This window comes from Dasypus novemcinctus, chromosome 27 (assembly GCF_030445035.2).
Source record: "Dasypus novemcinctus isolate mDasNov1 chromosome 27, mDasNov1.1.hap2, whole genome shotgun sequence".
Taxonomy (NCBI): Eukaryota; Metazoa; Chordata; class Mammalia; order Cingulata; family Dasypodidae; genus Dasypus; species Dasypus novemcinctus.
Genome location: NC_080699.1, coordinates 19,449,121 through 19,590,798, shown reverse-complemented (window position 1 = coordinate 19,590,798; position 141,678 = coordinate 19,449,121). Strand labels below are relative to the sequence as shown.

General features: G+C 51.4%; 2 protein-coding genes, 1 long non-coding RNA gene and 1 other non-coding gene across 6 annotated transcripts; 1 reads left to right on the top strand and 3 right to left on the bottom strand.

The window, feature by feature from the left end:
* Positions 1-15,653: 15,653 nt before the first annotated feature.
* On the bottom strand, positions 15,654-19,483 carry LOC131276333 (uncharacterized). Its single transcript, XR_009183835.2, has 2 exons — positions 19,101-19,483; positions 15,654-16,078 (listed from the first exon to the last, which is right to left on the bottom strand). It is a non-coding gene; the product is annotated as an uncharacterized lncRNA (long non-coding RNA).
* Positions 19,484-45,354: 25,871 nt separating this feature from the next.
* On the top strand, positions 45,355-109,240 carry DRD2 (dopamine receptor D2). Of its 3 annotated transcripts, none has more exons than XM_058289050.1 (8): positions 45,355-45,442; positions 95,908-96,223; positions 101,576-101,685; positions 102,186-102,322; positions 103,517-103,707; positions 104,635-104,721; positions 106,242-106,569; positions 108,034-109,240. In XM_058289050.1, exons 2-8 carry the CDS (start codon positions 95,939-95,941, stop codon positions 108,225-108,227), a joined length of 1,332 nt encoding a protein of 443 aa, XP_058145033.1. In that variant the 5' UTR covers positions 45,355-45,442; positions 95,908-95,938; the 3' UTR covers positions 108,228-109,240. The 3 variants fall into 3 exon arrangements, with proteins under 3 accessions (XP_058145033.1, XP_058145032.1, XP_058145034.1); XM_058289049.1 differs by having other exon boundaries at positions 106,134-106,569; XM_058289051.1 differs by lacking the exon at positions 104,635-104,721.
* On the bottom strand, positions 93,921-93,990 carry TRNAG-CCC (transfer RNA glycine (anticodon CCC)). Its single transcript has one exon. It is a non-coding gene; the product is annotated as a tRNA-Gly (tRNA).
* Positions 109,241-113,710: 4,470 nt separating the features above from the next.
* ANKK1 (ankyrin repeat and kinase domain containing 1) lies at positions 113,711-129,107 on the bottom strand. Its single transcript, XM_004481181.1, is given in 23 exon segments — positions 113,711-113,804; positions 116,781-116,862; positions 116,865-117,012; positions 117,014-117,108; positions 117,111-117,128; positions 117,131-117,276; positions 117,278-117,550; positions 117,552-117,627; positions 117,630-117,716; positions 117,719-117,754; positions 117,757-117,879; positions 117,882-117,989; positions 118,797-118,824; positions 119,411-119,535; positions 120,539-120,648; positions 120,650-120,689; positions 121,311-121,360; positions 121,533-121,594; positions 121,597-121,689; positions 122,109-122,124; positions 122,692-122,907; positions 127,439-127,790; positions 128,912-129,107. Coding segments are annotated over 23 exon segments (2,574 nt in total).
* Between the last annotated feature and the right edge of the window lie 12,571 nt (positions 129,108-141,678).

The following is a 141,678-nucleotide window of genomic DNA, read 5'->3' as shown; positions in this document are numbered from 1 at the left end:
GGGACACTCCTCCACTCAGCCTGCAGTGCCCTCTACGGCCAGTCAGGAGAAAGTGAGGCAGGATATCCTGAAGCCCAGGGGTCTGCAAACCCACCAAGAGCCAGGCTTACAGCAATTTTTAGTGGAAACAGGAAGGTGAACATACAAAGAACCACAAAACCACAGGGTCAGGACGATACCAGCAATGTCCAATCTCATTTTCTGCAGTGGTGGAATGTTCCATACCACGCTGTCCAATATGGCGACCATTGCCTACGCATGGTTCTTGGACCTTAAAATGCTGCTAGCAAAGAGAACTGAAGTTTTGAATTTATTTCATTGTACTTATATTTAACAGCTATATTAGCTAGCGGCTACCATATTGGATAGCACAGAACTCTACTGTGGGGTGAGTGGGTGGGGAGGGAGAGGGCTGAACTTGGGATGGGGTAGGAAAGGAAAACACTGGTACAGCTCCACAGAACTTGCGTGAAAATCTCTAGTCCCAGGTGGATGGGGTGGAACACTTTATACAAATGTCTCCCTTGTTGTAAGAACCAGCTTCTTGGGATCCCCAGCTACTGCAGAGAGTTCTTGTTCTCATGATGCCCCCAACCCCATGAGGGAAGGCTATGGCGAAATCCTGCTGCACACAAGGGGATGCACTTTTGACCAAGGCTCATATTAAAAAAGAGAAACAATTCCGTTTTTCCATTGCAACATTTCTCAAAACTCTTCCCAGAGAGGAGACTTAAAGAACACGCCTTCTCCTCCTGGGCTGAGGGCGCTGAACTGGGATTAGAACTCAGAGCTGTCTAGCTCTGAAACCCCCAGACTCTCAACTCCATGAAGTTGCCTCTCAAATTGGGAGTCAAGACTCCTTCCGGTCAGATTCCACGTTCACTTGCTAAGGGCTGTTGAGGAAATCACTTTATTTCTCTGAGCCTTATCTGTAAAATGAGGGGGTTGAACGGAGTTGCCAACAATTCCTTTTAGCTTTAAAACACTACATTTCTAAACATTAAAAATTCCTCCACTAGACTCAAATTGAAGTCAAATGAGGAGCCGAATGTCTTCTCTCTCACTGCAGTGAGCTTTTCTTTCAACCCTAATTACCCTCGACATTAGCTGTTTTATTTATTAAGTTATCATTACTATCAGAACAGCGACTATTTTCTGCTGCTCAGCCTGTATCACCCCGGAAAACCATTGCCACACTTCAGCCAGGCCTGAGTGGGCAGGGGGCTGGAAACTTGTACAAATCAGCCCTGAGACAAACGGGGTTCACAAAGAGAGCACGTATTCTCTCCCCGCTTCTATTTCTTCCTTGCCTTGTCATTCTTTTCCTGCACTGTCTTCTTCTCCCTTTTCCCTTTTCCCTTTCTCTTTTCTCCCCCCCCCCCCATCTCTTTCCGCTGGCTCCCCTTTTCCTCTTTTCCCTCATCTCCAGCCCCCTCCTTCCATCTCCCACCACTCCCTTCCCAGGTCTCCAACCCCCTTTCTACTATCACCTATCCTCTCTCTGACTCAAATCCTTTGGTTTTATGATCTTTCCAAGCCACGGAATAAGCCAACACTTTGACCATCACAGAGGGGACTTGCACCTTGACCAAACGCTGAGGCCTTCATCTCACGGAGAGAGGTGGGTTAAGGAGGGACCCAAACCTGGGGAAAGCCAGAAACTTTAGTGAGGAAGCCTCGAACTCATCTATCTGAAACTCCAGGCTCCTCAGCCTGGCTGCCTTGCTGTACAGACTTTTTGGAGGGGCCACCCTGGCTTGGGCTGGAGACTTGTGAGTGCAGTTTGTGTGCCTCTCTTCTTCGCCCAAACTGGGATATTGAAAGAAAAGTCCTGGTGTACAGGGACTGTGCTCTCAGCAAAGTCTTGGAGGTTTGCAGCTGCTCAACTTAGTCACGCTTGCTTGATCTCCCATACCCACTGCCCCATTCTATAAGGATCCCTGCTTCACAGAGTAAAGATTGGGGACCCTGGTGACCCCTGGGACAAGCCCCTTTCCATGTCCCATTCCTCTTTGTCGGGGGCAGCTAGGAAACAGGGTTGGGGAAAATGGTCTGAACGGTTCTTCTGAATCTGGAGGGCCAGCCCACGGTAGTGGGTCAAGTCCCAAGTCTGGGTTCCTGGCCAAGGTCACGACTCATTGACCTTGTGTTCTCATTTTATTCATCTCCTTCATTGGGTTCTAATGAGGATTGAAGAGATTAATAGGCAACCCTTTGTCTTGGAGAGCGAATGTTTGGTTTGGTTGGCTTGGAAACTGGAGGGTGGACCCAAGGACCTCTTCAGGTCACAGCTTTTCTTGGGCATCTATAACTCGAGGGAAACTTAAGTGATTCTACAAATGACCATGCAGCTGGCCAAGGTGGGTGAGGCTTCACAGCTCGTTACTTGTGCAGTTGACTAAGTGTCAGGGCCCCCAGGCAATTTTGAGCCAGGCAAGGGAAGCTGCCAATAATGAGCATCTCTTTAACATCTGGAGTGATTTTTCAGGCATCACACGTCAATTTCCAGCAGCTCCTGCTGATTTGGTTTTCATGGTGGTGTGGTGTGCAACACTGACGCTGATGTGCTGGGAGGAGGAGAACAAAGGAGCATTGTCACATTTGAGTAATGTTGATGCTTAGCCAGGAACAAAGGCGCTTGTTATGCAATAGACATAATGGGAAGGACCAACCCGGGCAGCAGCCCTGGATTGCGGAGCTGTGGACTACAATTTAGCCAAGGGAGATAAAACCAAACTCATTTGGCTAAGCCAAAAGAGGCTGGCCCTCCTCCACAGAGAGATGTTTTCAATCACCACCACCTACCAGGACCCCTGTGACTGGTGACACAGACGAGTGATAAGTGATAAGCTTGGGAGATTACAGGGCTATGAAGAAAAGGCAGGTGACAGGCAGCCAATATGGTGTTCAGGACATTGGTTGGCATAAAAGAATCAGGTAAGTTTCAAAGGTCAAGGCCAGCTCAGATACCAGGAGAGCAGCACCACGAACAGGAGACACCAACCAAAGCTCATCCCGCAGCAGCAGCAGCTGCCGGTCCTCACCCTCCTTATTTTCCCCTGTAGTAGCAGACGAAGGATGGTGGAGGATGGGGGCCCGGATGGAGGGTCTCTTCATGACCAGGACGGAGTAGTTAAGCTTCCCATGAGGTTAGGGCATTTGTTCATGGAGGAAAGAAAAGATGTCCTGCAGTTCCGTTAGAAAGGATTTATTCACAGAAAGGTCCCCTCCTATTTTCTGCTTCCATCGAGGAAAGAGGGTTTAATTATTGTTGCAAAACCACAAGTGAAAGGCTGGGGATGAATTTTCTGCCCACAAGGACTTGTAAACATTACATGTTTGCAAGAAAATGGGGAGATTTTTTTTTTAAGATTTATTTTATTCCCTCCCCCTCCCCCATTGTCTGTTCTCTGTGTGCATTTGCTGTGTGTTCTTCTGCATCTGCTTGTATTCCCATTAGGCAGCCCTGGGAACCAATCCTGGGACCTTCTGGAGTAGGAGAGAGGCGATTACTCTCTTGCGCCACCTCAGCTCCCCATTCTGCTATGTCTTCTTATTGTCTCTCCTCTGTGTCTCTTGTTGGGCTATCTTGCTGTGCCAGCTCTCCACGTCGGCTGGCACTCCTGCGTGGGGCCGCTTTCTCGTGTGGGGCGGCATTCCCACCCAGGGTGGCACTCCTGTACAGGGCTGTGTTCCTGCATGGGCTGGCACTCCACGTGGGCCAGTTTGCCCTCACCAGGAAGCCCTGAGCATCGAACCCTGGACCTCCTATATGGTAGACGGGATCCCAGTTGGTTGAGCCACATTCGTTTCCCCTGGGAGATGTCTTTTGAAAGAGACATGGCAGCGTGGGAGAAGATCCAAGAGTCTCTAAAATATAGGAGGCTGCTTTCTGCCTGGGAAGCTTAAGTGTGGCTTGCCTTGTAGGCAAGGGATGGATGAATAGCCTCTTTGACTCATGACTCTACGATTTTATGATCCATCTGGAGGTATTCTACCTCCCCGCTACGTAACTTGTCCAGCCAGATTCAGTCCATGTGTTAGTGCTGGGTGTCTTATCAGCTGTGCTGTTTATCAGAGCAGATTGTTTTCTATCTAAATATAGATAATGGCCTGATCTGCATGAACAGCAGAGTAATCACTTTCTGACTTTCTTAAATGAAGTTATGAACAGCATGGTATTGCTGCCGCTTCAGCCTGCTCTGGCACATCAAAACGGCCAGGCTTCTCTCCCTCTTCCTCCTCCCCTCTGTCTCTGGCTCTTTCTGTGTACCTCTTTCTATATAGCAAATCCCACTTGTGTACGCACACATGTGCCCATCAGAAGCTAGCCCTATTTTTTGAATGTAACATTAAAAATAAATAAATAAAGACAAAGAAATTAAAAAAAAAAGAGGGGATGGGGGGTATGTGGGGACCTCATATTTTTTAAATGTAACATTTAAAAAAATAAAGACAAAGAAATTTTTAAAAAAAGCTAGCCCTGTACCACATACCTAAACTTGGCCCTCAAATCCTGACATCGTCATTGGCACAGCATACATGTGAGCCATTTGTGTATGTGAATCGAGGCGGGTTATTCGCAGGACACCCTGGGACAGTCTCGTCCCTTGGCTTCCTGCCATTCCGCTGTTTAAGGGTTATGTTTCTCAGCGGCATCCAGAGCAAAAGGGGGGAAACAGAAGGAGGTTCCAGGACTGTGGAGCAGAGAGCGAGGAGGGCAAAAGAAAGTTGCGCACTGTTCTCGTCTCCAGTAAAGGCTTGGAAAACATTGCCATCCTGCTGGCAGTGGTCCCGATTACAGCCCAGTTAATCACGAGCATCGCCCTGGGAGCATCTGCAGTATGTATTTACATGCATCACTGTATTTACTCCTCTCATCAAACCCAGGAGGTAAATATCACTATTCCCTTTTACAAAAGGCAAGACAGGTTGTCCAGCCTCCCAGGCAGTGGAAGAGCCAGATTTTCCAAACCCGAGTTATTCTGTCTCTAGAGGTTTCTGTGCTCTTGACCCCCCACTCTTCCTTGTTCGGCTGGCCCTCTGTGACCTGGCTTTTTTCAGGGAACAAATCCCAGTTTCTTCACCCAGACCCGAGGCCAGCTTTTTAAAAAATTTTTAAAAATTTAATTTATTTATGGTTACTATTTTTTTAATGTTACATTAAAAAAATATGAGGTCCCCATATAGCCCCCACCCCCTCACCCCACTCCTCCTTATTCCTGCTATTGTTCAGCTGCCAGAGTTGCCGAGGAATGCATCTCGCACCCTCAGCCTCCCCTCCTGGCCTGGCTTCAGTCTGGTCTGCCTTCGGCCATCTGAACTCCAGGCAGGTATTGATGGCGGGCCCCGGGTGCCTGCTCTGCCATCCTAAAAGTCTGGGGTACAGGAGTGTGCCTGGGGGGTAAGGCAACCTGTCCACAGTCAGAGCTGGGCAGAGCAACGACCTGTAACTTTCATCTTTTAAAACTGTATCTTTATTTGTTCTCTATTATAAAAATAGTCTTTGAAAGGTAGGCTCTATTGAGACATAGCCCAGGGCAGTGGTTAAGGGTGTGGGTAAAACAATATAGATTCATTAACAGCAGCTTAATATTCCTTAGATGAACCACAATTTAGAAAACCTTTAAACTACCAAAGGCTGTTTCTGGTTTTTGTCACTGTAAATAGTGAAAAAAGAAAATATATACGTACATACAAATACATACTTATAGATGCTGGTGTTTTTATTTTATAAGAGCAATTCCCAGAAGTGGGATTTCTGAATCAACACGTTGGGGTATGTGTGTGCGTGTTAAATGCCATTTTTTTTTAAAAAGATATATTTTTATTTATTTCTCTCCCCTTCCCCCCAACCCCCCAGTTGTCTGCTCTCTGTGTCCATTTTTGCTACATGTTCTTCTTTGTCTGCTTCTGTTGTTGTCAGCAGCACGGGAATCTATGTCTCTTTATGTTGTGTCATCTTGCTGCATCAATTCTCCTTGTGTGCGGCGCCAATCCTGGGCAGGCTGCACTTTCTTTCTCACTGGGCGGCTCTACTTACGGGGTGCACTCCTTTCGTGTGGGGCTCCCCTACGCGGGGGACACCCCTACGTGGCACGGCACTCCTTGAGCTCATCAGCACTGCGCATGGACCAGCTGCACACGGGTCAAGGAGGCCCAGGGTTTGAACCGCGGACCTCCCATGTGGTAGACGGATGCCCTAACCACTGGGCCAAGTCCACTTCCCACCATTGTTAATAATCATTGTGGTTTGTCATTTCAAGCTATTTGACTTTTTTTTTTTTGAGGTTGTGGGGACTGTGGATTTAAACTGGGACCTTGTATGCACTCAGCCACTGAGCCGCACTGGTTTTCCTGAGTTGGTTTTTTCACTTGTTCATGTTTTTTTCGGGAGGCACTTGGAACTGAACCTGGGACCTCCCATATAGGAGGCAAGAGCTCAAGTGCTTGAGCCACATCTGCTCCCTATTTGATCTTTTCTGTGGAATTTTCTAGACATGGAATTTCTAGGAATGAAACAACTATTTGTGACAGAGTTGAATTTTCTTTTGTTCTAAGGCAACATTTTTGTGATGTTTGCCTTTCTCCCAACATTTAAAACTTTTCAAACATGCATCAAAGTTGAAAGACTTTTACAGTGAACACTCTTATACCCACCACCTCAATTCTACCTTTCATTAACATTTCACTTCACTTGTTTTTTTACATATCTAACTATCCAAACTTCTAACCCCCCAGCAATCCATCTTATTTTTTATATATTTCAAAGTATATCTCAGGCATCAATATATATCCCGCAAGTACTTTGGTGAGCATAAAAGGTTATTAGAGTTTCGTATGTTTCTTTTTCTCTTGGTGTAAAATTTACATACAATAAAATGCTTGAATCTTTTTTTTTTTTAGGATTTATTTATTTATGTATTTCTCTCCCCTTCTCCCTCCCACCCCAATAGTCTGTTCTCTGTGTCTATTTGCTGTGTCTTCTTTGTCCACTTCTGTTGTCAGTGGCACGGGAATCTGTGTTTCTCTTTGTTGCATCATCTTGTTGTGTCAGCTCTCCATGTGGGCGGCACCATTCCTGGGCAGGCTGCACTTTCTTTCACACTGGGCAGCTCTCCTCAGGGGCGCACTCCTTGTGCATGGGGCTCCCTTACGCAGGGGACACCCCTTCATGGCATGGCACTACTTGCGCACGTCAGCACTGCGCATGGGCCAGCTCCACACGGGTCAAGGAGGCCCGGGGTTTGAACCGTGGACCTCCCATGTGGTAGACGGACACCCTAACCACTGGGCCAAGTCTACCGTCAAAATGCTTGACAAATGCAAACTGTTGTAAACCAAATGTCTATCACAATATAGAACATTACCATCATTCTGGAAAGTTCCCTCATGCCCTCTCTTAGTGAATCCATACCCTCACTGCCCATCTAAGTATATTTTAAACTTTATGTATATTGACAGTTGACTTTCTAAAGTGCTGGTAGGAATTTACAGCCCACCAGTAATGCATGAGAATGATTATTTTGCTCCACTGCCCCACTCATTATTAGAAATAACAAGTGCTGACATTTATCGGTTGCCTATTTGTATGCGGAATTATTCTAAGCCTTTTATCTGCAGTAGCTCATTAATTTCTCATAACAAACCTGTAGGTAGATATGATTATTTTCCTTGTTTTACAGGTTAGGATGCTTAGGCACAGAGAGGCTAAGTAACTGGACAAAATAAATATTGGATTATGTTTGTAATCTGGTCTGTACCTGGGCATGGTTGAGTTATGATTAGGGCTTTGATTGGGCAGTGTCATCAGGGCATTGAGTCCCCACCCACCAAGGGGTGGGGACTCACAGATAAAAGGCATGGCAAAGGACAGATTTGGGGGTTCTTAATGTTGGAGTTTGAAGCTGAAGTCTTAAGCTGGCATCCCGGGAAGTAAGCTCACAGAGGAAAGAGAAACAAGCAACAGGAAGAAAGGAACCTTGAACCCAGAGAGAAGCAAGATCCCAGAAGGAAGGAACCCAGGAAGCCTGAACCCTTGCAGATGTTGGCAGCCATCTTGCTCCAACATGCGAAAATAGACTTTGGTAAGGGAAGTAATGTATGCTTTATGGCCTAGTATCTGTAAGCTCCTGCCCCAAATAAATACCCTTCATAAAAACCAACCAATTTCTGGTATTTTGCATTACCATCCCTTTTGGCTGATTAATACACTTTCCTTGTGGTGTCTTTTGTTATAAAATTTTAAAAAATCTTATATAGTTAAATATGACCATCTTTTCCTCTTTCCTTATATAACCATTGGGTTTCATGTTTGCTTAGGAATGTCTTCCCCACTAGAAGTTTATGTTCTTTTATGTTGGTTTAACATACGTATTGCTTTATTTTTGCTACTTAAATACTTCATCTGAAATTACAAGTAGGTGATCTGGCTTTGTTTTCTTTCCGGATGTTTAGTCAATCGTATGCAAAATTGTTTACTAAACAAACCGTCCTTTTCCCAATGAATCAAATAGCATTTTTGGGGGGTAATATATTAACGTTTCCATATTTGCTTTGTTTAGATTTTTATATATGTCTTCTAGTATATTTTTAGTATTTTCTGAATGAACGGTTTGTCCTTTTCTTGTAAATTATATTCCTCCATATTTTAGTTTTGGTCACTTTGGAGAATGGGACTTTTGTTTCCATCCATTGCAATTTCTAACTGATAATTATTGAATGCAAAGAAAGGAAAGTTATATATATATGATATATATATTGTATCTCCACCACACCCAATTATTTTATTATAGAAGTGGGTTTTTTCAAAACTGGGTCCCTTGGATCTTCTAATGAGAAAAGCATAGCAATTTCAAATCAATATAATTTTGTTTCTTCTGATATTTATATGGATTATTTAATTTTTAAAATATTAACTAGATTCTCCAAATAATTTTTAATAAACCTAATAGCAAGCAGCCCTGCCCTGTTTCTGATTTTAATGGAAACGATTTAGAATTTCAGTTTGGTATAAGGTTTGTTATTTAAATATTCATATTTTGCAAAAAAAAAAACCCTACAAAATAATGTTAGTGACACTCACACACATATATATATAAATTATGAAGTCTAGTGATGAAATGAATACCTGTGAACCCATTACCCACTTAAGAACTGCAACTTGACTGATCTTAACCCTCCCTGCTCCTCCCCTACTCTTTCCCCTTGTCTCCTTGACCCTCAGAAGATCACTACTAAGGTGCAGTTGCCTGTAGGAAAAGAGTCTTTGTCATATTATTTGAGTTCCTTTCTTTCTATTATACTTCGCATTTTTATTAAGAATTGATGTGAAATTTTGTCAAATGCTTTATCAGAATCTGTTATTAAACCACTTGGCTTTTCTCTTCTGATAGGTTGAAGCTGAAAATTATGTTGCTAGGTTTCTGGATGTTGAATTTATATTAATATTCCTGTAATAATCCATACTTGGTCTTGATATATTAATCTTTTGATAGCATAGATTTTATTCACTACTATTGCCTAAGTGAAATTGATCAATATATTTATATTTTGCACTAAGATCTTGGCATTAAGTTAAACTAGCTTTATTATTCATAAAATAAATTAGAACACTTTCTACCTTGTCAATAGTCTGGAATATTTTAAATAACATAGAAATTTATCTATTTTCCAAAGGTTAAGGCAAAACATGCCTATAAACACATCTAAACCCAGAGCCATTTTTTTTTTACTTTTTTTTATTCCCACCCCCCTTGCGGCTTGCTTGCTATTTGCTCTCTGCGTCCATTTGCTGTGCATTCTTCTGTGTGTCTGTATTTATTTTCATTTATTACTGCCCCCTTGCGGCTTGCTTGTTATCTGCTCTCTGTGTCCATTTGCTGCACGCTCTTCTGTGTTTTTCCTTGTCTCCCTTTTTGTTGTGTCACCTTGCTGAGCCTGCTCTCTGTTGTAATTGTGGGCCGGCAGCTCTCCGCAGCGTGCGGGTGGGCGGCATTCCGCGGGCCCCAGGCTGGCAGCTCTCTGCAAGGTACAGGTAAGTCTGTCTTTACAAGGAGGCCCTGGGACGTGAACCCAGGGCCTCCCATATGGTAGATGAGAGCCCAACTGATTGAGTCACAGTCGCTTCCCCCAGAGCCATTTTTAATGGTGCATCTTAAATTATCTTCGGGCTAAGCAGAGATTATCTTATTTTATTATCTTTTTCTCAAAAAATAGTTTTTGGTATTGTTTATTCTTCTAATTGTTTCATTGCTTTTTCCATTACATTAATTTAAATACTTCTCTTTTTAATTACCTTTCCTAATCACTTTTGGTTTATTTTGTTATCACACCCCTGGTGATTAAAACTGAATTCTTACTTGATTTATTTTCAATTTTAATTAATAGTAAAAGGTAAGATTTAGACCTTAAAATTTTCCATACATACAGATTTAGCTGTGCTGGGCAAGTTTTGATATGCAGTATTTTCCTTCCCATTATTTCCTGTGTATTTATAATATAAAATACAATAGATTTAAGAAAGTAACTACTATATTTGAAATGATAAAAACAAAAGTTTTCCTTGCTTTCAGGTAGTTTCTAGATGTTTAATACCTTTTTTGAGAGGGAGTATTTTTTATTGTTGATTATTAGATTTTTAATCAAAGAATATGGCCTATTAAAATCTCATATTTTGAAACTTATTAAACTTCTCTTTTACCCCAAGTGCATGATGAATTGTAATAAATCTTCCATTGACATAGAAAAGGAATGTAGTATGTTCTCATCAAAAAGAATGATTAAATCAAGTTTGTTGATTGTATTATTATCCTTGTTATTCTTCCACTACTTGAAATCAAGCTTTTAAAATGTATTTAATTCCCTCACTATTTTAATTAAATTTTCTTATTTTTGTAGTTTTAAAAAAAATTCTGGTTCTGCTACTGTGGCAGTTTGAGATTATTTTATGACTCCCCAAAGAGAAAGATTATGTTTGTAAACTACTCTATTGCTCTGGGTTTGATACCCTTTGATTGCATTAAATTCAGTTGAGGGGCCTTTGATTACATTATTTGATAATATTGCTTTCGGGCTTTTGATTGGACTATATCAGTGAGGCATGACTCAGGATGAGTCCCCATCCCTTTGCTAGGTCTGATATAAATCGACTCACATGGACAGATACGGGAAAAAGGGACTGTCAGGTTTGATTCTGCCGTGTAAGAGAACAGACTCCAGTTTTGCCCACAGCTGAGCTTTAAGGAGAGCAGTCCTATGACACAAGCCTTATGCCAGGTGAGAGAGGATTAGAGGAATGCTTAAGCACGAAGCCTCCAAGAGGCTTTAGCGCATTATACTGCATATTCTTCCTTCTAAAATATTTCCAATGACTTTATATTGTATTTTCTTGTTTTCTTTCTCCCCCCTAATTTTAAAGGTGGTAATTTAGTCAAGGCTTCTGTTGCAAATGACAGGAACCCAACTAAACCAAACTTAACCCAAAATAGGAATTTGTGTGTCACATATGAAAAGTTCAGAAGATAGAACTAGATAAGGCTAGATCCAGGAGGTCAAGTGATGCCACCAGGAATCTTCTCTCTCCTTCTCTCCACTTGTATTTCCTCTATGTTCATGTCACACACAGGCATGTTCTTTCTATGAGGAAACAAAGATGATCACCAGAAGCTCCAGGCTCATATTTTATCTGCTTAGCAATTCTACGGGAAAGAAAGTTTCTCTTTACCAATAATTCCAGCAAAAAGTTAAGAGACCTTTCCCTTGGTTCAGCTTGGGTCAAATGCCCATCCCTAAAGCAAACATATCATTGTCAAGGGGGAAGGGATGCTCTGATTGGCATTTATGAAGTCTGGGTCAGACTGGAAGGAAAGGTTGGGTCAGCTCCACATGAAACACAGGCAGAGTGGAGGAGGGAAATTGTCCCTCACTTTTCCCTTTTGTAGAATGGGTTATTGGAGGATTAAATGAATAAGTATTGGTAAAGATGTTAGAATAGTACCTGATCCCCATAAAAGTACTACATTAGAGTTTATTAAGTAAAAGTAAACCTGGGTGCAGTTAACAGAAGAGAGGAGAATGGATATTGGGAAGGCAAAACCAGAAGATATCCACTAGGTTGGCTGGGTTGAATTTAAGCTTATTCTCTTCTCCTCTCATTAATTTTGATGTTTTATTATGCTTTCCATTTCTGTTGTCTATTGCTTTCCCATTCCTAACATTCATAATTACCCTGATCATTTCTATTATATTAAAATTCTCTTCCCACATTTACATAATACTGCACATCTTTCCCCCAAGATGAACCCTGATCATTTGTAGAATAGTTGCAATTCTGCAGCATTCTAATTGTATTGTTGCAGATGAGATTCTCTTTCATGTGTAAGCTGCTTCCCCCCCCCCCCACTTTGAATAGTTTTAATATTTTTTTCACCCTCTGTAGTAAATTGATATTGTTATGAATTCCAAAAATAGATATTGGATTATGTCTATAAATTAGTCTGTACCTGGGAGTGATTAAATTATGATTAAGGCTTTGATTGGGCCTCATCAGCAGTGTGTTGAGTCCCCACCCCTTGGTGGGTGGAGACTCAGATAAAATACAAGGCAAAGGACAGAGTTGGAGTTTTTTGATGCTGAAGTTTTGATGCTGGAGTCTTGAGCTGGAGCCCTGGGAAGTAAGCACACAGAGGACTTGGTTGTGAGGACAGAGAAGCAAGCCCCGGGAAGAGAGGGACCCAGGAAGCCTGGGCCCTGGCAGATGTTAGCAGCCATCTTGCCCCAACACGTGACAATAGACTTTGGTGAGGGAAGTAACTTGTACTTTGTGTCCTGGTAACTGTAAGCTTCTACCCCATAAATACCCATTTATAAAAACCAACTGATTTCTGGTATTTTACATCAGCAACCCCTTTGGCTAGCTAATATACCCTCTGAGAAGACTTAGTGTGGTAATTTAGGTATTTTGCTAGTATATTTCTAAGTATGGGTCTATTTCATCAATCCTGGCTTGGCTCGTCTATATCCTTTCAATTTGCATACACAAGTCTATCGAGCTCAGGAGATGTTCTCTCTGTTTGTACCTTTTTTCTCCTTCTGGATCTCTTATTATTTACATGTTAGCTCTTCTAGATCTTTCTCCAAGCTAATTGTCTTTTCCTTTATTAATTAATCTCTGTGTTTTTATTTTATGTGATGAGGCTTTTCCCATGGTATTATAGGTCTCTAATTTGATGGTATTATAGATCTCTGATTGACTATCTAGTGCAATCCCCAGGAGCCTCTGAGTTCTCAGATGTACCCTCCGGTTTCTCCAGCTTGGTTATAGTATTATTCTACACCATTTCAGGTAGCTGCAGCTAATTCATTTTCATTCTCTATAGTATTCCATTATGTATACTATAATTTATTCATTCATTCTGTAGCTGAAGGACTTTGGGTTTATTTCCAACCTGGGACTATTATTATTGATGCTTTACAAACTTCCTTCTAGTAATTTCCTGGTGTATATGGGCATGCATTTCTCTAGAGCAGTGACTTGCAAAATGTAACCTGACCCCCATTGGAATCCCTAGGACCCTTTCAGGGGTAATAAGCTCAGAACTTTTCACAGCACATTATTAACTTTTTTTTCACTGTGCTGACAGCTGCCTGATGGTAGAACAGTGGGTGCCTTAGCCTGAATCAAGGTGGTGACATCATACTGTACTAGGAGTCTTTGTATTACTCACTACAAAAGATTGCAGTTTAAAAAATTGTCAGTTTCACTTAAGAATGTCCTTGAATGAGCAGGAAGAATTATTCATTTTATTGAATCTTGACCCTTGTGTATATCAAGTACCTTGGAAATATCTTGAAAGGACCAGACTTTTGCAAGGAAAACTCTGTAACTTCATCGAGGGACATTGACTAAGATTTAAGCAAGTGGCGAGATATACCACATATATAAATCAGAAGGTTCAATGTTGTAAATATTGTAAATATTTTAAGGATGCTAGTTCTGTAAAGATGTAGATTCAGTGCACAGGGATTGGGGATATTTTGTATTTTTTTGCAAAATTCTTTAATGTCTGGCTCAACAGAAGACAGCTAGATTCCTAGGTACTTGATTTTTTTTTTTTATCCTATTATAAATGGTGTCTTTCATAAATTTCATTTCCTTTCTTCCAGTGTGGCTGATATTTAAAGAGTACAAGTGTTTGTTTTTTTTTCTTTTCCTCCCCTGCCCTGCCCCATTGTAGTTTTGTGTTCGCTGTCTGCTCTCTGTGTCCATTCATTGTGTGTTCTTCCGTATCTGCTTGTCCTTTTTTTCTTCTTGTCTTTATGTTTTGGAGGCACTAGGAACCATTTCGGGACCTCGGTTGTGGGAGACAGGAACTCAATTGCTGGAGCCACCTCAGCTCCCTGGTCTGCTGCATTTCTCGCTGTCTTTCCTCTGCGTCTCCCTTTGTTGCGTCATCTTGTTGTGCCAGCTCTCCATGGCATGGGCCAGGCCTTGCCTTCAAACCTAGGGCCTCCCATATGGTAGACACGGGCCCAATTGCTTGAGCCACATGTTTCCCCGATTGTTTTTAAAAACATTAACTTCGGATTCCGCAAGCTTACTATACTCTTGTACTAATGCTAATAGTTTCAATGCAGATTCTTTTAGATTTTCTAGGTGCACAATAATTTCCTTTTTGTTTCTTCCTTTCCAGTATTTATACTTTCTTTTCTTTTCTTAATGCACCAACAAGGGTGCCCAGTACAGTGTTGGACTGCAGTGATTATGAGACTTCCTTGTCTTGTTCACCATTTAAAAAATATTCTAGCAGATAAAGAAAACACCCCTCTATTTATATTCAGCTAAATGGTTTTTAAAAAATTATAAAATAAATGGAGGTTGCATTTTATCAAATGATTTTCTACATCTGTTGTGATAATCATGTGATTTTTTTCCCCTTAACTATTGAAAAGGTTAATTATATTGATTGATTTTTTTTCTATTGTTAAATTAGCCTTTCCATTCCTGCATTAAATACAACTTATTCATGGTATATGTATTTTGGTAAATTGTTGAACTTGGCTTTTAAATTTTATTTTAGGATTTTGCATCTATGTTCATGAGTGAGGTTTGCTTATAATTTTTCTTTCTCTTAATACTTATGTCAGATTTTAGTATCAAGAGTATACCTGAGCTGGGAATTATTCCCTTTTTTTAAATTCCCTGAATGTGTGCATAAGGATTTAAATATTTCACCCATAAATGCTGATAGACTTACTGATGAAGACATCTGGACCTGGAGTTTCACAAACAGCAATATTTTTACTTTTAATTCAATTTATTTAAATAATACAGAATTATTCAGATTTTCTCCATAATTTATTTATTTAAACTCTATATGGAAGTGTAGATTACTTCCAGTTTTCACTGTTGCAAAGGATGCTGTGACAAACACATTTATACAACTTTCTTTGCAAACTAGTGTGTTTCTGTATTTTAATATATTTGTATAAGATACATCTGTATCTGATGAATTTCTCAAGGAGTCTGAACATTTTTGAAGTTGTCTTGGTCTTGCCAGACTGTTTCTTTCCTGAAGAAGCAGTATGGGAGAAGAGAAATGCTCTCTTTTATTAGTTCTCTGTTGTGTATAGCAAATTACCTCAAAACTTAGTGACTTAAAGCAATAAATCTTTATTATGCACACAGTTTCTATGGATCAGAAATTTGGGCATTGCTTGGATGGACAGTTCTGACTTGGGGTCTCTCCTGAGAAGGTCAAGATGACAGCAGGGCTGCAGTAATCTGACATCTTGACAGAGACTGGAAGATCCTCTTCCAAGGAGGTTCCATCATGCGGAGGGCAAGTAGGTGCTGGTTGTTGATAGGAGGTCACTTGCTTCTCCCACATGGGCTCTCCACAGACAGTGTCATCACAATATGGCAGCTGGCCTCCCCAGAGCAAATGATGACAGAGAGGGAGAGGGAGAGGGAGAGGGAGAGGGGGGCAGAAATGTCTTTTTAGAACTAGCTTTGGAAATCTCACACCGCCACTTCTGCCACATTCTATTCATTTTGAAGCCAGTCATTGATTCTGACCTGCATTGAAGGAAAATGGAATTAGATTACACCTTTTGAAGAAGCAAGTGTCAATGAAATTGTGAACATATTTTAAGACCATCAGAGGGCCTCTCTGTAAGCCTAGTTTAAGTGGATTGATCTCGTGGGCAAGGGCCTTCAAAAACATGTTTCTAAGAAGTTCTCAGCCCGCTGAAGTCACGGAGGCAAATGAGATCTGTTGGTGAGAATGTGGTACTGGGGCTACAAGCTGTCAAGAACCTGCTCCCCTTCGTGTCCAGGCCCCAATGTCCTGGCTACTGGCCAGGCTCAAGATTTATGTCTCAATTATGTAAATGGAGAGGTTATACCATCAGGGGCTCTGGGCAGCTAATTACTAAACAAGAAATCAATGCCACTGAAGTGAAGACTAATGAATCCCAGTGCTCTTAACATTCTGCAATAGTGAGGATTTTATTTCAACAGACCATGCCAGCTGGTAGCAAGAGGGCCCTGCTCGCTGTTATTGATTCACTGAGACTCTATCCAAGGTTCCTTTTCTCTGTGCATGCTGGGGGCTGCAAACAATCCCTGGCCAGCCCTCCCCCATCCCATGGCCACCTGTGCACCTGCCCAAGCAGTGCTCAGGCCAGTCACCCTGGGAAGCAACCAGTACCAGTGAAAGAGACTTCAGCCCGCTCAAGTGGTCATGATGTTTTGCATTTGGAGAACTGAGGCAGGGTGAGAGGGTTTCATTGGGACCCCTTTCTCTCCCTCTGCTGTGCAGGAGGGGACCAATTGCCCCCAACAACCGTCAAGGCTGGACGAAGAGGCCTCCTGGAGGCACCGGAGCGCCTGCTGTCCTCATCTTCCCTTCTTCATTCCCCCCACCCCCCGCCCCACTCCTCCACCGCAGGGCCCTGGGCTCTGTCTCCCTCGCTCTGTGATTCCAAATTGCCTGAGCTTGTCTTCAGCTTTTATCCCCCCAGTGCGGCCACAAGAAATAGCCATGAGCAATCTAAGCCTGCAGTTATTATTAAAATACTGTTGAGGACCGTGACTGGTACATCTGCAACGAGATGGTGAGGGGGATTTCTGTGCTGTTCTAGAATTGTGGCTAAGGCCCAAACCAAAGCAGAGGACAAGAGAGTGAGAACCCCTGCCTAGACGGTGCTGCCCAGTACAGGGCCAATGCGTCCTGGCGATATGGTGAGGGGGTTTATAAACTACAGGGTGCAGAACCAGCCTGCCACCTTCAACTGGCCCTGACCCCCATTCCTCCACTGCCATTTACATCTGGGGAGTGGTGGGGAAGGTGGCGTCTGAGCTATCAACTTTAAGTGTAGGTAGTAAGGTGTAATTCCCTTTTCTCCCCATACGAAGATGTGAGTGATGAGAGGCCACTGGCCACTTCCGGTCTGGAGATTTCTATGAGAGGCCTATGGAGGTTGTCCATGCAAGCAGAGAGTAAAGGGACTGTACAGGGTACCCCTACCCCAGTTCCCCAAAGCCCACGGAAGTCCACAGACTTTTCTGCGGCTCCAGTAAAAGGCCCATGGAATTGGGATGGGCAGGAGTTGTGGCTGTCCCTGTAGTTATGAGAGCAAGTGAGGAGCCTCCATGTGGAGACAGGGTGGTGGCACAGCCTGCCGCCTGAGCTCAAGGGGGCTTGCACTACACTTCCTCTCTGAGTGTGAGAGACCAGGGTTAAGTGGAATGCTGCTCAAACCCACCGCCGCCCTTCCACATGGAGGCTGCCCCTTCAGCAAAGTCCACCAGCCTCTCACAGAACCAGCCCGAAGCCGGCCAAGATCAGCCCCCTGTGCACCACCACTGACACTCAGCCTCGCTGAGGGGACGCCTGCCTCGTCCCCCTCCCTCCTTCCTGCCCCTAAGCCTGGAACCGCCAGACCTCAAAGAGGAGGAGAAGAAGGAACAGACCAACGGCTCCTCCGCCTTCAGGACCTAGAGCCACAGTCTTCCTGGGGTTGGGAAGAGGAAGAGCTTTGGGTCAGATACAAACATGGAGTTTTAAGCTGACTAGACTGGGTTTTTAATAACTGAAAGTGAATGAACATTCAGTTTCTGCTCAAAATACCAAGTGATGAGAGAAAGGGATTCAACAGAAAACAGTAGGAAGCAGTGAGTGGAAAAAATTAACTTCTGTGTTTATACTCCACTGAATCGAGACTCCTCAATAACCCACTGCACATCCTGCCAGTCAATGCTCTTTAAATAAAACCCTGTGGAGGAAATTTTCCTGAATTTTTTGCAGGACTATCCAGAAGGTGGGGAAATGAGCAACTTCACACTCTCTGGAAGTAAAGGGAAATTGGTAGGGCCTTTGGAGGGAGCAATTTGAAATATGTATCATAAACCTGAAAAAGTGTTTAGCTTTTGTAGCAGTTTGATATGGTTATGAATTCCAAAAATAGATATGGGATTATGTTTGTAATCTGATGTGTACCTGGGTGTGACTAAGTTATGATTAGGGCTTTGATTGGGCCACATCATTAGGACATTGCCTCCCAACCGGCATGGAAAAGGACAGAGTTGAGAGTTTTTGATGCTGGAGTTTGATGCTGAAGCCTTAAGCTGGAGCCCTGGGAAGTAAGCTCACAGAGGAAAGAGAAGCAAGCCCAGGAAGAGAGGAACCCTGAGCCCAGGAAGAAGTAAACCCTGGGAAGAGAGGAACCCTGAACCCAAAGAGAAGCAAGACCCTGGAGGGGAGGAACCCAGGAAGCCTGAACCCTCACAGACATCGGCAGCCATCTTACCCCAACATGTGAAAATAGACTTTGGTGAGGGAAGTAATGTATGCTTTATGGCCTGGTATCTGTAAGCTCCTACCCCAAATCAATAACCTTTATAAAAACCAACCAATTTCTGGTATTTTGCATCAGCACCCCTTTGGCTGACTAATGTACCACTGACTCAGCAGTTTTATCTCAGGAAATTTAGTTATTTATTGTCCATTGCATTTTTACTGGAGACTGACTATGTGCCCAGCACTGCTAGGTATGTTGACCAACAGATACGGACCCTGCTCCCACGGGCCTTATACCTTGGTGCGGGAGAGACAGGAAAGCAGGACGTTCCAGTAATCTGATCATGCTCTCACGGGATGAAGAGCAGTGACTGTGGACAACATCAGAGGCACCGGACCCCGTCTGCGGCGGTGGTGGCAGGGTCTAGAGGCTCACCCGAGGAATGATGTCTCAGCTGAGAGCTGAAAGAGGAGGCGGTGTTTCCTAGTCAAGGACTCCCAAATGGTAGAAGGGCAGTGGGAAAGTATGTACAAAAGGGAGAAAGAGACAGCATGGCCTGTTTAAGGAACCAGAAGACTTTCAGTTTGGCCAGAAACGGAAGCAATAGTGAGAGGAAAAAAAAGGTGAGAGTCTGGAAAGGGAGTCCAGGGACCCCAAGGTCATAATTCACGATGCGTACAAAGACTAGCAAAGCATCATGATGATGGCATCTGATGCTTGGAGACAACTTAGATGTCAAACAATAGGTCACTGGTGACATCACAATAGAACACTACTCAGTTATAAAAGGATGCTATGAAAACTATTTATTGGCATGAAAAGATGTTTTATGTTATATTGTCAGATAAAAGTCAGGAAATGAAATTTCCCAGAAAACTGGATGTCCATGTGTAAAAGAGTGAAGGTGGACCTCTATCTCACACGTTGAAAAAATCAACTCAATGTGGATGATAAACCTAAATATATGAACTGGAACTATAAAACTCCTAGAAGAAAATATAAGACAGCATTTTCAGGACCCTGTGTTAGGCAATGGTTTCTACGACTTTACAACCAAAGCACAAGAAAAAATAAAAAATAAATGGAATCTCATCAAAATTGAAAACTTTTGTTCCTCAAAGGATTGCATCATGAAACTAAAAAAGACAAATCTACTCAATGGGAGAAAATATTTGGAAGCCACATATCTGAAAAGGGTTAAATATCCAGAATATATGAAGAAATCTTACAACTCAATAAAAAGACAAGCAACCTATTTTTAAAAATGAGCAAAAGACTTGAATAGACATTTCTCCAAAGATATACAAATGGCCAAAGAGCACATGAAAAATGCTCAGCATCACTGACTGTTAGGGAAATGCAAATAAAAACCATGAGCTACCATTTCATACCCACTAGAGTGGCTACTATTAAGAAATGGAAAAGTTACAGGTGTTGGCAAGGCTGCAGAGAAATAGGAAACCACTCATTGTTGGTGTTAGAGGTTTGCAATAATTAGCAAGCTGTAGCTCAGTTTTCCCTAATATGCGTTGGGGAAAGGCTAACCCCATCCTCCATAAGCCTAAGTGTCTAAGGGCACAGCGCTTCCCCACAGGTTAAACAAAGAAACCACATAGAGATGGGAGTAAAGGGAAATGGAAACCTTCCCTACCTACATATTGGAGAGATAAAATTCCTACAGAACAAAGAAACATCTCCTGCAGCATTCCAAGAAACCGTAACTCCCTAACCCCCTATCTTCTAGTCACTGTCAGGGAAAGGTTTCACCTCTAGGGCTTCCTATTGGCCCCTACACCTCACTTGGACCCTCAACCCCCTCCCACCAACTATAATTCCCCTGCCTAGAAAAGTTCTGTATAAATTCAAATCCCCCCTTCCAGGAGTGGGCTGAAGTCTGTTCTTCAGACCCCCTCTATTGGGAGAGCTTCCCAATAAATTCTTTCTCTGCCTGTGATCATATCAGTTTCCATGTCCCAGTAAGTGCTAATTTTCTCCAACAGTTGGTCAATGTGAAATGGTGCAGCCACTGTGAAAGTCAGTTTGATGATTTCTTGGAAAGTTAAGTGTATTATCATATGGCCTGGCAATCCCACTTCTGTATATATACCCAAAAGATTTGAAAGCACGGACTCAAACAAATATTTGCACACTGATATTCATGGTGGCATTATTTTCATTTGCCAAAATATGGAAGCAGCTCAAGTGTCTATCAACTGATGAATGGATAAATAAAACATGGTATATACATACAATGGAATATTATTCAGATGTAAAAGGAAATGGAGTTCTGATACATGCAACATCAGAGATGAACCTTGAGGACATCATGTTGAGTGAAATAAGCCAGACACAAAAGTACTAATGTTGTATGACCTCACCGATGTGAAAAAATTAGAATAAGCAAACTCATAGAGTCAGATACTAGAATATAGGTTTCCAGACAATGGCGTGGGAGTAGGGGATGGGGAGTTAATGCTTAAGTTGTAGAGTTTTAATTTGGGTTGATCATAAAGTTTTTTGCTTTTGTTTTTTTTAGGAGGTACTAGGGATTGAATACAGGACCTCATACTTGGGAAACAGGTGCTCAACCACTGAGCTACATCTGCTCTCCAATGAGTTGATTTTTCATTTGTTTGTTTTTAGGAGGTACTGGGGATTGAACCTGGGACCTTGAACATAGGAAGCAGGTGCTCAACCACTGAGCTACATCTGCTCCCCATAAAGTTTTGCTAATGGATGGTGGTAATAGTGCCACAACATTGTAAATGTAATTGACAGGACTGAAATATATATTTGAGTGTAGTTAAAAGGTGAAAATTCAGGTTGCAAATATGTTACCAGAATAAAATTTTAAAAAAACATAGGACTGTGCAGCACAGTGAGTCCTATTGTAAATGATAGACTACAGTTAATGGTACAATTATAAAAATGTTCTTTCATGAATTGTAACAAATGTACCGTACTAATGTAAGGTGCTCATAGTTAATAATAAGGTCGTATATGGGAACTACGTATTTTCTGCATGATTTTTTCTGTAAACCCACAACTTCTCTAGTAAACAATAATAATATGTATAGTATGATTTTATTTTTGTTTAATAAAATTGTACAAAGATTCTGGGAGAATATATGTCAATGGGTTAACAGTAGTTATCTTGGGGTGCTGGGATTGTGAGTGATTTTCATTTTTTCCTTTTTGCTCACCTGTAGTTTCTGCTGTAGTTTGGGTGCCAGTACTGCTTGGGTAATAAAGAAGAACTGAAAGTTACAAGACATAAAATTCCTGAAAAGTCAGCGTAAAAAAATTAGTACCAGGGAAATCTTGGTTTCTCTGTTTAACATGAAGAAAATACTCAAAAGTGAGAAGGGCAAGTTGATATAATGGAACTGACACAGAAAATCAGTTTTAACATTTATGGGCTTCAACACAATCTGTATGCTCCTTCAAATGGTCTCCACCCCACACACAGGCTACCACTCCCAGCTGCATGCAGGAGCAGCCACACCCCAGGTAGCACCAGCTTCTCATGGGGTTCCAATTCTGGCTCCTCTTTTTATCTTTGTGTAATAAAGCTACATTCTTTGGCTTCATCCCAGATCGTTCTTGGACTATAAGGAATGGCAAACAGATAATCTGACAACTTTATGCTGGGATCTAGTCCCGTCTTTATGAATTCTAGTGAATTCCAGTGTGCTCACACTCACTCTGTCTCAGAAGTAAACATCTTCTTCTGGTCCCACTAGGGTGGCCCATTGTTGGACCTGGATATGCACATCCAGCATGACATATATCACCACTGTCTACAGAAGCTTGTACAGTAAAGGATAAAGAAGTTGGTAATATATTTTCTTCTTTCTGATAACAATGCTGTGTTACTTAGCATGTTTCCTTTTTGCCCTGGATGCCTGGGATCATAGTCAATTTGATGCTCCAATATGAGGATAAAAGAGAAGCTACTGATTCAGCACTTTGAGTTCAATCTTATCCTTGGCTATGAAGCTTCTCCAACCATGTGGACTCCCTTTAGCAGATTAATCTCTTCTCTGACCTTTGGATGAAGCATTCTGTTCTCCTTTCCATTCCCATGTTCATGCTGGTCCTCTCACCAGGAAATTCCTTTTCCATGCTGCTTGTGGGCCATCCAAATGCTACTGATCTGTCACAGTCCACTTCAAGTCTCACCTGTGTGAATGCTTTCCCAGTGCTACTGATGTGGGCTATGAGTGGGAGGCTCTTTGTCTCTTCGGAGATAACCTTAACCTAGGCTGTGTCCTGACTTTTGGGTGTGGGATGATGGGGGGCTGCAGTTCTGCCCTTGGTGACCATGGCAATGACTCCAGTCCCAGGAAACAGTTTATCAATGCAAACTCTATAGACTTTGAATATTCAGGGGAAATGCAAACCAAATGTGCTAGAATGTATGAAGTCCATTCTAAAAGTTTACCTAGGATGTGGAAGATATATGCTAATTCAAGCCTATTGAGAACTAAAACAAAAGAACCATTTGGCCTTTCCTCTCTGTATAAAAGAGACTCAAAAATCTTGTTCGGGGCTCAGAACTGAAACAGAAAGCTCCCGAGTCCGGCCGGCTGTCAATAAACCATTTTTCCTTCTCGAAAACATTCCTGAGTCCTGGCCTCTCTATATGCAAATAATTGAACCTCTCTCAAATTCTACAACACTACGATTTGCATGATCTGGACTCAACGTACTCCATGGAAAGAATAGATTTTGCTACTGGAAAACCTAAGATCCAGTTGTGACTTCACTACTTATTAGCTGGGTGATCTTGGGTAATTTGTTTAACCTTTAGGAACTTCGGTTTTTCACAGAGATGTTCTGAGGACTATAGAATATTATAATTTAAGTGCTTTAAATTACTGAACACTACATGTATTCAACTAATTTATTAAGTACCAGCTATGTGATAGACAATGTACTAGACATTACATAGATATTAGTTTTCTTGTAACACTTTAACAAACCATAATAGTCTTCCAGGAATGTAGCAAATAGCATGCTATTCTTTGTTTTCAATGTTTCACTTGTGAAAGTCTTGTTAATGATTTTGTGTTTTAAATGCTAATTCTTTTGTATTCCCAAATATTTATTGAATTCTTACTTTGAGCCCGGTGGGGGATAAAAGAGTGAACTAGAACCTGCATTTCTGCAGTTTTATGGATGTAATGGGGAAACTTCTGAAACTTTCAAGCAAGAGAGTGGTTTGATGAGATTTGTGTCTTAAAAATGCTTGTTTTTTTCCAATCACTTGGAAATTTCTTCCTTTCTTTGCCTAAGTCCAGTCCTTCCTTTTCAGTTTTATGCCACTTCCTCTAGGGACACTTCCCTGCCCCTGAGCCTGGGTCATGTGCCCTCCCCTGGCCTCCTTTCGTACCCCTTGCCCAGCCTGTATCACACTGGATTGCACTTGTTGATGCTCCTAGACCATGAGCTCCGTGAGAACGGAGACCATGCCTGTCTGTCCACATTTGCATCCCAAATGTCTAGCAAGAGGAAGTGCTCACATGACCCTGGCAAGAGCAGTTTCAGAGACTAATAGGTGCTGCAATGGAATTTAGCCAAACTCCAAAGTCAGAGGGAAGAGTTCCCAGAAGACTGCCCTACTTCCGTCAGCAGCTGCAGGTTTGGGGGTCCTCAGGACTTCAGACCAGCTGGCTACAAATTTGGGGAAGCCCACAACCAGCTTCAGGTTTGACAATCTGCTAGAAAATCTATTCTACTCCACGGCTTCATTTATTTCAAGGAAAGGGTACAAATTAGAACCAGACAAAGGAAGGGCAAAGTCTGGGAGGGTTCCACATAGGAGGATTCCAAGTGGGAAGTTTCTATCATTCTCTGGATACTTTATCCTTCTAGCACGGGTGTGCGACAATATGCAGAGTGTTGCCAACCCAGGAAGCTCCCCTCAGCTGCTGTTCTTATTGGGGCTTTGTTACATAGACATGATTGGTGGACTCATTCCCTGTGTGGTTGAACTCAGTCCTTGTATTTGTCAGCCAAAAGGAGCTGATGCAAAGTACCAGAAAGCTGTTGGCTTTTATAAAAGGTATTTATTTGGGGTAAAAGCTTGACAGTTACAAGGCCGTGCTCAAGGCTGCTTTCTCACCAAAGTCAGTTGTCATGTGTTGAAGCAAGACAGCAGTTGATCTCTGCCTGGTCTCTCCTTCTTTCTTCCTCTTAAGTCTCCATAGGCCAGCTTCTTCTGATCTTGGCTGTAGGCTGGCATAGTTCTCTCTTCTTCTTCTTGCCTTTTTCTGTGTGTCTTCTTGACTGAGTGTCCATTTATATCAGCCCATCAAGGGGACCACTAACCTACTAATGTGGTCTAACCAAAGCTCGAGTCTTAAGAGGTAATCTAATCAAGACATGTCAGCTGAATGTAATGCATTCAGAGCGTAGCACACCCAGAGGAACAGATTAGTTTACAAACATAATCTCCCTTTTGGGGATTCATAAATAGTCTCAAACTGTCATGGTCCCCCTCCCAAAGGGCTGGCTGGTATCACGTGACCTAATGCTCCAATCCTCTAATCACATGGTTGGTTCTTCTGGCATAGCCAGCCCCCGCCCTAAGACTTGAGGTCTGAGGGACCCACCGTGAATAATAGACACTTTGTTCACTCAGGCAACTGCCAAGCTTTAGAGGTTACCTCTCAGGAGCCAGGCCTCTCTTTAGTTGGGGTTAAGATCCTCACTACACTGGAGTGGAGCCTGATTAGAGAAAGGTGAAGTGAGAACGAGAGGTGATGCCTGGGGACCGGGAGGACAGGCACATCTTTCAAGAATATTCCTAAGAGAATGAATGACAGGGGCAATTGCCAGAAGAGTTAAAGGGGCAGGTAGAAGGTTTTGTTTTATAAGATGGGAGAGACTTGAACATTTTTAAATATTGATGGAAAGCAGCCGGAAGAAAGGAGGAGGCTCAAGAAATAGGAGACTGTATTAGTCAGGTATTGCTGCAACAGTGCTGCAGAATGACCACCACTCTCAGTGGCTTACGGTAACAATGAACATTTTTCAACCCATTCATGTGTCTGGTTGGCTGAGTGGCTCTGTATCAAGTTTCTTCCACGGTACTTACCATAGAAGGTTTTGTGGGAAGTAAATGAATCATCATACAGAGCACTTAGCTCAGTACCTGACACAAGGTAAACTCTCAATAAACATTCACTATCATTCTTATCATCATCATCATAATTATTAGAAGGCAATAGAAAGGTCCAGAAGAGCCTTCTGATCTGTGTTCCAATTTTATCTCCTCTCTTTTGGAGGGAAGAAACATTATTATAGATGATGCCTTCTTCATTGGAAAGGGGGATGGCTCTCCTCTCTGGTCCAGGCAGGGAAAAGGGCCAGCAGCCTGCTATGCAGCAGTAATATGACCCCTATTGCTTCCGATGCTCTGGAATTACCTGCCCAGAAATTTCAAAGCCGTTGGTTATGGGCTTTTATTTCTTAATTAACATTTATGAGGTTTGCCCTAACAATTAAATTACCAAGTCAACTTCTCCAATTAAATGATAATTAGCTTTCATGTCCTATCAGGAATTTACCAACCACTTTATGAAAAAGAGCTTAATGAAACAATTAAGACACAATACAAGGAAGGATCCCATGGGAGGATTTGCAACATCTATCAGTGAAGTGGAGAGTAATGGGACTTCGTGGTAAACACAGAAGCCGTATTGGCTGTGACAGATCCAACGACATTTGAAGGGTACTATGGCCAACAGGGAAGACTGGGTACTTTTCATCTTGACATAGCCTTAGGAAGCTGGTGCATGTGTGTGGGCTATAGCTTTGGTAGCATAATAGCTAATAACAATGACACAACCGCAACAACAGCAAATGTCTGTTAAGTTCCTCCTTTGTGGAAGGCATGACACCAGGTGCTTTATTAGTAGTACGTCAGCTCACACTTTCTGAAATCATATGAGGTTAAGTATTAGACTTATCTATCCTTTATGAGGAAGCACTGAGGCTCAAAGAGGTTGACTAACTTGCTTGAGGTCACATGCTCAGTAAGAAGCAAAGCTGGGACTTGAATCTTGGTTGAGAGGAAGCTACTCCTCCACGGGCCAGGTGATGGATGTAAAGTAGAGAGGCCCTGGAGACAATGGCACCTGCCACTAAGGCCATGTGGCTCCCGCAAAAACAGCTTGGACAAAGAGTGGCAAATATATGGCATGTGGTGGCCTGACACCCTCTCAGCTAGCCCCATACCAGTCATCTCTAATTTATCATCATACTCTCCCCCACTGATCACAGAGTGGCCTCGTCATCCTTCTCACCACAGCCCTCCAGGCGGCCACTAAGTCAGTCAGGACTGACAGGGGAGAGGGAATCCCTTTGCCATCCCTGGCTTAGATGCCCCATGGAAACTTCAGGAACAAAAGCACTGGCCTTGGAGTTCGAGGGGACCAGGTTTGAGGGGACCAGGTTTGGATCCTTGTTCTTCTACTTCAAGTCATTTCCAAGCCTCTTTCACCCATGAAATCTAAAAGGTTGTGAGGAACCAATGGCCTACTGCCTGCCCATGTGTGCTCCAGAGTGTCTGAAGCGGAGTAAGTTTAGGGAAGCATTAGTTTACTCTCACCAAGGGTGGGCAGAACATTCAGACTTGGGTCAGGGGCAAGGGTAGGTTTCTCAAAGTCTTAGAAACCTCGGTAGTGGAGAAAGGCAGTGACAGAAGAGCCTGGGTCCCAGGGAATCTGTGGAGAGTCATAAGATCCAGGGACAATCTGGAAGGAGTCTTATCTCCATCTAAATTGGAAGCTCCCAGAAGACGAGGCCTTGCCTGGGACCATGTTACGTCCTCCCATGTCAATGTCAATCAGGGATGGTGCTGAGAACTAGGGGTGGGAGCTGAGTCTGATGGTGGGGGTCAAGTGTCCTCAGGTATGCAGAAGGAAGGGAAGGAGAGCCTGGGAAAAGGCAAGGTGAGACCGCAGTCAGCCCAGGCCAAGTCAAGGCTCCCTCTCTATCTAGGTGTCTAGGTACAGAGACTGGCTGTCGTTGGAAGGCATCGTCCCACATCTTATTTTGCACAGTGATAAGGAGGTTGAGAGGTCCAAACAATAACCTAGAGCCGCTAGTTTTTCCCTCCACATTGGATTATGTTGTCTTTCAACTGTGCATCTTGTTTCTTTCTTGTCTCTGTCCAGATTGGAAGCTCTCAGTGGGCAAGTCCTGGACAATGAGTGGTTCTCAGCTCAAAACTGAATGGGGAAGGTGGGGCAACCAATCAGAAGAGCAAACAGATTTTGAAGAGCCCTGATCCTGGGTGCAGATGTGACTCAAGCTGTTGGGCACCTGCCTCCCACACAGGAGGTCCCAGGTTTGGTTCCTGGTGCCTCCTGGGGGAATGTGAAAGAACAACAAAAACACATGAAACAAAAAACAACTATAACAAAAAACAACAACTCAGGGAAGCTGATGTGGCTTGAGGGCCAGTTTCCCACATATGAGGTCCCAGGTTCAATCTCTGGCCCCCAGTATCTCAAAAAAAAAAAAAAAAAAAAGCCCTGACCTGGGAATCCACATGCGCAACTCATCCTGCGGTACGCCCACTCTCCATGCCTCAGCATGAACCCCATACTTTTCTTGTTTCTTAAGAAACTCTTCACTCCCTTGCCTAAAAAAAATAAAAAAGAATGGCAAAGCAGGTGTATAACTCAGTGGTTGAGTGCCTGCTTCACATATACAAGGGCCTGGGTTCAACACCCAGTACCTCCTGAAAAACAACAACTAAAAAAAAAACCCAAAACTGAATGGCCCCAGGCCTCCACACTGTCCACCCAACTCTTACAAAAGTACCATAACCTGAGAGGTCGGATAGATGGTTATTGTTAATACGTAGTGGCATAGCTGGGTTCCAGAAGTTAATGCAGCCGGAGGAAGTCACCTGGGAAGTCATCTGGAGTGAGCCAAAAGATGTTGTGCCTTAGGCTGTGGATTAGCTTGGGCTGGTGTGGACCCTTGGAGCCAACCTCAGCTCAAGCCAGGACATGTCCTCTGAGTCCTTTGGGAGAGCTCCGTGCCACTGTGCATCAGAGTCCTTGGTTGCAAGCAACGGACACTGACCCTGGTTAGCTGATACAACGTGAGGAAATGTAGGGGAAAGGCAGAACACGCTCCTAACACAGAGACCCAGACTTTGAAGATGGGCAGTTGCCAAGGTAGCTGTCATGAGGGGAAGGCGCGCATGGGGTCCTTTTTGGCAGGAGCAGTCTGTCCAGGGCACCCCCATGGCCTCTGCAGATCCCCATGGCCACCCATGAAGGACTCTCAGCAGCTTTTCATTGTAGGGTCACCAGCTCCGGAGTTGAGGTCAGAGCATCCAGTTGGCTGAGCCCAGGCTACATGTCCACGCCTTACTTGCCATGAGGCGAGAAAAGGGAAGACTCCTCCTTCAGTCTATGGAGTGAAGGGCGGGGCAGCAAGAGCCAACCAATGTCACCACAGTGGGTAATTGTCTCCAAGTAGGAGAGGGGATTGGATGGTGGACAGGCAAAATAGAAAGCCAAATTCCTCTGCTGCCTAAAAACTGTCCAGTTGAATTAATTCAGACTGCTTTTTATTCTGCTCAGCCTTCTCACACCTGTAGCTTCGTTTGGTGTGCCAGGGTCCCGACTTTGACTCTCATTCGTGACAATGACTCGGCTCATTTACTCCACCATGCTCCCAACAGCCTGTGCCCTGATACCTGATTTTTACTTTGGGCTCTCTATCAGAGTTCCAACAGGAAACAGATGGCATACTCAAATTGGATAATTTGAGATTTTAGTTTTAAAAAAAGACTATTTGCAAATGTGTAGGAGGGCACAGGAAGTCTTCCAGGACTACTAACAGTGGGGCCCCATTGCCCCTGGAAGGGCCTGGAGGGGCCAAGGGAAGGGGAGAGGGAGAGGAAAGAGAGCAGGGAGCGCTGTGTGGAGAGGGCCGCAGGCAGAGCTGTGATATACCCACCACCGAGGGGGGCATGCAGCGCCCAAGAGGGAGCTGGAGATCATCTGGAGATGGAGCCTGACCTCATTCTCCTCCTGCCTTCGATTTCCCTCCAGTGCTCCCAATTGGCCCAACCCAACTGGAAGCCAGAGGCAAAGGGGCTTGATGCAGGTCAGCGTCCCAGGGCAGAGGCAGAACTCAGAAGCGTAGAGGTAGATCCCAGCACAACAGCTTTTCTCCTAGCAGTGGTCTCGAATCCAGAATTTGATCACTGTTATGCTGGTACCTAAATTTTCTGGGTTAGGTATTTATTAGTTTTCATTTTATTTTGCCTTATTTTATCTGTGAGATTTTTTTTTTTTATTAGAGAAGATGTGGGTTTGCAGAACAATAAGCATAAAAGACAACATTCTCATTTACCACCCACCACCAACACCTTACGTCAGGGTGGAACATTTTTTACAATTGACAGTAGCACATTTAAAAATATATATTTATTTTATTTATTTATTTCTCTCCCCTTCCCCTCCCACCCTGGTTGTCTGTTCTCTGTGTCTGTTTGCTGCGTCGTCTTCTTTGTCCGCTTTGGTTGTTGTCAGTGGCACGGGGATCTGTGTTTCTTTTTGTTGCGTCATCTTGTTGTGTCAGCTCTCCATGTGGGCAGCGCCATTCTTGGGCAGGCTGCACTTTCTTTCGCACTGGGCGGCTCTCCTTACGGGGCGCACTCCTTTCGAGTGGGGCTCTCCTACGCAGTGGACACCCCTGTGTGGCTCAGCACTCCTTGTGTGCATCAGCACTGCACGTGGGCCAGCTCCACATGGGTCAAGGAGGCCCGGGGCTTGAACTGCGGACCTCCCACATGGTAGACGGACGCCCTAACCACTGGGCCAAGTCTGCCACTGGTAGCACACTTTTATAATTGTATTATTAAAGTCCATGGTTTCAACTTAGGGTTCACTGTGTAGTGTAGGTTCATGGATTAATTTTTAAATATTTTTATTCTGTTACAACATATGCCATGTAACATTTCCCCTTTTAATCATATTTAGATATATATTTCAGTGCTGTCAATTGCATTCACAATGTTGTGCTACCGTCACCACCATCCATTATCAGCACATTTCCATCCTTCCAAATAGGAACGCTGTACACTTTAAGCCTTAGCTTCCCATTCCCTATTCTTACCTCCTCCCCTGGTAACCTATATGTTAGATTCTGAAACTAATTGTTTCAAAACAGTGAGCTCATGCAATATTTGTCCTTTGGTGTCTGGCTTATTGCACTCAACATGATGTCTTCAAGTTTCATCCATGTTGTCACATGTATCAGGACTTCATTCCTCTTTACAGCTGAATAGTATGCCATTGTGCATGTATACCATATTTTATTTATCCATTCATCGGTCAATGGACACTTGGGTTGCTTCCATCTTTCACAATTGTGAATAAAGCCACTATGAACGTAGCTGTGCAAATATCTGTTCGAGTCCCTGTTTTCTATTCTTTTGGGTATATACTTAGTAATGGGATCGCGGGGTCATATGGTGGTTCTATACTTAGCTTTCTGAGGAACCACCGAACTGTCTTCCATTTGACATTGCCACCAGCAAGGACTTGAGCTAGGTTTTATTACTCACACCCGGAGGCTGGCACAGAGCCAAGAAGAGGAGACAAAAACCTAAACAGCAGCAAAGATGACCTAATGGTGAGGAAGCAGGCCCCAGGGGAGAGGAGGTTGGAAGGCGTGGAGGGATGGCGAGTCTGGCAGAAGAAGTGGATGCCTGGAGCTCTGGACAGCAGACAGCAGGTCAGTGGTGCAATTGTGGGCACCGGGAGGTCCAATATGGAGGAGCATGTGGCCCAGCCATCCAACCACGAGGACGCTCAGAGCAGGCAGGATTCAGAGCCCTCAGCAGAAAAACTCAGCTCCACATTCATGGAATCCTCTTCCCTCTTTCTGGTAGTGTCCTGGGCCCTGGGAAATTAAAGATGGCGAGGGCGATCCTTTCCACTGAGGAACTTGCAGTCTACCTGGGGAAACAGAAACCAGCCAGTATTTCAGAGTGATGAGTGGGATTCGCTGGAGGTGTGCCAACATGCTCTGGGGGGCTCCCGCCTGGGGCTGGCTGGAGAGGAGGCCGCCTGGACCCCTCCTGAAGGATGAGGGGGAATCGGACCAAATGGGAGGGAAGAATATTCCAGCAGAAGGAATGGTGCAGCAGAGCCTGTGGATGTGAGGGCAACACAGGTGTGGTCAGGGAATCTACAGAGTCGAAAGGAGGTGAGGTGAGAGGCGTGGGGTGAGGCTGGAGATGGGGATGGAGGCAGGGCAGGGCGGACAAGGAGGAGCACAATTCACTTTGTGCCATTGGGCAGAGCTGGAAGGGTTTGGGAAAAGGAGCAATGAGGTAAAGTCTGCATTAAGAAAACTTTTTTTAATATCTTTTTTTTAAAGATACATAAATCACACAAAATGTTACAATAAAAAATATAAGAGGTTCCCATATACCCCACTCCCCATACCCCCCACTCCTCCCACACCAACAACCTCTTTCATTAATGTGGCACATTCATTGCATTTGATGAGTACATTTTGGAGCACTGCTGCACAGCATGGATTATAGTTTACACTGTAGTTCACACTCTCTCCCAGTGCATCCAGTGGGTTATGGCAGGATAGATGTCCTGCATCTGTCCCTGCAATATCATTCAGGACAACTTCAAGTCCTGAAAATGCCCCCACATCACACCTCTTCTTCCCTCTCCCTGCCCTCAGCAACTCCGGCAGCCACTGTCTCCACATCGATGATATAATTTCCTCCACATCAATGATATTTCTTCCATGGCTAGAGTCACAGTAACACTCTAGTAGAATACCCGCTCGTCCCCTCTAATCCATATGTTACTCCTCCATCCTGAGGACCCTGGGGACGGCGATGCCCATCCCGCTCTGAATCTGCATTTGGATGGCCCTCTCTGGAGGCCGCGCAGAAGCTGGGTCTAAGGGTAATGCTGGAGACAGAGAGCCATGAGGGAGCCACTGCGATGGCCCAGGCGGGAGGTGACGAGGGCCGGGGCTAAGCAATAACGCCAGCCTCCTGTCCCTTTACTTCCCTCTGCTTGAACTCCTACAATGGAACCTGTGGAATCCGAGGCAGAAACTCGGGCTCTGGGGAACGCAGTGTGGCCGGGGGCTCGGCAGGGGAGCAGCAGACCCCCAGGCTCCCTGCCGCTGCTCCCCACACCCGGCGGTCCTGAAGCCCTCCCTGGAAGGGGCTCAAAGGATGGCTGCTGCTGCCTCCTGTTGCAGGGTGGGCTTCCCAGCTGTCTACGGAGCAGGAATTTACCCTCAACTCGACTCACGGTTTTAACTAAGCAAACGATATTGCCTGTAGGTAATTCCAAGATGGTCTAATGGGGCCAGGGAAACCCAGGTAGTCCTCAGGTTTCTAGCCCGAGTGGCAAAGGAGGTAAGTCAGGGCCCTCTGGGAAGGCTTGCTGGGAGCTCTGGGCGCTGGACAAGGTGGGGGACAAGGAAGGCTGGCCACCCCACTAGCTGGGGAGCCTCACATGGCCCCGTGAGAGTCACAGGGAGGGAACAGGATGTTTCTGGAAGCAGGTAGGTATACTCCACAATTCCTGCTAAATTGCCTGTCCTGAGGCCGAGCACCTCACTGGAAATGGTGAAGCCCCGTTACTGAGCAGCTCTACAGCCGTGCACGCCCCCTCGAGGCGCTCTCACATGCAGAACTGCATGGAAGCCCCTAGCAGCTTTTTAAAACAAATCACCACTATAGCCACTTTATAGAGAAGGAAACGGAGACTCTCTTAAGCAATTTGCTCAAGGCCACTAAACCAGGCAGTGACCGATACCTTTGCAGCCATCCCTAGGTTTGACCATCACAGCACGGAGCCCGGGAGCAAGTGGGCCATGCCCCTGGGGGAGGGTGAATCATAGGGCGAAGGCAAGCCCTAGTTCCGCGTGAAGGTCAGGAACACGGGCCCGGGATTGTTCTCTTGGATTTCTGTGCTGCCCTCCCTCCAACACAAGCTTGGTCAGGACTGGGGGGCAAGGTGGGGGCGGTCATGACTGGGCTCGCTCCTTTCTGTCCTAGCTCATTGAGGAAAGCAAGAGATGTCCAAGTACAAAGAGGGCCAGGCATGCGTCTGGTTCCATCGCCCTCTCCATCTTCCCCCTGCCCTCTCTGCTACGCCCTGCCTCCTCTCTCCTTCTCTTTCTACACCTTCTTATATCCCGGTGCCTCAACATCTAACAACATCCAGCTGCTCTCAGGACACTCAGAGTTAGGCCCGTACTGTTCAACAGCCCCCACCCTGTCCAGGTGCTGGGCACAGGGATGGCTCCTCCCCTGACCCCCACTCTCCTCTTCCCGACCAGCAACAGATCTCCCACCCCCAGGGCCTCTGAGCTATGTGGTCAAGCATTAATATAAGCCACTTCCCACTACGGTGGGTCTGACAGACAAGGCTGGCCAACAAACTTTTTGAGAATCTCCCCAGTGAGAGGCTCTGTGCTGGGGCAGTGGGAATGCAGGTGAGTCAGAAGATTTCACTCTTAGTCAAGAAGTAAGAACGGAACACAGAGAACAGGCCAATAAATGCCTTGAGGAGGTTCATGTCTTTCCCGTGCCTGGATGGGCTGAGGGAGATGAGGGAAACCAGCAGAATCTACACGGACAGAAAGAGAGGGGCGGGTCAGACAAAAGCAGAGTGGGACAAAGGCCGGGATAAAGGAGGGTAGGGAAGAAATACAATTTACAAAAATGATGTGGTGGGGGGGGTGGGGAGTGGGTTATATGGGGAAAAATAAATAAATAAAGGGGAAAAAAAAGAAAAGCCACTGGAAGCAAACGTTGGATGAATTGTATAAGGCATGAAACTGTATAACGCAGTGAACCCTGCATTGCATGATGGTAGATGACGGTTGTTAACAGTACAAATATCAGAACCTTGTTTCGTGAACTGTAACAAATGCACAATACTAATACATGGTGCTAATAATAGGGAAAACTAGGCCTTATGTAAGTACGGACTAGTATAGTTGCTAGGAATATTCTGATGTCTTTTATCAATTGTAACAAATATTCCAAAACCAGGCAAGGTGTTGGTGATGGGGTGGTGTATGGGAACCCTGTATGATTTGCATGATTGTTTATAAATTCACAACCGCTCTAGTAAAAAAAATGAAAAATAAGATAATAAAAAATACAATACAATACAAGCAGGGGCATGCTGGAGTTGGCTTATACAAGCTTTTGAGAGCCATTTTGTGTGTATCTTCCTAAATCCATGATCAGTGGCCTCAATTTGGTAGCTTGAAATTGGCTGTGGTAGGAGTTGCTACACCACAGAAATTGACAAACCCTAAAAGTCAGGATTCTGGGGAGAGAATGTAGCTCAAGTAGTTGAGCTCCTGCTTCCTTTGTATAAGGTCCTGGGTTTGATTCCCAATAACTACTAAAAACAAATAGACAAACAATTAAAAAAAAAAAACATAAAAAAACCCAACCAAACAAAAAAAGAAAGCAACTACAATTCCAGTGTGTTCACGAAGGTCTGTCCACTTGAAAGCAGGTGGAGCAAGGGGTTCCCTTAAATCCCATCCTTCATTTTACTCCTACAGGGAAGGACTTGAGGTCTCCAATTGTTTTTCCTCCCTTCTCATCAGATGCCCCACCAGTCCAGTCTCCCCTCACTGGAAGGAAGGGCTGAAGGCTTTGGTGTTCCTCAGAATCTCTGAGGACTTGCCTTGGGCCACCTCCCAGAAACCCATCTCCAAATCCATGGGTAGACCCACCTGTCATCAGATCCGTCAGAGCCCAGTTATGGCCTCAGAAAAGTGGCCCAGTCTTTCCCATGGCTCCTCTCCTGCCCTACGGGCTGACCCCCAAAATTCTTGGTTTCTATAACTGTAATAACGCCCTCCCTCTGAATACCTTACCCACTATTTATGCCTAATTACCATGAGGCATAATAATGATTACGTATTGCACTAAATGTGTCGGATTAACTTTGCTCAGTGCTTTGCTTCATTACAACACCAAACTCCATTCATACACCTTAAGTATTTAACTTCTCTGAGCCTCAGCTTCCACATATGTAAAATGGGGTGGGTGGTAGGGTAATGGACTAGATTAGAGCTTCTCCACCTCACTGGCCTTCAGAATCTCTGGTTGGCTTTTTGAAATACAGAACCCTAACTCAAGCAGCTAAATTCTGATCTAGTAGGTCTCAGGTTGGGCCCCCAAATGTGTACTTTTTTTCTCTGTTTCCCAGGGGTTTCTATTACATCCAATCTAAGGACTGACATTTAGGAAACTCTGACGTAGACAATCACTGCAACTCTTTTCATGAAACACTCATTGGTTCATTTACTAAGAGGGAAAAGTACCAAAGATGAGGCAGGAGAGAAAGAGAGAGAGAGGCAGAGAGAGGACAGATGTGGCAGACTTTTAATCCATTTTAACAAGATTAGAATTTATCCCAGAGGCAATGGAAAGACTTTGAAGGGTTTTAAGCAGAGGATGACATGATCTGATTGTTTTAGAAGCAGCATTCCTATGCAGTGTGCAAGATGGGCTGACAGTGGGAGAGTGGTTGGAAGCTTTGGTAATAATCCACATGAAAGAGGATGATGACCTGGATTGGAGTGGTGCCAGTGAGAATGGAGGGAGCAGATGGATTTGCATGGCATTCAGAAAGTAGAATGGACAGGACTTAGTGATTTCCTTTTTCTCTGAATCTGGGATATGGTGGACACTTCTTCTTTGATTCCAAAGCCTTCTTCTGCTGGGGAACCCCTCCCTGTGGGGTTCTTGGTGGGAGACAGAGTCCACATCCCACTGAAGGGTGAGGCTCATGAACCAGGCCCAACCAATCAGAGGCAGCTGCCCGGATTTTGACTCACAATCTGGTGATTCAGAAAAGCAGGGACAATGGAGCAGGGCGGGCCAAGTAGCAGCAGCTTTCCAGGCGCAGCATAGCAGAGCGCCAGGGGAATGCCAGCGCCTGCTGCTGGCAGCTGGGAAGGGGTGATCTGGTGCCCTGTGTGAAGTTAGCCACCATAGTTGAGTCCTCAGTGGACTGCTGCTCGGGCTTTTCGTTTAAAGACTAAGTGTCTAGCTCTTTTGTTCCTGTCTGCTTTACCAACCTGGCTCTCTAATCATCCCTCTGATTCTGTGAGCCATTACAGTATTTTTAATGAATTGCTTTTCTGCTTAAACTGCCCGGAGCTGTTTCTGTTTCTTACATCCCTATTCCCTAGCTGATACACAGATTATGTTGGAAGAAGCAGCGGCAGGAGCAGTGGGTGGTATCGTCCTCAAGGCCTCAGAGGTGGGGAACACATGCAGAGGAGTTGGTTTTAAGATGGAGAAGCCCAAACGCTGCTGGTTGCTTTGTGGACTAAAGCCACCTCTGCGCCTTATTTTCTCACCCTCGGATGAAGACAGCTTGGGTGAAGAATTTCACACCTGAGCTGGGCTGCTCGAGTCCATCCAGAACCCAACGGCCAGACCTTGCATTTGCAGATGACCTGAAAACTACCATCCTAGTTTCCTGCCTCCTCCCATCCCTTGGAAGGGGAAACCCCCTAAAAATCTTCCCCACACTCTCCCGAATTGGTGGCATTATTGACATTGAAAGGGTATTAGAAGGTAAATGAGATTATAGATGAAAAAGTGCTTTGTTAGTTATAGAAGAGGTTGAAGAAATCCAAGGCAGTACTGATTGGATTACTCTCAATACAACTGAAGACCCTGGATATAAGTTAATTGTCTTCTAAATTCAATCACTTTCCCACCTATGTACCTGGTTATTCCCAAGATGTTTTATTTTGTTTTCATATATATTGGTGACTGCAGTGTCTCTGAAATACAAGATGTATATTTTTATGACCTCTTTCCATCAAGGAACTAAATAAATTTGTAATATGGATAGTTGCACTCCGATTAAAGAGTAGGATAGAATTTTTTAAAAGTGGGTGACACCTGTATTCTCTATTGTTCTAAATAGAAGGATGCAAATAACATCTGTAAATGTGCATTTCACACTGATAGGGGAGAAAATTGCCTCGTACCCAGTGAGGAGATCATTCTTTAAGGGTGAATTGCACATGCAAATGTCAAAACTCTCAGGTAACTCTCTCTGCTCTCCTGGCTTGCTCAGAGCACCCCAGACGTCTGTGTTTGGAGAGAACGCTCTCCCTCCCCACCCCTCCCAGGGGACTGCCAGCCTAGCTATTTCCGTTGCTTAACTGGTGTATCTCGACAGCAGTAACCAAGGATTCTGCTCTTATCTAAGATTTTCTATATTTTGAGAGAGAAAAAAAAGGTACAAAAGGAAGAGTTCATTTTCTTTTGCTCCAGATGGATGTCTACCCTAGAGTTCCTGGAGTCATTTGCCAATGGAATAAGAACAAAATGACGAGAGAGGAGGATGAGAGAAAAAGAATCCCCAGAGCTTGAAAGTAGAGCTGGGTTTTCATGTGCCGAGTAGGTTAAATCTCTAGCAGGAGCATCACACGGAGGGCGGCTGCCTCTCTCCAGGGCTTCTCCAGCTGAGGTGTGCTGTCAGGGGCGAGAACAGGGAAACAGAGTGAACACAGCTCAGTCAGGTGTGCTTCTCCCTAAGCTTCATGGTAATGCTGCAGTCTGGATCTCTAGTCCTATTTTACAGTCGAGGAAACTGAGGCTTAAAAACAATCAGATCTTTTCCAAGGTTGCAGAGTGGGGACTTAATCAAAGCCCTGGGTATCTCCAAAAGTACTGCTTAACCCCCGCGCCCCTCTGTCTCGACTCCTCAGATGTGGGCTTGAGGGGGGCTAGGGTTGGGAGGATGGGTCAGATGACCCAAGGAATTGGGGGGATGGCTGGGGGGGAACCGTTGAATATGGGAGAATGTCAGGTATATGGTTGAAACTATACTGTTGAGAAAACTCTTTAGAAAATATAATAAGGAAGGATCACGTGTTTAAGGTACTTAAGGGGGAGGGCATCTGGTACAGGGGCAAGCTTCTAGGGAGTATGTGAGTGTTCATTTTGTCTTAGTGTGTTATATCATTGGATGGAGACTCATACAATGAGTGTGAAGGTGTATCCACATCCTGGGGAGAACTCATGTTCCCAAAGAGTGGGAAATTTGTCTCTCGGAAGATCGCTGGCTCCCAATTAGTTAGGGCAGGCTAGTATGTCAAGCCCTCAGCATTGTTGCAGTATCTGTAAATCTGGCTCCTCAAGTAGTGAAGATTGAGTGTCACAGTGTGCCCTGAGGGCAAGGGGAGAGAGATATAGCATGGATGGAAGCAGGGAACTGGGGGGCAATGGAAGTGCTCCACAAGATCGTGCAGTGATGGACATGTCAACTTACATCTAAAGTGTATAAAAGTCTATAAGCTAAAATGTAAACTATAATGTAAAACATAAGGAAACTAAAAATTTAGAATTTTTTACCGTCTAAAATATAAACAATAATGTAAACCAAAATGGAACCATGTTAGATAGCTATGTTTCAAAATTTGTACATCAGCTGCAGTAAATATAACATGAACACGTAAAGAGATCATTGCTGGGGAAAGGGGAAAAGGGTTTGATGTTGGATATCTGGGAGTCCCCTATATTGTGTATGTGAATTACTGTGATCTAAAACTTTTTTGAAGACAAAATTAAAAATTAGAAGAAGAAAAAAAAAAGAAAAGATGTAGACATTGAGGAAGAAATGAAAGTGCCTTGCCACTGTACATACAGGCCAACAACTATTCCAGTGATGAAAGGCAAAAAGTTAGAAATAAAGCTTCATAATATTTTTCATTTTATTAATGCACCAATTTATTTTTACTTCATTTTAGTATTTCTAAATTACTATGTATTCTATTTCTAAACTTTAAACCCATCACTGTATTTCAATTTCCTATTAATTGAATTTGGCAACATATTAGACTTCACTGTTAGAGAAGTTTTGGACCACAGAGAGGTTCAGCTGTGGCAGGGGAGGAACTCTGGTGGGGTATTATTGATGGGGGGCACATGGGTAAGGGGGAGTTCTCCAGGACATGTATATAGGGAACATAAATATGTTAGGATGTATGTTGGGTATTTTTATAGTAGGTACAGTTACAAATGTCAACTGAGGGAGTGCTGAGTTCCCACCCAGGGGAGTTCTATCACATTCCCCAATGGAACAACAATAATCCCCTAAGTGCAACGGCAAAGATCAACAGGGAAGGAGGGTCCAATAATTGACCTGATGACTCTGCTTAGGAGCCTGTTTGCCTGAAATATGAACTAGGTCTAGTGCTGCAGGGTGCCTAAGAGTTACCTCCTGAGAGACTCCACGTTGCTCAAATGTGGCCACTCTCTAAGCCAAACTCAGCATGTAAATGCATTACCTTCCCCCCAATGTGGGACATGACTCCTGGGGATGAGCCTCCCTAGCGCCAAGGGATTACTACCCATCACTAACTGGAGAAGCAACTAGAAAGAGACCTCGAATAAAAGGGTCAACTCAGACCAGCAGAATATCTCAGCCTACGTGTTAGATCAAGTGTTAAAAACTGCTCTTTGGCCTCGAATAAAAGGGGGAAATGGCAAAGAAAAATAAGTTGATATGGCTAAGGTCTTCCGAAAAGAGTTGGGAGGTCATCAGAGGGGTTGTGTTTACACACACCTCAGCAGGACCCCAGAAAAAGCCAAAGTAGATACAGCCTTAGGTACTGGTTCTCCTGAAGGCTGTGGAAATCCACAGGGTATATAGTCATGGCAGCTGGATTTGGAGCTCTGTGCCATGTCAGAGGGCCCCATTTTGGAATTTGTAACCCGAGTGTGACAGAGTTGGACTCAGATGTGACTTTTCTACACATGCCTCTTCTGTCACTTTTACTGAACCTATGGTTGGTGCTAGGGAAGGTTCATACTCAGGAGACTTGAATCTGGACTGCCCATGTGCCCGCTGGGCCCTGAGCCTCAGCAGAGTGGCGACTCCTACTCTCTGATTTGTTGGACTTATCCAGGTCAGCTAACAGGGAGGTAAAGATGGTACCACCACACCAGGGAATCAAGAGTGCCTACAATTGTAAGCAGAGGAATTGTATCCATCATCCATGTGGAGTCTAAGCCCCCTCTTGATCTAGAGGTGGAGAGGACATCACCATCCCAGGATCCACAGATTGGAGGAATAAAATATGGACTAGAGTAGACTTATTGATATTCTGCTATAAAACTATTGTGATGAGTAATAGAAGAAATTTTAGCATCGAGGTGGAGAAAGTGGCCACAGTAGTCGCTGAGGGCAGGGAGAGGGAAGAAGAGATGTGATGTGGGGTATTTTTGGAATTTTGAGTTGTCCTTAATGATATGGCAGGGTCAGATGCTGGACTTTATATATCCTGCCATAACCCACTGAATGTACTGGGGGAGAGTGCGAACTACAGGGTAACCTATTATCTGTGTAGTGCAGCAGTGCCCCAAAACGTGTTCACCGAGCACGATGAGTGTGCCACAAGGATGGGGGACGTTGTTGGTGTGGGAGGAGTGGGGTAGAGGGGTGGGGGGCTACAGGAACCTCTTGTATTTTTTAGTGTAACATTTTTTGTGTGTGATGTCTGTTATCTTCAAAAAAATACAGTTTACAAAAATGATGTGGTGGGGGGGTGGGGAGTGGGTTATATGGGAACCTCTTATGTTTCTTGTTTTTTCATGTTTTTTAATGTAACATTCCTTGTGATCTACTAACTTTAATTTTTAAAAATTAAAATAAATAAATAAATAAACTCCACCTCCTGGAGGGGGACTATCTATTAAAAAAAAAAAGTACTGCTTAACCCCCCGCCCCCCTTCTGTCTCGACTCCTCGGATGAGGGCATGTCCCTGGGAATAACTGGCCACAGCCTGTGACTCTCTGGCCCTGCATTAGAGACCAGTGGGGGGCCCAGCCCTCCACAGCCCACCATCCCTCATTCTCCACCTTAGTACCCGTTTGTTCAATTCTTTCTTTCCTCCTTCCAAAGGGTCAAGAAAACCCGGAGCAAGCCCTAAATTTATCTTCAGCTCCTACTCCTCATTTGCTTACCATCTTCACCCATGAAAAGGGTAGAAAAAAAGATTTGAGCAGCACTGAGGAAGGACTTCCTGACTCCGGGGCTCTGGAACATACCATGAGGATAAGGCCCACCCCCCCCCTTCTTTTATTCTGGGAAGCTCTAAGGAAAAGGCGCCCCCTGCCCCGCCCCCTCGGCCTGGGCACGTGGTTGTGCCCGGGGCGCGGGCAGCCTCCACTTGCAGCCGCCCGCTTGGCCGCAGATGCTCTGTCATCCATCACGCCGTGCGCATCTGTTCCCTGTGCCGCTTGTTTAAAGAGCGAGGCGTTTGCTAATTGAAAACGAAAAGATCCATCCGTCTCACTCACAGCCAGCATGAAATCCACTCAGCCGTGCAAGCCCGGGGTAAAAAAGGCAGCGCAGGGCCAGCCTCCTCTGGTGGGCGCAGCTCCCTGGAGGGCATCTTGCTTCCAAAGTGCCTTGGACTGAGCATGGCTCCCCCGGTACCCCCACGGAGCAGCCAGGGGTCAGGCAGGGGTCACACATGTTCAGTTCGACTAACACTTGCATCTCTATAATTTTCAAGGCAGCCCAGAGAAATAGGTGTTTTTAGCCTGGATTTAAAGATGGGGAAACTGAGGCTCAGAACGCTTAAACAATGTAGCCAAGATCACACAACTGGTAGTTGGCAGAGGCAGGAAACCAGCCCAGGTCCTCTGTCAGGACAAGGGGAGCCGGCTCGCTCGCTCGCTCTGTCTCTGGGCTGATGTAGAAGTGCTGAGCTGGGAGGTAACGAGTCCCTCCTTAAGTGGATTAAACCTTAGAAAAAATGGCCCCGAGGTAAAGGAGGGGAGCGCTGGGATTTCAACCGTATCTGTGAGGTTTTTTATTTTATTTTATTTTTTATGAGCATTTATTTATATTTTATTGTATTTTTTTGAAGATACATAGATCACAAAAAAATGTTACATTAATTTCGGTCAACTGATAGAGTGCCTGCCTACCATATGGGAGGTCCAGGATTCAAACCCAGGGCCTCTTGACCCATGTGGTGAGCTGGCCCATGCATAGCACTGATGTGCGCAAGGAGTGCCATGCCACGCAAGGGCGTCCCCCACGTAGGGGAGCCCCACGCGCAAGGAGTACGCCCCGTAAGGAGAGCTGCCCTGTGCGAAAAAAGCACAGCCTGCCCAGAAATGGCAGCCCACACACAGGGAGCTGATGCAGGAAGATGATGCAACAAAAAAGACACAAATTCCTAGTGCTGCTGACAAGAATGCAAGCAGACACAGAAGAACACACAGTGAATGGACACAGAGAGCAGACAACTGGGGGTTGGGGGTTGGGGGTGGGTGGGAAGGGAGGTTGGGGAGGGGGAGGAAAGAGAAATTAAAAAAAAAATATATATATATATATATATAAGAGGTTTAAGAGGTTCTCACATACCCCACACCCCAGCCCACCCCACTCCTCCCACATCAACAACCTCCTTCATCATTGTGGCACATTCATTGCATTTGTGAATACATCTTGGAGCACTGCTGCACCACATGGACTATAGTTCACATTGTAGTTCACACTCTCCCCCAGTCCATTCAGTGGGTTATGGCAGGATATATAATGTCCAGCATCTGTCCCTGAAATATCATTTAGGACAACGCCAAGTCCTGAAAATGCCTCCACATCACATCTCTTCTTCCCTCTCCCTGTCCTCAGCAACTATTACTTTAAAAGCAAATATGGCAGGGAAGTGGATGTGACTCAAGAGACTGAGCTCCTGCCTACCACATGGGAGGTCCCGAGTTCAGTTCCTGGTGCCTCCTGGAGAAGACGATCAAGAAAGTGAGTTGGCGCCAGGGGCAGGCACGGGGAGCTGACACAAGTTGGTGCAACAAGGAGACACAAAGAGGAAAGACAATGAGAGACAAAACAAAGCAGGGAGCTGAGGTGGCTCAAGTGCCTGAGACTTCCACATGGGAGGTCCCAGTGCCTCCTAAAGAGAAGAAGAGCAGACACAGAGAGCACATTGCAAATGGACACAGAGCAGACAGTGAGCTCAAACAACCGGGTGTGGGGGTGGGGGTAATAAATTAAAATAAATCTTTTAAGAAAAGGTGGATTTCCAATAAAATTTTTAAAAAAGCAAATATGACAAAAAAAAAAAAAAACAGGAAGAAAAAGAACCTCCCCCAATTCAAACAACCACACACACACAAAAAATAAAAGCAAAGTGTTAAGATTGCTGATGTGTCATCAAGCCTGTTGGGGAGGGGGGTGCAGGGGAGAGGCTCGCGCTGCTCTGCCATCCCCCGTGCTCCCGGAGCTGAAGTGCTGGCCTGCACCTCCGGGGGCGGGGGCTGCGCCAGCGCTGGGTCTGTGTGGGAGGTGGGCGGGCTCCCATCTCTGGGCCTCGCTTCCCCCTTGAAGCTGTCTCCATAGCTGCGTTGGTCCCTGGAGGACATACTGGGGCACATTCCACCTCTGTGACCATCCACCCTGCAATGAGTCCCTGCTCTGCAGGGCCAGGCCCCTCTGCTTGGAAGGCTGGGCCGCCTTCTGCCCCTCGGGCACTGCCACTGCTCCTTGAGCGCCCAGCTCCTAGGAGAAGCCTCCCTCTTCTGGGGCACAGGGGCTGTGACTCGCTCCAGCTGTCCACTCTGGGTGGGCAGCGCATCAGAGCAGGGGCCTGGTCTTAGTTCTTTCTGCGCCCTGACTCTGACACCCAGCCCGAGAAAGAGGCGTCAACCAACCGCCAAGGAAGAAAAAAAGGGGAGCGAGGACGGTTGCCAATGGCCCTGGGCACCCCGCCGCCCGCCCCGCCCTTGGATCAAAGGCCAGCTGCCACCCGGGGGTCCTCCTGTCCAATCTCCACCTGAGGTCAACCCCAAGCAGGCTTGTCCTCGGGAAGGGTAAAGCAACGGAGCTGGCCACAGGGATTCCAAGGCCGGGCCTCTCCTACTCCTCCTTCCCGGCGCCTCCCCCAGTCCTGGGCTCCGACTCCCCAAAGGCGGCGACACGTTCCGCCGAGCGAGGACCCCTGGCCGAGGTAGCCCTTACGGAGGGCGTGTGTGCGGGGTGGGGCCGAGCGGGCCCTCGAGGGCTCAGCTCCGGCCCCGGCACCTTTGGGCCACCTGACGGCGCAAAGCAGGGGGACCGTGGAGCGCGTCGCTGTCCCCCCCGGGGCCCCGCCGCGCGGAGCGGACGAACCCGCGCGCGGGGGGCGGGGCCTGGCCCAGGGGCGGGGCGCGGGGCTCCTCGTGGCCGGGGCGGCCCCGCCTCTCCCCAGCGCGCCCCGCGCTCCCGGCGCGGCGGAGCTGTCCGGCCGCAGTGCTGGAGCCGTCGCCTCCCGCGCGCCCCGCGCCGCCTCCGCGCCGCGCCCGCGCCTGCCCTCGCCGCCCGCCGCCCCGCCCCGCCCCGCCGCGCCTCTGCCCCCCGCGGCCCGGGCCGGCCGAGCGGCTGCCCGCCGGGGCTCCGAACGGCGCCGCTGGACCCGGGCTCCGGGCCCGGGAGCCGGGGACCCGCCAGGAGAGCCGCGGCCCCGGACGGCTGGATGCGGCGGGAGCCGGGAGCCTCGAGCAGCCGGCGCCGTCTCTGCCCCCGGGCGCCTTATGGCTTGAAGGTAAGCGCGGGCGGCACGACAGGCGCCGGGGCCGGGGCGCTCGGGGCGGGGGACCCGAAGTGTGTCCGGCCATTCCCGCGCCGTCTGCCCAGGGCGCCCCGCCGGGGGCCGAGCTCAACACGCACTCGCCGTCGGGCCGCCTTCGGGGGATGCCCGGGACGCGGCGGCCGCCAACACCCCGCGCTGGCTCTCGGGGGTCCTTCGCGCCGCAAGGACGGGAATCCTCGCCCCGGGCATGGGGGGCGCGGCCGGATCAGCCTCCCGACGAGCTCGCCCGGCCGCGGCTCCCGAGCATCTCGTGCGTGCGGGCACTTTACCGCTGGCGCCCGAGGTCGGCACCCCCGGGCGCGCGGCCAGTTTCCGATTGCCCGGGAGGAAGAAGGGTTCCCGGCAACTCGTCCTTCTTGTGACCCGAGACCTCGCAGCTTCTAAGGGCAGGAGCCAAGGACGCGGGAGAAGCCAGTTTGGGCGTCACGCCCCAGCTCCCTCCCTTGTCCGCTGTCCCTGGCCCTGATTTTTCCTTCTCTGTCCCTTCTCTCTGGTTCGCGATCCAGTCGGGGAGGGAGGCTGGGGTTTCAGACCCATCTCGGTCAGGGGGTGGGAGTGACTGGGGGGGTCGTAGTGGAGGGTGCTTGTCCGGCCCTGGAACGGACCAAGAGCCCTGATAGGTGGTGTAAGCGGAGACCGGAGGCAGCTCTAAGCGCCAGACCGCGCGTCCCGCGTCCCCTGTCTGCGGCGGGCAGCCTGGGAGCGGTTCCTCTTGGTGCGTATGCATCTGTCTACACAACAGGCTTTGCCATGGACACAAGTCAGCGCTGCAGCTCCGGAGGGACAGGCCCTTGCTTTCAACCACAGGGAAGCTGTCTGCGCGAGTCACTCTTGTCCTGCCTGACACCCCACTACTTTTTGTGCGGGGGGGGGGGGGGCTCCTGAGATTGGGTGAGGTGAAAGGCACTTGGTACACCCCCCCCCCCCCCCCAGGTCCTTCTGCAGATCCCACCGTATCTGGATTTTGGCCAGGCTGCAAACCTTCCAGGCTAATTACTGCTCCTCCCCAGGGAATTAGGTGTTCAGTGATTCAACCCCCTCTGGATGCAAATACTTATGCTTATTCCTGATTCATCCTGCAGCATTAGGACTACTTGAAAAAGAAATAATAATTCTCATCTTTCCCCCTGTGTCTGCTCTTTGATGAGGGTAGGCAGAGAGAGAGGCGGTGGTGAGTGTGACCAGTTGCAAGAGAATCGGTGAGATAGTTTGCGGGATCCCAGCAAGCCTTGGACTTCTCTGCTTGGTGTTCAACAATGTTGACACTTTTGTCCCAGGGTGTTTTGAGGCTATCTCTGGGCTCGGGCTTCTGACTGGGGAGAGGTTTGGGGAGGGGTTAGACCTAGAGCCAAGGCGAGGCCATGGCATCCCAGGCCTTGGTCTCTTGAAGAAGATTCTGAGTTCCTTCCACCTTCCCCTGCAATGACTGGGGGTAAAGGTGTTTGAAAAGGGGGATTCTGATTTGTCGCAGAGGTCTGGGGAAGCATTGCTCTAAGTGTTTTTTCAATAAACCCCATGCATCTGAATCACTTAGGAAGCTTGTTAAAAATTCATATTTTTGTTTTTCCCCCAGATCTCCTATATGAGAATCTCAAACCAGGAATTTATATTTTAACAAGATTTCTGGATGAGTCGTATGCACAATAGGTTAAGGAATCAGCTCTTCCATGTATAAAAAAAGTTCTGACCCATTAGACTAGAGGGAATGTGATTAAGGCCTTTAATTGACCCCCTTGCCTCTTGTGGTTAAACATTAAATTCTTCAGGCGTAGGACTGTCGGTAGAAGGACCAGTCCTTGACTCAATCCCTTTGCTGCAATGAAGGATGCATCCCAGTCTCTCCTCTCCTTGCAAGATCCTCCTGGGCTTTTTTTCTTTCAGAAACATAGTTCTGGGTCTCTGTGAGAATCACTGATATGGCTTCAGGTTGATTTGTGTAACTACTAACTGCCCCCCTCAGGGGACCCCCCTAGTGTATTCTTTCTACTCTCTTCTTCTGGGTGAGTTACTCTCTTTCATGATGCTTGTTCTGTGGTTTGCTAACCCAACCACTCCTGAAATGCCAAGGAGCGATTAGTTCAGCCTGGAAGCACATCATGTTCCCCAAGGCTGGTAGCTGCTCGTGCCTGGCTGGCAGTGACATATTGACTGTTCTGATTTGGCTCTTGTGCTCCATAAACTAGGAAGCTGGCAGGGATGAAAAGGCCAGGAATGATGCTTGGGGCTAGTCAGTCTTCTACCCTCACCTGCAAGGACGGGTTGTTTCTGTCTTCTAGAACATGTGATTATAATTTTGAGAATGACGAAAGAGACCACAAACATGTAAGAAGTCCTTCTGTTCCTCCTCCTATACCATGGGAAGTAAAAGGAAGTGCATAACTCGTAGGAATCGGACATTACCTACTCCTGAGATTGACCTGCTGAAGCCAGGCTGCTCTGAAGTCACTGCTCTCTGGGTAAACAAATGGCAGGGGAAAGGCAGGTGGGCTCTGGCCTGGGGAGAGCTATCGCCATCTCATCTGCAAGTGAAATTTGCATTTGGATGGTGAGGGTAGCATTTTTGGCTGTGAAGATAGCACATCGGGGGTGGGGTGGGGGCTATAGTAAAAACTCCTTGGGCCACCCCTGACCCTTCCAGTGGCTCACATTTTGTGACCTGCCACCTCCCCTTTCTCCCTCCCTTATGAATCTCCAGCAGTGCAAGTGTTTCAGCAGCTAGGAAGGGAGAAGAGAATCAACACTGAGGTTTTATGATGCCAGGACCCCAAGCCATATTTGCGATATCTCCCAGAATCAGGTTGTGTACCTGCAGGTCACAGCAACCTAAGATCTGAGGTCTTGAAAGAAACTTAAAATGACTGCCCAGTCCCTTGCATTTCCCCTGGGACGCTGTTTGCGGGACTTCGGATCCTTATATTTGGTCCCTCAGAGGTCATCCTGGTTCCTCTGACTCCAAACAGGTCAGCTGTACCCTTAGTCTAGAAACGTGGTCATCTGTTTCTTGTTGTTAGAGTTCTCCCCAGAGGAGTGGTGTGAGCTTTCTAGTTCCAGGGCACCTGGATCGAATTTAGTGACCAAAGCCTCTCCGTCCTCCCAGGGTGCTGCATAGAAGGGGAGCATGCTGCACTTAGGAAATGCTTGGAAACCACAGGCTGCAGGAAGGACTCAGCTTGCTGCAGGGTCTCACCTTCTGTGTGGCCTGTCACTTAGCTGAATCCCAGCACCATTTGTCCCTTCAATGGGGCAACTTGTGGTCTCGGGAAGACTCTGAGATTTGACTTTGCAATTATTTGAAAGTACTCATCTCTCCAGGATACTAAATAAAGCCACTAAGGGTGTGCAAGTTGCTTATTTACCAGTTCTGGGTGGGAGTCCGATATTAATGATCTCCAGCCTCTTTAATTACTCTAATAGTGTTGGAATTCAATGTTAATACACCCCTGCCTCTCACCTTCCCCCATCAACAATGCAATTGAAGATTCCTTTCCTTTTTTTTTTTTTTTAGGCAATAGACTCATATTATCTAAATGCATGGGCTTGGAAAATAGCTTGATTATAGTGTCAGTGCATGTAGGTGGAGGAGGGAAACTATAAGATTCAGCCACTTAGTTTGCTTCCGTTTGGGTCCACAAAAAGGAGAGGTTCTTTCCTTCCGGACTGTGCATCTCCCCTCTTCTTATCCCTTTCACCTGAGCAGTGGGTTAAATCGACACTGTTGGTGGCTTGGCTGCCCCCCGGGAGGGTATAGCCTCTTCTCTCCCTGGGAGACATGGGGACTGTTTCTGTGCCGAAGACACACAGGGAGGAGCCGGGGATGACACGCTTGGACCTGGGGACTCCCCCCTCCGCTGCATAGAAGAGGCTGTGCTGAGACCTGGATGCCGCTGAGGAGGGGGAAGGTGGGATATGGGAGCGGATGGGGCAGTGCCAGGATGTGGGACCCAAGACCCGGGCTCCCTGAAGCCCTCGGAAGAGGCTGGCATTCATCTGCCCTGTGTACTGGCACCGGCTTAGTGCAGTTTGGGCAATTTTGGGGCATAATGATGGCATCTGCAGGGATTTTCACTTTTTCCCAGAGGAGACAGAGGACTTCTTGGCTGGCTCAGGGATGGGAAGGGGTGGGAGGGAAGACCCCTGGCTTTGCCCAAAGCCTCCTGAGTGATGGCAGTTGCTCTCAGACAGAGGATGGTTAGTGCAGCTGGCCCGCGGGGGCCCCATCCATCGGCATGGGCAGACCTTGGCCTCAAGGACACCTGCCTGCGGATGTCTGGGAGTCACAGTGAGTGCCGGGGCCGTGCATTCCTCATCTGGTTCCTGCAGAACGTGCCTGCCCTTCCACGCCCGCCTGGTTATTGTTTGGGTTCTCAGCGGCCCAGCAGGGGAAAGGCATTAGCAGTGGAATTATTTGTGTTGCACGATGTATAACTGCGTCCTCCTCCTTCCTGTTCCCCGGGCAGCAGCCCTAGACTTCGTGGGAACCTGGGATCTGGGAAGTGACTCATTCCCAGGCTTCCTTGGAAAAGGCTGCTTGTGACAAGTGGTCCTGCTCACCAGTGCCCCTACCATATATTGTGCGCTTGCTGTGTGCATGACACGGCGGTGAGTGCCTTACACGTGATTGTACACCAACCTTCCATCCTCCAACAACTCTCTGAAATTGATGCTCTTATGATTCCCAGTTTACAGAGGAAGCTGCATGGGCACAGAGCCTCGCCCGCTTTGAACATTTCTTCTGACCTATGTAAGTGGCAGAAAGAAAAACAAAAGGGGGAGAGTGAGGATAAGAAGGCTCTTTCTTTAACAAACTGTAGTGATGGGGAGTTTTGTTTTTGTTACCAGGAAAGCGGGGAGGGGAGATAGAAGAGGGAGAAAGACGGATGAAATAGCTTCTTGGGGTTCTTAAATTTGGGGGCCGTCTAAGAAGGGTTGTTCTGTGACCTGGGTGTGGGCCACTTTGGATGGAGAGCCTTGGGAATGAACCTCAGCAAGCCAGGGGAGCAGAAAGGAAGCAGCGTCGTCGGAGCCTTCCAGCCGAGGGCAGGGCAGGGGAGGAGAGGCTGGTGAAGGCAGTGGGTGGCTTATCGACGCCCTTGCCTGGGATCCCATCGCCTTCTCTCTCACCTCTCTTTGAGGTGAGCTGAACCGTCGAGAGTATCTTTAAGGACCCGTTTGGTCAGCGCTCTTGAGGTGGACAGAGACAGGAGATGGCTGGTGGCCCTGAGCGGGTTGCTTCGCTAGAATATCAGTTTCTTCACATACAGGAGAAGGGAATTGTTTATGTGCTGACTAAATAGATTGGAATTTCCAAGACTTGACAGCCCCGAAGCCTCCACCAAAATGACTGCATAGCGATGGTCACTTCGTAACGAGCTGGGAGACGTCTCATCTGTGTAGTTGAACCTCCCCGTGAGTTTTATCAATGACATGACATGGAGCCACATTTGGTTCCTTATTTAAACCTTTTACAAAACAACATCAAGTGGCGGGTGAGCTGGTGGGCTCTGGAGTTAGACTACCAGAATTTGAAACCTGATTCTAACACTTAGTGTGACCTTGAGAAAGTTGATTGACCGCCATCACCTAGAGTTTCTCATCTGTAAATGAGGATGCTGATATGATCTCATTGGTTTCCTGTGATTAATTAAGGGAATAGATATAAGATATTTGAAAGAGTCCCAGGCAAAATTAATCACTCAATAAATGTTAATTGTAGTGACCACTCTTGTTACTATTAAGAAACTCGAAGGGGGGGGCGTTTTCTGTTACAGCACTTCCGCATTAATTCAGCATCTGCTTTTGCCTCCCCGAAATTAAGCACATTTCTGAAACTTTTTACAAAATCCAAGCTTTCCCTTCTTTCTAATGCTCTCTGCCGGAATTCATGGGTGCTCATCTGTCAGAAGCTCTTACTCATTTTGAGTGAGACAGGTTCAAATTGCTTGTCATCCCTTTGAATTAGGTGCTGCTGAACTGGCATCCTTCCCCAGCAACCAGGAAGAGGCATCAGCCTTCGGTGGTGATGGCTGTCATGGCCCTCTACCTGCTGGCTCCTGGTCCTCCGTCAGCTTCCTTCCTGACTGGTTTTGTCACGAGGGATGGTGCACTGTGGCACAGGCCACTTTTATTAAAAAGAACGATAAGGAGAACTTACTGGCACCCAAGGACAAGTTCCTTGGCTGAGAGGGTCTCCAAAGCCAGCTGAAATATGTGCTCTCCACCTTTCAGATCATCGATGGCAGGAGCAAGTGCCACCGCTTTTTTGATCAAGTGTGGACCTGCCTGAAAGAGGAGGATGAAACATCATAGCCTCTAGCCTTGGGACGCTCCAACATAGGAGATTATTTCCTCTCTGATTTTTCTTTTTCTATGAATCTTTCCATGGGGAAAGCTCTTTCCTAATTGACACATCTGCTCCTGTCCAATTAAAAAGACTTGCTGCTTAGTGATAGGAGAACATCTTCCTTGGGTTGTGTGGCCATTCCTTTCTTGGTCCCTGTGCTCCTTCAGCCTTTTCATTCATTTATGGCAGGGTCAACAAGAGAAGGATATTGAAAGGCATGAACTAGCATCCTGGGTCCCCAGCAGAGGATGTCAAGGCCCCGAAAGTGATCCATGTTTCCACGTACATCTTTTCTGGAGCAATGCAGAGAGCTGAAGGCCCAGGACCACTCCAGATGATGAATGGCACAAAGTCTGTACCATGACCAGACTGCTCTGGGGAGCTGGAAGGTGGTAGCAGGAGGTAATGATGGCTCTGCTTAGAACCATCATCCCTCCATACATCCTGGATTCCTCCTGGGTTCCGTGCTGTGTGGTAGCTAGCCTCCAAGATGGGCCTCGGCGCACCCCGCTTCCTGGTGTTCACGTTCTTGTATAAGCCCCTCCTACATTCAATGGGCGAGTGAACGACAGAGCGAGGCTTTTGATAGGTCGTGAAAGGCACCATGGCTTCTACCTTGTTCTCTCTTGGATCACTCATTTTGGGGAAGGTCGGCCACCGTGTCGTGAGGACCCCACGTGCAACCCAGTAGAAAGGTCCACGAGTTGAGCAGCCAGGACCTCCTGCCCATGGCCATGCGAGTTTACCATCTTGGGAGCAGACGTTGGAGCCCAGTCCAGCCTTCCAATGACCACCCACAGCAGAGGTCTTGACTGTCACTTTGGAGGAGCCCTGGGTCAGAATCACCCCCTGAAGCTGCCTGGATTCATAACCCAGAGAAACTGCGAGAGAATAAATGCTTGTTGTTTTAAGTTGTGAGGTTTGGGGGTAATTTGTCATGAAACAATAGATGACTAACACACACCCTGAAATAATTCACAGGGAAGTTAATTCAACCCTGTCTTCCGCAGTGACTCAGTGTCTGCTGACTACCCACTGTATAAAGATGGACATCCTCTTACGAGACCAAAACGACCTCTTGTGAGCTCCGAGGGGGGCCCTCTGGATATGCTGCTCTGGGGTCCGAAAGCACCCATGTTCACACACGTGCCACGCGCCCTCTCGGCCATCACCTTTCCAGACCATGCAGCCTGCCCTGAATGCTTTCCGAGGTGGTGGCCACTCAGCATGCCTTTTTCAGAAAGTTATTTCATTCAACAAATAGTTCTTGAGCACCTTCTATGTACTAGGCATTCTTCATAGTTGCAGATACATCAGTGACCAAAGCAAAACCCCCTGACCCCCTGGAGTTTATATTCTGGGTGAGGGAGAGAAACGGTAAACAATAAACATACAAAAGTTAATTCTTAAGTGTGTGAGAAGGTAATAAAGATATAGGGAAAGAAAAAATAGATGAGAGTAATGGTTACCCGGGGTACCTAGGGGGGAGGAGGGGGACAGGGTACATTTTTAAATAGGGCGGTCGGAGCTGGCCCAATTAGGAAAGTGACATTTGAGAAAAGACTTAAAGGATATGGGGAGAGTGCGCTTTGCAAATATCAGAGGGCAGAGCTGGCGCGGCAGAGGACTGGCCAGCCAGCAGATACTTCTTACTGGCGTTGTTTTTTTAAGTTTTTATTTTATATACAAAGAGATCACATGTTTCTTTAGTCAGGTGGATGTCTTGGGCAGTCCCTTCAAGGAAGAGCACATAGTCCAACTTGACGAAGCCTGCACCCTTTGCATACAGATGGAAGCATTGGTGGCACACGTTGAGGCTGCATTTCTGGATCAGACCGTGCGCCTTTGAGCAGATGCAGCAGGAGCGGGAACCCGGGCTGAATTTTCATGGGTGGCTCCGGTAAAGTTGACGGTAACCCGTTTGCTCTGCAGGAACGCAGCGAGGCAAAAGGCAGCAGGCATTTTTTAAAAATTGAGATTCATTTCACCTAAAATTAACCATTTTAAAGTGAACAATTCAGTGGCATTTTGTACGTACATGATCTTGTGCCATTACCAGTTCTACCTCATTCCCAAACATTTTCATCACTCCGACATGAAACCCTGGCCCATTCAGCAGTTAATCCTATTCCCCTGCCCGAGTCAGTATGCACCTTTAAGCTCTTTTAAAAAGTATCTCTCCCCACCCCCATCAATGGAATGCATTTGTCATTCCCTTTTAATTTTCAAAACCTGTGAGACAATAATAATCTCTTCTATTTGTAATGCACTTGCACACACACTGTCTATGTTGATCCTTAGAATAACCTATTGAAGTAGATATTATAACCCTCATTTGCATATGTGGTTCGAAGAAGTCAGACTTGCACAGTCACAGGGCTAGAAAGTCCCTGAATGCTGCCCTGTGGCATTGCTTGCCCTCCTTTCTTATACTGCCATCTTCATGCTTAATGCTAGCCTCTCAATTGTCTATTTCTTACCTTCCCCACCAGACTGTGAGCTCCTTAAAGGAGAGACCCTGTCTCATATTTCTCTCGACTCCATTACAACCTAAAGGAGTGCCAAGCACTTGGCAGTCAGTTAAATTGTTACTTCCGCGTAGTGGCACACTCTCCGCTTCCCCTGAAGCCCAACAGGAGTATCTGGCAGTGTCTAAGGGACCTTCCTCAGGTCAAGTAGGTCAACAAAACTGCTTCATACTTTCCTTTTTCCCTCTCAGCCAGCACTGCCTGGCTACCTTCAGCCATGACTGCATTTGGGGTTGGCTGGAGGTGTTCACAGTTGTGGGGCATGGATGTTCGCGTACTGAGTAGTTGCAATCTGCCTCAGTTGAACACGCACACAGAGAAGGGGGAATGGGATGAGCTGTCAAGGAAACATATAGATGTGTTGGTCCAGGTCAGCCTGGGGACCTGGAGACAAACTGGATCGAGCAGTTGTTTGGGGGTTGACTTTGGAGCTCTGGGTAGTTTCTGTGTTTTTAAGTTGAGACTCAGTTTGGGGAACTGGGCTTTTAGTTTAAAAGCTACAGGTGAGCATCATTCTCCCTGAGACCTGCTGAAAGCAGTAATAGTTTAAACCTACTATCTTTCTCGAACCACTTCTAAAATATTGGACACCCATCCCTTGCCCATCCAGCTACTCAGTATAACAAAGTGATCCAGGCCATGAAATTGGAAGCCCGAATGATGGGGTTTGGCTCATTGTCCTACCAATAACCAGATGTATGGCCTTGATGCTGTTACTTTGAGACTCCGTTTTCTCCATAAATTAGAGATAGCCATGGTACTTACTGCAGAAAGTTTTGTGGGAAGTAAATGAATCATGCATAGACAGCCCTTAGCCCAGTACCTGATGGTAGGCTCTCAAGCAACATTCACTATCATTTCTTATCATCATCATAATTATTAGAAAGCATAGAAAGGTCCAGAAGACCCTTCTGATCTATGTTCCAAATTTTATCTCCTCTCTTCTGGAGGGAAGTAACAGGTCATTATAAAGGAGGAAACTGGACAGGTTGTGGTCTGATACATAGTGTGTTCTCCCTGGAGGAACCCAGTATCACACAACAAGAGTGTGGCAGAGCTGGACCAGAACTTGCTGCTGCCCCGGGGCCCCCTCCTCCATACCTGCTGCTGCCCTGGCCTCAGGCTGGAGAATGGAGCATTCAAGGAACTCAAGGAACTTAGGTTGGTTGGAGAGCAGAATTGAAGTGGGTGGTATGGGGTGGCACAAGGGGCATAGGCAAGGGCCAGATTATGAACTTCGTGGTCTGGGGAAGAGAACTGGACTTTATCCCAAGGATGAGGAGAAGCTGCTTCAAAGGGTTTTAAACAGGGGAATAACTTAATTGATTTGATTTGCATTTAAAAAACCACAGAGGCTGCTGTGTGGGGAATCTATCATAGAGCAAGCAAGATTGGGAGATCAACTTGGAGAGTTTGCAGTTGTCCAGGAACGAGATGCTGGGCGCCTGGACGAAGGTGGGAGCAGTGGAGGTAGAAAGACATGAAGGATATTTAACACGCAGCAGAGCTGGGTGATTGATGGGATGTGGAGGATGAGGGGAAGAGAGAAGCCAAGGATGATTTAAGGACAGTGAAGCAAGGGAAGTAAGGATATTCGTAAGGTGTCTGAGGTCTGGGCCAGGAACCTAACCACGTAGAAAGGACAGTGAAGACAGGCTGTGGGCATTAGTGGGGGCCTCAGGGGGACTGATGTGGGTCTGAGGTCAGGGGACTGGTATACCTGAGTGATGGGGTGCCCGAGCTGGGACACAGGCAACTGTGATAACCAAGGGGAAGAACCGAGTTTCTGATTTCAGAGAAGAGCAGTCCCGGGTGGTGACAAAGTCCAGATGTAGTCATGGAACAGGTCCTGGAAGTGGAGAGGAGGACTTGGAGATGTGGAGGTCAAGTTGCTGAGAGACCAAGGTGTTGGAAGGTGACGCGTCCCAATCAATGGCAGGACTTGGGGTGCAGTGAAGACAGAGAGTTAGGTACCCGAGTCTTCAGCGAGGAAGGGGATGCGACCAGGAATTTGTTCATGGCTGTGACAAAGAGGGGCAGAGGGTGCCATGGGTGGGTGGCATGCACCTCTCAAGAACAGGTTTTTACAAGAGGATGAGGGTGGCAATGAGGTGCAGGGGTGGGGGTGTGAGGGGTCTCCTGGAAGAGCTGGAGAGGAAGAGGTGCCCTCACCTGAGGAGTTCCTCTGCCCCACTGACCCGTATCTAAACTTTGACTCTGCTGTTTTCTCTGCCTGGGATGTTGGTGTCCTTAACCTGGCTAACATCCATGCAGCGTTTAAAGCAGAGCACAGGCACCCCCTCTTCCAGGGAGCCTTCCCTGACTTTCTCCCTGACTTTCCACCAGCTGGGGTTTGTACCCAGTCCTCTCTATTTTCATAGCGCGCACTGCAGGCTTTATCACATTGTCTTGTAACTGCGTGTTTATGGGGCCTGTTTCCCCCATCAGGTGGTAATTCCTTGAAGGCAGGAAGAGAGTCCTTCATGCTTCTGGGCCTAGGTACCAGCCCACTGCATGTGGGGGGACTAGGGTGATCAGGGCGATGACCCCCACACACACACACCGTACAATACTGAGAAAGGAGCACACCCTGCCTTCTGCTCATCCTTGAACTCCCCGCAGGCCAGAAAGTTCCTGGAGCATGGCAGAGCTGGGCAGGACTTAGGGAGCTCTACCACGTCGTCACGCGCAGCTGAGAACCGTGCTCAGCGGCCCGGGCAGCCTCCCAGCAGCCCCTTCCCCATGCTGGCCCCGTCCTGCTCCCGCCCGATGACCTGGGCCCCTCTACTCGACCTCGGGTAACCTCGCCAAAAGCTTCCCCGACTTAGCCAGCTTGGAAAATCACCCTCTCATCCTTTTTCCCCATTTCTGGGTCCAAAATTGCTGATTTGGTGACCCTGATCCCTCGGCTCTGTGCGCTCGCCTGGGAAATACAGATAAGTGAAATGCACAGTCCGTATGTATTTTGAGGGGTTCCCAGCTGTGAGGGATGGGGCTGCAGAGCCATCAACATTCCCATTTTCTTACAAAGAAGCAGATTGTAGGCACATTGGTGCTCAGTCTATCGAGTGACATGCAAAAAACTCTTGGAATGCTGTGTTAATAAGAACATACCTTTTATAAAGAAAAATGAGCATTCATAGAGGAGAGAAGGGCTCAGATTGGCATTTTAGGAAGCGCCCTCTGGCTGCTCAGTGGAGCGTGGATCAAGGGACTGGGAAGGGCAGGCCGGAGGGAGACCCCCCAGGAGGCTGAGAGGGCGGCAGTGGGCAGGACTGGAGAGCAAGCAGATGGCCGTGCAGGATGCAGCGCTGAAGGACCTGCCAGGGCCTGAGGGCTTCCTGGGCCTGGGGGTTCTGGGAGGAAGAACCTGGAAGACTTGGGTCTGGGCTGGAGGCCGGGGGCCTGGCGGCGGACCAGTCTGCGGGTGGGTGAGCTCAGACCTGGGCCTGGCGAGCTGGAGCTGGTGGCTCCCGGGCAGCCGCGGGAGAGGACGTGATGACCCGCTCGCCCCACGAGGAGCGGGCTCGCCTGTGCCAGGCCCTGGAGCAAGCCCCTTCCTGAACGTCCACTTCACAGTAAGCCCATGAGGCGGAGTGGTAGCCCTGTTTGAAGAAGAGCAGACGGAGGCTCAGAAGAGTGACGTGATTTCTTGAAAAACAAGTGCTGAAGTTGCAGAACTCAGGGGAGAATGAGTGTGGTGATTACTCCTTTGTCATTAGTCAGGTGTTTTTTTTTTTTTCCTTTAGGTGCAACATGTTAGGTCATCTTTTATTGTTTCCTTTTAACAACTCTTTTCAAACATAAAATGATACATCAATCTACCCCTCTATCAGTCTTTTTTTTCCCCTTCTTTATTTTTTAAAAATGTTACATTCAAAAAATATGAGGTCCCCATATACCCCGCACCCCCCTCACCCTACTCCTCCCACATCAGCAACCTCTTTCATCGTCGTGGCACATTCAGTGCATTTGGTGAATACATTTTGGAGCAGTGCTGCACCGCATGGATAGTGGTTTACATTGTAGTTTACACTCTCCCCCAGTCAGGTCTTAGAGACTGGGCAGTTGGGGGCGGTGTGGGAGAAGGGGTGGTTCCCACACCCTACAGCTCGCATGCCTGCCAGGCGGTGGGCTGTCGTAATGCTGCATACACACACGAATGAATGGATACCGTCCTCTTGCAGAGCAGGCTGAGATTTGCCCAGAAGCTGCTATCTCACATACCAGCCCCCTACCGCCACCCCGAACTGGGTGAAAACCAGGCAACCGGCCCAGAGGCCCATTTCCTCCCTTTCTAGGCACTTTGGCTTGGCTCCTAAATGTGGTAGGAAAAACACGTAGCACAGGATGGCTGCAAACTCACGGGGGAGGCCTGGAGCCCCAGGGCATCAGGGAGGTCTCCAGAGGGAGAGGGTGGGCAGGCCTCTGCACCCATCACAGCCACACGCTGTGAACCTGGGTGGGGATTTCCCAGGGCTCCTGGAGCAGAGTAGCACCAACAGGGCAGTTTATGACATTGGAAGCTTCATCTCTCACATTTAGGGCGCCAGAAGTCCACAACCCAGGTTTGGCAGAGCCGTCCTCCCTGCAGGGGTCCTGGGGCAGGGGCTTCCTTGCTCGCCTCTCCTGGCCCCTGGTGGTCCCAGGCACGCCTGGCTTGTAGCAGCCTAGCTCCAATCTCTGCCTCCGTCTTCACGTGCTGTTTACTCCAGACACCTCCCTCTGTCCTCTCCTTTCTTATAAGGACGCCAGTTAGCGTCTATCCCAATCCAGTAGGATCTCATCTCCACCCTTCATTAATTACATATGCAAAGACCCCCTTTCCTAAGAAGGCTGCATGCTGAGGCTCTGGGGGAAGGGCTTTTGGGGGGCACTGTTCAGCCCTGTCCAGGGGCTTCCCACCTGGCTGCTTCCTGGTCTCCTAAGATATCTTTTCTCCTCCTCCAGAGCAGGACCATTTCCCTCCCGTTCTGGGAACAGCTGTCCTTCTTATCTAATTGAAGCTTCATCTCTTGAATTAGAAGGCAAATAAGGACAAGAAGAAAAGCAATGAGTTGACCTTGGAGTTGAACCCAAAAGGGGATTCACTAGCCCTCTGGAGCAGTGGGTTAGTAAGGGGGAATTTGGAGGAAGAGAGGGGAAGGAAAGGGGTCCCTTGAATGTTCCAGAAAAGAGAGGCTCATGGCAACCATCCATGGGAACCTGGGTTCCTGAGCCTCGGGCCCTGGGCACGAATACAAAGAACCGGCTCTAGCCATAAGGAACCCGGGGACTGGAGTTGTTCATGCAACATTTGTTCTACGGGATTTATTAAATGCCTTCTGTGTGCCGGGTCCTGAGGCTAATACTCTCATTTCACAGGTGGGAAAACTGAGGCTCCACTAGGCCAAGTGAATTGCCCAGGGCCTCTCGGGGGCAGAGTTAGGGCTAAAATCTAAGTCTTCTGAGTCTCGCTGCTCCTCCCACAAAGCAGTGTTCTTCCCATGTACTCCGCTCCACCCCGGGGAGCCCCAGTCTCTGCTGGGTAACCGTGATAATACTAAAACCTCTGTGCCTCTGTTCGGCGCCTGGCCAAGCCTAAGCGTGTTGCTGGAAGGGAACTGCTGCTGTCCCGGATGTGGAGGGGGAGGAGGCAGGGGCGACGAGGGCTTCCTGCCTCCTGCCTCCTCCCGCTGAGTTCGGCTCTGCTCGGGGTGGGAGAGGGAGGCCAGGGAGCTGTCCTCCCTGCAGAGAAGGAGCAGGGCCAGCACTTCACTGACAGAGGCCAGCCGGGCTCACCCTCCTCCGCCGCCGTTCCCTGGGCCCAGCTGGCCAGTCTGCCAGGACACGGGAGGTCCCGTGGCACTAGGGAGGCTGGCCGGGCCCTTGGGCCTGGAGTCACATTCCCGCAAACGAGGAGCCCGTGATCCTGCAGATACACTGGTCCCGTGGGCCTGTCTAGCAGCCGGCAGGGCTCCCAGGGGGGCTGGACCCGTCGGAGCCTGCCCTCCTGGGGTTTCCAATCTGGTCTAGAATGACCTGGTCCATAGTAGATGCTCAGTAATTACTTACTGAATCAAATAAGCCCAGAGGGGAAACCGAACCCTGTCTCTGTGACAGGAGCGGGCGGTATCAGGGCAAAGGGGTGGGGGGCTTCCAAGGAGCCGTTCTCAGCCCAGCTTTGGGACTTTGAGCCTCAGTCTGGGACTTGACTTGGGACCCGCCCTAGCCCCCTGAGCACCCAGCGCTCCAGGGCCTCCCGGCCTCTCAGGCTCCCACCTTGTCTTCATCCCGGCGCAGCTACCTGCCCTCGGCAGCCTCTGCCCCCTCCCTGTCTCCATGGTAATGTCACAGCCACAGGAGTCCCCTGGCGGGGGGAGGGGGCGGGGAGGAAAGGGCAGGGACGGGAGCATCGCTGCCCAGCAGTGTCCACGTGCCTCTCCTGGGCAGCACGGCTTCGACAGGCCAGGGAGGGTTCCCTCCCACCCCCCAGGCTGGAGTGAGGGGGGGCCAGGCGGAGGGCTGCACAGCAGCACCCCCAAACATTCTGAGGTCCAGACAGAGAGCCGCAGAGGGAGCCACGTTGGGGAAGTGTTCGAAGGCTGCGTGCCCCATCCTTCTCAGATGTAGCCCACGGTTTCTCCTCCTCCCCTGTCCTGCCCCTGTCCCTGTTGCCCCGGCCAGCAGCTTCTCCCCTCCCACTCACGCGTCTGCCTGGGGCAGACCACTGACTCAGTGGGGGCTGCTGCGCGGGGACAGGGAGCAGCCAGGCTGGAGGACCGTCGATTTGCTGATGCCTCTCATCAGAGCTGCGGAGCCTCTGTCCCCCAGGCACAGACGCCCGGGGAACCTCATAGAATGGACCCAAAAAGCCAAGGGATGGGGAAACATATGTGGTTTGAGCATTGGGCTCCTGCCTACCACACGAGAGGTCCCGGGTTCGGTTCCTAGTGCCTCCTAAAGAAGACAAGCAAGGCAGAGAGCTGATGCAACAGGCTGGTGTGATGAGCTGATGCAAAAAGATGATGCACCCAGAAGACACAATGAGGAAACACAATGAGAGACCCAACAAGCAGGGAGCAGATGTGGCTCAAGTGATTAGGCACCTTCCTCCCACATGGGAGGTCCCAAGTTCAGTTACTGGTGCCTCCTAAAAAGAAGATGAGCAGACAGCGAGTGCAAACAACTGTGGGGGGAGGGTGGGGAGAAATAAATAAAAATAAATCTTTTAAAAAAAAAAAAGCCAAAAAGGGATGAAAAGCAGAGTCAGAACTCAGGACATTGCTTCCCGACTCAGCAGATTCCTTGGGTTCCACCTCCTGGGTTCTTTGAGATTTGGTGATCTGCTAATTCTTGGGCTTTCTTTCTGTGCAAACTAGACCCATAGGGGTATTTCTAGAGGCTTAGAAAGCCAGGAGTCTTGGGTTCGAGTCCAAATTCTGTCATCCTAATTGAGATATTTAACTTCTCTTGTCCTCTGATGCCTCATTTTTAAAATGAGGGGATTGGCTTGGACAAGGTCCCTTCCTGTGTTAACAGACCCTGATCTGAGAGTCAGCTACGCACAGCAGCTCTTGTTCCAGCCAGAGATGCACAACCACTATTAAGATGTTAATTTTACAACTGGAAGCCCTCTCACCCACAGTCGTATTCAGTTTATCCAAGTGGACAGTGATAATGTCTAGCATTTAAAAATACTGACTCTATTATATGCCTTATACCATCCTCTTTAATTCTTGTGATAGCCCAAAATTCGGAATTTTGTAGACTTGCTTTAAAACATGCAAATATGGTGCACAGGGCCATGCACAGTGGTAAGCATTCAATCAATACAAAGTTGCACATGCAAACACACACACCACATCACACTCACCACTGACTCATGCCACACACAGGCTGGTTTGTGTTGGCTTACACGCAGCACAAGTTGTGGTGGACAATCACTTCTTCCAGGCCGCGACTGACGCATGCCATTTCAAGTAAGTTGATGCCTTCAACTTGGCTCATTTGTCTGGAAGCAACAGCAAGTTTTCATGCCTGCTCAAGGCTGAGCCCTGGGACCTCTATCAAAACCCACAACTGCTGTGTTTTCCCAGTAGCAGACACTGAGAAGCAGTAAACTCAGCGCTCTTCTCCTCTTTTCCTGGTGATGCCCTAGGCCCACTGCTGGCACTGTCACCCATGTGTGACAGATCACAAATGCATTAAGAATGGAGGCAAGGCACAAAATGAGGAAATTGGTGAGCGAAGCATTTATTAAAATATGAGACCTGGAAAATAATTTTACATGAAAACAACAACACAGAGTGCTCTGTGTGCGTTGCAGGGTGTTTCTGTCCTAAAGTCGTTAAATGCTCAGGGTAGACCCTATTTAACAGGCTGAGCTGCTGCCCGAGGCAGGTGTTTTGCTAACTGCTGGGCTTGGCTGCCTCACCAGCTAGCTGGGAGCCCAGGGAGCAAAGAGTCTTGTCTGCCCTTTTCATCCCTTTGAGACGACCTGGTTTCCCCACCGCCCTGGCCCAGAAGGGCACGGGGCTTCGGAACCCGTGTCCAGTCCGTCCAGTGCCCGCACACACACCCAGGGGGCAGCCTCGGGAGGTTCGGCTTCAGGGCGCGGCCGTCATTTGCTCATTGGCCCTGATGAGCAGGGCCAAGGTGACAAGGCCCATCGGCTGCTTGACCTGCCACCTGCGGAGGGACCGGGGCCAGCATCAAGCCAGCAGGCTGGACCGCTGCCTCTAGGACAGCCCATAATTTCCACATTAGCTGCTTCTGAAGCCTGGACTTGGCCGTGCAGATAGAGCTCCCGCAGGCTGCGCTGGCAGCTGCTGCAGGAAGCAGACAGATGGAAATGACCCAGGGAAAGCGCTTTCCTTCACGGTCAGCAGACCCGGGGCTTCCCTTCCCCTCATTTCCGTTTAGACGCAAATTCAAATCCGGCTTTTGTTTCCAGGGAGTCCCCTTGCTTTGGTCCTGCTTCTGTGATGGAGGGGGCTTGGGGATCTGGGGGACTGAGTTATCAGAACCTGGAGGAGGGGCCGGAGGTGGTTGGACCCGGTAAAGCCCGAGACTGCTGGGAATCGGTTCTGGGGCACTCTCTCAACTCCTGGGCAGCAGAAGGGCTCTAAGCCTGCGGGTCTAGCCTCAAGGTCCCTGCTGGACACATACAGCCCAGCGAGAATCCTGGACTGAGAAGGCGGCATTGCTTTGCTTGCCGAGAACACACCTTCTTCCTGTTTGCTCGTAGCTTTCTACGATGGAGTGAATGAATGTTTACTGGTAAAAGCAGCACACCGCCATAGGCATTTAACCTATTATCCTCCCGACCCCCCAGGGACATGGCCCCCGAGCCTCAGAGAGGCCCCCCGGGGGGGCTGCCTGGACAGGATTCCAGTGCAACTTCGCCCCACTTCCAAGTCTGATGGTCTTTCCAATACCTTGGCCACCCTTGTGCTCACCTGCCTCCCGCACCCGAGTACAAGTACGAGCTTTAAGGAGAAGGAGTGCGTTGTCCTTACATCACCCCATGTGGTGGTTTGAAGCTGTTTGCACCCCAGAAAAACAGGTTCTTCCACCTACTCCCTTCCTGTGGGTGTGAGCCCACCGGCAGCAGGACCTCTGCAGGCTGGTCTTAGTCCTGTTACTGGAGTCCTTTATAAGCAGAGGGAAATTCAGACAGACAGACAGCTACAGGAAGCAAGAGGCCGGACATCAAGGAACCCGAAGAGAAGGGAGAGGCCACAAGCTAAGGACCGAGGATCGCCAGCAGCCAACCCCAGACGCCACGGTCTTTGGGAAGAAAGTATCGCCTTCATGATGCCTTGATCTGGACTTTCTTTTAGCCTCAAAGCCATAAGCAAATAGATTCCCATTGTTTAGCCCCGCTCATTTCATGGTCTTTGCTTGAGCAGGCAAGGAAACTAAAACAACCCTATCAAGCTGGACTCAGATGTGGTCTTTGTCCACAAGCCTCTCCTGTTACTTTTACCAGATCTGTAGTTGGCGCTGGGGTTTAGTGTATACCCAGGGGACCTGAATCTCTGGAATGGCCATGTGATAGCCAGGCCCTGAGCCTCAACAGACTTGCAACTCCTACCCTCTGATTTATTGGTCTTAACCCACTCAACTAACATGGAGGTGAAGAAGGTCAACCACACACCAGGGAGCCAAGAGTGCCCACAACTGAAAGCAAGAGGATTGCATCCAGCATCCATGTGGAATCTAAACCCCCTCTTGATATAGATGTGGAGTGGACACAACCATTCCAAGGTCCACAGGATGGAGGAATAGAGTATGGATTAGAGTGGACTTACTGATACTCTATTCATGAACTATTGTGATTAGTAGTAATCAAAGAAAATGTGGCATTGGTGTGGAGAAAGTGGCCATGGTGGCTGCTGGGGGTAGGGAGTAGGAGGAAGAGATGTGATGTGGGGGCATTTTCGGGATTTGGAGTTGTCTTGGGGGGGTGCTGCAGGAACAGTTACTGGACATTGTATGTCTTCCCATGGCCCACTGGGTGGACTGTGGGAGAGTGTGGACTATGGTGTGGACCATTGACCATGAGGTGCAGTGGTGCTCAGAGATGTGTTCACCAAATGCAATGAATGTCTCATGATGATGGAGGAGGTTGTTGTTATGGGGGGAAGAGTGGGGTGAGGGGGGTGGGGGGTATATGGAGACCTCATATTTTTTTAATGTAACATTAAAAAAAAAAAAAAGACCAAAAATAAATAAATAAATAAAACAGCCCTATCAAGACTAACGAAATGCTTTGCAGGCCCAGACAAGCATTTGTTAACTTTAAAAAGTACGTTCGTGCTTTAGAATTCTTACAAAACCGCGTATCCCTGTCCTTCTTAGCAATGGCAGCCTGGCACATCACGAACAGTTTATGGCCTCAGTCTCCTCCAAGGAGAATCTTAGATGATGGTTCCCTCCTGAACTGGTGGGGTCAGCTCAGGACGGTCCCCCGGGCCAGGGGCCCTGTGGTGGCTGCCCCCCCAGTAGATACACAGGAAGGCTCGCCGTCAGCACTGTGGTTCACCTCATTGTTGGAGGAATCGAACAAAGTGGACGAGGGGGAAGCAGGTATCGCGGGGCTCTCACAGACCTTGGCCTGGGTCCAGGGAGCCCCAATTTTTACAAGGAGACTGAGTAAAGGGGAACCCTTCCCGCTCTCCCCTTCAACCAGGGCGCAGTACTGTGGATGTGCTAATCTGTGCCTGATCAAGCCGTGGGGCACGGGACAGGGTCACAGGTTACAGAAGAGACAGCCAGGGCTTTGAGGTCAGGCAGGTTCAATCCCATCTGTCCTCTGTGTCTATCGTCTATACGACCTCTCTCAATTGACTTAACCTTTCTGACCCCTGACATCCTCATCTGTAAAATAGATGATTGTGGGAGAGCCATACAGTCGGTGCTGCTAAGTGTTTAACAACCAGCTCTCCAAGGAAAAAAAAAAAGCTCTGATTTGTAGAGTCTGCCAATTGCTGTTGTGTAAATACTCAAAGTGTGACTGATTTCAAGCTGCCAACCTCACGTCCCAGAATGGGAAGAGATCTGCACAGCCGGCTCCGGCACGCTGTTAGGCCACGTGGAAAATGCCTCCCAGCATTTGGGATGTGGCAGAATCTCTACTAATATTAGTTCCCTTTCCTCCCCTCCCCCTAAAGGACTCTAGATCGTAGGCTGCGCCAATGTTTATTCAGAAAATATATAGTGTGCTTCTGTTATACACAAAACCTTGTGCTAGGAGCAGAGCATGTGCCTTGGAGGAACATGGAGAATTTTTTTAACGCAGGTGACAGCCTTGCCTCCAGCTTGGCTAGGTGGTCCTCCCATGTGCTCCTGTGTCATCTCTATCATGTATTATTTTAATCACCCATGTCCTTGTCACTCGTTCTCACTGAGGTGTGATCTCCTTGAAGGCTTCAACTATGTTTTATTTATTTTGAAATCCACAATGCCACATAGTATTCAATAAATATTTGTTAAGTGATTTCATAAGCTTGGAATCTACCCGAGGAGGCAAAATGGACACATCTGAAACAGCCAGAGACTAATGCAAGATAATGGGAATTATAATTACAAAACTTCTCGTTTGATGAGTTTTACTGCTTCAGAGAATTTTTCAGTTAATAACAGTGAACACTTATTAAATGCTGATGATACGTCAGGGATCAATATAATCACTCGGCACACATCATTTCTTTTAATATTTACCGTCAGTACTCTTACTATCATCATTCCCGTTTCATAAATGAGTAAAATAAGCCACAGTCATCAGGTAGATTTGCCAAGGTCATAATATTGTATGTGGCATGGTCAAGATTTGAACCCAAGACTTGATCCTTATAGCCCCGTGAAGCAGAGAGCCCACATTTTATAGATGAGAAAATTGTGACTTAGGGAGGGGGAGATTAAGTAAGTGACTTTCCTGAAGCTGACTGCAGATCCAGCATGAAGACTAGGCCTTCTAATTCCTAATGAAATAATTAGCCCAGTGAAGTGTAGTGTGAGATACTGCAGACAACAAGAGGTAGTTCAGGGAAGGGCGAGCCTACTGGGAAGTCGCAAGGTCGGGGGAGACTTCCAGAAGATGTGTGGGTTGAGTTGGACCCGGGGGAACTGGAGGTGGGGGGCAGGTAGGCCTGGATCAGCCGGCATCCCCTCCTGTCCCCAGCACACACACACCCGCCAGCGGCCCTGTCTCCAGCTTTCCAACACGGACAGCAAATGATGACCTTTAGACAGCCCGTCTGATGGGGATCCCAGGAGAAGGGCTTGGCAGCTGCTGCTGCCACTCCCTGTTACCTGTTTTTCAAATTATTTGCCTAAAGGAATCCCCCAGCCCCAGGCTGCCCGGATGATGGCCTTTTCCATCTCTGAATCCTGGAGGTGTTGCCGAGCTTCGCTTACCTGGCAAGGCTTTGAGGGCAGGATGGCGACCACAGACGCTGAGCCCGAGACCTGAACCACCTGCGAGCAAGAAGTGTGTGGTTGTCACTCGGCCTCTTCCACGGCTGCCGGGCAGGCTGGGTGCCAGTCAAGGGTGCTGGCTGCTGGAGCCGGGTGAGGTGAGAAGAAACCTGAGAGCTGGCCTCGTGCGCCTCCCAGCCTGTGCCCAGCCGCTGCTTTTCCTGAGAGCGTTGATTACTTTTAATCATATAAACTGTTAGCATAATAGTGTTCAAGAAGTTTAGAGCGTATTTCTCAAAGATTTACATGCCAAAGATTTATTTAACTCCTTCGTGGGGAGCTAGTGGGACAACAAACCTGGGTTCAAAGGAAGATACATATCGAGCAAAATCAAAGAGGTTTTAGCCTCCTGAAAAGGAAGGAAAAAGAACATTCTTTGCATAAACTGTAATGGTTTACATGGAGCAAAAGGAAGATACAAAAAATATATACAGCTGAGCAGGTGTAATGCAGTAGTTGCATGTGTGCTTTGTATGCACAAATTCCGGGATTCAATCCCTGGTACCTCCTAAAAAAAAAAAATATATATATATATATATATATACACACACACACACACACACACATATATATCATTTGAATAAGGCCGCTGATATATATATATATGTATCAGTGGAAGAAAGGAAGAATGCTTCAGTAAGTCTGCTAAATTAGATTAAAAAACTTGTTAATGTCTTACAGGGCAGTACAATCACAACACTTGGGGATTACCTTCCCTACAGGTCAGAACTAATTTGCATGTTATCAATTTTCCTTCCAGGGTCTGGGTCCTTATGAATAGCCAACAGGAACCAAATAAAATGACATGCCCGGCTTGCTGCCATATTCCAAGTTCCGGGTGCATTTTCTGAACAGCTCAAAGGAAACCAGCCGGGCCTGTGCTGGGCAACAGGCTCTGGTCTAGGACGACGTGAGGCTGGGGAGAGGAGCCTGAGAAAAAGAGGCATGAGTCTGGTCCTTGCCGCATGCTAGCCGGCCTGTGACCTTAGGCAAACGCTCTGGACCAGTTCCTCCACTCCTCCAAGCAGGTAGTCAGCCCAGTACAGGTCAGGCCTGTAAAAGCCCTTGGAAATTCAGTGCCGTCTTTAAACCGCGCCTGTTCTTTTAGGTTCTGTGTGTAGATGGTGTGGGTGGAGGGTGCAAGTCAGAGCTGGCCTGTGGAAGTGCTTTGGCGCAAATGCTGTGACGAATTAGCTGCCAGCGTTTAAAAATAAGGCATGTTCAAATACAAATCCAGATTTCTGTCTTTTGAAACATTGGAATCGCTGTCGGGTTCTCCTAGGCTAGACTAGATCGAGGGACCTCCTTTAAGTGAGGCTGTCCCCTCCCATTGACCACCCCACCCCACCGCTTCATTTATGAAACACTGCATTTATTGAGGACGCACCCAGGCGCGGGGCTAGATGCTGAGGATAGATGCGCGTAAAATGTGAAAAGGTCCACCAGTGCAGGGCGACAAGGGCCGTGAGCAGGGCCAGTCCTCGAGAAGCCCTAGCTGAGGGAGCGCTCTGCTCTGCCCGCGACGGGGCTGTGCCTGCCTCAGCGAGCTAAACGCGCCCCCAGATTCCTTCTTGGGCTTTCAGCCATCTTGCTCTGACTTTGGGGTGACTTTTCAAACCTCTGGGAGTCTCCTTGGCTCCAGTTCTTGGAAGATCCATTTGGCTTGTTAGTGGCATACTCATCTGCCAGATATTAAAGCCATTTCTGCTCTTTGGTAGGTTCGGCTTCTTCAAATATTAGTCCAGCTTCAAAATTGGCCTAAACCTCCAGCAGGTCTCCCGTGGCAGCATCTCCGTGGACACAGCTCCATGCTGTGTAGCGCAGTTTCCCCTGATATGCACTGGGGAAAGGCTACCCCCATCCCCCATAAGCCTACGTGTCCAAGGGCACGGCACTTCCCCACAGGTTAAATAAAGAAACCACAAAGAGACAGGAGTAAAGGGAAACGGAAACCTTCCCTACCTGCATATCGGAGGGAGATAAAATTCCTACAGAACAAAGAAACATCTGCTCCTGCAGCATTCCAAGAAACCATATCTCCCTAACCCACTATCTTCTACTCACTGTCAGGGAAAGTGTTCACCTCTAGGGCTTCCTATTGGTCCCTGCACTTCACTCAGACCCTCGACCCCCTCCCACCAACTATCATTCCCCTGCCTAGGAAAGTTCAGTATAAATTCAAATCCCCCCCTTCCAGGAGGGGGCTGAAGTGTCACTTCAGACCCACCTTGCTGGTGGGGGGACTGAAGACTGTTCTTCAGAGCCCCTCCTTGGGAGAGCTTCTCAATAAATCTTTGTCTATAATCGTATCAGTCTCTGTGTCCCTGTAAGTGCCGTATTTTCTCCAACAGTAACTCTGCTAGTGCAGCAATTTTTCACTTAGCAAATTTTACTGAGCACTTACGATGGATGTGTGTAATCAGTGCACTTGGCTCACTGTGCCACCTGCAGCTCATTTGCATAACATGGACGTTTGGGGCACCCTCACGTGGTGGGTGCCCAAGCCCTTGCCGTCCCCAGCGACTTAGCTTCCCACAGCATCCCACGGTCCTTCCTCCCCAGGGACTTAGGAGGCTCCTCTCTGTTTTCTTTTTAAAGATTTTATTATTTTTTTTCTCCCCACCCTCTCCTCCACCCACCTCATTGTTTGCACTCACCATCTTCTCTGTGTGTGTGTTTGTTGTCTGTTGTTGTCTGTTCCCCTTCTTTTTAGGAGGCACCAGAAACTGAACCCAGGCCCTCCCATGTGGGAGGAAGGTGCCCAATGGCTCGAGCCACCTCCACTCCCATCTCCTCTGCTTTGTTTTTGTTTTTTATAAGATTTATTTTTATTTATTTCTTTCCCCTTCTTCCCCTCCCCCCAGTTGTCTGTTCTCTGTGTCTATTTGCTGCGTGTTCTTCATTTTCCGCTTCTGTTGTTGTCAGCGGCACGGGAATCTGTGTCTCTTTTTTGTTGTTGTTGCGTCATCTTGCTGTGTCAGCTCTCCATGTGTGCAGCACCATTCTTGGGCAGGCTGCACTTTCTTTTGCGCTGGGCGGCTCTCCTTACGGGGCGCACTCCTTGCACTTGGGGCTCCCCTAAGCAGGGGGACACCCCTGTGTGGCAGGGCACTCCTTGCGCGCATCAGCACTGCGCGTGGGCCAGCTCCACACGGGTCAAGGAGGCCCGGGGTTTGAACCGCAGACCTGAACCGTGGTAGACGGATGCCCTAACCACTGGGCCAAGTCCGCTTCCCCTCCTCTGCTTTGTAGTGAGAACTAGTTATAGATGGCGTATCACACTCCACGGGAGGTCAGAAGGAAGAGCTCCTGCTGGCCTTGGGTAGTTCAGCCCAGAAAGTCTCCTCTAGGGGGCAGGCTGTGCTCCTTGAAGGGCAGGTGGGATTGGGACTGCAAAGGATGGAGGCAGGAGGAGAAATGGTGACACTCGAAGCTGAGGGACTGGGGAGGAGGTGGTAGGAAAAATCCAACTTGAGTGTAGATTTTCTACAGGAGAAGAGGAGCAGGTTTAGTTAGGGAGGTCGAAAGCAGAGGTCCAAAGAATCTCGACTTGATCCTTCAGTGGCGTCTCTGCAGGTATTGAGGGCAAGGTGTCGACCTGCGCCTCAAGCCATGGCTTCTGGAGATGGCCCTAGCGGACGTGCAGAAGGCCGGAGAGCGGGGATGCAGACGGGAGCTGGAGGAGTGGCTCGGAAGTGCAGGTCTCCTGAGGCTGCCCTGTCTCCTCCAGCCAGGCTCCGGCCCGGGGCATGGTCTCACCTGCACTGGCCGAGCGAGGCGCCTCCGAGGTGGCCGGGGACAGCAGCCCGTCCTTCCTCATCGACCCCAGCACCCCAGGAAGCGAGAACGGGCTTGAGGGAGGGACAGAGTGGCCGGCACCGCTTTCTCCTTGCCCTTGGGTGAGGACTGTTAGCAACAGCAGCCCCCCCTCCCCAGCTCTGCCTTCCAGTTCCTTCTCTCTCTGCTGGGGCTGGGACTGAGAAGCGATTAGAGCTGCTGCCGAGGGAGCACCAAGTGGCAATCGCTGCCACGCCAGCTCCTCCAGAGGAGAAAATATTGTGGCAGCGACTCCTGGGCTTGTTCCAGTGGGGAGTGGCTCTGCGAGGGTGCCAGGCGCCTCAGAGCTTCCAGGAAGAGCCAAGGAGTTCCCGCGGAGGTCGGCCCTGGTTCCCAGCGGGTGGGGGGCGGTGGGGAAGCCATGGCTGGCTGCCCCAGGCTGAGGCCAGGTGCCTGAGGGCATGGGCGCCCTGCTGGCCAAGGAGCCAGAGAGCCCACCGGGATTTGAAAGGGGCGTGGGGACAATTCTGCGTCTGCCCTTCCCAGAGTTCGCTGCCTCCCGCTGCCCCCCGGGCACCCTCTCCCAGGGCCCTTTGAAGTCCTCCGCCACTTTCTCTGTGGCGAGGTCACCCCAGGGACCTCTCGGAACCCTTTTGTGCAGAGCGCCTCCCCTCAGCCACAGGAGTCTGCTTTGCGTGTGCAGTGGCCGTCGCAGACAACTGTCCTCTGACAGGAAGGGGCTCTCTGAGTGCCCTCCTTAGACTACGTCCCCTCGGCATGGACAGGCTGGAGAGCGCCCCACGGCAGACTGGCTCTCAGGATTGGGGGGCAGAAGCATCTAGCCCAGCCCTTGTTGGAAAATGAAGCTGAGGCCCAGAGGAGGGAAGGGCCTGGCCTGAGGCCCCCCAGCTGGATTAAGGGGGAGCGGGGGAGCTGGGACCAGAACTCGGGGCTGCTGGCCCCTGGCCCTCTTTGCCAGCACACCCCTGCTCCTGAGTGTGCCCCCCACCCTCACACCCCAGAGCGCCCTCTTTGTTTTCCACTGCCCCGTGGCCTGTGGCTATGCAAGGTGGATAGAGAATCTGGTGGCTGACTGGCTCATGGACTCCATAGGTGCTGGAAGACGCAGAAGACGTAGTACCTGGAAGACGTAGGTGCTGGAAGGACTCATTTTTCAGAGAGTGTTTAAAAAAACCATTGAAAAGTGGTAAAGTTTTCTTTTCACAGCCCCTTCTTACCTGGCATTCTCAGCAACAGGGATGTGCCCCAAATTGCAAATTCAATAAGAAAGCTGAGGGAGCAGGTCCAGGAAAGGTGCAGGAGTGGGAGAGGATTGTATCGTTCCAGAAGCAGCATCGTGGAGCCTGTGCCACTGCAGCGCAGCCACAGCGGGGAGAGAGGTGGGCTCGGTGACCGAGAAGGCAGCCGCGCAGGGCAGTGGGTGTCCTGGCCTCACCCCTGCCTTCACACTGCCCAGGCCAGGGGTGGCATCTGTGGAGGCTGGAGCAGAATTAGAAAAGCACTGGACTTCCAAGGGCTGTGGTGTGCCACGGGGCCCTGAGGGCTTCTAACAGGTCTGTGCTTGCTCCGCCTGCCCCCCGGCCCAGTTCTAGCCCTGCTTGTAGGTCAAGGCTGCAGAGGACATCAGCAGCGGCCAGTCTAGTGGCTTTGGAACTGGACAAGCCCAGTCTCCAGGCCTCTGCTGCCACTCAGTAGCTGTGCTGGGTTAGTTAACCTCTCTTCGTCCACTCAGTTCATCTGTAGTAAAGGGGCTACTGAGATTTAAGAATTAGAAAAAAGTTGCATAAAGTGCCCAACACTGTGCCGGGTACACAGCAAGCAGTCAGTCAACAGTAGCTCTGATTACTGTTGTTGTCATTGTTATGGTAACCACAGGAGCGTTCCCTAGCACCTGCCGCAGCCCCGTGTCTGATCCTCAGCAATCACTACTTGGACTCCTTGGACGAAGTTTCAAGGGAACTCACACTCTTGGGCCCCTGGAAATGCTCTAGCTCAGTGGAAGTGCCTCTGAGGCCAGGCCGCTGCGCTCTCCTGTGTCCAGCGCTGGCTCTGGGGGCAGGCAGGCCTGGGTTAGGGTCCTGCTTTGCGGCCTAACAGCTGGGACTTTGGATAAATGACAGTATCCTGGAAAATGAGGATGTTATAAGAATTAAAAGAGAGCATCAGTATAAGGAGTTTAGCTGTGCCTGCATACAGTAGGTGATTTAAAAATGCTGATATTAAAAATGTACCAATCGGGGAGTGGATGTGGCCAAGCAGTTGAGCACCTGTCTCCCACATGGGAGGTGCCGAGTTCAGTTCCTGGTACCTCCTAAAAAAACAAAAACAGACAGAAAAACCAACTCAGGGAAGCTGGTGTGTCTCAGGGGTTGGGTGCCGGCTTCCCACATACGAGGCCTGGGTTCAATCCCCAGCCCCCAGTACCTTGGGGGAAAAAAACACCAAAAAAGAAAACCAATTGACCGACATGAATTCCCCTCTGTTCCTCTGCCTCCTGCCCCTTGCACCAGAACCCAGCACATGCCTGACACACGCTCTGCAGGCCCCGTCCGTGGGTGCGTGAGCAGGTAGCTCCTCTTTCCATAGGAGGAGCCCCGAGTTTTGCCTGCAGTGGAAGGAGGAGGTGTGGCCTCAGCAGGGCTGGACGGTCCAGTGACACTATGGCCCAGCCCTTCACACACACACCTGCCATCAGAGGTGCCCGCCTTGGCCATTCAGTGTCCTACACTGGAATGCCCATGTTTTATGGTTTTATTAACTTCTTGAGATAATTTTAGGCTTACAGAAGAGCCCCAGAAGCAGAGAGAGTTCCCATATACGTTTTTTTTTTTTAAGATTTATTATTTATTTAATTCCTCTCCCCTCCCCTCCCCCGGTTGTCTGTTTTCTGTGTCTTTTTGCTGCGTCTTGTTTCTTTGTCCGCTTCTGTTGTCGTCAGCGGCACGGGAAGTGTGGGTGGCGCCATTCCTCGGCAGGCTGCTCCCTCCTTCGCGCTGGGCGGCTCTCCTTATGGGCGCACTCCTTGCGCGTGGGGCTCCCCTACGCGGGGGACAGCCCTGTGTAGCACGGCACTCCTTGCGCGCATCAGCACTGCGCATGGGCCAGCTCCACACGGGTCAAGTAGGCCCGGGGCTTGAACCACAGACCTCCCATGTGGTAGACGGACGCCCTAACCACTGGGCCAAAGTCCGTTTCCCCCATATACGTTTTACTCAACATCCCCTAACCTCACATAACCTTATATAACCGTAACACAGTTCTCCAAACTAAGAAAGTACTGTTGTTCAATACTGTTAACTAAATGATGGATTTATTGGTATCTCGCCAGTTTTTCCACTAATGTCCTTTTCCGATCCGAGGTCTAATGCTGGCTCCCATATTTCATTTCATTGTCGTGGCTCCCCGGTCCCCTCCAGTCTGTGACTGTTCCTCAGTCTTCCCTTGTCTTTGCAGAATGTGGGGCCTCTTTTAAACATGGGTGAAGCAGCCGGCAGCACTGCGATTTGCAGTCTTGCTTTAGTGCCTTTCCACTTCCACTTCCATCTTCATTATCTGCAGATTCTGTATTCACAGATTTGCCTACTTGCTAAAATGTGTTTGTAACTCCCAAATCAATACTTGTAGCACTTCTGCAGTTACATGTGGCATGGAAAATTTGAGTTGCCTGACACGTGTGTTATCAGCTGAGGTCAACCAAGGTGATGCACTGCCTTCTGTGTCAGCTCTCACGCTGAAAACAGGTGTCCTTTTCGCGGTATAGTTAGCGCTATGTGTTTTACATTTTTGTGCTTTTTGTTAGTGATTTCGCTTTTTAAAATAGCCCCCAAATGTAGAGCTGAAGTACTATCTAGTGTTTCCAAGTGCAAGAATATGGTGATATGCCTTATGGAGAAAATACGTGTGTCAGATAAGTTTTGACCAGGCATAAGTTATAGGTCTGTTGGCCCTAAGTTCAATGTGAATCAACTGTATATTAATAAGTATATAAAGTATATATAAGTATATAAACTGTATATAAATAAGGTGCCTTTAAACAGAAACCATGTAAAACAAGGCTATGTATTGGTCATTAGCGAAAATGTGACCAGAGACTTGCAGGAACCTAACCCTCACTTCCTCTGGTTCAGTGTTCCCTAGTTCACTGTTGGTGGCTACTTTGTAGAATGCAACTACCGCAAATAATGAGAACTGACGGTATTTCACTAGACTCCCAGAGCCTCTCCTTCTGCTAAAAATCTGTCCTGTGGAGTGAAAGATCCCATTCAGCTACAAAAGTGGTAGGAAGTCAGTCTGTTTAGGGGACCATATTAGCTATGTCACTGCCCCCCAAAAAGTGTATCTTCTTCTTCTTTCCTTCTTGCACTGTCCAGCCTGCCGTGCACCTGCCGTGCATCCAGCAGTCTCTCTCCATCTAGATGGTAAGCTCCGTGGAGAACAGGGGTTGTCCCTCTTGTTCAGTGACACAGCCTCACTTCCTAATCGGTGTTGGCACTTAATAGAGGCTCTACAAATACACACTGAATAAATGAGCAATTGCCATCGCATCCAACCATCCACCATTTATAGATGACCCACGAATGCAGGGGACAGGCATGCAGTTGCAGAAGTAACAGCATATCATTGCCGCGGGGACACACAGCACCATTAGGGAGGCAGCAAACATGCAGAAATAGCTAATCTACTGGCAGCCTCTTAGCCAGAATAATTGACTGATCAGTGGGAAAAGTTCATTAAAGAGGACATTTATTTTAAAAATGATACTTCATACGTTCCATTTACCTGAGGACATTCATGTACACTCATTCATTTATCAGTCTTTTTGTGTATGTCCTGGGCCTTATTATTTATTTATTTTTTTAATATGAGTCCACTTAAAGTGATACATCCTTTTATTTGCATAAATATGCTCATAATACAACTTCCAATTCTACAACTTCCAATTTTTTAGTCATTATTGTGAAATTATAACAAAGACTTAAACAAGGTAAGCATGGACTCCTAGATGTTCCGAATTTTCAGAGCTCTCTCTTCTACATATAACTTGTTAGGATTTCTTAAAAAGTGGCATTTCTTTATTAAAATGTTTCTCTAATGCATTCAACTTAGGTTTTAATGGAATTGAGAATTCAGTTTGGCCTTCTTATTTCACTGTTGATGAAACGGTGAGCTGAATTGTATAGTTACAATGACAAGAACGGATCGCATCAGCTGGCTTGGGAGGAGACCTGACTGGAAGGGAAGCACGCAGCGCTGCTGTTAGGGGGAGGGGGAGTGGGCAGGGAGAGCCTAGCACCCCAGCAGGTGGCTCCCGGTCCCCGCAGGTCTCCATCGGCATCTCTCCCGAGGAAGGGGGAGCGGTGACTAATCCACTGCGCTGGTAGCATGGAGGCCATCGGAGAGCTTCCCTGGTGTGTGGTCTTCATCTCAACGCATTGTCACTTGCTGAGCCCCCACTCCACGCCTAGCATGCACGAGACACTGGAGGAGGGAAAGAGGAGTAGGGCACGTGCGACCTTGCCATGAAAGAGCATGCTAGATGGGAAGAGACAGACCTGCAGGCTGCCCAAGCACCGAGAAAACAAATCAGTGCCCTGACTCCAGAGAGGAATAAACAAGTAGTTCTGCCTGGGGAGATCGTGAAGGCCCCTTGGAGGAGGTGGCCTCCGCTGGGTAATGGGAACCATCTGGAGAAGGGCATTTGGAAGAGGCAGAGACCCCCCTCTCCAAGAATACAAACGAGCCCGTTCTAGGAGTTCTCTGAAGCAGATGCTCTCTGAAAGGGAGGTCAAAGGCGAGCAGTGGCGATGGCTTTACCCTCCTCACCATCCATCCCGGAAGGGGCCAGAACCCCTCCCCATCAAGTGTAATTACAGATAAGGGGAGAGGGGGGAGTCACAGAATCCGCCTTCCCTCAGGGAGCTCAGCACTGCCAGGTGAGGGCAGCGCACCTGCCACGGTCATGCCAGCCTGCCTAGCGGGGGGTGCACGTGGCAAGCTTCAGGCCCCCCGCTGTCTCGTGCCGGGGAGGTGGAATGCTTGCTCTCTACCTGAGGTTGTGTCCTGGGTGCTGAAGAGGTTACCACTTCTGGGCCACAGGTGTAATGAGAAAGTCTAAAGCAAATGCAGCCTTTGTGGAGAGAGGTTTGTTTTCACCGTGCCACTTGAGCTATCAGCAGGGTATGAATGGGCCCCAAGGGAGCAGGGCTTCAGAAATGGTGGGACAGGGGCCTCGAGAGAGAGAGGATTGAACTCTCAAGGCAAGGCAGGGGAGGTAGAGAAAATCGCAGCTCTGCCCCAAGGCACCGGTGCTTCCTTAAGGCTCCCCTGTGCCAGCCTTGATGGTGAGGATGAGGAAAGAGGACACTAGAGCATCACTGGGACACAGCCTGTGTAGTTCAGCGACATAGTAACAGCCCTCCTGACACTGTCATAAAACAGGAGCCACAGACTTGAATATGTTCTGGAGCTGGCAGTCAATGTAAATTGAGTGAAGCCAACAGGGTATAGGGCTATAAGGATTGGTGGAGACTGTGGTAAACTTGAGGACACATGCCCCATATAAGGAGGGCTGCCTCTGCTCAGTTCCAGCTTTATTGTTGCCATGTAGAAACACTGACCCAGTGTTTCTAAGACCTGTGATCCTTTTTACAAGAGAAGCTAGAGATCTGAATTTTAACGTGGGGCCCCCGAATTTTAAATATTGATGTCTTCGTTTCCTCGGGCTGCCATAACAAAGTGGCACATGCTGGATGGCTTTAAACATCAGAAATGTATTCTTTTACAGTTCTGGAGGCCGGAAGTCCAAACTGGAGGTGTCGGCAGGGCCGTGCCCTCTTTGCAGGCTGTAGAGAAGCCTTGTCCTTGCCTGCTCCAGGCGTCTGGTGTCGGCTGGCGATCTTTGGCGAACCTCGGCTTGTGGCCGCGTCGCCCAGGCCGGGCCTCTGCCCGTACGTGGTCCTGCTCCCTCCATGCCTCCCTTCTCTGTGTCTTCGTGTCCACAAAGCCCTCTCCTCTCTCTTACAAAGACCCCAGCCATGGGATTTCGGGCTCACCCCCAATGCTCTCATCTTAACTTGATTGCATCTGCAAAGATTCTATTTCCAAGTAAGGACATATTTACAGGTGCCAGGGGTTAGGCCTTGAGGGGACACAAGTCAACCCACTACAACTGACAATACATTCAAATTTTTCAAAAATACTCTGTGAGACAAACAAAACAAATATGTACGTTGAATTCCGGCTTTAAGGCTACCAGTTTGCAACCTCTGGTATAAAAACCTCAAGCTTGTCAGTGCTGAGTCTGTTGCTGGACTGTCAGAGAGTATATCTAACCTGTAGGCAGCCTTGCAAATAAGGAGGATTTACCAGCCTGCATTGCCCCCATGCAACAATATGGATGGATCCCTTGTTTCAATCTGCCCCAAGTTGTTACTGGCTCAAGGTTTAATGCATTTGGCTCTTTGTGGGAAGATGGCGAACTCTGTTTCTCGGATACGCAAAGGTTTAAACTTTTTGGATGGCTACTTGGTGTGTGAGAACACATGATTCGCAGGGGGGAGCTGAGGTGTCTTGGCATCAGAGGTTATTTGCACGAGCGTGGCAGCTCGAACTGCTCCCCGAGGAGAGCTCCCCTCCTCCTTGCCACAGCCATCAAAGCTCTCAGTCAGCCCCGTGCATCAGGGAGCTGTCACAGCCTCATTACTGCTAATTCATCTTCACTTAGTGCATCAAAAGGCTGATTGATCCAATTGGGTGGGCGCACAGGAAGTTTGATTAGCGACATTATGTTGTTTGCCATGACGGTCTCAGAAAACTTGGCTCATTGGTGTCCCAGGAGTCCCAAGACGAGACTGAGTGTTTCTGCTCTGCCTCAGGAGCTCTCAGGATTGGAAGCCAGGGTGGCAGCTCCAGCCAGGGGTGTTCCCTCAGCCACGTTCCCCACGAGTGTCCTCCACTTGTCTCCCTCCTTCTCTCCCTGCTTTGCTCTCCCCCCACCCCTCGCCCCCTGCCAATAGGCGGGTCTTTGGAGTCAAGTGCACTTATCTCTTCTCAAAAGAGGCTCTGGCCTGAGCAGGGTACCTGGCCCGGTCCCATCATCCTCTGTGGCTCAGCAGCTCTCCTGCTGTGCCCCCCTTCATTGCCCCGCTCGGCTGCTGAGCAGCAGATGCAGAGGTTCACGCAATGGATCGGAAAACCCCACTCCAATTAGACGGTTTCAGGAAGCAGCAGTCCAACAGGAACCCCACAAGCCTCATGGCCCAGAGGCTGCTACCTTGAACGTCTTGGGAAACTACCCACGGGCTCGTGGCGGGTGTGCCTTCATCTCTACCCAGGGGAAAGCAAGAGAGTGGTATCCGCCTTGGAAAGCAGCCCTTGTTAAAAAAGTGAAAAGGGAAATGGCTATTGGCAGGAACCGACCTGGCCAGAGGGACTGTGGCGGTTGACAGCACCACCGAGAGCCCGCTGTTCCCCATCCCTGCTGAGGACCCGGGGGGGGGGGAATGAGCACCCCCCGAGGGGGAGGAATTGAGGTTGCAGGAAAGACACTCACAGAGGCTCCAGAACCATCCTCTTGTGGCCGACTTCATTTCAGGTCGAAGGTGCAAATGGGGATGGCAATGGCAGTGATCACGACGGAAGCTAACACCTGCCGTTGGTGGAACCCTTTCCCTGCCGAAGAGAGCTCTGTGTCGGGGAGGGCGGGAGGCCAGTCTGCAGCCCTTAAGAGCAATCCTGACTCCACGGCAACTGGCTCTGTGAACTTGGGTGAATTATTTCACGTTTCTGGGCGTGAGTTTTTTAATCTCTAAAATGAAGGAATTAGATTAGATGTTCTCTAAGGTTTTTTCCAACAGTAGAAGTCAATATTCTACATTTTCCCAGCTTAGCTACTGTAATGAATGGAATTGAGCCCCCTAAAGATATGTTCAAGCCCTAACCCTAACCAGCCCTGGGAATGTGCCTTTATTTGGAAGTAGAGTCTTTGAAGATGTGATTAGTTAAGATGAGGTCAAACTGCATTAGGGTGGGCCCTGGCCCGATGTGTCCAACATCCTTATATGAAGAGGGAAATGTGGACATTGAGACAGACGCAGGGGGGACAGCCACAGGGGGACAGGAGCAGACTGGGGTGCTACAAGAAACACCCGGGACTGGTGGCAAACACCAGAAGCTGAGATTGGCAAGGAAGCCTTCTCCTTCCTGGTTTGGAGGGAGCTTGGTGGCACTGACACCTTGGTGTTGGAATTCTGGTCCCCAAAACTGCGAGACAGTACATCTCTGTTGTTTTCAGCCAGTTTGGGGCACTCTGTCACTGCAACCCTTGGAGACTGAGGAACAGTCGAGTGCCTTCTGAGCTATGGACTCAAGGCATTTCATTTAATCTTCACAAGAGCCCTGCGTGAAAGGGGAACTCAACCCAGTTTTAGAGCCATCCAGAGCTGCACTATCAACACCTACCGCTGCCCAAAACATTTTTTATTACTGAGCTCGTAGCCTTCCTACTAGGTGCTAAGGATACACACAGGTTGAAGACAGCCTCTGTCCATCTGGACTCACAGACTCAGCAGAGAGATGGGGCAGACACAGACCAAAGAAATACCAAAGAGCACAGGCACAGAGCAAGTGAATGGTGCCGACCACTACTGCTTCTCAGTGAGGCCCTGGGTGCAGTCAGTGGATAGACGGGGATAGACGGCAGAGAAGGGTCTAGAGTGGGCCAAGAACACACTGACCTTTTATAGCACTTTTGAGTTTGTAAGATGCTTGGAAATATACCATCTTGATTCTTCAATCACTCTCTGACATTAGTTATGACAGTGCTCATTACTAAATTATTGCCTAATAAGTTAAAAATTAGAGAACTTTTAAGTGACTCAGCCAAAAGAACTCAATTAGCCCTGTGCATGTCAGACAGCCACACAGGCGAGCTCATCCAGGGCTAACGATTCCCTGAGACCTCCTGTCTTACCTCAAGGGAGAGGCAGCTCAGGGATTTCCGTGTCTTTAGAATTGACCAGGAAGGCTACAGGTCAAGTAAGGCCTTTTTTCCCCTCAGAAAGGTAGAGGGAGGAGCCAAGGTTGCTGCAAACCTGCAGGGCATACATGGAGAGGACTTGACCAAGGTCACCTGCCAGGCGCGCCTGACATCTCAGGGCTGGGTGGTGGGAACCAGCGGCTGGGCATGGCTAGGCTCTCTGGAGTGTGCAGAGAAGCGGGGAACACAGAGAAGTCGGGGGGGCTCTGTTTCTCTCCGTCCCACCCTGCCCGCTTGGGTCTTCTGCCTCCGGCCCTCACACAGCTCGTTGGCATCTCTCTGGCGGCTGGAGTGGCCATCTTCATGGCCGTAGCCGCCATCTTTTGAGCACCCACCGTGAGGATCCCTGAGGAGAAGACTGGGGCCCAGGAGGCTGCCTTCTCAAGGCCGCCCTGCTAGGAAGTAGTGAGAGTGGGCTGGGAACCCAGGTCTGTCGGTGGGATTCCAAGAAAACAGGCTCCCACTGATTCCCACTGCTCCTGGGATAGAAGGAAGCACCCTTCCTTTATTCATCACTGCTCAGGAGAGCCCCAAATGTTGACTTAGAGGGGAGGAGGGGGTTGTACAGTGGGCCCTCGGGCTGCGCGCCCATCCCTGCGGCTGCCCTTCCCGCCTGATTCCATTGGGTGGATGAGGAAGTGGGGGGCCCCCCCTTGGGGTGGGGGAGCTGCCCCCCGTGGCTTCGGTGGCGGTGCCCACGCCCCCTGCTCTGAGCGAGGCACAGGAGCCCCGGGCTCGGCAGGGTGCCCTGACCTGCAGGGTCGCCACTGGCAGAGCCAGGCCCTGGGCCCACGGCCGAGCGGCGGGCGGGTGTGTGGGCGAGCCGCAGCCCTCATCCAGTGTCCCTGGCAAACCCCCTCCCTCTCTCCTCCCAGAATCCAGCACGTTCTGTACTCCTAAGAGCCCACTTTGTAGCCTGATGCCCTGGAGGAGCCAAGAGTGTTGTTTTCTGGGAAGAAACCAATTGCCTCAGGGTGCCCGGGAGCTCTGAGGAAATTCCGAGCCTCCCAGGCCTCGACTTCCCTTTTTGTAAGGCTGCGAGGGGCTCGTCCTGGCCGCCAGCCCGAGACCACCAGCCTGGGGGATCCGTGCTTGCGCTAAGGTAAAGGCTCTGCCGCGCAGCTGGGCCTTGGGTCTGCAAGCCCTTCCCTCTCCCGTCCTAGGTCCAGAATCAGCTTCTCGAATGAGGGAAAGAGCATGGGGTGGAGACAGAGACACCCGAGTTCAACCACTCCGCCTGGGCAGACTCGGGCGTGTGGCTCACCCCCATCCCTGGGCCCGGTTCTGTCGTCCCGTGGGAACAGTATCTCCTAGAGCTGTCGTGCACATGAAGTCCCGCGTGCACGGCGTCGCACAGTGCTGGTGTACAGGAGGAGCTCAGGAGCTGCTGTATTTGTCTTAACGTAGGCGTCTGTCCCCACCCGAGATGGCGCTCTCGGCCCAAGCCACAGAAAGTATCGCCAGGGCTTCTCTCTCAAGGTAGGGCCTGCCTGGGCTCCAGCTGAGTCCGGGCAGGGCCCAGGAGGAACGGGATGCGGGGAGGGGCTGGCAGGCTAGACTCAGGAAGGGAAGCCAGGATGGGCTCAGACGTCTTGACTCCTGGGCTATATAACCCACCTTTTTTTGGGGGGGCGGGGCAGGAAGCTGAAGAGCAGATTCGACTTTTTAAAACAACATTTTTTGTTCTAGAAAATTTCAAACATGCACAAAAGTAGAAAGAATAGTACAATAACCTTCTCCATTCATCCATTAATCAGCTTCAACCACAATTAAATGGTGGCCAGTTGCGTTTCATCTGTGCCCACTTCCCTCCCATATACTTTTCGCATAAACCCCTGACATCGTATAATTTCATTTGCAAATATTTCAGTGTGTATCTCTAAAAAAGAAGAGCTAGAATGCCATTGGCCAACCTATAAAATAGTATCAATAATTCCTTAATATAAAAAAAAAATCCAGTGTTTAAAATTTCAATTGTCTCATAAATGTCCAGAATTTTAAAATGTGGGTGACTTTGAAACAGGCTTCCAGTGAGGCCCACGCACTGCCATTGGCTGACACAGCTTTAGGTTTCTTTCATGATAGAGGCTCCCCCTCCATCTCATCTTTGTTTCTTTGTGATTTATTTGGGGAAGAAATGGGGTGGTTTCACATAATCTGGATTTTGCTGATTGCTTTCAATTGTCTTTAAGGTCCTGACCCTAGCTAGGTATTTGCCTGGAAGTCACAGAGTTAAAACTTGCTTGCCGCACCTGCTTTCTCCTTTGTCACCGGGAAAAGAAATGTCCCTCCCCAGGCCAGGGGCTGCGGCAGGGCTTGGCCCTCTCAAGTCAGCTGCTGGAGCTGAGGAGTCGGGTATGGGGAGAAAGGCTTCCAAGGGCTGCAGCCGCGTCACCGGGACCTCGGCTGTTATTTGGACTGGCCCCGTCTCCTTTATGAACACGGGTATCTTTTCATAAAGCAGAGCAATTTTCTGCCAAATAGCGAGGATTGTTTTCCCTCCTTCTAGAGCAATAAGGTTCGGAATTTGTCTCTGTCTTGACTTTCAAGAGCATGTTTTCTCAATTCTCGCCTGAAATTAAAGGAAAGGTCAAGGAGGCTGGACTGAGACCCAGCCCCCCTCCCGGCCCCAGCTCCTGCAGTGGAGGTGGGCAGCCTGGGGAGCCCCGGGACTGGCCCAGCCCCCCAGGGCAAAACCAGCTCAGCTGACCCAGTCTTTTCTCTGGGGGAGGGGGCTTGGAGGAGGGAGAGGGAGAAGGAGGGTGGGGAGGAGGACCTGGAGCCAGCCCCCCGGGTGCCTTCTGAGCCACGTCTAGAGGCTCCACTCTCCCCATTGTGCTCGCTTTCTCAGGGAGGGGGCCTTTAGGGGCCACCCCCCCACCCCATCCACCTACTCCACCCTCCACCCCCTCTACCCCTCCACCCTCATCCCCTCCACCCCCTCTACCCTCTCCACCCTCCACCTCCTCCTCTACCCTCCACCCTCCACCCCTCCACCCCCACCCCCTCTACCCCTCCACCCCCATCCCTTCTACCTCCTCCACCTTCCATCCTCCACCTCCTCCTCCGCCCTCCACCTTCCACCCCCCACCCCCTTCACCCCCTCTCCACCCACCCTCCAATTTTCTGCTCCTCGAGGGAGCCACCCCAGGGACGGCCCCTTCCCTTGCCGAGCTTGAGCACCAAGTTTCAACCAAAAGGCAGCGTGCGCAGAGCAGCCCCAGCGCCACCCGCCTGGCATGACGGAGCCGTTCTCCCCCACCCCCTCCCCACACTGAGTCACTTCAGCTAACAGTTAATTAATTTGTGACACTTTGACAGTTGGTAAGGAGAAATTTTTACGGAGCCATCAAAAACCATGGGGATGGGACTGTCAGGCAGACACCCCTCCTGCATTCCCCATCTCTCCAATCTCTCCAAACCCTACCGTGCCCCACTGCAGGGCCCGGGGAGGGGGGCAGGGCCCAGGGGGCCCCGGGGGAGGCGGGCGCCCCCCTCCCGGCCACGGCCCGCCCTGGGGACACCCGGCCAACTGGGCAGGGGAGGGGATGTCGGGGATGAGTGCATCCGAGACAAGGAGGCCCCCTCCTCCATCGTGTCCCAGTCCTCCTAGACGAGTCCCCCACCACAGCTGGATGGGGAGGGGTGCGCACTCCAGCCTCCCCCCCGGGTACCCCCACCCCACTCCGTGCGCTCCCTGTAAACGCCTCATGGATGCTGAAGTGAGAGGGGGCTCGCCATGGTGGAGCTGCCGTCTAGACGCTATGAAATCCCAGGCTCCCAGGCCCCCGTCCAGGAGCCCAGAGGCCACGGCCACCCGCTCTGCACTTGCCTTGCCCTAGAGCTCATATTGGCTGTGACCCCTCCCCACACACCTGCACCCACCCGCATGCGCACACACTCTCTCATCTCTCGTGATGCCCTAAACCCCACGTGCCACCCTGGTCAGACTTCAGCCAGCTGGACCTCCTACCCCAGCTACTGCCGTGACCGGGACCCAGAGGGCTGGGGGGAGACTCAGAGGCTCCTGGTACCCCTGGAGAAGGACCCAGGGAGAGAAATGACACCCAGCAGAAAGAGCCAGGAGTGGTCTCCTTCACTGCGCGCTGCCCACTCTCCTGCACGGCCCCCCACGTGTCCTGGCCCCCGCCGGCCGCCAGGCTCAGGCTGGGGAGCGAGAGGACCTTGAAATGAGGCAGACATGGGCCTCATGCTGCTGTGGCTCACAGTTTGCAAGAACACACACACACACACACACACACACACACACACACACACGAGGACCGGGCTGCACTAGAGCACCAGGAAGGCTTCTGGAGAGGTGGCTAAGGTGGTCCTGCAGGGCCAGGTGGAGGGGTCTTACAGGGCAAGAGGCCAGCCCCAGGACGGGTCCTGAGCTCAGGCAGAAGGACAGGGATGCTGGAGCATGACGGGAGGTGCAGGGGGCTGTCCATGCTGGTAGGTTTGGGGGACCGAGGATGGCTTTTACTTTTGCTGTGATGGGCTGCCTGAGTAGGGTTTAGCTCCAGGCGCCAGGGGACAGGCTCTGAGCAGGTGACAGGGCTGAGCCTGAGCTGCCGGACAGGAGCCACTGAGGCTGGGCTCCTGATGACCCTGGAGACGGTGCCTTCCCTCCTCCCCACAGTCACGCGGAGCAGGGCCAGGAAACCCGACGACTTCCCCCGTGGGAAATGCACCTGCGTCTGCGCTTTTGCGTAGCTGGGTGGCCCTGTCCCCTGCTCCCGCCCGCTGCCCGGGTGGCCAGGTCCCCTGCTCCCTCCAGCTTCTGGGTGGCCCTGTCCCCTGCTCCCGCCAGCTGCCTGGGTGACCAGGTCCCCTGCTCCCTCCAGCTTCTGGGTGGCCCTGTCCCCTGCTCCCTCCAGCTGCCGGGTGGCCTGTACCCTGCTCCCTCCAGCTGCTGGGTGGCCCTGTCCCCTGCTCCCTCCAGCTGCTGGGTGGCCCTGTCACCTGCTCCCTCCAGCTGCCGGGTGGCCCTGTCCCCTGCTCCCTGGCATTGGGCTCGGCATTGGGCTGGGGAGGCTCCCCTACCTGGAGGGACTATGAGGAGGGGTCAGAGTGTGGCCTCGCCCACCTCCCACGCCCCACAGCAGAAGCCTCTCCTGCCCCAAAAGGGTAGGCCCGGCCTCCCGAGGACCGTTCCCCACTAGCCCAACTCTCTCACCACAGTCGGCGGGGAGCAGGGCACCCCACCCCACCCCAGAGCCCCAGAGGGCCAAGGCTCGGGCAGGAGCTGGAGCTCGTGGAGCCTGAGGATTTCTGGAAGCAGGGCCATCCCCCTAACTGGGAAAGGGGCTTCCTTAGCAGGACTTGCAGCCAGAATTGCCCCTGAGCCTGCCCACGTGCTCGCCGCCCGCACCCCTGCACTAACAGGGCTGGGGCGCAGGGCAAGCTGTTCCCAGGCAGGAGAGGGCAAGCGTGGGCTTGGTGGCATCTGTGACCCCCTCCCCTGGGCTGTTCACCATCCCAGCATTCCCTGCCCTTCCTCCTCCTCCTCCTCTTCCTCCCCTCAGGAGCTTCCACACACAGCACTTGTCCCCCAGCCCCAGGGCCTTGCTTGGAGCGCTTTCTTTTCTGAGAAGGCTGTGATTGCCCCTGTGTAGCCCCCACTCTGTCTCCCCAAGGCCAGGCTGCTGCACCCACTGGCCCCGGCCTCTGAGGTCTTACTCTGCTCCCTGCGGAGGCTGCCCATCTCAGGCCCTGGGAAGCCACACCACGCCACGCCACGCCGTGCTCAGTGCCTCTTCCCTGCCTTCTCGTTGAGAGTGGGGAGGACTGAAGCGCCTCCTTCCCGTCCTTTCCTCCCTGGGGCTGCAGGAGGGCCTGCAGCCACCTCCTGAGCCAAGCGTGGACTTGCCACTGGGAGCAGAGCTCCAAGATCTCCCCAGTGGGGCCACCAGACTACCCTTGATCCACTCACTCCCAATTCCCCTCCAACTCCTGCCAGCTCCAACACACTGCTTTTGAGATGCAAATGCTAATCTTTTTTTTCCCATCTTCTTTTTCATCGAAATGCTTCATGTCTCAGGAGAGAGGGAAAAATGATGTGTTTAAGACAGCAGTGTCTCACCCGCCATCGGAGCCTGATAAGGAATTGTTAAATTTTAATTAGACAATTTGATTCCTTCAAATCCCAAACTTTCAAGGAGGCAGCGCCAGCGACCCAGGCTGAGAGCGAAACCCAGAAAACAGATTTCTTGGGTTCGCACTGTGCACAGGGGTCCTCGCCCCTCGCCTCCCCAGCTCTGTGCCCGAGTTTGGCTGTTTATGGAATAGAAACGAGGGAGAGGACCCTCTCCTCCATGGTCCCAGGCAGCCCTGCCAGATGGGGCCTCGGACCCCACCCTGCCAGGCTGGGACCAAGGGGCACAGCTGCCAAGTTCTTCCAGAAAGCAAATGTCAGGTTTCCGTGTCATCTTTGACCCGTGGAGCCTTAAAGGACCTTTGTATTCCAACAAATCTTTGCGGGAAGCTCCTTCTGTTTACAGCCCTGGGGTGAGGCTGGGAGGGCAGCCTCCCGCCTGGAGAACTGCCCACATCCCTGCCCCCTGCTCCTCCGCTGCAGCCCTGGGCAGTGGACCAGTTCAGACCCAGCGGTGGGTCTGAGTTCTAACAGTAATTCTCAACCCTTTTCAAATTAGGGCACCTACTGGAAATGGTACCATTTGTAAGGCACGTGGAGGCCAGGAGAGGCTGCTGAAGGCAGGAACGCCTGGCTCCAATCTCTAAGGACACGGATATTGCCCCAGGTCTCCAGGCACTCCAGGTATCATGTTGGGAAACCCTGCACTGAAGTTGCAGTCAAAAGCAGGCTGGAGTTAGGCTGCACAGCAGGTGGAACGTGGTGGGGAGGGGCGTCCAGGTGCCGAGCCCTGGAGTCCGCGGTTCTGGAAGATCTTTAAGTAGACCTTTGCCCTCTGAGCTGGGGCAGGGCACCTGCTCCTAAGACAGGCACAAGGCACTTGCGCCACCGAGGCTTGCAGGCCACCCATGCCAGTGGAGTCTTTGCTTTATCCCTGGCTTCCTCCTTCCCACAACCTGGGTAGCGTGAGAGAAAAGCCTGGAAGCCCCAAAGCACCCATGGGACCTTGTCTGTAAGCTGTCTGCCTGGCGGGGTGGGTGGGAGGAGCCAGAGCCCCCCTTTGCTGCCCAGGAAAGGTGAAGATGGCTCATTTGGAGGAGGGTGAGGCCACCCATCTCTCTCCCAGGAAAAGCTGAGAAACGGCAGTGAGTCAGCCCCTCTCCATGCAGGTAGTTGGTGCTCAGTAAGTGCGTGTTGTTTGGGGACTGGGATTTGGAGATTTTATCCCTGCAGCAGGGGCCAACCTTGGAGGGAGATTGAGGTTGGTGAGCAAGTTGATCCTATTTTCAAAACCCCAAACCAAGATGCTTGTTCTGACAAAATAATTTTAAAAGCAACAATTTTGTGAGCTTGTTTATCTAAAAAGTCTTATAACTGTAAGATTATTCACCTTTGCTTATGTGTTTAGACCATCTCGTTTTTTGAAAAAAGAAGCAATGAGGACTGTCCTGACAAGTTCAGGGTGCTGGGTGCCGTGGGGGCTCGTCAGTCCCCACCCCCAGGAGCCCCGGAATGGGCCTCGCCCTCCCCTGGTTTCCCTGGAGCCAGGCCCAGGCCGGAATCCTGGAGCAGCCCAGAGCTGCTCAGTGAGACCCTACCCCCGCAGAGAGGGGCTCTAGGCACAGGGTGAGAGCAGCCTGAGGGGTCCCAGGTGCCCCTGGAGTGAAAAAGACCCTGGCCTCGCTCCTCCCAGTACCTTCTCACTGGACACTCTTTGGAGCCCAAGAACCAGTTCAGCCCAGGGGCCAACGGCCAGGAGAAGGGATGGATGGAGCCAGAGCTGGAGCAGGGGGAGGCCGGGAAGGCCTCCTGGCTACAGTGAGCAGCAGAGAGATGCCAGGAAGCCACCGCCTGTTAGCCACCATCAGATGAACATTTCCCTCCAGATCTTAATGTCCCTGAAATCAGAATGCATTTTATAATCAATGGCATCTTCGAGCTGTATTGGTTGGATGACTCTTTCTCTCTCAGTGGTACATAAAATAATGGTGCCCCTAGCATTCCATCCTATCTCAGAGTCTGTGAAATGTGGAAATTGATATCATAGTCATTGGCTACAGCAGGTCCTCTGGGAGAGCTGCAGCTTTCAGGCAAGAGATTGCCCGACCCCGAGGGTCCCTCGGATTTGTCCTGTGGCCAGGGTGCAGGGACAGGCTATGCCTTTCCTTTGCCTGACTCCCTCCCAGGAGATTGGCTGCTGCAGCTGGAACCTTCCCCAACCCCCCTCCAGCACCCCTCTTCAGCAGACCCCACAAGCAGATCATGGAGAGGGGGGCAGCGGGGTACAGCAGGAGCAGCCCAGGAGGACAGTCACTTCACCTCTCTGAGCCTCGGGTTTGTGGTTTGATAGCTTGTTTAGGTTTCGTTTAATTCTTTGCTTAGCTTGGTTCTGAAAGTTATCCTTCCTTGAGGTCTTACCTGTGCCAGGCTCATGCATGCATTATCTCACTTAATCCTCATAACAGTTATTACTGTCCCTATCTTGCAGATGGGCAAACTGAGGCTCAGGGAAGCCAGATAACTTATCAAAGCCCCGAAACTAGCAAGCGGTAGAATTGGGGTTTGAACCCAGGTTTTTTGGACTTCAGCCCCTACGCTATCCTACCACCCCACCCCATGCTGCTGTGACTCATCTGTGGGGTGGGTTTGCTGCTGTCTGAAAAGAGGAAGCGGGATGTCAGCTCGTTATTCTACGATGCAAGCTGGCCAGGAAGGCCCTGCTTGGGAGAGGGGGGAGGCGAGGATGTGGGGGCATTGGGGTTGGCTCCTGGGGTTAGAAGACAGCTCTGTACCAAGAGGCTGGTAGGTTTTATGGGCATTTAGGCATGTGCCACAGTTTCCCCGTTTTTCTATGTACATATACTTCATTTGTATCAGCGAAGAAGCAATAAGAAGTGTCGAAAATAAACGTGGCATTAGAAAATTAAATGTATGACGCAAAGACTCCCCCTTGCTTTGCAGAGCAATCCAGACCCGGGGATGAGTGCTCCCTCCCACCCCATCCTGGTCTGCAGTGCACCCTGGTTTTTTTCCTTTTAATTTTTCTTTTAGTAACATATATACAACCTAAACTTGCCTTTTTCAACCACATTCACACATATCATTCTGTGCGGTTACTTACATTCACACATGGTGCTACCGTCACCGCCATTCATTACCAAAACTTTTCCCTCACGCCAAACAAATTCTGTAGACGATGCTCATTGAACTGTATCTGTAATTTCCAGTGCCAGGGTAAGGTCCCCCTCCTCCAGGAAGCCTTCCGTGAACAGCTGGCCGCGTGCTTGTGCGCGTCCCCTCCCTCTCTGCGCATGCTCTGGAGCGGATGGTGTGCCACCCTGACTCCCCTTCAGGCCTGGAGCCCCCATGGCCTGACTAGAGGGTTGGCCCCTCTCCAGGCCGCACCCATTTCCCAGGACAACCCACGGCCAGGGCTGTGAGAGGGGTGAAGCCCCGCCCTGCCGCCCTCACTGGGGGCGACGCTGAGGCTCCCTGGGGGGGGCCGGGCAGCCCCAGGCCTCCCTGGCCCAGCCCTGCTCCTTCACTTCCCACAGGGGCTGCTGAGAGCACTAGCCAGGACTTTTCCTGCAGGCTCATTTCCTCCTCAGTGTGCACTCTGGGGAACCCACAGGCACCCTCCGCCCTGCTCTAGGTCTGCAGCCCTCCTTGTCCCTCCTTACAGCTGGTGGCCTCTGTTCACGTTACACCTCAGGGGTGGCGGGGTCTTCTTCCAGTGGGAGCCGCAGAGGCTTTGACTCGGCTTCACGAGCATCCGCTGAGCACTTGCTGTGTGCAAAGCACAGGAACCAAAAAAGGAGACGGTATAATTTTACATGTGTGTATTCCGCAAAGAATAAGTGGCAGGAGCAGGACACGGTGCAGTCCTTGAGAAGCTTAATGCCAGTGAAATAGACAGAAAAAAAGGCTGTGTTCCAGAACAGACCCCTGAGCCAAGGTTGTGGGGGTCCCGAGGGCCGAGGGAAATGGCCCAACAGGAGCCCCTCGATGACTTCCAGGGGGGCTTCTGAGAGGGGCTTTGAAGATTGTGCAGCAACTGGGTTAGTGGGGTGGGGAGGTCAAGGGGTTTTCCGGGCAGTTTTCTGTGGGGATAACAACTACAAATCCCCGAGGGTTGTTTTAAGGATAAATGGTACAGTCTATCAAAAAAGCTTGGCAAGCGATCACATCCCTTCCAAGCATACGACGCGGGCGTGCCAGCGGTTTAGGATTGTGCTGCAGAAACCCCGGTCTGCTCGGGTGTGGAGAATGGGAGGGCTGGGCAGAGCCAGGGAGCTGAGAGCCCCAGTGGCCACTGCCCTGCTGGGAGAGGGACTCAAAGGGCGAGGAGGGGCAGAGCGGATGTGAGGATCCCGGCGCCGTGAGCGCGTCCTGCCCGTCTCTGCAGTGCTCTGTGCCTGGCAGGCTCAGTATATGGTCACTGAGTAAATGAACGGCAGAGGCTGCCCCAGGTGCCCGATCCACATGCACATCCGGGCCTCCTGCTGTGTGATCCAAATGGGAAGGGGGATCGATTGGCTTTGCAGGGTGTGCATCAGAATGCTACTGACAGCTGGAAGAGTGGTTGCACGGGCGTATGGCTACACATGGAATTGGGCATTTTGCTTTTCTCCAAGACTCCAAAATGGTGGGGCTGGGTTGGACATCATCCATCCTTCTCTGCTAAGAGCTGGCAGAGCCGGTGTGTCAGACAGGGGTGCAGGTATCCTGGGGTCCCGTCTGATCTGTTGCAGCTGGTGTGCCCTCCCGCTCGATTTGGACACAGAACCACATCTATCCTTAATGGCCTACGTTGGTGATTTTCAAAACCTTTTGAGTAGCAACGCATGGGAAGTCATGAAGCTTTGTGCTGAATGCCTTGGAATGCTGATAACTTTAATTCCATTGTGTGAAAAGGAACACTTTTGTTAGCAGGAAAGCCAACTATATTATATGTGCATTATGTTTCAATCACAACCCAAACACAGGCTGTCAAGCTCATTACAGCTCCTCGCCTGCAAGGCTGCCTCCCAGCCCCTCAGCCTGTTTCCTCAGTGAGCACCACCACCAGCCCCCCCAGAGCCCAAGACATTTGGGGGGACCCTGGGTGACCCCTCTCTGTGCTTATCCCCACCCCTACTCGCACCCCACTTCTATACAATGACCAAGTTCAATCCAATAGACTTCTTTTTTTTCAGTAAAGATTTATTTTATCTCTCCTCATCCCCTCGTTGTTTGCACTTACTTTGTCTGTTCATCCTTTTTGTTTCTTTAGGAGAAACTGGGAACTGAACCCAGGACCACCGATGTGGGAGGGAGGTGCCTCATTGCATAAGCCACCTCCACTCCCTGCTTTGCTGAGTCTCTCATTATGCTTTTCCTCCTGTGTCTCTTGTTGCATCAGCTCACTGCACCTGCCCATCACACCAGCTCACTCTCTTCTTTAGGAGGCACCAGGAACCAAACCATGGACCTCCTGTGTGGTTGGGGGCCTAAGCCACATCCGCTTCCTGTCAACTTCTGAGTTAGCTCTTTTTTTTTTTAATAGTCTTACATATGTTTTTAAAATTTTTTTTGTCTTTATTTTTTTAATATTACATTCAAAAAATATGAGGTCCCCATACACCCCCCACCCCCCTCACCCCACTCCTCCCCCCATGACAACAATCTCCTCCATCATCATGAGACATTCATTGCATTTGGTGAATACATCTCAGAGCACCGCTGCACCTCATGGTCAGTGGTTCACATCATAGCCCACACTCTCCCGCAGTCCACCCAGTGGGCCATGGGAGGACATACAATGTCCGGTAACTGTCCCTGCAGCACCACCCAGGACAACTCCAAGTCCCGAAAACGCCCCCACATCTCATCTCTTCCTCCCATTCTCTATCCCCAGCAGCCACCATGGCCATTTTCTCCACACCAATGCCACATTTTCTTCAATTACTAATCACAGTAGTTCATGAATAGAATATCAGTAAGTCCACTCTAATCCATACTCTATTCCTCCATCCTGTGGACCCTGGAATGGTTGTGTCCACTCCACATCTATATCAAGAGGGGGCTTAGATTCCACATGGATGCTGGATGCAATCCTCCTGCTTTCAGTTGTAGGCACTCTTGGCTCCCTGGTGTGGTGGTTGACCTTCTTCACCTCCATGTTAGCTGAGTGGGGTAAGTCCAGATTCTGACCACTTCTCTCCATCCTCACCCAGTGACCACGCCTCTCACCTGAATTGCAGCCGCTCCTCACTGCCCTCCCAGGTCTCGGCCACACCGCAGCGGCCAGTGACCTTTCAAAAACCCCAGTTCACCGGGGGTCCTTCCTTTCAGTCCAAGCTTTCAGCGGCTCCCTGAGGTTTACAAGACCTGGCCTGGTCCACGAACAACCCTCCAGTTTCTTATTCCTCAACCTCACACTCATGCCCTACATTTTAGCCAAAGAATGATTTGCTGTTTGGGATTTGCTGTGTTCTCCCTGGCTGGGGCATCTCCCCGAACTCAGTTACCCAGCTACTTCCTCCCCATGGTCATCTCAGGACATCTCCTTCGGTCTTCTCTTCCCTGGGATGCTTATTCCTGAGGGACATGCAAAACCTCGTCATCTCCTACTTGGACTCTTGCACCAGTCTCCTAGCTGGGAAGCTGTCTTCACTTTTTTTTTTAGGTGGTACTGGGAATTGAACCCAGGACCTCATACATGGGAGGCAGGTGCTTAACCACTGAGCTACACCCACTTCCCAAGGAGAGTTGGTTTTTTCATTTGTTTGGTTTTAGGAGGTACCAGGAACCAAACCTGGGACCTCGTACATGGGAAGCAGGTGCTCAACCATTTGAGCTACATCTGCGTCCCTGCCTTCACTCTTGGCCCCCTCCCATCCACTCTGTACTCTGCAGTCAGAATCATCTTTCTGAACAACAAATCTTATCATGTGATTCCCACTTCGGATCAGGCCCAAACTCCTAGCATGACTTATAAGGCCCTCTATGATCTTACCTATTGCAAACTCCTCAGATTCAGCTCTTGCCAACTCCTTGTTTGCTTCAGCTATCCTGAATCCCTTTCAATTGCTCTGCATATGCTGCTTCCTAGTCTAGAACTCTCCACCTGGCTCCCAACTCTTAGCCTGGTTAATTCCTCACATTCTTTAGGTATCTGTTGAACAACACTTCCTGTAGAAAGCTGTACTAGTCTGCAAAAGGCAGTGCTGACGCAAAGTACCAGAAATTTGTTGGCTTTTATAAAGGTGTTTATTTGGGATAAAAGTTTACAGTTACAAGGCCATAAGGAGTTCAACTCAAGATTGCTTTCTCACCAAAGTCAGCTGCCATGTATTGAAGCGAGATGGCAGGCCATCTTTGCCAGGTTTCAGCCTTCCCCTCTGGGATTTCTATATCAGTCTCGGCTCTCTCCCCAAGATCAGCTGTAAGCTATCAGGCAAATGGTCATCTCTCCTCAGGACCCAAGATCAAAAATGACAGTGCTCTCTCTCTTCCCATGTCTTTTTTTTTTTATTTAGTTTTTAATTGTCTTTTTTTTTTAAAAAAAAAAAGATACATAGATCACAAAAAAAGTTACAGTAAAAAATATAAGAGGTTCCCATATACCGCACACCATACCATTTTACTCCCATTAGACTGGCAACTATCAAAAAATCAGAAGACTACAATTGTTGGAGAGGATGTGGGGGAATGGGAACCCTCATCCACCGCTGGTGGGAATGCAGAAGGATCCAGCCATTCTGGAGGACGGTTTGGCGGTTCCTCAAAAACCTCCCTCTAGATTCCCATGTCTTTCTGAGTGGGTGTCTTTTCATATTGGCTCACCAAGGGGGCAAGGACTCAACCTGAGTCATGCCTTACTGATGTGGTGGAACCAAAGGAAGCCCTCAAGGCAATCTTAACAGGTCATCCAGTCAATGGCTTCTCAACTGAATCCAATGTAATCAAAGGGTATTGACCCAGGAGAATAGACTAGTTTACAAACAACCTTTCTCTTTTTGGGATTCACAAAAATAATCTCAAACTGTCACAAAGGCCTTCCTTGAATTTCTGAACAAGGATGCATGTCTCTCCCCCATTCCTTTTCCTGGTGCCTACCACTTAATTTTTCTTCTAGACTGTGAGCTATAGAACCTCGTCTGTTTTGTTCCTGCCTATGTCTTTAGCACTATACAGAACCGTGCTCAATAAATATTTATAGAATCAAGAATGAATGAATGCATATTTCTGCTCCTACTACTAGAAACTGGAACTCTTAAGTGTGTTATTCTGCTTGAAGCTGGACTTCAACTTGCCTTAAGTGTGTTGTACATGGGATTGGTAAATAAGTGCCTGTTGAATGAATGAATGATCAGTTCTTCTCATGCTCATTTGCTTCATTATTCTTTGTAAAAAGTTATACTTGCTCATCTACTATGTAATTATATAAAAATGATAGTTTTACTATCTGCAAGAACTTGCTAGCAGAATAGTGGCAGTGGGCCCCAGCATTTTAAGGAAAATTGTTGGATGCAAAACCTAAAGTCCTGAAGTTGGAGACTTCTGTCTCTCACCTGCCAGTGGTTGGTTTTAGCATAGAGCCCTCCGTGGGGGGCAGCGTGCTTTGGCAGGCCCTCCCGCTCACTCTCTGTGTCCGTTTTTCCTGGCCAGAGCCTGGCCACCCAGTGGCTCTGCTGCCCCAATGGATTCACTGAATCTGTCCTGGTGCAAGAATGAGCTGGAGAGCCACACCTGGAACCGGTCCTTCAACGGGTCCGAAGGGAAGACGGACAGGACCCCTTACAACTACTATGCCATGCTGCTCACGCTGCTCATCTTCGTCATCGTCTTCGGCAACGTGCTGGTGTGCATGGCCGTGTCCCGCGAGAAGGCGCTGCAGACCACCACCAACTACCTGATCGTCAGCCTCGCCGTGGCCGATCTGCTGGTGGCCACGCTCGTCATGCCCTGGGTCGTCTACCTGGAGGTAGGTCTGGGCCCGCCCTGCTCCAGCGCCGCCCACGGGAGGGCGCTGTGCCGAAGCCTGGACCCCGGGGCTCTTGAGGTTTCTACCGACAAGTCATCTGGTGCTCTCCCAGGGGCTCTCTTACTCTACTCTGGGCCCAGTATCTTCCCTCCTTGTAGGACGGGGAGTGGTCTCCTTAATCGTCTTAGCTGTCATTTACGGAGCCCTTCCTGAGTGCGGGACCTTGTGCTAAGCTGAAACGCAGTGTTATCCACGTGACCCCCACAGCAGCCTTGAGAGGGGGGCCTTGTTCACCATCTTACAGATGACCACCCCGGTGCTCAGAGAAGTTGGGTGACTTCTCCAGCACCACCCCGCTGGCGGGTGCAGGCTGGGTTGTCCCTGTCCGTCTCCAGCGCTGGTTCTGTGCTCTCTGGAGTTTGTTCTTAGGATGCAGCAGCGGAAATGGGAGTAAGCAGTAGGGATCCCCAGGGAAGAGACATGTTCACACTACAAGGCCTGAAATCTTGGTTCCTCTCTCCCTGCTCCAAAATGGGGGCTGCTGTCCAGGCTCTCCCTATTCTCACCCCCCCACACTTTATTCTGGAGCCTGTGCCTGAGACCTCCAGGTAGACACTGCCGTGAACTGCGCCGCAGCCCCCCTTGTCCTCAGGAAGGACCACGTGGTGACCCGCTTCTCAGCCTGGGACAGAGCCCAGCTCTGCACTTGGTGGCATGGGTCTGGCCCCCTGCTCTGGCCCAGGAACTGTGCCTGGCATTTTGTGGTCATCGACTCACTAAATACAGAAATCCTGGGCGTCGCTACTGTTCTTCTCTGTGCAGAATATGAAATGGACGCTTGGAGAAGTGGCCTCTCTTGACCCAGGTCACACAGCCATGGGAGAAACTGACGGAGAAGCCCCTAAGTGTGGACCCTCCTCCGGGGGATCTGGGGAGCTTGCAGAGACGGCAGGCAGGTCGGGAGGGCCGAGGGGGTGCCAGGGGCCATGAGCTGACCCTGCCCCTTTCCCTGCCCAGGATCTAGGGGAACCCATCTGGGGCTGGGACTGGCCTGAGGGTCTGGGAGCCCAGGAAGGGGGACAAGACATTCAGGAAGAGCCGACACTCCGGTCGTGGGCCCTTGCCTTCCTGCCCTTGACCGCAGAGGCGCGTCCCTGTGCGGCGGAGGCGGCCCCGCCTGGGAGGGAAGGGCTTCCATTGCTGATGGGCAGCGTGCAAGCTCTGAGGCCGAGCAGGAGGGGACCCTCAGGCGGGCACACCGCCCCGGGCCCGAGACCTCCTGGCGGTCCTCCTTGTCACCGCCACAGTGGCCTTCGAGGGTCCCCAGTCCCTCCTAGTCCATCATTTCCTTGGTTTCCTTTAGCATGGCCAAACCAGGCCGGAAGGTTTTCAAGATTATGGAAGAAACTGAAGGGGAAAAAAGTCAAACAAGAACATAAAAGCACACGGGAGACCCAGGCCAACGGCCCAGTTCCTTCAGCACGCTCGTGTTTACGGGGGTCACTAGCTCGGTCCACCCCACCTCCTGCCTGAGGACCCCTCCCTGAGGAGCCCCTTCTTAGTGCTTAGACTTGTTCCCCTCCGGCTCCCTTTCGAAAGAGAGTCCAGGCCTCAGACCATCGGAAGAAAAGGATGGGCATTTAGTGGAGCGAACCTAACCTCTCTGTGCCTCAGTTTACTTGTCTCTAAAATGGAGATAATGATAGTACACACCCCTTGTTTGAGGATCCAATGAATTAGTAGATGAAAAGTGCTTAGAACAGTACTTGGCCCATAGTAAGCACCATCCGAATGCCACCTTGACGATGGTGATGGAGATAAGGATGACAACAGATACCCAGTGCCTCCCCCTTCACCCTCCCCTGTCCAGGCCAAGAAGCACCCTCCTCCCAGAGGGAGGCCTGCTCGCCCAGGATCCAGGCATGGGGCCTGCTGACTTCCACATCCGTCATCGCTCCCCGGACACTCTAGGGCAGGGCTGACTCCAGCCGTGGGCTGTACTGGGACTCCTGGGAATCGCGTGAGTCCTTCAGACAGGTATCATCTACCCACACTTGTTCCCCAGCATTTTCAAGGTGAAGCTGAATGTCGTGGGCACCGAGTGGAGAAGGGCGTTCTCAGACGCCAGTGCTCAAACCCTCCCCGAGCATCCTCGTCGGAGCAATAGCTGGGCAGTGAGCCCGACCTAAAGGACACTGTCCCACTTTTCACTGTCCCTAGGGAATGCTCCAAGCGGGGTCTTTGACATCTTGTCCAAGTGTCCTCACAACCATGTACTATGTCCTTTCCAAGAGGATTTTCCATCCCATTCCATTTCCAGCGATATTGGATGCCCCTGAGAGCCTGTTAGGCCAGCACCTGTCTGGCTCGGGAATGGGTGTGCATTATTTACTTGCTCAGTATCTGGAAAGCCTGCAGAATTTGGAGTGGGAGGACTGGCTTCAATTCCAGACTCTTCCACCTTCCATCTGGATAGCCATAGAAGAAATTCTTGGGAGAAGAGAGCCAGGGGCGCGATTCCAGCAAGTCCTCACAACCCTTTGACATGAGAGTGACTAGGTGCATGTTCAAGGGAAGGAGATGAGGTTGAGGGGGTGGCCAGCCCCTAGACCGTGGAGTTATTTATTCACTCCTTGAGCACTTCTCTGCCCACCCCCATCCTGGGGTCTGGGTCGGAGGTGCTGCCCCTGCCATCAGTGAGCAGACCTGCAGGGCTGTCACAGTGCAGCCTGCGGGAAGTCACAACACAGCAGTCCCCACAGGAGATGTGGGAGCAACACAGGGCCCCTGGGAAAGGCTTGCAGGAAGGAATGACGCTGTAGGAAGGCCTTCCAAGGCAGAGGGAAAACGTGTGCCGAGTTCACCAAGCAGCAAGAGGCCGTGGCTGCCGGAGGTTCCATGGAGAGGTGGCCCATGATTTACCTCCTGGCTTGCTGTCAGCCTTACATAGGCATGAATGGAAAAGCACCTGGCACACGGTAAGCACTTAATATATGCTGGTCATTAGTATTCTTTAGCCCTATAGGCCTCAGCTTCACACGCTTGTTCAAAGGTGCAGAGAAAAGAGCCCTGGGAGGGACTAGAAAAGTCGCTGGCCTCGGCCACTCAATCACCAACAGACCTTGGCCAAGCCTACTTTCCTCTCTGACCGTCAGTTTGTCCATCCAGGAAATTACGGCCTCTCCTTCTCATGCTTGATGTTTACCAAGTGCTTCTCAAATCATGAGCTCCTCTTTTGACCAGCTAGATGCGCCCCCGCCCCGAGGCAGCTCGGGAAAGAGCACAGGCTGTATGCAGAGAAACGGGCTTCAGAGGCCAGCTCTGCTGCCGGCAAGCGGGCTGGAGCCCGCCGTGGTTCTTAGCCTCGCCGAGCGCCGTTCCTCATCCGTGAAGTGGAGAGAATCAATCTCCCCTTGCTTAAAAACAACAGATAAGATGAGGTGCAGTGCCCCAGGAGACGTTCGAGAAGCGCTGAGCTGCCAATACTTTTCTCCTTGCGTCCTTGGGCCTGCTGCGCCACCTGCTCCCTAGAACAGCTGCTGCTGCGACCAGAGGAGACCCCTGCTTTCTGGGCTGGGGACTGAGAACTGGCTGAAGGCAGGGTCTGTGTGTGTACTGTTCCCAACCGTACCCCAGGGGCTAGGCTAGAGCCCGGCCCATCGTAGGTTGCTCAATGTTTGCTGGAAAGAAGGAATGCAGAGAGGGGCCTGACATCTCAAGCCGAGGTCCCCAGTCACAGGAAAGTCACTCCCAAATACCAGTCCTAGGAGGGACCTCCAGGTGGCAGGTGATGGGGGCTGGGGCCCTGACCAGGGGCTTCCCGAAGGTAGCCCCCCAGCTGCCACCTCCGCACTGCAGCACAGGCCACCCAGGATGCAGCCACCTGAGTGCCAGGGCCACACAAGAAGCTTCCTGTCTTCTGGAAAAGCTGCTGTTGCCCCCACGCTCCATCAGCAGCTTCACCGCCCACTGTTGGGATCGAAGGCCAACGTTTGGTTTTCTGCCCCAGCACGGAGAAGGCACAGGGATGAGGGTGACGTCGCAATCAGCCTGGCGGGGCTCCCTGACGCTCAGGCGGAACCGCCCTGCTCGGCTCACCGGGAGGGGGCGCGCTTGCTCCCCTCTTCTTTGTGGACACCGAAGGTCCAGCTCCCTGTCCTGACTGTGTCCCCAGGGATTGGTCCAGCTCCCTGTCCTGACTGTGTCCCCAGGGATTGGGCTGCTCCAGATTTTCAGTCGTTGGGGTCAGCCTGCTGCATGCGGGTGCGTGTGTGAATGTGCAAGTGGGGGGCATGGGAGTGTGTAAGTGTGTGTGTGCACGCCTGAGTGTAGGGGGCTGGAGGAGGTGTGGATGGTGCTTGTGTGGATGTGTGTGAGGGAGAGGATGGGCGCTCACATGTGTATGCACACCCGAGTGCATGTGAGGTGGGGAGAGGGGCACAGTGCTCCTGCAGGGAGCCAGACGCCTCATTTCCCATCATGCAAAGCATAGGTCATTCTAGCTCCCCCTCCCCAACCCACCCTGGTGTCTCCCAAAGCTCTGTCCCGGGTTCTCCTTCTTCTCTTGGTATAATGAGGGGCAGAAGTTTCTTCCCTGCTTCATAGAGAGGTGTCACCTTCACCATTATCTTAATAGCATTTATGCGCCCAGAAGCCTGGGCCAGAGCAGGACCAGAAGCTGAGCTCAAAGATTTTGGGCAAGTCACTGCGCTCCCTGAGGCTCTGTTCCTCATTGGTAACGTGGGGATGGCAGGTGCTCACCCAGCTGTTTTGCAGATTTGGGTTCAAGGTCGAGGTGGCCAGTATATGTTCTTCTGTGTCTGCTTGTATTATCAGGTAGCACTGGGAAACTGCAACTTTTTTTTGATGTTGTTGTCGCATCATCTTGCTGCGTCAGCTCTCTGTGTGTGCGGCGCCAGTCCTGGGCAGGCCGTGCTTTTTTCCATGCAGGGTGGCTCTCCTTGCGGGGCGCACTCTTTGCACATGGGGCACCCCTACTCGGGGGGACACCTCCGCACGGCACTCCTTGCGTGTGGCAGCACTGCGCACGGGCCAGCTCACCACACAAGTCAGGATGCCTTGGGGATAGAACCCTGCGCACTCCACATGATAGGAGGGTCAACTCTCTCAGTTGAGCCATGTCTGCTCCCAGTTGTCTTTCTTCTAGCACAGTCTGGCACAAAGTCAACTCACATCTGGGAGTAGAGGGGCCAGGGCCTCAGACACCCATGGGCCTGACGCCCCATTGTGGTCCCTCTTCTGCCCCAGGACCAAGCTACCGGGCCAAGGCTAATTCTGCCTCCACACCTCCCCCCACCCCGCATTCCACCCATTATGCTGCTTTGTCCCCAGGTGGTGGGCGAGTGGAAGTTCAGCAGGATTCACTGTGACATCTTTGTCACTCTGGATGTCATGATGTGCACAGCGAGCATCCTCAACCTGTGTGCCATCAGCATCGACAGGTGAGCGGCAGCCAGGGTGGGAGAGGTGACCCTGGTCATTCACCTTTCTGTCTGTCCCCCACTCTGACAGGGTCAGGTTTGGTCTGTGACGCTATGCATGTGATGGTGTTTGTGTGACTTCATGTGTTCGTGTGTGCGTGTGTGTGTATGTGCCTGGAGAGTGCAGACTCTCATCTATGGATGACCTTCAACCGAAACCCTAGCTCTGTCACTTCCTAGTATGTGACCTTGGGTAGAGGTTGTGGAAGTTCTCAGAACCCTAGAGCGATTGGGATGATGCAGGAGTAAACCATAGCGGGTGAGTCATTAAGAACTTGAGTGGGCATCACCACTTGCCCTCCCTGTCTGAGTTTGGGGACAGGAGGCTCCCAGAGGTAGACCAGCTGTCCAGCCCCAAGGAGTGGGGGGTTGTCTGCTATATGCATGTTGTGGAGTGAGGGGACCCTGGGCCCAAACCCCGTCTCAGGGTCCCCTCTGCACCCCACTCCCCCCCCTTACAGGTACACAGCCGTGGCCATGCCCATGCTCTACAACACACGCTACAGCTCCAAGCGCCGAGTCACCGTCATGATCGCCATCGTCTGGGTCCTGTCCTTCACCATCTCCTGTCCGCTGCTCTTCGGACTCAACGGCAAAGGTGAGTCCTGCCTCCGTCTGTCCGGGGATTTGGCTGCTCCCGGGTCGCTGCTACTGCAGACCCCCAGGGAGCTGAGTTCCCGGTGCAGGTATGGGTGGGGGCAAATGGGACCCCATTCGTCTCCCAGGAACCGAGACCAGGCTGGGGCTCGTGGGCCAAGCCCAACCCACAGTTTTTCCAGGTCGGGCCAGAGAGGACCCGGTGGCCTGGGGCACTGTGGAGTTGGACAGTTGGCTGAGGAGTGGGACAATGACGCAGAGGATGCCTGGGTATTCTCAACTGTGTTTATGCAGCTGAAGCACACCGGTCGGCCAAGCGAGCCCTGTGCGTGTGTACACGTCGGGGGGCTGCTGCCGGCCTGCCAGGCGCCCGACAATGGAATTTTTTGTAATGAGGTTGCAGACCCCAGGGTGGTAGTAACGAGTAGGAGGTGAGCCTGCCCCGCGCTCGGTCTTGTGCGAGGCTGGATGTCAGGAGTGTCGTAGACAGAGGGGCCAGGGACACAGGGAGCTGCCGGTGTGGAGCTTTAGGAAGACAGTGCAGCCGCACCTGCTAGACACCATACCAAGACTGGAAACCCCGAAGGCTTGAAAATGTGTGGTACAGAATCTAAGTGTCGCGGCAATTCCAAGAAGTGGGAAGAGGGCTCAATGGACTTGGATTAATCTGGGCAGGCCCGAGCTAGAGCACAGGCTTCCGCTGGAACTGGGAGGGAGCGTGAAATTTAGCTAAATTAGTGGTTCTCAAAGCAGATGCCTTTGACCCCGGGTGAGTTAAACAACCAGGACTGAGTTATTTCATCCCTCCAATTAAAAGGTGGCAGGTATTCCCCCCAAATACGGGAAAGGCTGAAATAACGGTTGACTCTTTTTAATTTTAAACTTTCTTCCATCATTTTTTCCTGGCTCTGCCTCTGTGCTCACAAATGACAAGACTGATGACCAAGGGAACTGCTTATGGCAAAACCTGGCACTGGTCAACCACAGCTTAGTTTTTTGCGCGCGGTCGTGTTTTGGACACTCTGATGTATATTCTGCACACTTGTGTACCTCTGCCACGTCCAGGCCCCTTTGGACACTTAGTCTTATTCCCTGTGAGCTGGCTTCTCCTTGCTGTGAAGGAGGTGCATGTGCCCGGCGGGCACTGGGGCCCCAGGACCTGCTCACGCCCTGCCCTGGGCTCTCCTCCCCGCAGACCAGAAAGAGTGCGTCATCGACAACCCCATCTTCGTGGTCTACTCCTCCATCGTCTCCTTCTACGTGCCCTTCATCATCACCCTGCTGGTCTACATCAAGATCTACATCGTCCTCCGCAAGCGGCGCAAGCGGGTCAACACCAAGCGCAGCAGCCGAGCTTTCAGGGCCAACCTGAGGGGCCCGCTCAAGGTCCAGAGACCCCCCCCTTCCTCCAAGGGTCCCCACCACCCCCTCACCAAGGGGGCTGGCCCCGTGCTCCGTGGGGCCTGGGACACTGCAGCAGGCCGAGGTCCAGGGGGAGCTGGAGGAGGGCAGGAGCCCAGTGGCCCGACCTTGAACTCCAAGGGGTGGCAGGTGGAGTGCGTAGTGGGTCCAGCTGGGAGAAGACTTGGCTTGGAGATCTCGGGACCATGTCTAAATGCAGCAGCTCCTAGGGCCACCGTGGACCTCCCCTCCTCTTTCCTCAGCCTTCCCTCTCCCCAGCCCGGCCTCGGTCTCCCTTTCTCTACCTCTGACCCCCCCATCCCACTTCCTGTGCCTCTGACCCTCTCTGACCTCCCCTCCATGCACGCCTCCTTTCTCACCTCCTCTTGCCTGGTTCTCCACGCTGCCCCTCTTTCACCTCTCAGACCTCTCCTCTCACCTCCTCTTCTTTGTCTGGTGAATTCTCCCCGCTCCTGAGCCCTCGCTGGGGAACACAGTGTGGGTGTGGAAGGAACAAGAGCTTTGGGTTAGAGGCATCGGGTTCAAATCCTGGCACAGCCACTTTTTCCCCCTGTGTGACCTTGGGAAAGCTGCTTAACCTCTCAGAGCCTCGGTTTCCTCACCTGTTAATTGGGAATCAGCATACTGACCTCACTGGGTGTTTCTGAGGATTCAACGTGAGAAAGGATGCCCTGTAGCAGGTGCTCCACGGAAGTCAGGGCCCTCGGTCCCTCGACCTGCCCCCCACTTCTCAGCACAGTAGCCACCTCCCCTCCCTGCCCTGTCCTTCTCTGACCTTCTTTGAGCCCCCGTGCCCAGTGTGAGCTCTCCACGGACTGGCCCGCCTTGGGTTTCCCTCTGCTGCCTGGGCCCTCGCCGCCTTCATGACCCTTGTGCTGGCTCACTCCACAGGGCAGCTACACTCACCCGGAAGACATGAAACTCTGCACCGTACTCATGAAGTCTAATGGGAGTTTCCCAGTGAACAGGCGGAGAGTGGTAAGTGCCAGGGCGAGGACCCAGAGCCACGTCTTTCTGTCCCTAGAGAGAGCCACCCACTGTGCTTCCCAGCCACCTCGGCATCCGTTCAGAGGGAGACGAGCCTCCCAAGGCCCTCAACTGGCCTCTGCTGAGGGCCTACTCACCACGCATACTTGACAAGCCGGCACAGAGCGAGATGGCTTGATGCTGAAAGGCACAGCAATGTGCCCCTAGCCCAAGAAATGGGTTGGGAGAAAGGACTGGCCATAATAATACATTTTTAAAAAATAATGGCTGTTCCCATTTATTGAACACCTACCATGTTCTGTTATTTTTACCAAATCCTCACAACAACCCTGAGAGGTATGTCTTATTGATCTAGAGGATCTTCATTTTACAAAAGAGGAAACAGAGGCACAGAGAGGTTAGGTGACTCCCCCCAGGCTGCACAGTTAGTGGGAGAGTGCATATTTGAACCCAGACTTATATGGCCCCAGAATCCATGCCCGTGTTCTTTTGGCTTCCAGACAGCGAGGCTCTGGGGCTGGAGGTTGGGAGCTCGGGGTGGAGGGAGCAGAGCTAGCTGCAGGGCTTGGGGGGAGATGCAGAGAAGGAGAGCCTAGAGGTATAGCACCACAGCAGACCCCGGGCTCGCCCAGTGATAGGAGCCCCAGCGTCCAAGCAGGGGTGGCAGTTGTCCCATCCTCCCCACGGGCTGCGGCCACACACAGAGTGCAGGTCAGGTGTCCTCGAGGAGCAGGGTCTCCGCCATTCTTCTGGGCTGCAAGGACTCCAAAGAGTAGGTTAGAAGGCAGATGCCAAGACACCTGCAGAGGGAGCAGCCCGAGGCCTCAGAACAGGGGTGCATAAGGAAGAACTTAGAAGACTAGGGGCAGGTTCATCCAGGGCCCCCAGGTGAGCCCAGCAGGGAAAATGTGGAGGCCCAGGTGTCAGCCCTTTGGCACTTGGCTCCATCTAGGTGGGGAGAATATGGAGCCCAAGTGCGGGTGCTGGTGCCTCAGGCAGCCTGGCAGCCCTTGATGCAGGAGCACAGGTCCCCTGCATTCGGCCTGGCAGGAGGAACAGGGGTGCTCTCTATGCAGAGTGAGAGCAGGAGCTCTTGGAGGCAGCGACTGAACGTCATCCAGTTGTTTGTCTGCAGCAGCCAGCTTGACGCCTGGCACTTAGCACTCAATAAGTGTTTGCTCAGTTAATGAAAGAGAAGTGCCTTGGAACTAAGCCCTACTTCTCCCTTCCCAGAATATTTGTGGGGGTCACTGAGGCCAAATAAGGGTTGCTCTGAGAAGAAGGCCAGAGCTGACCCCGTAGACAAGGGCCGATGTGGGTCCTGGGTTCTGTGCCCCAATAGTTCATCTCCTAGGGATCATCCTCCGTGGCGCTACGGGAATGTGACCCTGTGCTGTTTGTAGGACTCTCCAGAGTGGGAGCGGGAGGATCTGGGAGAGCTGGATGAAGCTGGGCGTCTGATGCCTGAGAACTTGCCCGGCTCTACCCAGAGTTCTCTGGCTCTGGTGCAGGAGGCTGCCCGCCGAGCCCAGGAGCTGGAGATGGAGATGCTCTCCAGCACCAGCCCACCCGAGAGGACCCGGTACAGCCCCATCCCACCCAGCCACCACCAGCTGACCCTCCCTGACGCTTCTCACCATGGCCTCCACACCACTCCCGACAGCCCCGCCAAACCAGAGAAGAATGGGCATGCCAAAGACCACTCCAGGATTGCCAAGTTCTTTGAGATCCAGACCATGCCCAATGGCAAAACTCGGACCTCTCTCAAGACCATAAGCCGCAGGAAGCTCTCCCAGCAGAAGGAGAAGAAAGCCACTCAGATGCTCGCCATCGTGCTGGGTGAGTTGGCCTGGCTGCTGGCGGCAGCCCTGTGCTGCCCAGCCCGGGCAGGGGAACGGGTCCTTCGCCGCAGGTCCCGTCACTGCCGTGGGCTTCCTAGCCGTGGCTGAGCAGTCGTGGGCTGGCGCTTACTTGGGTCCAGGCCAAGGCCTTGGAGTACAGCCAGGCAGCCCTAGGGGTGGAGTCTGTGCTGGTTTACAGATGGGGAAACAGGTGTCCGGAGGTTACACAACTTGACTAAGGAGGACCCATGGTTTGAACCCAGGCAGTCTGACTCCAGAGTCTGTGAACTTGGCCAGTCTACCGTGACATTCCCAGCTCATGATCTTGGACAAGTCACTTTCTGTCTCTAGTCTCTTGTCAGAGGGTGGGTTGCTTCTTAGGGTTGTTGTGGTGAAATGGCATCCATTTGGTGAAAGGACTTCATAAAATGGAAAGCGGTACACATACTAATTGTTATTTTGTTAACATGGCTGAGAAATTCAGTTCACTTGTACTCAACCAAGTAAGTCCCTGTGGGACCATAGCTGTGACCGTGAAAGAGGGCACGGGGCGGTGGGTGGCCCCTGATCTAATTATGGTGTGGTGCTGTCAGCTGGGCAAGACTGTTAAGTAAAGATCCCCTAGAAAACCATACAAGAAAGTCCCCAGATCCAGGGGCAGGCTGACGTGGCAGTTGGAGCACTGATGAGGCCTTTGGGGTAGCGCGCAGGGCAGTTTAAGAAGCCATGTCAATTGGCACTTGCTTTTGGCCCCCCGGCCATCCTGTGACAGAAGTGGAGCAGCTGCTACTCCCCATTCTACGGAATAGAGACGAGCGTGGGGCAGGGCGCGGGCCAGCCCTTACGGGGCTCAGCTCTGCAGGCCTTTCTTCCCAGCATGCCACTCTGCCCCGGGGACCCCTCGAGGGCCTGAGGGGTGTGGTGTGCGCCCCATGCCTGCAGGCAGAATGCCCCTCCAGGTAGAAGGCTCCCTGGGAAAGGCACACCTGGCTCAGACAGGCAGCAGGTGCTGGAAGGTGACCGGATGGAGACGGCCATCAGCGCTCTCTTTTCTCCTGGTGGCGGCCGGCCTGAACTGGGCCTTCCTGCCCGGCAGTGAACAAACTCGCCCCACTTCCAGCTTCTAAGGAGGGATTGTTCTCTAAGACGATGGGAAACTAGACCAGGTGTTTCCCTTTCTACTGGCTGACTGGCGTCCCTAGGTTAACTGGGCTTGTTCTGGAAACATCCGTTCTTCGCTTTGAGGGCGGTATCCTTATGTCCGTCTGACAGACGAGGGGCACGGGGCTCAGGGGGATGGAGTGACCTGGCCGCCGCACACAGGAGGCAGGTCTAGAATCCAAGACCCGGGCTCCCCCGGCTGTGTTCCTTCTGCTGCGGCCGCAGCCTCCATGCTCGGGGCAGGCCCCAGGCACCCCAGCCCGGCCTCGCCCAGGGCGCTAACCGCCGCCCTCTCCCCCAGGCGTGTTCATCATCTGCTGGCTGCCCTTCTTCATCACGCACATCCTCAACATACACTGTGACTGCAACATCCCGCCCGTGCTGTACAGCGCCTTCACGTGGCTGGGCTACGTCAACAGCGCCGTCAACCCCGTCATCTACACCACCTTCAACATCGAGTTCCGCAAGGCCTTCCTGAAGATCCTACACTGCTGAGCCCGCCGCCCAGCCCCCTGCCCGGGCTGGCCCGGCCCCCAGCCCCGGGAGCCCGGCGCACCGGACGCCGCCTTCTCTTGGGCCCCGGCGGGCTCTGCAGCGTTAGCTTGGCTCCGTGCCCCTCACTGCCCGCGTACCCTCGCCCCGCCGGGGCAGTGCCGGAGAGCCCGGCACGGTGCCAGCCCTCGGGCTGGACCCCTTGGCGCAGGGGCCCTCACCCCGCCCAGGCCCCCTCTCCTCGGCACCAAAGATGCGGCCTCCTTCCCTGACCTTCTCTGGGGTTCTGGGGCGGCCGGGCCAGCTCGGGGCTCAGAGGCCGAGCGCTCTCTGCCTGTTGGGCTCGGCTGGGTCTTCTTCTGGTGGAGCAGGCAGCGGGGAGAGACGGGCGATTCACATCCCGGCAGGCCCACTCGTGGGAAGCGAGAGCTCTCGCCAAGGCCCCAGGCCGCTTTAGCCCTGGGAGACCCCTGTACATACCAGCCAGCAGAATGGACCCCAGAGTGGCCAAGCCAAACAGCTCAGCCCCTCCCCGCCCTGACGTGAGCCGCTGCTTTCCAGAGCAGTGGATCCTCATCTCCCACCCGCGACAGCTCCCCGCGTGGCCTCTGCACTCTGGGAAGGGAGGGACCCTGATGTAGCAGGGCCCGAAGAGGGTCCCTGGGGAGAGGAACTCTGCCTGCCCCCGAGCCTGCTCTGCTGCCCCTGAAGGACCTACCTGGGGCCACCTGGGGCAGGCAGGGAAGCGGGGCCTGGGAATCATGTCTGGGGACCGCAGCCCCCCTGCCCTGTAGCCACGTTCCTTTCCTCTGCCTCTTTGCCTCTTCTCCCTCCCTTTCTCCTTCCCTCCACTGCCTCTGCCTTAGAGGAGCCCGAGCTGAGAAGCTGCTGAGCACCATTTGGCCTGGCCCTGCCTTGAGGGAGGACGGGAAGTTGCAGCTTCGGGGGAGCCCCCCGGGCCCCAGACTCTGTAACGTCACTATACATGCACCACACCTAATAAAACTTTGACAAGAGTCGCATTTGACACCCTTGGGTGGCAGGACTCAGCACGCCTGCATCTCCAGCAGGTGTCCGTGCCAGGGAACAGAGTGTGCGAGGCCTTTTGAAGGTGGCATCGTGCGTGGCCGTCAGGGTGGACCCAACGGTGGGGAAAAGGAGGAGAGAAGCTGCCCCAGGCAGGAGCAAGTAGAGGTGGGCGTGGGGACGCAGGGCACTTCCTGCTGACACCTCCCCTCTTTTCCCATCCTCTGGTCTCACGCAGCATGAGCACTCCCAGCCTCAAGAGTTACTTCCAACCCAGGTGGCCGCATGGCCCTGGCCCCCAATTGCCAACCGGGATGAGAGGGGGGCACGTCTCCAGTGGGGGTCCCCTGGCACGCCCAGGACTCCTCGGCAGCTGAGCAGCTGGTCCGTCCCACTTTCCCACCTCCTCCCCGCAGGCCCCCGGCTCCTCAGGAGGACCCAGCCTGTGCCCTGCTCACCCACGGGGGCTCCTTGGGAAAGGTGCCTTCGAGGCGCTGGCTTTGCCTGTCTGGCTCTCCCTGGCCAGGTCAGAATTGCCTTCCCCTGGGGCAAGCGGGAAGCAGGGCTGGTCCCGAGTGATGGGGCCTGGACAGTTCTCCCTCCTGGCAACTGAAATCTGGCTTTTAAAAAAATGAAATAGAAATCAACCTGGCGAAGGAGGAATGTTCCTGCCACCTTGAGAATAGCGGCGGTGATGATAAACAAGGTGCGGGCTCCCACGGCTGGGGAGCTGTCAGGGCATAATTTGCATACTAAATACAATATTTTTAGCACCAAAGTTTGGAACACTTAACTTGCCCTGAACACTTAATTATGGACTTTGATCTCCTCCCTGAACTTGACTGTAGCGCTAAGCCCTGGGAGAGGCAGAGCACCCTGGTTCCGGAAGGTGGGCAAAACACCTGGCCATAACGCAATGGCCAGCTCCCAGGGAAGGTGTCAGACCCCCAAGGGGACTAGAAAGCCCAGGGACATCTCAGCAAAAGCCCGGGACTTCGCGGCTGCTGAACACACCACTGATGGAAGCACTCGACCTGGAGGCAAGCGAGAAAGTTCAGCCTCATGGTTAGAAATCTTCTGAGGTCACACAGGTTGATCAGCTGTGGGACTCCAGCAGAGGTGACAAAGGGAGGGAGAGAAAGAGGAAGGACCAGAGGGAGGGAGGGAGGACAAAAGGAAGGAGGGAGGGAGGGGAGAAGGAGGGAGGGAAAGAGGAGGGAGGGAAGGGGGAGCAAGGCCAGCGCAATCTGGATTCTGGAGCGAGAACAGTGACAAGGAGAAGAGGGGAAGAGGGCAGGGCAGGGGCGGGAGGCGGGGCTGAGGAAAGTTGCCCACAGCTGTCACGAAGCTTCACGTCTTTCTGCCAGACAGGGATTGACAGCTGGAGTGGGCAGGGGGAGGGCTCCACCCCCTCCCCCCTCCGTACTGCAGGGGCAAAAGGAACAGGAGTGGGACCCGGGAACACTGAGGGGGAAGGGGTGGCCCAGCCCTGGCGCTCTCGACAGCGAGGGCGGAAAGGAAGGCGGAGGGCTGGCGCGGGCCCTGGGGTTTCTCTCCCCTCTGCCTTCCCTGGGGCTTCTGTCCCTGTGCCTGTCTTTCTCAGAAGGTCTTTTAATGAAAGGAGCGTTCATTTGTCTTACAGCAGATGGAGACAGCGGCATGCACCCCTCCCCACCCGGCTCCACCCCTCCCCTAGAGCCCAGCGAGGAATCTCAGCTTCCCGAGGGGCCTTCCGGTGGGCAGAGCCCGGCACTTTGCAGATGTCACCTCACATCGTCCTCACAGCAGCCCTGGGGGTGGGGGATGCTCCCCCTTCATTCAGATGAGAAGCCGCGTCCCGTCCCGTAGTTACAAAGGGGCCGCACGTCGCCCAGGTTGCCAGCCCTTATTTCTCCCCAGGTGGGTGCCGCAGTGCCCGGTGGCCTTGGGGGGGGACGTTTTGGGAATGGCAAAGGTGAGTTGTCCAGCCCGCTGAGAAACGGTCATTCCATCCATCCGTCCGCCCCGCCATTGTCTTACTCAGAAAATATTTATTGAGCAACTGTTGTGCTCCAGGCCCTGGGAAAGGGGTTGGGAATAAATCAGTGGAAAGGTGGACACCATCCTTTGGTGGACACTGCTTTCAGGGAGCCTTCGGGGAGCCCACAAATGGGACATTAATCAAATAATGGCACAGCAGTAACAGTAAAAGCCCCCACTTGCCCCATGGATAGGGGCCTGGCTAGGGGTGGAGACTGCTGCCTTGGGTGGGTGGGTGGGGGGCACACAACCAGCTGCCCAGTTCCAGGGGCACCACTTACCCAGATGAGGCGAGGTGGCTTCAGGTGGTGGTCAGCGGGTGAGGGTGAGACCGGCAGTCTGGAGAACTCGGGCAGCCAGGGCGGAAGATGCAGAAAGGAGCACCCAGAGGTCCCACTTCCCAGGTGGCCTCAGAGCAGGTGCAGCCAGGTGCCTGCAGGTGCAGCCAGGTGCTTGCAGTAGGAACACTGAGGACCAGCCGGCCTACCTGGGATCCCCTCCGGAACCAGCCCTGTCCCTGGGGATGGCATGGCTTCCTTTACCTGCTGGCCCTGCGCTGTGCTCCCCCCAGGACCCAGGCAGCACCTGTGCCTTAACATCTATGTGGGGGCCACTTGGGGCTTGCCCACAGCACCCCGTGTTCTCCTGGAACGCCTGCAGGGCCCGAACTCCTGTTCCCACTTGAGAAGAAAAGCCTCTCCCACAGGGAGGGCAGTCCGGCCAGGTGGCGTGTGAATCCACATCTCACACAAGCCATCCCATCCCAGGGTTCTGACCGGCCCTGAGTGAAGCTGGAGGAGGCTGGTGCAGTCAGGAGGTTAAAGAGAGAGAAAGAAAATGGGGCGGCCTGTAGGTTGCAGCCCTCGGGGCACATGTGAACAGCCTCCAGCAAGCAAGGGAGTGGGGGTGGGGGTGGAGCAGGGGCACAGGGTTTCATGGGGTGTCCGTAGCGAGAGGGCCAGAGTCTGGGCACATATGTGCCTGGGGCACCTCTCTTGGCAACCAGGTGCCGCTGGGTCAGCCCCACCCAGCTCTGGAGGGTCTAGGTGGAGCAGGAAGCTGGTGGGAGAAAGTGGGCCACTTTTGGAGCCAGAAGAGCCCCCTGACTTTGTGGGTCCATAGGGAGAGGGGGACGGGGGTGCCTGGGGGGAACAGCTCCCCACCCCTCCCACCCCAGGTCTGCTAGGGCACATAAGATGGCACCAGGGCAGAGGGCCAGGGGCACCCCGGGAAAGGGGGTGGAGCAAGAACAGCTGGGGCCAAACCCCTGGCCTGGAGGGGGCTGGAGAGCCTCCTAACCCCAGCTGGGTGACAGCCCCCCATCCACAGGAAGCGGCTCGTGAGCACAGCCGTGCTTGGGACTTCCTCCCGTGTCCCCACGCTGGCGTCCGTCCTGGGACCTGGAAGTGTGTGAGAGGCCAGAGAGGGGACTGGGGGGAGAAGGGGCAGCAGCTGCTGCAGGGGAGTGAAGGATGGTGGTCAGGCAATGGGGGGGGTGTGAGGGTGGGGCCCGGGGGAGGGGCTGCAGTCCACACCGGGGTTCTCCTGGCCACACCCCATTCTGCTGTCGGATGAGTGTGCAGGCCGTGGAGCGCCACGCAGGAGGCCAGGCTCCTTGCTGCGTGGGGGCGAGGGAGGGAGGGGGAGGGTAGAGCACGGGGAGGCTGCTCACCCACCAGCTTTCCTCCGGGGCTGGGAAGCAGACAGCAGGGTCTCTCCCCAGCACCTCGGGACCTCCCAGCCCTCCCTCGCCTTCTCCCCGCAGCCTCTGGATCTGCCCCCTTTCCTCTGCGCATGCCCAGCCCTCAAGGGGCCTCTGCCCATTTGAAGGCAGAGTACGGTACAGCCAAGCAGCTCATTGGCCTCCGACCCTGCCCTGTCCCAAACCATCGGCAAGCACATGGGTGCAAACATGTGGCCACCTCTCTTTGCCCTCCTGGGCCCCACTGTAGGCACTTGGGGCTCTGGGGAATAAGCTCAGTGGCTGTTCCTCTAGCGGCAGGGCACGACAGCCTGGGGAGGCAGCTTGGCTCCCACCCTAGCTGACTTGATGCTACTCTAGGCATGTCCCTCGGAGACATCTTTACCAAGACATCACCACTCACCCCACGGGGACTGAAGGAGAGGCAGCTCCCCAGAACGGGCTGGCAAAGGAGAATGGACGGCCGCTTCCCAGGGCAGCCTGGCCGAGGCTCAAAAAGGCTATGTTGTCTGTGCTCTCTTCCAATAAGAAAATTTCCACTGAGGTTAGAGAAACGGCAGGAAACTAACGTAGAGTGTTTACTAAGTGCCAGGCCTTTGCCCCACATGGCATCTGAGTTGATTATTACAACCCAGTGGGATAAGCATCGTCACCATTACAGATGCAATGGAGGCGCAGGAAGTCCAGCAGCCTCAGGTCACACAGCAAGAGAACGGCTCAGCCAGGGCTGGACTCTGGGCTACCCGGCTTCAAAGCCGGTGGTCCCTCCACTGAACCCAGCCTCCCGCAGCTTCCCTCCTCTGCTCAGCCCAGCCAGATCCAGAGGGTGACAACTGCAAGCACCCCTAAGCGCCCCATAGCAGGCAGCGCTATTGCAAGGGGGCCCAGGGTAGCTGCTGTGCGTGTCAGACCAGAGGTACCTTGAGAAGGGAGAGAAGGAGCCAGCAGGTGCAGAGCTGGCCTGACCGAGTTACCTCCCTTCTCCCCAGGAGGAAGGGGTCTGAGGGGCTCAGCCTCGACCCAGGGGTCTTCAGAGTTGAAGGGGTGCCTCGGGATCCATCTCCGTGGGATCCCTGCCCTTCACTGGCCTGGACGATAAGTGCAGAAAGATCGTCTACTTCTTCTGACCCCTCTCCCAGTCTCCATGCTGCCTTTCCTTAAACGCTTTCAAACAGGCTGAAGATGACACTGTCCTCTAAGGCCCAGTCCTGCCAACCCCCACCGCCTGATCTGAGCTCAGCCTGCTCTGAATAAGCAGCCTTCATCCCTTGTCTGCTCTGGATGGAATCCTGGACTTGGAGCTAGACTTCAGGGTGCAGGAGGAACAGGCGGCACCGGGCGCCCTCCCCGTGGCTCCTCCCTGCTCAGCCCTGCGCTGGGAAAGGCACAGCTCCCCGGGGCATTTCTAACTAAAAGCCTTGCCCGAGGCTTAGTCTCAGGGAGAACGAGGAGCATGGACCAGGCGGCTATCGGGGACTAGGAGGATGGGACAATCTGCTACGTGTCCCCTGCCCCCAGTCCTCAGGAGTCCCACTCACCAACCAAGATTCCAAGAGACCCCCCCCCCCCACCAGCCCACTGGGCTGCTGGCCAGTGGCTGCCTTCAAGGTTCAGCTACAGTAAGGCTCCGAGGAACCGTGGGGCGCCCCCTGGCGGTGGCTCCCTTCGCAGCCCGCTCTTCAGACTCCCCCGGGAAGTCGTTACCTAATGCTAGCCCGGATCCTACCCTGAGATTCCGATTAACTGGCTGCGGGTAGGGCCAAGTATTGGTACTTTTTTAAAGCCCCTCCGCCAACCCCTAACTCGCCCAGGAGGTTCTAGCCGCCACGCAGCACTGCTTCCCCAGGCCCAGCCCAGCTCAGCGCTGCGCCCCGGCCCGCCTGGCTCTCCACTGTGACCGTGGGTGGGGGCATAATGGTGGGGTGACGTCTCCAGGGTCCCAAAGGCTGGAGCCGCCGTGAGGGGCCACAGGGCCGAGGCACAAGCCTCGTGCACGCAGGGGATGGCTGGGGAGCGACAGGCTCCCTCGGCCCCACCCTCCATTCACGCAGAGGTGGAGGCTGCACGCTGGCGGCCCTGCCCAGGACAGCCAGGTGGCTGGAGAGCGACAAGCCCAGGAGGGCCACCAACTGGGTGGGGGGCGAGCCTGCCAGGGGTGGGGGCAGACCCCATTCTCTGACGTCACAGAGCATCCTCCCATTGGGGTGGTGGCTTTCGGTGCCTAGCGCCGCAGCACGGAGAGGTCAAGAGTGGCAAGACCAGTCCTGCCCCCGCGCCCAATGCCACACGCCCGGGCAGGGCAGGAGCCCGCACACACTGGAGCTGGGGGCCGGGGTGCCAGCCTGCCCCGCCACCTGCATGTGGGTGGAGGGCTAGGGGTGACCGGGGAGGGCTCCTAGCCACGCCCGAGGAGCAGCGCCACGTGCTCAGCTCCCCCCTCTGCATCCCCACCTCCAGAGACCTCACACACACAACAACCCCCACACACACCCCCTCCAGCCCCCTCACCTGCAACCCCGTGCCCCCCATACGAACTCACACACACGGAGCAGACCCACCCAGTGCCCCAACCACAGCGCACACGCGCACGTCCTGCTGACACGCTCCTGGCCCCGTACACCACCTGGTCCGCCGATCCGTCCTTCTCTGAGGGGACCCTCAGAGCCACGGTTTTTTTGCTTTTTTTTAAAGATTTATTTTTTGTTAATTTCTCTCCCCTTCCTCCCCCGCCCCATCCCTGTTATCTGCTCTCTGTGTCTATTCACTGCATATTCTTCCGTGTCCGCTTTCATTGTTGTATTGTTTTCAGCGGCACCAGGAATCTGTGTCTATTCTTGTTGTGTCATCTTGCTGTGCCAGCTCTCCGTGTGTGCGGCACCATTCCTGGGCAGGCTGCACTTTCTTTCACGCTGGGTGGCTCTCCTTAAGGGGCGCACTCCTTGCGCGTGGGGCTCCCCTACACGGGGACACCCCTGCGTGGCACGGCACTCCTTGCGCGCATCAGCACTGCGCATGGGCCAGCTCCACACGGGTCAAGGAGGCCCGGGGTTTGAACCGCGGACCTCCCATGTGGTAGACGGACGCCCTATCCGTTGGGCCAAGTCCACTTCCTCAGGGCCACAGTTTTAAAGACTCCAAGGTTTGAAACCCCCCAGCATAATGGGACCCGCAGAAGGGTGGGGCAGGGGCCCCAGGGAGCCAGCGACCCACAGAGGTCACTCGTCTGCAGTCCTTCACTCCCAAGAGACCGTGGGGGGGGGGCCTGGGCACTCGGACCAGGGCCGCCAGAGACGAGCTCAGTGTGGCGCAGGGGGCTGGCTGGGGCTTTACACAGCGACCCTCAGCCCGTGCCCTTGGAGCAAAGCCAGAGAGGCTGGCCCTCCTGCCAGGGCGGCGAGGGGCCACGGAGCACAAGGTGTATGCTGCAAGGGGTCGCTGCCGCACAGCCAGGCTCCCCGCAGCCTCTGACGGTTTCCTAGGACCCACGGGGGCAAGTGGCAGAAGTGACAGAAGTCTTAGGAATGGAGAAGGAATTCCCTTTGGGGGCTTGAGTCCTGGGGGTCGGGGAGGGGCTGGGGGTCTGGGGAGCTGCACGTGGGGAGGAAGGAAGCTCTCCAAGCCAGGGGCCCCTTCTGCAGTGGCCACCTCAGAGGTGCCTCTGCCCTATCCCTCAGCACCCAGGAGACCAGGATCCTGTTTAAGGGCAGGTGGGGAGAGCAGAGGTCAAAGGTCTGCTAGAAGCCCAGCTTCCTTTCCGCCAGCCCCTCGGCCTCCCAGGTAAGGAGCTGCCAGGTGCTCTAAGGGTCCACCTGGGCTCCAGGAAGACGGTGATGCCCTGCCTCTGGCTTCGGAGGGCCAGCTGCAGGGGGGTACAGCCCACCCCGTCCTGATGTCCAGTCGGGTGCCAGCCCTGACCAGCTCTTTGAGGATGGTTGTGCTGTCCCGGACGGCGGCCAGGTGGGCAGGTGTGCAGCCCACCTTGTTGTGGGCCTGGACGTCTGTGTGGCGTTCCAGGAGGGTGATGACGCTCAGGAGGGTCCCCCCTCTGAACGGCCAGGTGCAGGGGGGTCCAGTCTGACTGCTCGGCAGCACTGGGGTCAGCCCCACGCCGCAGCAGTACCGACACCACCGCCTCCCCCCGTGGCGGGCGGCCAGGGGCAGGGGGTCCAGCTCCTGGCTCTGTGAGCACCCAAGTAGGCGTGACTCTCAGCCAGCAGATGGATGCTCTGCAGGTGGCCCCTGAAGGCTGCAAGGTGCAGGGGCGTCCGGCCCTGCTGGGTCCACAGCTTGGTGTCGGTCCCCGGGCAGCACCTTGCAGATCAGGTACTTGCCTCTGGCAGCCACGGTGTGCAGGGGGCCGTAGCTGCGCTGATCGAGGGCATCGGGGGCTGCCCCGTTCTTGAGAAGATACTGGATGGCCCTGACCTTGCCCTGCTCCACAGCCGGGTGCAGCGGGGCCCTCAGGTTTCTCTTTCGAGCATGCATCTCGGCCCCCTGGCCGGTCAGCAGCTTGACCAGGCTGATGTGGCCAAAGTAGGCAGCCACGCAGATGGGGCGCTTGCCTTCGGCCTCGTGGACTGGGGCCAGCTTGGCGGGAGACCAGAAGGCATGCCGTGTTCTCAAAGCTGCTCTGCACAGCCCGGTGGTGCGGCGTCGCCCCTCATGCTCCTGGACATCCACGTGGGCCCCGCGGGCCGGGAGCAGGTGGGCGATCCAGTCATCCCCATTCTGGGCCGCGAAGGAGCGGGGGCCCAGCTGTCCTCGCCCACCCAGTTGGCATCGGCCCATGCTCCAGGAGCAGCGCACATGGGCCCCGCCGCTGGTCCTGCGCGGCAATGGGGAGGGGCACGTAGCCGCAGGCCGTCCCGCAGTCCACGTCCTTCTCGTGGGCGACCAGCAGCCTCATCTGCCCCGGGCCACCAGCAAGCGGAGGTGGGTGACCTCGTTCCCATAGATGTGCAGCTCCTCATCACTGGGGACCAAGCTCTCGCTGGCCGGAGTCAGGTGGTCCCCTGAGGCTGCTGGGAGCAAGATGGGGTTGAAGAGACTTGGCCAAGGTCGTCTTGGCCCTCCCCCTCCAAGTGAGAAGAGAGACCGGGGAGAGGGTGATATAAGAACACCAACGGCTCCACAGTTATCACGGCTCTCTTTGCAGTCAGACGCTGCGCCACGGTCTTGGAGAGCTGAGTCCGGCAGCTCTCCCTGCAGAGAGGGAGGAGAGAGCACTGGCCTCAGGAGGCCTGAGTTCAAATCCCGACTCCATCCCAATTCTCCACCTCTTTGAACCTCTGTGTCCTGATCAGGGGTGACTAGCAATGCCAGCCTCATCCTGCGCCCGAGAGGACAAACTGTGGTGGTCAAAGCTTTCAGGAGAGTGCCTGGCACTCAGTAAATCATGACAAGTTGGCAGTCAATTTGTGGTTGGAGCTCTACAACCTGAGGTCAATAAGGACCCACTGCCTCCTGCTCCACCCAATGCAGATTAGAACTGAAAGGAAAACATAAACCAAAGCCCCGCGGGGGCCCACCCCAGGATTCAGATTGAAGTGGCCTGAGTGGGGCCCAGGCAGCTGCACCCCCCACCCCCAGCAGGGCAGGAAGGGAGGCAGAGCACCTTGCCATTCAGAGGGCAAGGAAAGCAGAGCCAGGAACCCAGGAGTGTGTGCATTTCTGGAACACGGCCCAGTGCCAGGACGCGGCACCCTGGACTTGGGACAGCCCGGGGGGAGGGCCGCGCAGGAGGAGGACAGGGAGAGCGTAAGGGGTGGGGGCCCCTGCTGCCTCTGCTGGGAATTCCCTGGCCCCCCTCCTGCGCCTGGACTCACCGCTGTCCTTTAGCTCCCGGCTGACATGCTCGGTGACCTGCGGAGGGGAAGCGGAAGCGTCAGGATGAGCCGGCAGTGCGGGTCTGTGCCACCCTCCCTCTCTCCGGCGCCCTCATGGCCCGTAGGTCCCCCACCGCGCCTGGGCTGGGAGACACTCCTCTGATCCTCCCGACACTGCCGTGTCTGGAGGAGAGGACTGAGCAGGGAAGGGCCTGCCAGAAAGAGGGGGCAAGGTCTTGACCCCCCCTGGGCCTGTGAAACGCAGGGTGAGTGGGTGGGCCCAAAAGGGAGGGCGAGGCTAGCCTGCGGCGGCCTCCCTGCGGGAGAAGAGTCATGACCTTTGTGCCCGCGGGCCTGGAAGCTTGGGAGAGGGTCCCGGGCCCTCCCTCTGCAGGACCCGGCTCTGCAGAGTCCCACCCCCTGGGGAGAAGCTTGACGTCTCAGGGGTTGGGAGCCAGGGACAGCGCCAGCCCACAGGGCACCTTAATGCAGATCAGGAGCTGGCGTGCCCCAGGAGGGGAGGCTTGGCGAGAGCCTACCCCAGCCGGGCCACCTGGGGAAGGGCACAGAGCAGGACAGGCCGCCCCGTGGACAGGAGTGCCTGCCCAGCCCGCAGCGGTCATCTCCTGGGGCCGGCGCGGCGCCGGCTTGCAGGACACCTTGCTGGCCCACGCCTTGCTCTCGGGGTCGGCTGCGGGACTCTGGAGCAGGGACAGCAGCAGGTCTGCCTCCACCATGTCTGCTCAGTAGGGAGAGGGGACAGCAAGCAACAGGCTGGCCAGCAGGTCCTTCCCCACGTTAGGCACCCTGACATGGCCCATGTGCCCCACGTCCATTTCCAGGTTCATTTACATTCTTTTTTTAAAAAAAAGATTTTATTTCTCTCCCCTCCCCCCCACCCCAGTTGTCTCTTCTCTGTGTCTATTTGCTGCGTCATCTTCTTTGTCTGCTTCTGTTGTTGTCAGCAGCATGGGAATCTGTGTCTCTTTTGGTTGTATCACCTTGTTGTGTCAGCTCTCTGTGTGGGCGGTGCCATTCCTGGGCAGGCTGCACTTTCTTTTGCGCTGGGCGGCTCTCCTTATGGGGTGCACTCCTTGCGCGTGGGGCTCCCCTACGCGGGGGGCACCCCTGTGTGGCAGGGCACTCCTTGTGCGCATCAGCACTGCACATGGGCCAGCTCCACACGGGTCAAGGAGGCCCGGGGTTTGAACCGCAGACCTCCCATGTGGTAGACGACGCCCTAACCACTGGGCCAAGTCCGCTTCCCATTTACACTCTTGCACATGCTCGAGGGGACAAGGAGCTTGGGTCCCAGCCTCCGCTCAGCTGGGCTGCCTTCGTGGAGCTGCTGACCCCCTCTGGGGCCAGGGAGACCCAGGTGGAAGCCTTGCTAAGACACTCACGGGCTTTCAGAGTCTCTAGAGGACTGGGTAACGCCAAGGCCCGTCCTGTGCCCGCGAACCTGTCATCTGGGAACATTTCACACACGAGGGCTCTGCAGGTCACAAAGGACCCAGGGCTGCCGAAGAACTCGGCGCCAGAGCCAGTCCGGGTCCTGTCTCCTCCACTTCCTGCCATGAGAGCGTCCTCAACACAGGTGGATCCTGGGTCTTTAAAGCGGAGTCTGCGTTAAAGTGGCGCCAGGCTCAGGAGCGGCCTCGGGGCTCTACCTGCCTCCTCTCCTGGGCCCCTCGTAACTCCGAACCCCCCAGCTCCCCTGGCAGGTGAGGCTGGATGAGAACCTGGAGAGCTTGGCCTCTTCTTGGGGTCCTGGTCCCAGCAGTGCTTCATCAGGTCCACCATCTGCTGGGCCTCCCCTCATCACCCCTCAGAGACAAGCTGCTGGGAGGGGGCCCGCGGCCAGGCGGACGAGGAGGGCCATCACGATGAGCCCTGTGAGAGGGGGTCCAGGTCGGGTGGGTGCCGGGAGGCCCGGGCCAAGGGGCCAGGCCAGGGGGCAGAGGCTCGGGGGATCCCGGAGCACAATGCACACAGTAGGGGCTGCCTAAATGCCTGGTGACTAAACGGCTCAATTGCAAGCGGATGAGGCTCAGGTACAGCAATTGCCTCGGGCCCAGCTCCAGTCACCTCCAGGCCAAGAGCTTGTCCGTCTGCTCCTTGGTGGCCTCTGCTGCCCTAGGCGTCAGGACAGCACTCGGGCCTCTGCAAGGCCTCGCCTTCCCCCTGGCGGGCGTCCAAGCCCCCAAGCATCTCCCCGTCTCCCCGGCATCCTGGTGGCAGAGGCAGGTGCGAGAACGCAGGGGAGGGCGGGGGGAGCGCTGTGGAAGGCAAGAGACTGAGAGCCGGCGGGCGGGGCGGGCAGGGCGGACTTTCGCCCCCTCTTTACTGTTAACCTGAGTGCTAGAAAATGAGGGAAGAACCTCGGAGCCCCTAAAGAATACGGGGTTCCCCAAAACAAACCGGCCTCTTCCTCAGCCCCCCCACAGTCCCTTCCCGGGGCCCGTCTGCAGGGTGCCTCCCCCCTCCCCAGATACAAAGCCAAGGCCGCTCTACCTGCATGTGGCTTCTTCTGAGTGAAGATCTCCCAGGTGACAATTCCAAAGCTGTGGATGAGGGAAATCGTCCCCGAGGGACTCTCGGGTGTCTGCGGGCACTCCAGCCAGGGGACGCCGTGACCAGCCAATCTAGCCAAAGCCTCTCCGGGCAGAGTGGCTCTCCACGGCGGTGGCAGCGAGGCCCCCAGGGGAGCAGCTGGGCGCCCCCCGCCCCCCTCACCTGTACACATTGTATCTGGGCCCCGGCACCTTGCAGCTCTCCAGGAACATTTCGGGGGGTGGGGTATGTAGCTGAGGGTGCCCCGCAGAGCTGACCGCTCGATGTCCTGCACCCGGGTCGACTGGTCCATCCACTTGGACAGGCCAAAGTCCGAAATCTGCGAGGACACCAGAGGTGGGGAGCAGGGTGGCAACCCAGTCTTGTTTCCAGAAAACCGCTCAGGTTTCTCACCCTCCCGCCGCCCGCCCCCTCCAGCGGAGTGCGGTGGCCAGGGCTGGGCCTCTCCCAGCTCCACCTCCCACGGCCTGGATGATTTTGGATGAGGTACTTACTTCTCAGAGCCTCAATGTGCTCATCTGTAGATGGAAATCATGTGTGTACTTCACTCATAATGACACGGTGAGGATTAAACGACGTAAAAGGCAAAAAGCACCGAGAGCAGGGCCTGGCACAAGTGAGTGCCTGGCAGGTACCGCCGTGACCCAGAGGGCTACGGATAACACTGGCAAAGAAATGCCACCTTGGGTCAGCCTTTGTTCACCCATCGATTCACTCATTCACCGATTTATCACTCACTGAGGGCAGCTGGGTGCTGAGATCAGACAGGAGACGAGAGAGGTGAGACCCCCTTACGCTCAGGAGCGCTGAGTAGAGGGGGAGCTGTCATCACTGATGAAATGATTTCACACGCGATTATACACTGGCAACTGGCGTTAGCACTAGGAAGGAGCAGGTGCAGTGAGGTACACACAAGGGCCCGCTGGGGGAGCGGGGCGGCCGCCCTGCAGAAGTGACGTTGAAGGCTGAAGGATGAGCAGGTGGTTACTCGATAGAGAGAGCAAGTGGGGAAGTGTTCCAGGCAGAGGGAACAGAATGTGCAAACGTCTCAATGGACTAGAGTGTGGCGTGATTTAGGAACAGAAAAATGGCCATTCTGACCTTTCCCAGGGATTACCTCATTTATGTCCATCCTCATCCTAAGAACAGGTAGGGATAGGGCCTATTCTACCCATTTTAGAAGTGGAAAACTGAGGCCAGCTTTCACTGTCCATCCTTCTCTGTTTTAGGTGTGACACCAGCCTTTGGTAATTGTCTGCCAAGCGAGTTTCTTGAAGGTCTTGACCGGCCAAAGGGCAGGGAGGTAGAAAATTCTGCTCACCCAGCAGGGGTTCTGGGGCCAAATGGGGCCGAGGCATTGAACTTGAGCTGCCCACAGAGGCTATGGGTGGGCAGCATCTTCTCCAGGGAGCCATTGGCCATGAACTCCATCACAATGCCCAGGGGCTGCCTGCACACCCCATTGATGGAGACGACGTGCTGAAACTTGATCTTCTCCTTCATGGTGTCTTCTTCAATGAGACAGTTCACGTCGGAGCTATGGAGAGCGGGGAACAGGAGATGGAGGTGGACGCCCCATTAATTGCCAGTGCAATCAGCTGGTGCCAGGCTGTGCAGACCCAGGAAGCCTTGAGAGCTTACAAGGAAGTGGAGGATAAAAGAGAAGCATGACCTGGCGCCCAGCAGGCAGCACAGGTTAAGGGCCAGATGCCCAGCAGGGACAAGACAGAAAGGAAAGGAATCTGAGGTGTAGGAGCAAGCCCGTCCTGCAGAGGTGACAGCTGAAGGCACAGAGGCCAGCCTGCCTTTTATTCTGGCCGCTTGTTTGTGTGTATATCTCCCCTGGTATATCCTGAGCCCCTGGAAGGCCAATATTTGCCTCATGCTTCTGTTTTAAAATATCATTCATTGTTATTTTGATTGTGAAAGCAATACATATACTTTCTAATAGAAAATCTAGGGAACACAGCGAGCTATAAAGGCTATGCAATCATCAGCAACCCAATCTGCCTCCACTAATGTTTTAATATATTCTTTTACCATATGTTTTCAAGGTAGCTCTTTCCCTGCTTCCCTCCCCTTCTCTCTGCTCTCCTCCTCTCTCGTCCTCTCTTTCATTCGTGTGGTCCAAGCTCCTTTGTGATCTGCTTCTCTGGTTAATGTAGCACAAGCACTTCCTCACATTGTGAGCCTCTAGACGCACGTCTTTAACGGCTGCGTGGAGCTCCATTTTATGGAAAAACTGTAATTGCTCCTCTTTGTACTGAGTACACCCTATTGCCATGCACGGCACCACCTGCCTTGGTTGAAGTGAGCAGAAGTCAGGCCTTCAGGGAAGTCCTTACAAAATGAGCTTTCACAAACTCTCCCGCTCATCTCACTCTATGTGCCCAGAGAACAGTAAACGTGGGAATTGTCCAGGATCGCGGGATGGGGGTGAAGGAGAAGTGACGGCTTTAAAAGCACAGTGTTTGCCAAACTGCGGTGGCACTGCAGTCAGAGGCTGCTTGTAGCCTGCCCAGGGGCCTGCTCGGGCAGCGGGCTGACCCGCCAGCTCAGGGACTGCCTCCGCTGTCCCTCCGCAGCTGGACGGACGGCTCCTATTCTTGCCTTCCCTCCTCTCCTGTCCCTGGGGTCCCCCACCCCCTCCCCACCTCCGCAATTTATTTGATCTGTGTCCTCTTGAGTCCACAGGAACTGGGAAGACATTTGTCAAGAAGTGGGAAAAGCCTGGGATCTGGGCTCAGGCCAGCCTGATCTCACCATTTCTTACCTGCATGGCCTTGGGCTAGGAAGCCTCCAGGGCCGGCTTCTTACCTGTGCAGTGGGAATGATGGTTCCCCTTCACTGAAGACTTCTTGAAAGCACTCACTTCACCTGCTGCCTCTTTTCCTCCTCCTCCGCCCCCTTTCGCCTGGCCTCTGGCCTCCGCGCGTCACCGGACAGCCGTTGCTAAGGTCGCGGGTGACCGCCCTGGTGCTACACATTGGGCGTTTTTCATTTCCTGGCTGACTCATCTCCGCCGCTGCACAGGGCACTGCTGGTCCCTCACCCTCGTTTTTGAAATACTCCCTCGCCTGGGCCATGGGCCAGCCTGCGCCTGGCTCGTGCCGCCTCTTTCTGGTCCCTTCCTCCGTTTCCTCTGTGGGCCCCTGTTCCTTGACCTCGGGCTCCACCTGAGGCCCCCCTCTCCTCTCCTCGCTCTGCCCTCTCTCTTCAGGCACCCCTGACGTGTGAGCTGGGCACCCAACACCTAACGTGCCTAAAGCTCGCCCCTGATTCGCCCCTTCAGCCCACTCCTCCCTCCAGGTCCTCCTCTTCGTGAACGTGAACGGGGCCGCCGTCTTCTCAGGTCTCCGGCCAAGGCCTCGCGTGATCCTGGCTCCTTTTCTCCTCTCCTTCCCCTCACCCATCCCCCTGCAAGTCCTGTCACTCTACCTTCAGACAGCAAGGATCTGACCCCTTCCCCCACCTCTACTGTTTGCCCCTCGGCCCAAGCCTCCTACCTGGTGTCTCCGCTTCTCCCCCTTCCCCTCCAGCACCTTTTCTCAACCCAGCAGTCTGCGCAGTCCTTTAAAAATGTAAGATGGTTTCCTCAAAATGTTCAACGTAGAATTTCCATAGGATCTGGCAACTCCTCTCCTAGGTCTACACCCCAAAGACTTGGAAACAGGAACCCAGTTCTGTTCATAGCAGCATCATTCACAACAGCCAAAAGGGAGAAACCACCCAAGTGTCACCAACAGATGAATGACTACACAAAATGTCGTTACATCCACTCAGTGACATATTATTCAGCCATGAAAAAGAATGAGGTTCCGATACAGGCGACGGCATGGATGAATCTGCAAAACGTTATGCTACGTGACACAAAAGGACAAGAATTGTATGATTCCACTTACATGAAATGTTCAGAATAGGCAAGTCACAGAGACAAAAAAAAAAAAGAAAAAAAGAAACAGATTAGAGGTTACCAGGGAGCGGGGAGAGGGGAGAATGGAGAGCTATTGTTTAATGGGTATGGAATTTTGGGTGACAAAAAACATTCTGGAAATAGTGGTGAATGTACTTAATGTCACTGAATTGTACACTTAGAAATGGTTAAAATGGTAAATTTTAAGTCATGGATATTTTACCACAATAACAAAAGTAAAGGGAAAAAAAAAAAAGAAAAAAAAAGGAAGGCAGAACTTGTCCCTGCTCTGCCCAGACCTTCCACTGGCTTTCATCTCACAGTGAGAACCAAACCCTTCCGGTGGCACACAGAGCGCGACGTCATCTGCCCTATCCCTGGGCAAGCTTCCCTGAGCTCGTGTCCTACTAACCGCTCCCTCCCTCCCCTGCTCCTGCCACATCAGCCTCCTGCTGTTGTTCCATCATGCCACGGGTATTTCCACCTCGGGGCTTTGCACGTGCTTTCCCGCTACCTAGAACCCTCTTCCTTAAGACGGCTGGCTCCTTCATTTGCTCCAAATCTCTACTCAAATGATATATTATTAGCAAGGATTTCACAGAGTTCTCTATAAAATAACAACTCCACCCCAACCCAGGCACTCATTATCCCCCATGCACAGATGTCCCACAACTGGATAGTTCTAGTCCCAACCATCTTCTCTGATGATCAGACCTACTCAATTGCTAGGAACTTTAGACAAGAAAACCTCAAGTGGTCACGAGTGCTATAGGCAAAAACATTTACAATTTTATGTTTATTTCGGTCTTCCTCTATTAAATAGATTGCAAGCTCCATGAGGACAGGCATTTTGATTTTTTTTCATTTAGTGCTTAGAATGAATCAACCTCACCCATGCCCTCGTTTCAATTACCACCTAACAAATGGTGCACAAATTTTAATACTGCTAGCCTGGACTTCTGCTCGGAAGTCTCCATGACAACTGATCTTGGCTGTTTGAAGGCCCCTTAATCTCAATATGTACAGAACCAAACTCATGAACCTCCTCTGCAAACTCGGGCTTCTTTTCATGTTTCCTTTACCACCACCCTTCAGTAACTATTTATGAAACACTGACTATGTGTCAGGCATTGTGGGGAGAAGAATGGGGGGAAAAAACAGACATAAGAAAGCAGACGTAAACACATCCCAGCAGACCAGACATCGAGACGTCACCTCTGGCACTCATCTCCATCATGTCCCAATAGGCAATCTAACACCAAGTCAGGTGGATTGTCACCTGCTAAATATTGCTTAATCCATTCCTCTCCTTCCACCTCCTCCACCAGTTCTCCAGTCGAGGCCTCTAACTTTTTGCCTGAATGATGACAACAGTCTCCTTGCTGGACCAGCGTCCACCCAGCGCCCTCTAATCCATTCTCCAAACTGCACATCTGACCATTTCCCACCATCGCCCCCAACACCACTCCAACAACCTGGTTGTCAACTCTTCCCTGTCTTTCTACCACTCCCTCATTCTCTCAGTTCCATCCATTTTGACCTTTTCCCATCCCTCATACCATCATGGCCCTACTCCAGGGCCTTTGCACAATCTGTTGCCTCTTCCAGGAGAGACTTCTGTTTATCTGATTAACCGGAACTCATTCTTCACATTTCAGCTCCAGCGTTCCTTCCTTAGGAAGCTTTTTCTGAACTTGGTCAAACCCTCTAAGATGAGTTCCAGGTGGCCTGAGGGACCTACGAGGGAGCCCTGCCCCGAGGGTCTGGGGACGGCAGGAAGGTGGCAGGGGCGGTTTGGGACAGTCAACCACCCCACACTCAGGAGCGAGGCGCTGGAGAGCAGGAGGCAGGACCTGTTTGAAAGGTCAGATGGGACAGAGGCAGCTGTGGAGGGCAGTTCCTGCTCACCTTCGACCTCTGTCCTTTCCACAAACAGGTGCCGAGTGTCACCTCTCCACCAGGTAAAGAAAGAGCGGACTGGCTGTGCCTGTGGGCGCGCAGGCTTCTGGGCAGAATTTCGAAAGGAGGGGAGGAAAAGCCTCAGCATCCAACTCCGCCCAGCCCTCCCGAGGACCTCCCTGCGCCAAAGGCTGCACGGCCTCAGTTTCTCCTCCATGAAAGGAGGGCACCGGCCAGCGGGCGGCGCCGCAGCTACCCGGAGGCCGCCGGCAGGAGGCCGGGGGCGCGCTTGACGGCGTACTGGGTCCGCCTGAGCTTGCGCTGCGCCTGGAACACTCGGCCAAAGCCGCCGCTGGCCACTGGGCGCCAGACGCCCTCGAAGTCGTGGCGGCCGAAGACGCTAGGCTGCCCGGCAGCGCACACTCCCGCGCGCGCGCTGCGGCCACCGGGAGCCGCCGCTTCCCGCTCCTCCGGTGGGTGGGGACGGCGGGAGCCTCCCTCCTTCCGCGCCCAGGAGGAGGCGCTCCTGCCCACGAAGGAGGGGCCGCCCAGACCCGAGCCCTGGCACCCAGGAAGGGTGGGATGAGGGGAGAGGCGCAGCTCCTGCCCTGGGAAGAGGGTGTATCCCTCGGAAGCACCCCCCCAGAGACCCCTCTCCTCCAAAACGCCCCTGGGCACCCCAGCATCCTTCCCCAGGCTCAGCCTTGCGGGAAGGACGGGAGTGCTGGGAGAGAAGCTGGCTTCCTGTAGCTGTGCTCGGGCTTAGTGTTTAGGGCGGTCCCTGCAAGATGCCCACCTGCCTTGGTGCGCTGACGTGCCCCCAGGGCCTCTGCAGGCACAGAGCCGGCGTTTCTGCCGGGAGCTCTGCTCCGTGGAGCTGCTCTCTGCCCAGACCCGGAGGTCTGCGCTCCTGGCCTGCGCTGGACCTTGGGGAGGACTGGGGGTACCTTGTTGCCAGGGACCAGGCAGGAGGCTCCAGGGAGCAGCTGGACCCGGCTGAGGCCTCGTCCGCTGGGAGGAGGGGCAGCGCCGGCCGAGAGGACCACAGAGCCGCGCTGGGGCTAGCCGAGAGCTCAAGGCAGAGGCTTGGCAGGAGCGGGGAAAGTACACCTGTGGAGGCACAGTGGGTTGCTGGGCACGGTGAGTGGAGTTGACCAGGGTGGCAGGGGGAGGAGCAGCCTCCCCGAGAAGTGGCGGGTGGCACGTCGGGTGGCCCCCGCCTGCCCTACCTCTGTCTGGGTCCCCTGCTTCTCACCTCCTCCCTGGTGTCCCCTACAGGAGGTGCCTTGGCCCACAACTGGGGATGTCAGTGAGGAGGGTGGAGAGCTCCCCAGGGCTGGGCCTGGAGTTTCCTCGGGGGTCCTTAGACCCCGGAGTGACCCTGTGATCCCAGAGAACCACAGAGTGGGGCAAGTTATTAGCACCTGGACAGAGGGGCCTCCCAGGGGCACTCCAGGGCTCCCTGGAGAAGGTGAAGGTGATGAAACCTGCATCTGGAGCAGGAGACACACCCCGAAGGCAATGTCAGAGGAGCAAGGCAGGAAACCTTCCGCCCCTAGAGCAGCCCTGCCTGCCCCTGTCGAGTCTAAAGGGAGCTAGGAAGGTGGCAGAGGTGGGGAGGTGGAGAAGAGCCGTCTCACCTTTCTCCAGGTGAGTGAGCACGGATGGAGAAGGGGAGCAGCCGCTGCCCTGGGGAAGCGTGGCTCAGGCCTGGATCCCCGACACTCACCAAGAGCTGCCTCAGTGACTGGAGGAAGCCCCAGGAAGACCCACTGGCTGGAGGGCTGGAATCGGTTGCAGAAATTTCTCTTGGCCTCGTTACACCCGAAACGGCTGTCCAGGGAGTGGAGGAAAGCCAAAGCTGCCGTGCGCTGTCCGCAGAGGCTCTCGTGGGAGTGTTGAAGAAGGAGGGGACACCCAGCCATCAAGGCAGGTGGTCAGGATCCCAGATAAAACACCCCAGAGACTGTCTCTTCAGGGATGGAGGTGGAGGGACATGCAAGATCGTGGGGTGTTCCTTCTGAGCCTCCTGGAGAAACAGCCAAGCTGTGGGTTCAAGGCCAGCCGAGGCTTCTGAGGAATCTGGCAGATGGGGAGCTCCTTGCTGGCAGAAGAGCTGCACATGTATACCTGTAGCATCGGCGTCATGAGACTGGGGTTGGGCTATGCCTCAGTCTCTCCATAGTGGGCCAGGAGCTAAGTCTAGTCATATTTGGATAAGCTTGGGAGAAGTGGTAAGGGGAGGGGACCTTACTGAGTGTAGTTCATAAAGGCAAAGAACTCCTAGCTCCCTCCTTAATAACTGGGGTGCTCCTTAGAGATTTGGGGAAGAGCAAGGTCAACCCAGAGGCTGCTGATTACTTTCCAGGGGTCTGAGTCCAGAGGTCTGTGTGGCAGTGAAGTCCACAGCCAGTGGAGAGGACAGGCTTGGAGAAAAAGCTCCACCTTCAGCTGCCCACTCCTACCCATGAGAGGGAATGGATAACAAGGGGGGGGATAGTCCGACCATGACCCAGTCTCACCAGAAGGGGCAAGAAACATAAAAACACGAAACCATGGGGGTTTGCTCCAAGATGCCCCAAGTCCTTCCTTTTGACCTCTACCAATTGTCTTTTGGGTGTTCAACCATTTCAACCTGCCGCCTCCAGGTTAGCGAGCTGGCAGTCTTCCAGAAGGTGCTGAAATCCCATGGGTGCCGTTCAGAACCAGAATGACAAGCCAATTTGCCAGCTGTTCACACACAGGGAGATTCCCCAATTTGTCCCCCATTCTCCACCCTGGAAATATGTCCCAGGAGGATACCCGGGCAAGTTCTGGCAGGCTCCCACCTCTGGTAGCCTCTGTACCGAGGTGAGGGTAAGGTTGGTTATGATAAAGGGGTGTGAGCAGGAAACTGGAATGTCTTCTCAGAAAGCAAGACTATTCCAGAGGGAAAGAGGGAGCATGAGGCAAGATGGAGCAGGGAGAGGGGTGAGAGCGTCTGAGTCAGTTAGAACTACGTTCAAACCTTGACTTTCCTCTGCCACTTATTAGCTATTGGGCCTTGGGCATATTACTAAGTCTCTATGGGTTTCTCTGTCTGTAAAATGGGATGGTAGTAATAATAATAATACCCACTCCAAAGGGTTGCTGTTAGGATTAAAACTTTAAAATGCATCTAGGCAGAGCAATGAATCTTGTTCTACACCTTGCACCTTACAAAAAATATTAGCTCAAAATTGATCATGGACTTAAATGCAAATGTAAAACTCTAAAACTTTTTGAAGAAAAAAGAAACAGAAAAAAACCTTCAGGGCCTAGGGTTAGGCACAATGTTTAGACTTGACACCAAAAGCAGGATTCATAAAAGGCAAGATTCATAAATTGGACTTCATTGTAGTTTAAACCTTTCACTATGTGAAAGTCCCTGTGAAGAGGATGAAAAGACAAGCTACAGACTGGAAGAAAATATTTTCATACCACATAGCTGACAAAGGACTAGTTTCTGGAATTTATAAAGAGCTTTCAAAACTCAACACACTATCCAGTTAGAAAATAGACAAAAGACATGCACAGGCATTTCACCGAAGAGGATATACACATGGCAAATAAGTGCATCAAAAGATAATTAATGTCATTAGCCATTAAGGAAGTGCAAATTACAACCACAATGAAATAGCACCCACACCTACCAGAATGGATCAAATAAAAAACAGTGACAACATGAAATACTGGGGAAGGTGCAGAGAAACAGATCACTCACACCTTTCTGGTGGGAATGCTGGGGCCGGGGGTGGAGGGTGGAGTGTCCGAGGCTATAAAAGGATAGCACAAGGAATCCTTGTGATGAAACTCTTCTGTGTCTTGACTGTGTGTAGAATTAAATACACACACACACACACACAAATGAGTGCATGTGAAACCAGTGGAGTCTGAATAGGATCCATAGATTGTATCCATGTCAATTTTCTGGTTGTGTTGTACTTTTGCAAGATGGTATCTTTGGGGGAAACTGGGTGAAGGGTACATGAGCTCTCTATTATTTCTTACAATAAGAGGTGAATCTACAGTGATCTCAAAACAAAGAGTCACTAAGTCCCTTACATGAGACCAATGTACCAAGGATGCTGCCGCCTCCATCCATTTAGGATTGCCCATGGCCAAGGCATCAGAGAAATCTCAGTCTTGCCCTGGGCTTTGCCAGGCTTAGAGCACATCATTGGCTCCAAGAGGTCATCTACAATACCTTCTCCAAGAGTTACAAGGAGAATGAATTTTAAAAATAACCCTTTTGGGCGGCAGACTTGGCCCAGTGGTTAGGGCGTCCGTCTACCACATGGGAGGTCCGTGGTTCAAACCCCGGGCCTCCTTGACCCATGTGGAGCTGGCCCATGCGCAATGCTGATGCGCGCAAGGAGTGTCCTACCACATGGGGGTGTCCCCCGTGTAGGGGAGCCCCATGCGCAAGAAGTGCACCCCGTAAGGAGAGCTGCCCAGCGCCGAAGAAAGTGCAGCCTGCCCAGGAATGGCGCTGCACACACGAAGAGCTGACACAGCAAGAGGACGCGACAAAAAGAAACACAGATTCCCGTGCCACTGACAACAGAAGCGGACAAAGAAGACGCAGCAAATAGACACAGAGAACAGACAACCGGGGGAGGAGGGAGGGGAGAGAAATAAAATAAATAAATCTTAAAAAATAATAATAATAACCCTTTTAATCTAATAATGAGCCAGGTTGGGAGATGCGAGGAAATAACCTTGACCCTCCTTTGAACCGGGACCTGGAGGGGAGCGGCGTCCCTATGTCGACCTTGAGAATGGTCAGGGTTGGACAGTTTATCTGGGGATAAGCCATCCTCCCCCTCCTCTGGGCCCCTCCTGGGAGGGCCTGAGCAAGGCAGAGCCGGGTCTAGGGAGGACCTGAGCCCTAAAAGGCCCTTTTCTCGTACTGCAGGATGCACTGAAAACCTCCTAGCTGTGTTGGAAAAACACTGTGACTGATTCCGTGTTTCTGGTATTTTGTTTGTTCTTTTCCTATTTTCCTTTTTGTTCAGCAAAATTCTTCCTTCCTTCTGTTCTTCTTTTTTAAGGGTGGGGTGTACGTTAGGCTGCTTAGGCCACACTGAAAGGGACCAAGAAAAGTTTTCATTTGTTCGTTCCTTCACCATCCAGGCCAAGGGGGTTGTGACAAATCCATCTCTTACAGGTTGAAGCATCGGCTTCGTATACTTTACACCCAAAGCACGAGTAACCCTCCCCCAATAGATAAATGGGACCTCATCAAAATTAAAAACGTTCATTCCTCAGAGAACTTTATCATGAAAGTAAAATGGCAATCTAGACAATGAGAGAAGCTGTTTGGAAACCACATATCCAATAGAGGTGTGGGTTTTTGTTTTTAATTACTATTACTGTTTCTTTTTTTTTAAGATTTATTTTATTTGTTGAATTCTCCCCACCCCCTTGTTGTTTGCATTTGCTGTGTCTGTCTGTTGTGTGCTGGTCTTTTTTTAAGGAGGCACCGGGAACTGAACCGGGGACCTCCCATGTGGCAAGCAGGAGCTCAATTGCTTGAGCCACATCCACTTCCTCTGATAAAGACATAATATCCAGTTTATATAAAGAAATCCCTCAATTTAACAAGAAAAAGACAAATGACCCAATTTAAAAATGGGCAAAAGACTTGAAGAGACATCTCTCCAAAGAAGATACACAAACGACCGGAAACCACGTGAAAAGATGCTCAACGTCGTTAGCCATCAGGGGAATGCAGACCAAAACCACGAGATACCATTTCACACGCACTAGAATGGCTGCTACTAAAAAAAAAATAATACTTGTTAGAGGGGATGCAAAGAAATGGGAACACTCATTCTTTGCTGGTGGCGCTATAAAATGGTGCAGCCACAGTGGAAGACACTGTAGTGGTTCCTCAGAAAGCTAAATATAGAACTACCATATGACCTGGCAATCCCACCTCCAGGTATCTACACCAAATAATTGAAAGCAGGGAATCTTGAAAGATATTTGCACATCAATGTTCCTATTATCATTATTCCAAATTTCCAAAAGATGGAAGCAATCCAAGTGTCCATCAACTGATAAATGAAGAAATAAAATGTGGTATACACACACAATGAACATTACTCAGCCCTAAAAAGGAATAAAGTCCTCATATATCTGGCAACATTGATGAACCTTAAAAGCATCATGTTGAGTGAAATAATCCAGACACCAAAGGACAAATATTTTATGATCTCACTGATATGAAATAATTAGAATAAGCAAAGTTACAGCAGCAGAATCTAGAATAAAAGTTACCAAGGGATGGGGTGAGGATAGGGAATGGAAAGCTAAGGCTTAAAATGTATAGGGCTTCTATTCAGATGAAAATGTTTTGGCAATGAATGGTGGTGAATGGTAGCACAACATTGTGAATGTAATTACAGAACTGAAATATATATATATGAATATGCTTAAATATGCATATATGGCAACAGAATAAACATTTTTTTAAAAAAAATCCATGGGACTACACTACACAGTGAATCCTAAATTAAACCATGGACTACAGTCAACAGTAAAATTATAGAAATATGCTATCAATTATAATTTCTACACTAAAGCTCGGTGTTAATAATAAGGTATATATGGGAATCCTCTATTTTCTGATGATTGTTCTGCAAACCTACAACTTCTCTAATAAAGAAACAAACAAAAAAGCCCAGGAAAGGTGTTTTCAAAGTTGTTTAAGTGACAAACTCTGTCCAAAAGAAATATTACAGATGAAAGAGGGGCATTCCCAGATTGAGGTCTAGATGGGGCTCCCCCAGCTCCCCAGGCAGCCTTTGAGGTATCTACTTTTGAGGCTGAGCCCCTGGGTGTCCCGTGAGCTCCAAAAGTCTGAGCAGCCTCAAGGCCACCAAGTCCCTGCCTCTTGGTGCCTCAGGCCCAGGCTCAGCCACAACTCCAAGGATCCAGGAACCGTCTCCGGCAGAGCTGACCACCTCCTGAAAAATAAAAACACAAATATTTTTCTAAGATAAGTAATCCCATAATAGGTACAAAAAAGAGGGATAGTTGGATTGATCCAAGGAAGGGGGTTTTGCAGGGTGAGTTTGACAGGAAGGCAGAGGGAGCAGCCAGAAACTAAAAATCAGAAGAAGCTGGAAGGGAAGGGAGAGGCCAGGAGAGGCCGCCGTGTGCATCGCCACGTGACAGAGGAGCCAGAGACCGAGGGTGACCAGCAGCCAGCCCCAGAACACGACAGTCTTCTGGGAGAAAGCATCATCTTGACAATGCCTTGGTTTTGGACTTCTTCAAAACCATGAGCCAATAAATTCCCATTGTTCAAGCCAATCCATTGCATGGTATTTGAATTGGCAGCCAGGAAACAGAATCAAATATTTTTCTAAGATACACAGTGTAATCCCGTAATAGGTACAAAGAAGAGGGATATTTGGATTGATCCAAGGAGGGGGATTTTATAGGGTGAATTTGCAGGAAGGCCATTGGATAAGGGGTTGAAGGTATGAGCAAAATGTGTTTGAAATGATAGATGATGGAATCCAATGTAGATAAGGAATATAAAGATAGAAGTTAGCTAATATAAAAGAAGAAAGGATAGAGGTCAAAGAATAAGAGAAACCAGAGTATGATTTAAAATACTTTTAAAGTTAGACACACCTTTACTATATGACCCAGCAAATATGCTCCTAGTGGGATTTTGTCACAAGAAATGAAAACATACGTCCACAAAAAGACCTGTCTGGAAATGTTTATGGCAGCTTTATTTATAATTGTGCCAAACTGGAAACAACACAATTGTGCTACAACTCATGAACAGAGACGCAAACTGCCTTCCATCAGCACAATGGAATACTACTCAACAATGGGAAGGAATGAACTGCTGATGTAAGTGGCAACATGGCTTAATCTCAAAAGGTTTAGGCTGAGAGAAGCCAAACACAAAAGGATGCATATTGTATGTTTCCATTTATATGACATTCTAAAAAGACAGATCAGATGGGTGTTTGCCAGGGGTGGGAGTGGAGAGAAGGGATTGACAACAAAGAGGCTCAAGGGAACTTTTGGGTGATGGAAATACTCTATATCTTGATTGTGGCGGTGGTTCCAAGATTATATACATCTGTCAAATTGCATATTGTATTATTTTGTCAAAAAGAATTGCATATCTTGATAGTGTGGATTTTACTATAGATAAACTACACTGCACTGGAAACGAAAGCATATTTCCACAAATACTTGTGTATGAATTTTCAGAGCAATCTTATCTGTAATTACGAAGCTGGCAATATCTCAATGTCTAGCCAGTAACTACTGAATGGATGATTGAACATCCCTGCAATGGAATACTACTCAGCAATAAAAAGTAAGGAGGGAAGCGGCTGTGGCTCAATGGATTGGGCTGCCGTCTACCATATGGGAGGCCCTGGGTTCGCATCCTGGGGCCTCCTTGTGAAAGCAAGCTCGCCCACACCCCACAGAGACCTGCTGGCCCACAAGCACCATGGAGTGCTGCCCAGCCCACAAGCACCACAGAGAACCAATTCAGCAAGGTGACTCAACGAAAAGGGAGACAAGTAAAAAATAAAAAATCACAGAAGAGCACGGAGCAAATGGACAGAGAGCAGACAACAAGCAAGTCGCAAGGTGGGGGGAATAAATAAAAATAAATACAGACACACAGAAGAACGCACAGCGAGTGGACACAGAGAACAGAAAGCAAGCATCCACAAGTGGGGGAGGTAATGAACTTCTGATGCCTGCAGCAACACGGATGGATCTCAAAGTGAAAGACGTCAAGCGAAGACTAGTGTATAATTCCATTTATATGAAATTCTAGAAAATATAAGCTACTCTGTAGTGACAGAAAGCAGATAAGTGGTTGCCTATGAGGGAGTGTTGCATGGGGAGAGATAAGGGAATATGAACGGACATGAGAAAACTTTTGGGAGTGATAGATATATTCATTGTATTGAATGTGATGATTCACAATCAATGGTTTCACGGGTATATACACATATGTCAAAACTCATTAAAATGTATTCTTTAAATATGTGCAGTTTACTGTTCACCAGTCATGCGTGGATAAAGCTTAAAAAACTTGTACTCCAATAAACCTGCTTTTGGAAAAAAAAAAAAGAATGAATGTATTAGAATAATTGAGTACAAAATACGTAGATTGAGTCATGTGCCCCTCAAGGACACGATCAAGTGCTAGCTCTGGTCCTGTGGATGTGAACTCATTTTAAACAGGATGTTCACGTGTCCTATCAAGACGAGGCCAAACTGAAACAAGGCGGGCTTAATCCAATATGGCTGGAGCCCTTATAAGCAAAGGGAATTTGGACATACAAGCAGAAGCCAGAGGAGACAGATCGCCGTGTGACAGAGGCAGAGTTTGAGTCATCACCAGAATGCTACAGACTTCCCAGACAGCACGACCTGGCGATACCTTGATTTTGGATGTCTAACCTCCAAAATGTGAGACAAATCCCAGTTGTTTAAGCCAATCAGCTTGTAGTATTTTGTCACGTGGGCCCTGGCAAACTAAGCCAAACAAATGGGCCAAGGCTGGGCTAAACGATGGGACTACCTGAACAGAAGACGGGGTTTAGGAGGGAACCAAGTCAAGGGCGTGCCCTTGGGAGCGGAGGTGAAGAGAGGTGAAGAAACCAACGAGGAAATGAAAGGCCCAAGTGTGCCATGGCTCCAAGATGGACGTTGACATTGCAAGGTGCTGCAGGACTTGGGATGGAGAGAAGACCAAAGCCAGCTGGAACGGTGGAGGCAGCAGTGCAGGGCAAGGAGGGTGCCGAGTCTGTCGTTGGACCCTGTGAAATGTGGGAGTCAGGAGAGGGCTGCAGGGCAGAGCCAGCTCCCGGTGTGGTGGGAAGGGCTGGGTGAAGCTGTGGAGAAGGAAGGGGAGTTTGTAACCGCTGAGAAGTCCTACGGGGCTCAGTGGAGGGGCTGGGGGCGGAGTGAGAGGTTGGACCTGCCTGGAGGGAATGCACAGAAGCACGGGGTTTTTGGCGCGCAGGACTGGAGAGATGACATGTCCTCTCAAGGGCACTGAAGTTTGTAAAAGAAACAAATTCTTAGCCTGAGGTAAATTCAAAAAAAATTTTTTTTTAAGTCGAAAAGCCTCAAATAGACTAGTAGAATGTCAGCTCCTGGACTGAAAGCTTAATCAGTCTTGTTCACTGCTATGTCTTCAGCACTCGGCATGTAGGAGGGGCTCATTTAATATCTGATGAATGAATGAATGAATGAGGAGGTGAAACCCAGGAGGCAGATGCTGACTTCTGGCGGCCCCTCTTAGAGAGCCTGGTCTGAAGGGACTTTCCCAGCCCCAGTGCTCTGGACAGAAGCTGCCTTTACAATTCCCTCTTCTACCCGCGCCCAGAGCCAGCCTGGGAAGGCCTCGGCGAAGGTTCTCCCAACAGCCACGCTTTCGTGATGTCCAAGGTCTCCTTCCTGGGGAAGACCCCCCAGAGATTCCCATCACCGCAGCCCTCCCCCAGCCATACGGTCCCTTAGGACATTTCACGCATGTTTTTATAAATACAGTTTTCCAAGAAAAGGGCTTTTCTGATGAATGAGAAGAAATCGATGGTGAGGTTTGAGGGACCAAGGCCGTGATGAGACCTGCCATGCACTGAGATTTGACTTGCTTTTAATTCTTCCTACAACCCCATGAAGTAGGCCTGCTTATTATTGCCATTTCTATGGGCTTAGAGAAGCGAAGTAACCTGCCTAAGGCCTTGCAGTTGGTAATTGGATAACTTGCACTGGGCTTGCCTCTTGCCAAGGCTCGTGTACTTAACACTTTACAGTATGGCCTGGGAAGTCTCCATCAGGTCAAGGACGGGTGCCCTTTGGCCTGTGAGGCTCAGCCCGGGTGCGGTGGAGGGCCCAAGTACCTGAGGAAAGGCCCTCCTGGGGCGGCACCTCAGCTGGAGATATGCAGTGACATTCCCTCCCTCCCTCAACCCGGGAGGAAAAGAGTTTTGCCTTCCAGGGGGGTGGGAGGGTGAGCGAGCTGGTACTGAGGAAGTGGAGCTTTGACTAATGTGACACTTGCTGGGGACTTTGCCTGCCTCTAAAAGGTATCTTTGGAAGCTGTACCTGTGGGAAGTTCAGTATTAGCTCAATCAAATCTGGCTTCTGGGGAACCGGATTTGGCTTAACTGATAGAGCGTCTGCCTACCATACAGGAGGTCCAGGGTTCAAACCCAGGGCCTCCTGACCCATGTGGTGAGCTGGGCCACATGCAGTGCTGATGTGTGCAAGAAGTGCCATGCCACGCAGGGGTGTCCCCTGCATAGGGGAGCCCCATGTGCAAGGAGTGCACCCCACACAACAAAAAGAGACACAGATTCCTGGTGCCACTGACAAGAATGCAAGCAGGCAAAGAAGAACACAGAGCAAATGTACACAGAGAGCAGACAATGGGGGGCGGGGAGGGAAGGGAAAGAAATAAAAAATAAATCTTAAAAAAAATAATCTGGCTTCTGGAGAAACCTGAGGATTACTTAGTCACAGTGGAAATATCTCTTTGGCTCTCCTTATGGCTGGGAAGAAAGCAATGTAGCCCTGGTGCTATCAAAAAACCGTTTTCACCACTAAGAGGGAGACTCTCTGCTTGTGGGTAAATTTGCAGCTGAGTATGGAAACTTGGCCCATAAGGTGTCAAGCAGATGGAGATTCAGGCTGGGACAAAAGGCCACCATGGACTTCAGCCAGCCCTGAGCTGTCTATCCTCTTGCTCCCAGAGGAATTACTCATGAAAAACATGGAAGAGAAAGGAGCCAATAGTCGGGAGCCCTGAATGAGGAGCAATTTAAAGTGCAAAAGCTGAGTTTGTGAGGATGGGAACTGAAGCAGCCGCCCCTCTCCAGATACACAGTAGCAGGAGGTACCTAGTGTGCGGCCTGGGGCACAAGGATTGGCTTTCTCTAGAACCAAGACTTTGGTTCAGACAAGAGGCTCTTGGAAATTCCTTTGGGAATTGCCAGATGATGGGACAGAGTAATGTGGGAACAGGTAATGAAAGGAGACTATGAGTCTTTTTGCCTTGCATGGAAAAGGATAAAAGACCTTCACCTATTTGGCCTGGTAAGGGAAAAGCTGGTCTGGAGGCCAAGAATGGACAAGGGGTCCTATGGAGATGTGTCAGCTCAAAAAAGAAATGTGAAGAGCACATGCTCCTGCCCCAGCCAGTGGTGTGGTCTAAATTTCATTTATCCCTATCTTTCCTCCTTTCCCCCAACCCATACTGTTCTAGTTTCCGAGGCTGCTTAAAGAGTTGGCTTAAACAATGGGAATGTTTAGCTTACGGTTTGAGGCCAAGAAAATGTTCCAATTCAAGGCATCATCATGGCAATGCTTTCTTCCCAAAACCTGGCTGCCAGGGATCCTTGGCACCTCTGCCACATGGCAGGGCACATGGTGGCATGTGTTAGTCTCTCCCTTCTCTTCCAGGTTGCACTGCTTCCAGCCTTCCTGCTTCTGTGGCTTTCTCTCTCCTTGCTGAATTTCATTCTCTTATCAAGGCCTCTAGTAACAGGATTTAGACTCTTCTTGAATGAGGTAGGTAGGTAGCCTCACAGAAAGGTCCTACTTACACTGGCCTCACCCACACGAATGAGATTTAAGAACATGTTTTTCTGGCATACAAATAGCTTCAAACCACCACACATGCCGTCCCTGCCATGTCCTCTTTCCAACCTAGTAAAGGGGCAGCTCAGATAGCATCTCTTCTAGGAAGGCTTTTCTGACTCCAGTGTCCCTTGCTGGGCCAGATGTCCTTCTTCTGTATTGTCAACATTGCACCAAATTCAATGGTACAGGAATCCCTCTCTCTTGACTGGCAGCTCTGTGAGAACAGAGACTTAGTCACCTGTGTATAGATACCCAGCACTGATCCTGGTGCCTGGCATAATGGGCCCTTAAGGGAAGATATTATTCACTATAGCATTTTTAGCCCAAACTATAACCACTAGTGGGGGAGGGGTTGAGAATCTGGAGTGGGTCAGAGTAACCAACCATCTGCCCAGGTGGCTCTCCCCTGCTAAATTTCATCATTCGAGTAACACATATTTATTAAGCACTTCTTTTTAAAAATGATTTTATTCTGTTACTATATATACAATCTAATATTCCCCCTTTTAGTCATATTCAGATATATATTTCAGTGTTGCTAATTGCGGTCACAATACTGGGCTACCATCATCCACTACCACAACATTTCCAGCATTTGGAAAAATAAGTAAATGCTACCATATGTTCGAATGATATGTATGTCTTACGATGCTATGTTGGGGAAAGAAGGGGCCTAGGAAGATTAGGGCAGGAGCAGCTCAATGACATTTAAACTGATATGTGGCGGCTAAGTAGAACTCAGGCGAGGTGAGGGACGAGGGGAAGCATTTGGAGGGGGTTGGGGGGAATGTTAAAAAGGGCCTTTTGCATAAAAGTCACAGAAAACAACTCAAACCGCTTAGGCAAAAGGGCGATTTATGATCTGACATAAGGGGGAGGTCCAGGGATAGGCTCAGGCATAGCTGGATCCCGGGCTCAATGATGCCAGGGCTCTCCTTAAACGCCATCTCTTAGTTCTTCATGTTGACACCGTGCTCAGTGAAGACTTTCTCAAGGATGGTCAAATAACCTTCACAGCTCCCAACTCATATCCTAGCCTCCGAGCAATGGCAGTGAAACAAAGCTCCTCTCTTTCCGTTGCGCTAAGGTCTAGGCTGTACTCTGATTGATACTCCTTGGGTCACGTGACCACCACTGACCCCGTCGCTATGATGAAAGGGATGTTCCATGCTGTGATTGGCCAGACCTGGATCCAGGGTTAGAGTCAGCTTCCTTTGAATCCTGTGGAATAAGGGTGGGAGTGGAAGTGGTTCCCGGGGAAAATTAAGGGATCATTACTAGAAAAGGGGGAATGGGTGTTGGAAAGCAAGTAACAATTGTCCAGTTTTCAAGGAAATAATGAGTCAAGGGCCCAGACCCAGGAAGTGAGCTGATCTGCCTGAGGTCATAAACCCGGCTTGGGGGCAGAGACCCCCGAGTCTTGCTGCTTCTGACTCCAGGGTGCCTTCTGGCAGAACCCCTGGGGGTCACCTTCTCTAGTCTCCCCACTCCTGATGCTGCCACCACCCCTGCAGATAGTGATTTCTTCTTCGTAATCGTTTTGGCTACAGCAGCAAGCAGCCCAGCTATATAGAATGCCCTTATTTCAAAACACCATTCCTGCTTCAGTTCCTGACTTGAATTTCCTATAGTTCTGATAGTTCTGAGAAACCAAAAAAGTGCATGTGGGAAGCGGATTTGGCTCAATGGATAGAGTGTCCGCCTACCACGTGGGAGGTCCAGGGTTCAAACGCAGGGCTTCCTGACCCGTGTGATGAGCTGGCCCATGCGCAGTGCTGATGCGCGCAAGGAGTGCCGTGCCACGCAGGGGTGTCCCCCGCATAGGGG

Coding starts and splice junctions, on each gene's coding strand:
- DRD2 (XM_058289049.1), top strand. CDS start 95,939: ATGGATTCACTGAATCTGTCCTGGTGCAAGAATGAGCTGGAGAGCCAC. Junction 103,708..104,634: donor ACCTGAGGGGCCCGCTCAAG/GTCCAGAGACCC, acceptor CTCACTCCACAG/GGCAGCTACACTCACCCGGA. Junction 106,570..108,033: donor GATGCTCGCCATCGTGCTGG/GTGAGTTGGCCT, acceptor CCTCTCCCCCAG/GCGTGTTCATCATCTGCTGG.